The following is a 144,179-nucleotide window of genomic DNA, read 5'->3' as shown; positions in this document are numbered from 1 at the left end:
AATTAATGTACAAAGAGCTAGCTGTCTAAAAGGAAACACATTTGAGGCCCTTGGCCATTGCTCATGGGGGTTAGCGATAAGGTTCAGGCTGGCTGGTCACTAGCAATGGGGCAAAAAGGGTGAGCTGGTGTGAGGTCGAGTGGGGCGGGGACTGTGCAGAGGACTAGGTCACGCCCCAGACACTAGATCCTACTTCTGGAATGCTGAGACACTAGGTCCTCTTTCTCCAATGCAGCAACATAAGATCCTCTTTCTGCAATGGAGTGACACTATATCCCTTTTCTGCAATGCCGAGGCACTAGATCCTCTTCCTGTAATGCTAAAAACAGTAGATCCTCTTTCTGCAATGCTAGGACACTAGATCCTATTTCTGCAACGCTGAGACACTAGATCCTCTTTCTGCAATGCTGAAGAACTAAATTCTTGTCCTGTAGTGACGAGATGCTAGATCCTCTTTCTGCAATGCCATGACACAAGATCCTCATTCTGGAGTGCTGGGACACTAGATCCTATTTATGCAATGCTGAGGCACTACATTCATTCCTGCAATGCAAAGGCACTAGATTCGTTTCCTGCCATGCAGATGCACTAGATCCTCTTTCGGCAATGCCAAGACACTAGAGCCCCATTCTGCAATGCCTGGACACTAGATCCTATATCTACAATGCCCAGGCACTATATTCTTTTCCTGTAGTGCAGAGACACTAGATTCTTCTCCTGCAGTGCTGAGACACTAGATTCTCTTTCTGCAATGCCGGGACACTTGATTCTTTTCATGCAGTGCCAAGACACTAGATCCTATTTCTGCAATGCTGAGGCACTAGATTCTTTTTATGCAGTGCCGAGACACTAGATCCTCTTTCTGCAATGCCAGGACACTAGATTCTTTTCATGCAGTGCCAAGACACTAGATCCTATTTCTGCAATGCTGAGGCACTAGATTCTTTTTATGCAGTGCCGAGACACTAGATCCTCTTTCTGCAATGCCAGGACACTAGATTCTTTTCATGCAGTGCCAAGACACTAGATCCTATTTCTGCAATGCTGAGGCACTAGATTCTTTTTATGCAGTGCCGAGACCCTAGATCCTCTTTCTGCAATGCCAGGACACTAGATTCTTTTCATGCAGTGCCAAGACACTAGATCCTCTTTCTGCAATGCCAGGACACTAGATTCTTTTCATGCAGTGCCAAGACACTAGATCGTATTTCTGCAATGCTGAGGCACTAGATTCTTTTCATGCAGTGCCAAGACACTAGATCCTCTTTCTGCAATGCTGAGGCACTAGATTCTTTTTATGCAGTGCCGAGACACTAGATCCTCTTTCTGCAATGCCAGGACACTAGATTATTTTCATGCAGTGCCAAGACACTAGATCGTATTTCTGCAATGCTGAGGCACTAGATTCTTTTCATGCAGTGCCAAGACACTAGATCCTATTTCTGCAATGCTGAGGCACTAGATTCTTTTTATGCAGTGCCGAGACCCTAGATCCTCTTTCTGCAATGCCAGGACACTAGATTCTTTTCATGCAGTGCCAAGACACTAGATCCTCTTTCTGCAATGCCAGGACACTAGATTCTTTTCATGCAGTGCCAAGACACTAGATCGTATTTCTGCAATGCTGAGGCACTAGATTCTTTTCATGCAGTGCCAAGACACTAGATCCTCTTTCTGTAATGCTGAGGCACTAGATTCTTTTTATGCAGTGCCGAGACACTAGATCCTCTTTCTGCAATGCCAGGACACTAGATTATTTTCATGCAGTGCCAAGACACTAGATCGTATTTCTGCAATGCTGAGGCACTAGATTCTTTTCATGCAGTGCCAAGACACTAGATCCTCTTTCTGCAATGCTGAGGCACTAGATTCTTTTTATGCAGTGCCGAGACACTAGATCCTCTTTCTGCAATGCCAGGACACTAGATTATTTTCATGCAGTGCCGAGACACTAGATCCTCTTTCTGAAATGAAGTGACATTAGCTCCCCTTTCTGCAATTCCAAGAAACTATGTCTTCTTTCTGGAATGCAGAGAACTTAACTCTTAATATCATCAACTTAAAAACAATTAGTTTGTTATTAATTTCTTTTCAGTCTTAGGTTATTGTGCCTCAAACCATAACATAAACACAGAATCAGCCATATCAGAAAAAATCTGAATAGCATTCAAAATAATTCATACTCATCTTTTCAGTTAAATGCATATGTAATATTTTAATTAAATCAATCCATCTTGGAATGACTGGTTAATCGACCATGATTAATCTGCCATTTTAATTAGATTTTTTATCACCAAATGACTAAACTTTCTACCTAAATAATATCAAACAAAACACTGAGTTAATGCAGAAGCATATTTTCAACTACAGTATACTGCAATAACTAAAACTTTGTAAAAACCTTAAGCAAAAATTGCATTATATTTTTTTAAGAAACATATGTGTATTATATGCATGTCATGGATGCTTCTTTCGTGTCTAAGCCTGTGAGAAATGGCCTTTAGATCATTGCTGGCCAACTGTAAGTCTCAGGATTTTGTTCCTAGAAATGTCTTGATAGCCAAATGAATTCTGAAGATGGCATATTAAATACCTTGAAATATTTTCAGTGAAAGAATGCTTTTTTTTCAAGACTTTCTCTTTATGGAAAAATAGCTCTGATTTGAACTGGGATGAAATATATTTTATTTTGGAATTTCATTGTCAGTAAAAAAATGGAGCTGAACTAAAAACACCTTCTGTCCAAGCATTACAAAGAAGGCAATGTTTTTTTTTACAGTCAAATTCATGATTTAAATTTAATTTACCTTTATCATTTATGATGAAATAAAAAGAATGAAATCAGATATACATGAATATATTTACTTAATCATATTTTACTTGTCTTAAGTTCCAACAAGTTGAGTCTGTCCTTCTTAATATGCTGGACTTAATAGAAAATCCATCCATCCATCCATTTTCCAAACCGCTTATCCTACCAGCTCGTGGGGGGTCCAGAGCCTATCCCGGAAGCAATGGGCACGAGGCTTAATAGAAGATATTGTTTAAAAATCCTTAAATGTATTTTTAATTAGACCCACAGCTGTCTATCGATGACACCCTTTCCTTGTTAGCTGTTCTATCTGCAGCCGTATAGTGAAGCATGATACGTGGTGTTCTGTGAACCTAGAACCTAAACAGACATATCTTAGCTCCAGATGGGATTTTTCAAATTAAGGGCAGATCGTCTCCACATAATTTTGGATACCAGCTAAGAGGTATTTTCAGGGTTCACTACTATACTAATTAAAGCCTGAAATAGACAATTGCTTTCAGGGCTGGCCTATAGCATCCCAACATTAATAGCTGTTCCTAGCAGTTGTATTAAAAATGCTGGTAAACTCAGCACTGTGGGGGGATACCGCAATTATAAAAACAGATTATTGAAAATAACCCTCGATAGACAGAAAGACTATTAACTGACTGAATTAACTGAAAACTGATTTGTGATTTGGTTGGATTTATTATTTATTTGTTTAGATTTTTTTTCCGCCGTATTAATCGCATAACTTCTGTCGGCTATGGTGATATTATGTACGTCCCAGGTCTGCTTTGCTTGGGGACCAAAAAGCAGCAGGGAAACTGATGTAAAAGGCAGGAGCGTTTTCCACATTACTGCAGTCATGAGGAGGGGGCCTTAAGTGAATCCAGCTGTGAACTGCTCTGCCCTGACAGGAGCTGCTCACGGCGCTATATCAGCACACATGTGGGAATTCACGAGAGGCTGAAAGGGGAAAGAGGCTCTGCTTTTTTGGGAAGGAGAACAGGAGACTGATAACGATGGTACCACAGAAAGGTAACAGGGCGTCTCGACTCTGGATTCCTCGGTGTTTTACTATTTGGCCGTAAAGTGAATCACCCTAAAGTCCTGTCACGGCAGCTGGGCCTTTTATAAAAGCCAGGGTGGGGCCTTTCGCTCTGGCTCCTCCCCACTGCGCACCCAAGCCCCAGATATTACCGTCTTTATTAATATTACACTGGATTTCAGAGACAGAAACCCTCCTTGGTTCCGCCCACTTCTTCCATCTTGCCGTCTCCCAGTCTCCCATTGCTGGCAGGTTTCTTAACTCTAACTTTCCTTTATTTTTTGCTTTTCGGTGGGAGGCTACAGTTCTCCTTTTTCTCCTCATAGAAAATATTTTATTAACGCTTGTCATTTCCTCCCCGTCTGCCAAATAATTTCAAATACCTTCTGCTGCAGTATCGAAACGGCAGGTCTTGGGGCGGCTAACAGATCTGCATAATCTCATTTCGGGTTCTTCCAAGTAGCTCAGTGATAAATGTGAAGCTGGGGGTGCTCTGGACACCATGACTGGTTTAAAGAGAGAGAATCAATGAGATCTGAGAGTGTGGGGGCCTTGCGGGGTCCACTTGCACTGTGCTGTAAACAAACAGCGAGTCAGAGGGGAGATGAAGGGATGGACAGAACGCAGCGACGCATATGCACACCGCCCTTCCCCACTTCGCATTCCTGTTCCGTGGTTGCATCTCTCCCCTGACATTTTGCCATCCCCCCTCCCCCATATTTCAGCAGATGAGGGAGAAACTCTAGAGTGATACCCCAACAGCAGAGATGGAAGCTTTCTGGTGGACAAAGCAGGACTAAGAGATACCTTCAGCTTCGTTGCTAATCTGCTCGCTTCGAGTGTAAAATCAACTGATCATTTGTGGGAAAAAAACCATCTTTATGCTAGAATAACTATGCGCTTTTCAGGCTGAAGTTACACGTGGAGTGATGTGAATTCAAATGCTGCGGATGATTCCCAAAACAATGGCAGCGAGCCTCCAACCGGCGTGCAAAACTGTCTTATTTAATTATGGCCTCCGGCTGTTATAATGAATGACTGTGTATTTATCGCTAGCTGGGTAGCCACCTGTTTTAATCGAGGTTTAATCAACACATCCAGTATCTCTCCTTCCAAAATAAGACAGTGCTGAGGTGCACACACCATGTGGGCATTTCTGAGTAATGGCTTTGCCTGCTTAAATGGAGCTTCAGGCCTCTGGCCCGTCTTTAAGATATATTTTCCACGAATGGCATTCTCCGCGGCATTTCCTCATGCGGTCGTCTTTACGGCACACGCTGGATGGAGGATAATGGATCCTGCAGACTTTGCCATATGAGCAGGATCTCAGGTGGTGGAGGAGAAAAGCCCGCCAAGGGCAGACGTGCCAAAGCTGCAGCTTCAGGCTCTGGAAGGTACTTCTGATCGCGGTGGTGCATTTATCGCGAGTGTGGAGGCAAAGCGAGATGCAGGGCCCCGATGTTTACAGCTAGGAGACGGCTGCCATTTGGTTTATGTGGACATCGACCCTCCAGTAAAATTATCACTCCAGTAAAGAGGTCAGAGTTTGAATGCAGCTGGTTCTTTTTTCTAAATGAATTCTTCTGTTGGCCCTTAAAGATGGTAGTAGCTTTGGATTCATTATTTTTAAATTAGCATGGCTTTTACTGCTGTTTCACTGCCAGGGGTACAGGAACGGGGTCAGCTTCATTTAGCTTCATTTAGCTTCATTTAGCTTCATTTAGCTTCATTCAGCTTCATTCACCCCCCCCCCTTTAACCCTAACCCTAACCCTAACCCCCCCCCCCCCAATAAATAGACCTTTGTATTTAAATTATTAAGTTGCGTACCCACCAGTATAAAACTCCCTCTGGTGATTCTCTGAACTATATATTGCTGGTATGAAATTAAAATGATAAAATGATCGAATAATAAAAATAATAAATGCATCATCAACACACATACTTAAATTGCAAATTGAGTTAAAACTTATATACTCGACTGTATATAATTAAGTTTTACCCCAAATTATATCAGTGCACCCCTAAGTGAAAATCAAAAGCAGCTTTGTCAAGGATTTGCAAGGTGCCTGGCATAACCACGCATAAGAATCGCTGACTGTAAGGAACCCTGGTTCCAGTGATACCAATGACGTCATCAGTTATATTTATCCATCCATACACCCATCCAGGGGCGCTGTAAAGGGTGGGTAAACGTTGAAGATTCTCGGGGCCCATGACTGAGAGGGGGCCCAGAGAAACCCCCAATAAATGAGTTGGGGGCCCTGTCAAGATTCTTTTCATGGGGCCCAAAATCCTTAGCAGCGCCCCTGCACCCATCCATCCATCCTCTGAAACTGCTTAATCCCAACTGGGGTCGCGGAGGGAACCAACCCCAGGCAGTCGCCAACACACTGCAGGGCACAGTTATATTTATGAAGGCACAGAAATGAAGAGCTCAGTAGACAGCAAATGAAGGTCAGTTTCGAGGAAATGGGATAAACTCATTCCTGTTGGCAAAACAAACACAACACGATCGAGACTGAGGACTGCAGAGCAGAGCATTTTGCTTGTATTTAAACAGTAATTGATTTTACAAAATACGTAGTATCTTGGGAACTTTAATGATGCATGCTTTATCCCGCTGAGCGAGCATGATTTACAGGCCTGGCATCTAATAAATATACAAATTATTCAATATTTCACATTAAAATCTGAAAAATGTGAAATATTACCTTAAATATCAAGTAATTGTTTTATAAAAATGAATTGTGAGAGCAAAATTAAAGTAGACCATTCATCATCCATCCATCCATCCATCTATCATCCATCCATTCATCCATCCATCCATCCATTTTTCAGCTGCTTATCCTGATCAGAGTCACATGATTTATTATTTTTAATTAAAACAAAATGGTGCTATTTGGTGTTACATAAAAGGAAGATTTCTTATTTACTCAAAAACAATTAATAGCATTTTAAATGGTTGAAATTCAGTTGATTTCCCCTTTAAGGTGTAACACCGGCCACCTCAACAAACGACGTCTTCCTCAGAAGATCCAGCTGAGCTGTGCTTGTGTGACTCTGCCGCCCACAGTCAGGCGCAGACTGGGACCAGCAGGAAAGGGGGTCTTTGGTCCTTCATGTGGTTCTCAGATGGCATGTTTATTATTTCTGAGGCAGAGGAGGTGGAGCTCTTTGGTTTTACCTCTTGTAAAGGTTGCCCGTGTCATCCTGTTTTAAATTAAGTCTCAAATGTACTTCAAGCCTGAAATGTACTTCAAAAGTTTCCATGCAACATTCGGCCATACCAGCGTGTCCTTCTATACATGACACAAAGACGCCTGCTCTTCACACGACTACATTATTCTCCAAAGTGAGTATGTTCTTCCCTAAGCCTGCTAGCCCGTGAAGCCGTGTCTGCAAACAGTTTTCCAGCATCTACGATGTCATTTTTTCCGTAGCTCCAGCCAGACAAAAATGGGGGTGGGGGACTGGGACTTTTTCTCCCAGTAAAGGCACTGACCCAGTAAAGCCTACTGAGCAAAACCTAGTGGCGGTTAACATTACCCTATTTCTGTGAAATACCTTCAAAATACTTAGCCTTTCCACCAACAAATGAGGATGCATCAGAACCATAGACAATATGTCTCCCAGTCCTCCCACCTTCATTTCAGCCCTTCATTTTTTGCTCAATCTGCTGCAGCTATTTGCTTTGGCGAGCAGGACGAATGCCAGTGCGTTGCGTCCAGACAAAATACGAACCTGGTTCGCCACGAGAGGAAAATATGACCTAAGTGAGCTGAGCTGAAGGAGAGCAATGGGGGCAAGTTCCTTCAGTGTCTCCCTCTTCAACACGTTTCCCTGGGTGAAGATGAAAGCAGAGGCTCTTTATGCAATAAGAAACACCTTAGAATCTGCAAACAGAGCATGCAGCCAGCATTTATACAAGCCGAGGATGGTTTTTTCGTAAAATGTGCAAGCGAGGTATGCAGTCAGCCTTAGCTCCTCCCACCCACTTAATTACATACCACAGTAAACGCTGAGCTATAATTCCAAATATAAATCTTTATACTGCTGCTGATTTCGTCAAATAAATGCATTGTAACTTAGACCAGTCTTTAGGTTTTAGTCTTATTTTATTCAACTATTCAGGCAAATCAGGCAGTCTAATTTGGGGGCCCTCCATCATGTGGTGTCCAGAGTTTCAGAATCACCCCAATAGCAATGCCATTGTTTTATGATGTCATCAATTATGAAACACATCAAACATTCTTTCAGCGTTGACTAAAGTTGAAAGCCCTCTTCGTGCACAGTTTGCATTTTCCCCTGTATTCATGACCAAGAAAAGTGGTTAGAAGATGGCTAAATGGATCTTGTTTTTCTGAATATGTCCAGATATGAAGCAGTTTTAAGACTCCGATTATGTTATGTGGATTTCTGTCTACAAAGACATGAACTGAGACATCTTTCAGAACAGCTAGTTTGCTGAAAACTAGACAGGATTTAATTAAAAAAAGAAATTTTATCATTGACTTTTTTTATTTGTTCATTGATTATTAGTTGTTCAGTGATTATTAGTCGCTCGTTGATTATTTGTTGTCACCCTACGCGCAACGATTTCCAAGAACGAAACACATTAAGCCGCACAGCAGTGGGATGCAAAACATATGGCAAACGTTAGAGGTTGGATTTAAAGGTGGGGAGCGTACAGACTCTCCAGAGACCATGAGCATCTCCCTGTAGCCGAGCATGTGGTGGGCATATGAATCTTAAAGCAACAGCCGGTAAATTTACCATATAATTAGGTTCAAAGTAGCTTGAGAGGCTGATTGGTCAGCATTCTTTACCAGCATTTTAATGACATCAACATTTTTAAATAACTTAATTAGAGATATCTCTTTTTATGGTAAAGTATTAGGAAATACACAGGATGCTTGGCGTATGTGCCGATAAACATTAAAGATTTCGCAGAGGCTTGGTGCCTGTTGACTTTCCTCAGGTTACAGCTGATGAAACAAGAAATTCCACTGGAGCCTTTGAGACGACTTATTTTTTCCAGCTTTCCCTGTCTGGTCCCTCCCCCTCGTTTCTGAAGGTCCTGAAGTCACTCCCCTTGGAAAAACTGCGGTCATCGCATGTGAGATGCAGCAAGTATGACGCGTCTCCCAAGTTCAACCATTTTGAATCGTTTTAAGACGATTGCAGGCTGCCACTGACTGAAACGTTGTTAAAGGAATTAGCATTGTGACACTGATTTCCTGCATGGCAGCAGTTGATCTGATAACGGATGGTTGCTTCACCCTACATGTCAGCAATTATACAAAGATGGTCAAGCCTGTGGGTGACATGTATTGATAACCGATGTCTATAAGCGCCGGAGGCTTCAAATCAGCTGTGAATTGTCTCTTTAAGACAGGAGGGGGGGAGTTGGTCTCTAGAATAACTTCACAATGAGTCCGTTGCTCCTGGCCTCTTGCCAGGAGGCTACATCTGGGAAAGATCTCCTGCCTGAGCGTTCCTGGGGACGCCGTGGGCGTGAAAACACCCAGGTGGGGGGGGGGTGAAAGACATCCAGGCTTAAATCTTAGCAATCTATGGTATTATACTCCTCTGTCAGGGTAAACCTTAATTTAGGCCCAGCACAGCCACAGCGCCAACAGTAAGATTTCCATGCATGCCTCTGTATAATTTACCAAGTTAATATCCTGGTAATAAATGATTCTTTTTTTCCCTCTAAGCATCATAATGATACAAGTTTTATATTATAATTACATGACATCATAAGCAGATTATTTTATATAAAGATACTGTGCTTAGTTATTGATGTAAAGATTCTGCAGATTGTTTAATTAATAATGCCAAAAAAGACTAATTTATTAATAATTTACTAATTTTCCTATTGGAAATCTGAACGTGTTGGTTCAGGATCTTACGAGAGGAAGTTTTTATCTGGTTAATGTTGTTTTTTCATATATATGTTTTTTTTCTGGAAAAATAAAAATGAAAAATTGGACTTATCCTGTCATAAGGAAATTATATCACAAAGATAAACTTATTTATATTTAATAGAAAAAAAAACATCTGAAACACCAGAATGATATAAAAGGCACTGCCTTCTTAAAAATTAGGTTTGTTTGGAATATGCATTATTTTCCAAGGTTTGGAGAAAAAATATCCTGCCTGGTCAAGTAGTAATTTAACTCTTACTGTCCGTCTGCCAAGCGCTGCTCCTGGTCAGGCCACGTTGAGCCTCCCCGAGCTGCATGACACGCTGGCAGGACGGCAGCCATCAGAGGGCACAAAAAGACCCACCTTACAGGAAATCACAGATGCCAATTTGCCTAACTGCATGTCTTTGGACTACTGGAGGAAAGTATTGCAACACAGGGAGAGCAGGAAAACTCCATACACACATACACACACACACACACAGCAGAGATGGGATTTAAGCCCCCCACCCCTGAAGGTGTGAGGCCACAGTGCTCCCCCTTTCTGAATTTAACAGTGGGAATGCGAGGCAGACCTGGGGGTTGTTCACACAGCCTCTGTATCCCAGCACTCAGACCAGATTCAGTCTGGGCCCATCACTAACCCGGAGGTGGAGTCACACCAAATGTTTTTCTCCTCTAAACTAATCCGGGGAGCGTCGATTTCTTCCACGTGTGCAAAACGGAACTACAGCTGGCCCCCCACCCCCCCCCCCCAAGCAGATGGTTCGCCTCCCACTCTGAACTACGGAGCGTTTTCTCGGCTGAAACAAAACCATATCAACTCATCGTTAACTGCTTTTCCCCCTGATAGGATGCTACCTGATTACACTATGAGCCAGGATGGTCCTGACAATGTGACGGGGACAGTAATGGTGACGTCTCTGTCTGGACGACCGCGAAAGAAGATGCAGCATCGGGGCTTCAGCATCCAGGGGGTGCCTCAGGCAGAGCCGATCTGGGCCTTATTGCAGGCCTGCACAGTGCTATAAACACACAACCACCCGTCTGCAGTCCCCGTCTGCGTCGCAGGAATGACACTAACACAGCTGCTGATACAATAAAACAGGAGAACCGCTTTTAATAAAGGACGAACCCTGCCAAACTATAAGCCAAAATGGCTTACCGAGCTTCATGCAGCTTAACGAAGATTTGGGATCAAACGCCAATCATAGGCCTCTAATTAAGTTCCAGGGTGTGTCTGTCTGTCGGCCTCAGCTGTTCGGCTCGGCTAAAAAGCTTTAATGCTCCCCCCATCTGCCCTCGCTGCACCTACCGACAGTCTGCGGGCCGCGCAGAAAATAGATACCTCCGGAATGAGCCGGAAGGTTGCCTAGAGGTTAATAGCACGATAGTTATCGGAGGTTAATTTTGGGGGGGGGGTGAGGGGTTGGGGGTGGTACGCCTCCAGTCATGCAGCGTGCGGGGATGCCGCAGTGGACAGGCCCAAACTGGAGCTACTCAACTTTGGCAGAAATGCGTACTGCACACTCTTCTCTCCCCAAGCCCCAAGCAGCCCCCACAAGTTACTTTGAGGGACTTAAGAAAAATACATAATTTTCCAGGGTTTTGAGAAAAATGTCTCATGCTGCTGCATTGGAAAGGAAACTCCTATTTTTCTGAAAGGCTACGCTTATAGGCAGAGGTGGACATTTCAGGTCCAGAAAGTAAAAATCCAGACCAGGATTTTGTTTCAACCAACCAGTTGAGCATAAAGAGTCACAGTCACAAAGTACTGAAATGGTTGGTTGAAACTAAATCTTGGTCTGGATTTGTATTTTCTGGACCTGAAATGTCCACCTTTGCTTACAGGGTATCCCAGGGTAGCCCAGTCAATTCAGTTCATGCCGTGGTTGCCAGTCAATAAAAATCACTATAAACTCCCCCCACATCACCTTAAATCACCAAGGGCTCCACATTAACTTTGTCTTTCCCATATTGCATATAAAATAAGAGAAACAGAATTTCACATTTTCAGCATCAGTGGTAGAATTTCACTATAGAACCCACTGGCACCACCAGCAGGGGGCTGAATATGGGGGCAAGTAATAATAACACATGTGCCTCTCACCCCCCCAGGTCCTCTTTCAGCTGGTTATCCTACCAGGGGCATGGCTAAGGGTGCCCACACGAATCATCTAATTACTCTAAGAGACAATCCAAACTGAACCAATCACTAATGATTTAGTAGAATCCCAGGACCCTCCATAAGAGGTCAGGGACCTCTGTGAAAGCTTTTACTGACCCTACACACCCCACACCCAGATGACCACTTTTACCCACCTAGGCACCCCTACCCCCAAAATCTCTGGCACAATGCACATCCAAAAAAACCCATGACATGCTGGCAACAACACTACCACTCACCAGAAACTCCTGAACACACTATCTGAACAGGTGGGAGAATCCACCAAACCTGCCAAAACTGACCAGCTAATTTATAACACAATATATGTGGCCCATATTTACAAAATGGTGCCCATAATCCCCTGGAATTATGAGATACCAAAAGGTAGCCCTTCTGTGTCTCACTTACTCACACTCCCTGGGAGGGTGAGGTGCCACTGAGCAAAGTTCCTCTCTGGCATGAATATATAAAGTGTCAGCAAGTGTCAGAACCCAGGCTCAGGTAAATCAGTAAATTGCTGGACCCACAAGACCCACCTCAGATGGGTGATTCAGATCGAAAGTCACCTACACCTCAGTTCATCTGTTCCGTTTCTTTGTGTTAGCACTGATGCTTCTGGCCCTCATAGACCCACATGCATGTGGAACAGCTCTGCTGTAGATACAGATGCATCCTGATCCTTGAAAGTGCACATTCAGCATCTACTGGGCCATGTTCAGTGAGACACTTGCCTGTGAATTTCTGTTAATAGAAACAGATATATAATATAAATAGAGTCCTTCTGACCTTTTGTTCATCTTAAAATTTTCTGTTTCCTTGTATTAAATAAATACGTTATAAATTTAGCTATAATATGTACAATAATACAGGTGAATCCCACTGCATTCAAAATGTGCCCTAAATTATGTTAAATACTTCAGGTCACTGAAGTTTCTTGCTTGTTTTTTAGCACCTAAGCATAGTTGTTTTCGTCCTGTAAAAAAATGTAAACATTAGCTAAGAGTTTTGATACTTCCCCCCCCCCCCCCCCCCCCCCCCCCCACGACCTTGCTGGTCTCCCTTTCTTTCCCCTCACCGAGCCCAGTGAGGAGACGGACAGCGGCTGTGTCCTAACATGTATGCCAGTGGTGGATCACCATCAGCGCTTCGGCCACATTCCAGAGCCTAGAAGGTCTCCAAAAAGTAGCTGCTTACACTGAAACTCTGGTGCTTTGCTGAACTCACACAGATATGTCTGCAAACTGTATCTGTGGGAAAATTAGAGTAACTTTCCTCTTCTCCATTCTTCAATTCTTAAATTGCAATTTTTCCAGTTGTGCTTGCAAATGTTCGCTTCATATTGTGACCTTCCACGGCTGGGTGTTTAGGCTTTTGGACTGTTTTGAGTCTGTTGGGGGTTATATATATACGTATATATATATATATATATATATTTGTTTTTTACAAAAAAAAAATGACGCATGTTTCGTGAGGTGACGCTCGTCAGCTGGGTTCGGTTAATCGGCAGCCTGGATAAGCTCCGCCCATTTATGTATGGTTCCAGAGGCCCAGCTGCCCTGTCAAATTCACCCCATTGCCCTATTTCCCTACACTTCACTCCTTTAAGAAGTTTAAGTAGGAATGTGAGAGATACCGAAAGCCGTGTGCTGGGTCGCTTCCAGCCGGACATGTTCCTGTGTTTACTTAACTTCTGCTGAACAGGATCAGGCGCAGTGGGCTTGAATCTCAGCCTTATTTTCCTTCTGGTCCCCAGAGGAGCAGGGTAAACACCATCTTGTCCGACCACAGGGGCTGGATCCTTCCTCAGATTCTCAGGCACTTTCGCACATTTGAACCACGAGGGAGGGACTCTCAACGCCTTCGCCACACAGCCAAGCCGACGTCTCCATGCTCGCTGGCCAAAGGAACCAGTACCCAGTACCAGTCACGGGGCAGGAGTGTTCTGGGAATTTCTCTAGTGAGCTCTGTGTGCCCATGTGCTTCTGGAAACTCTGAAGAGATCTGGGACCCTGTCACTCCGTCTTGTACTTACACCTACCTTGTGAGGTCAGTGCTTTCCATTGAAAGGTATTTCAGTCACAAGACTTTGATAAACCCAACTTTTCCAAAAAGGGAATTAAAGACAACGCCTTTGTAGAATCCCCTTACAATACAGCTACAGGGTGACAATCAGCTCTCACAGTGAAGGAGGAAGCCACATGCACCTTGTTAATAAAGCGTCTCAAGATTTCCATCACCCGCCCCCTGGAAACTGTAACGCTGGTCAGAGGCTGTTACTGCTCATGTGCTCCTCGGAACCAGAACTCCCAGCATCCCACAGCAACCACTGGGGTCTGGGACTCATCCAGGATGTCTGGAATGCCCCTCCCCCCTCCCCCCCCCCCCACCATGGGCTGTCCTTTGTTTTTAACCCATCGCTTGCTGACTAAAATCATCAGCAGAGAAACGCAGATGGAATGCGGCCGCATGCTTTACATGCGTCACGGCAGTTTTGATATCTGCAGCAGTGACTAAATCACTCCTGAATGGTTGATGATGGACAATTTTAGTAAGTTTTTAAATCAGTAAAGCAAAAGATATTAGATTTTCCTAAACTATTTGCCTTTTCCTTGCTTATAAATAACTGGCTTCTGGGAAACCGGACAGATCCCATTTTTGCATGTATTAGAATTATTTGAAATTATTTTAAATATTTATCTCCAGTATGTCAAAAAGAAAATAATAATATGTGAAATGACAAATTTTAAAGTTGTACTTGCAAATAAACTAAAAGGGAACTATCTGATCCAGAAAATGAAAGGCTTACATTATTATTTATCATACAATAAGAATAAGCGAGCCTCACGCTATAGCCCTCAGTCTGAAACCAGCTAACGGAAAATGAAGAGCTGCAGTTCTACAAAGAATAAGGTAAGGATGCTAAGTAAGTGTCAGGAAGCTGCACATGGCTCCCGGCGGTCCGATAAATGTCTGGTGACGTGGCTCCGTCACAGGGCCACTGCGGTGCCTTCAGCTCCAGCGAAAAGGGGAGAGAGTTAATGAGGAACTTGGCAGGCCGAGACGAGCGGCTCCCCGGGCTCCGCCACCGCCGCCTCTCTGCGTCCTTCTCCACTCTGTTATTGTGGAAAGAGCAGCGAATGAACGCAGCTCAAAAAAACCCCTAATTTTACAGTAAGCGGGGTAAATGTGGATTGCTGTCTGTCTGGCACCGGAGGGGAACTGAAGACGAGACTGTCCGGCTACACTTGAGAAAACAAACAGAAAAAAAGCCGTTATACCCCGTGAGCGTGAGGCCTGCACGTGCATCAGCAGGATCAGCCCCCCCCCCCCCCAACATGGGGTCGGGTCCCTGCAGCTCCCTGCTTAGGCCCCTGATTCATTTACCATGACATGAAGGAGGGCAGAACTCCTCCCCCTGCATTCCCAGCTAATGCACACCCAAATACACCCCCCCCCCACGCCCCACCAAAGGATGGGTCTTGGCCACCCTGCAAAGGCGCAAAAGACCGAAAAGGAGAAAGGAAAGTGTTTTTTCACCTGCATGCGTGTGACAAGGGACACAGCTTCCAGTAACCCCATGTGAGCAGTGGGGGGGGGGGGGCGCTGTGTGCATAAGGATGCAGTGACATAGGGATGCTGGAGACGGTCAACTCATTTTGCCATGAATTGTGCAACAAAAAACTGCCGAGCAAAGCAGCCCATTTCTCCAAGGAGAAACCAAAATCGATAGTCTGTTGTTTTCTCTGCGCGTTTTAAGCTTTGTTTTCATATCCTTCCTGGGCTGGACTGGCTTTCTGGTGTACTGGCCATTTATCATGGAGAACCCAGCCCCCAAAACCCCGCCCCCTCATTTGGCAAAAATTACCGGGGGGACTTCAAAGTTCTGGGCCGATTTCACTAGTGCGCTAATTCATTCTCCCCCTCCGGCTTGTGACACCTCTCTGTCCTGGTGATATCTGGTTCAGCCCCCAGGGCTTTCTGTAGCTCAGCAGGTTAGGGGGACTGTCCCAGAAAGTGTTTGGTTTGAACACCATGACAAGCAGAGAAACCACATCACTGTCAGGCCCTTCAGCAAGGCCATTAACCCCAAATATAGCTTCAGCGATGCTAGTTAACCCTCTTCTCTGATCTTCACTTGTACGTCGCTTTGCCAAATAAATAAATGTAAATAAATGTAAATCACAGAATAACATGGAACATTCCCAGGAGTCCACAGAATGGCCCACATCCACAGCTGTGTAACGTTCAGTTCCAGTTTCAGTGGCTATAATGTGTCACCTACTGAAGGTTCCTGAGACAGTAGCTTCATCGTTCCTCTGGAGGGGGAAGGGGATCGCCATCGGTCGGCTGCCGTCGGACGGCGTGCCACACCACGGACACTCTGGGTGCCGTTTGTGAGATGCTGGCTCCAAAGCTAATGTCTGAATACCAGCAGGGTGTGACTCTGTACTTGACCTTTCCAGGAATACAGGAGTGCTGTGCATTGGAATCTCACAAAACAGAGGACACCATTTACCAGGTATTACAACGTAAAACTGAAATTATTATGACACAGCTGTGTAACATGATAAGCCACATACCATGACAGCATAAATGTACCAGCACTTTTCTTATTATTTCTGAAAAGTTAAAAAAAATACAACACAAATGTCTATCCATCCATTTTCCAAACCACTTATCCTACTGGGTCGCGGGGCTCCGGAGCCTATCCCAAAAGCAATGGGCACAAGGCAGGGAACAACCCAGGATGGGGGGCCAGCCCATCGCAGGGCATACTCACACGCCATTCACTCTCACATGGACACCTACGGGCAATTTAGCAACTTCAATTAGCCTCAGCATGTCTTTGGACTGTGGGGGGAAACCGGAGTACCCAGAGGAAACCCCACGACGACATGGGGAGAACATGCAAACTCCGCACACATGTGACCCAGGCAGACACTCGAACCCGGATCCCAGAGGTGTGAGGCAACAGTGCCAACCACTGCACCACCATGCCGCCCCTTACAGTGCTAACCACTGCACCACCATGCCGCCCCTTACAGTGCTAACCACTGCACCACCGTGCCGCCCCTTACAGTGCTAACCACTGCACCACCGTGCCGTCCCTTACAGTGCCAACCACTGCACCACCATGCCGCCCCTTACAGTGCTAACCACTGCACCACCATGCCGCCCCTTACAGTGCTAACCACTGCACCACCATGCAGACCCTTACAGTGCCAACCACTGCACCACCATGCCGACAATACAAATGTGACCCGGAAAAAAGTTTTATTTTTATAATCCATTCAATGACTTAGTTTCACAAATATATCTAAATGTATAACAGCTTCATCTAGAAACATGAAATAGGAATATTATCAGGATGGGTTTCAGTCTCTAACCCGCAGCAAGTTAGGATTCCTGCTGGCCTGAAGCTCATACCTGGGCCTACCACCCAGAAACAGCACGACAGACAGCTAATAGAGTGGCTCTTTATACACACGCATGCTATTACAGTGCAACCAGAGACTCGAGCAATTGAGGGCAATAAACTTTAAATTAAAAGGTGGGGTAAGGATCTAAAGTAACCTTTCAATTATCTTCTCTCTGTAGGGGTCTTCCTGTGGATTTCCAGTTGAAATAAACTAGTTTATCATGGAGTTCCTTTTTACAGCTTTCATCTAAAAATATTTTTTCATTTTCTGTGAGTTTGGCTTACCTGCTCTTAACACTGGCCAAAAAGAGAGGGGCGAAGATCTGGCAAAGGGATATTTTAGCTGTTGATATCAAATCAAAATGTTAAATGATTTCTTATTGTCTATAATACTCCTTTATATATTCGCTTTTTGAAAATACATGAAGGTGCTTATTTTGAAGGGACTGGATTTGAAGCGTAAATATATACATACTGTGGTCAGTTTAAAGCAATAAAATTTGTGGAGATGCCTTTTCCATGTCGTTACGTCGTTACCAAGTTACAATCAGGACCCCCTCGATTTAAATCCTCGGCATATTTTCATGCAACAGATCAGCCTAAATTACACATTGTTTACTTTATTTACTCCTGGTTGTAATCCATCATTGCCACAATACATTTACTTACAATGAGTAATTATACACAGCACCTCTAAGTACGTAAACAGGAAATCCTTCGGATATGGTTAATGTTCAGGACAGCGATGTGCAGCGTAACTGCACTTTTATATACCCAGTGCCCAAGTACTGTGAGAGCAGAGCTCAGCAAATGCCATTTAGTCCTGGTACATAGGTGACATTCTCAGTTCAAAGTGGTTTGATGAATTAAATTAGCATTTTGGGGCTATGCCCGGGGGGGTTTAGATGAGGAGGGGTCACATTCTGCAGCTATTTTCCAGTGTGAATAGTTGAGCATATACAAGTATGCATGATTTTGCAAATACTCCACCTTCTCTCAAGTTCATCTGGAAAAAAAAAAACTGCTTCTGATTTTTTTCTTCTTCAATGAAAAAAAAAAACTGCCACGTTGTCTTTCCATTCTTTCTCTCCCCCCTCCTTTCTCTCTCTGTCTCTCCCTCACCCCCCCCTGCCTTTCTCCCTCCGACTCTCAGGCGGAGTTACGTTCTCGGTCAGGCCTCGGCCTTACAATGTGGTTTCTGAGTTGGACGGAAGGACGGTGACTGTGAGCGGAGTTCTTCCTGCGTGCGGGGAGGCGCCAAAAAGCCAGTGATTAAAACCGCATAAGCGGTCACTGCAGGACGGTCACTGCAGGACGGTCACTGCAGGACGGTCACTGCAGGACGGTCACAGACACGCAGGGTCTGATGGACTGGCTCGCATTTCCTCCTGCGCTACACCACCTATCCCATGCCTTGGCAGACCAGATATGTTCATTAATAAGCTCCTCCCATGACGTTGTACAGTGCTACAATTCCTGAATGCCACCATGCAACATTTATACAACCTTATAGAAGAATCCCTGAAGAAATCTGAGATGTTCACCAGTAAGGTTCTTCACTTCATCACATCCAGGATGTACCCCAGGCCTGTGCACTGTTTTTGAGTGGGATAGGTCCCAGGCCCCCCAGTGACTCTAGCCAGCATAAAAAGTTGAAGGTAGGATGTAAGGTTCTTCGGTTTGGCCTTTTCACAGCTTAGTGGAGTAAATCGAGTAGCTGACCAAACCAAGATAGCCATATGGGTCCACTAAGGAGAGTGGCTGTGGGTTATGGCGTCGTGTTCATATGCTAACATACATTTGGATGATTCTCTCCTGGCCTGCATCAGACAGCACATGGCACCTTGAAAACTCTGAAGTGAATAAAACACAAAAACTTATATTCTCTTAAAAGGTCATCACTATACTTAAGATAATTTGCCATACTAGAAACTTTGATTCCTTACTGTGTTCAAAAATATGGTCTTATCACAATCTTAGTTCTTTTTTTTATTTATTAAAAAAAAGCAATGTTAGGATTATGTCAGGATTATGTATTTTGTTTACTGGGCATGCAATATTTCAAATTTGCATAAAGATATTATAACCAACCTTTTGCAAATCACATAACATCATAGTGAATCATATTATAAGCATTTATATATTTTTGTTATAATATAAGCATGTAGTATATATCTAGATTTATCTAAACAAAATTTGTAAAAGCATTTTATGCTTTTAATGCCCTCACCAAGCATCATTCCTCAGTTTTCCAGAGTACAAATAAATGATCGATTAACCCGTGAGAGGAAATGTTGAAGACATGTAAGTATGAAAATAGTAACTGAATTGTTGAAACGATGTATACGTTCCGTTTATTATTTATAAATTATATTCTTATCATAATAAGCTTTCATCGGACAAGGGGTGTATTTTATTTGTGCATGATGTTTAAATATTAATGATTTGTTTCACACCGAATAGCGGTAAAATATGATGCCAGACTGCTCTTCGCGTAATCACGACAATAAGACTTGCCTTAACAACTGCGACCTATGACACAGTATAAATAAGTTAGTTGCGCCCTCTCTTGGTTGAAACTACAAAGACTTCAAAAATGACGTCTTTATACTTTACAGTATCTAATTAATTACAGACTGCATCCCGACGCCCGACGCGGGGATCGAGGTCTGTTAACTGTTTGTGGGATTTCTGTGCATTTCTCACCAGTTTATTCTATCGGGAGGTGACAACACACGCTAGAGAAAAACGCCTTGAGACCTGAGAAGATCAAAAGTGCGAGAAAATAAGAAAGATACTTGTGCACATTGAGAAAGAGACCTAAATTACAGCCAGCAGGGGGCAGCATGGTGACTCAGTGGGTAGTGCTGCTGTCTCACAGTAGATGCAATTAGATGGAAGATATGATATGATGGAAGAAATGATCATAAAATCAAAGAATTTAACATAAGCTCGGTATGGCCGCCACTTCAGAACATTAACCAATGTTATAGAAATCTCGGAAAGGTCTGCAGAAAAAAATTCAGACTTCAGCGACAGCAGTTTTATTTCAAATGAAAACTCGTTCAAATATGTACAATATCGAACTGTAATGCTGTAATGTAATTAATCAAGAACAACTGAACGACGTACTTCTCACAATGTTATCAATGCGTGCTTTGTTTCTTTAAGTTTGTCCCATTAGTAATTAGCTGTTGATCGCGGAAGATCGATTTCCCCCCCATGAAATTCCAGTGGAGGCAGTGAAGTTGCTTATCACCACTTGATGGCACTCACAGATTGGTATATTCGCGGAGGCCAGAACGTGACGAATGCAGGCAGAGAAATGGAATCCCCCGTTTCTATTTAAGGAAACTTACGGATTACTGAGATCAGAAAGTAGGCTGCGAATACAAAGTGCACTCACAGACACGGAACGATTTAATTTGCGCGGAAAAGGTTAATTTAAAGTGGGGTGCTTTTTCTCTCTTTTACTGTCAGCTACCAGACTATAATGGCCTTTGAAACATGCATGCGACCACAGCAAAGGTCTGTAGGTGAACACATCCATATGCAAGGAAATCTGCTCCTGTCCCATTGAAAATACCCCGTATTTACCAGCGATCTGTCGTTTTAACACACTACAGTTACAGCACTCATCACTGCACAGTGATCTGGGTGTGATTTAAACCATATAAATGCCAGCTCCGAGAAGTGTAACATCAACCGCTGGTCAGTACACATCCCCATCCAGAACTTAACAGCACAACCAGCAACAGAGAATGACCTTCTTTTTACTCAGCATTCTAACTATTTAAAGGATTTTTTATATTCTGGGCTCAAACAGTCATCTTTGGTGAATTCTCTTTATAGGTCTCTCTCTGTTTGGAGCCAAAGGAAGAGAATATATTACATATCTCATACTATTCCACCTTTCACTTTCACTTGCAGTAAAACTGTTACTTTCTGTTAATGTCACAAACACAATGAATATAGTATTAAATACTATGAAGTTCTCATCTGTGGAAGCATAACTACTCTGTAGATCTACTTCCACGGCCAGATATTGGAAGGCATGAAGCTTAATGGCCAGACATGCAAGGTTGCCATCTCTCCTGCATCTGGCGAGACACTCAGGCAAGCAATCTTACAGCAAATCTATATTATTCCATTATAGACCTAAAATTATCTATATGAGATAATATACCTTATATACCTTGCAAACTACCTTGGGGTAGTTTGCAAACCCTATGGACTATTTACCTGGTAATAAACCTCTTACTTGCCCTTAAACGAGCATGCAGACTTGGTCTCGATGAGGAAATCTCACGTCAGGAAGCGACCCTGAATAGTCCATCACCTTCTCATTCTTCTACAAGTGCTTCAAAGCAGGCTAATAATATAAGGACTAATAATGTCAGCATTAGCATAAACACACAGTCTTCCCTGGCATGAGCAGTGGGTGGATGAGCGGACGGATGAATCACCATAAACATTAGGCGACGTTTGCATTGTAGCTCCTAAGGTAAACATGTTTAGTCTTTCATCACCCTCGTGATCCCAAAGCAGCCCAGTTGTTTTCATTTACTTTAGCAGAAATCATTTAAACAGGAGATTATACCCCTTTTACTATGCTATCAAACTGATTCCTCAGTGGGATTTTAATGAAGTCGCGCCAATAAAGTGTTACTGCGGGCTGAATCACCACTTTGATAAATGACCCGAAGGTGCCCACACCTGATAACCCGATAAAACAGTGGAGCAAAACACGCTAAATACCAACCACTTTCTGTCCCCATTAACAATGTACTGTAAGATACACATCCTTACTGCGGCTTTTAAAGGATCCCTCTCTATCTAGATGAACTTTTTTTTTTTTGTGCTATCAGGCCTGGTGAAGTGCTTTGCCGAGATAAACTTGTTTGCTTTTTGAATGCATTTGTTGGGTGACTAAGACGTCTTCCGTTGTGTGATTCCATAAGTTCCTCATGGCTTATTTTCTTTCTTCCTTTTGGAAATAAACAATAGAACAGCATGATCCTGGATGTGGATATCATTCAGTATTTGTAACCTTTATTTCTGTGTCGGGGACGATGAATGCAACTTGAGGTATAAGTTTATCTGAGTTTATGCAGGTTTAAAAAGGGAAACATCTTGCATATTTGGGGCGGGTCTTTATTTTTAACCTAAGTACCAACCAATTTCTGTCTCGGCCTTTGTGAGACAGATCCAGGATGAAGAAAACCATTCTAAGCTTCCCTAATTGAAGCATAAAGCTAAACAAGTTATAAATATGCATTGTTAAATTGAAACATCATTTGCCTATTACAGCTTTTGCAGATAAGGGAATCCATCCCATTATTTTACTACAGAAAAACACTTGAAATGTATGAAAATTAATAGATGATGAACAAAGCCCAGTTATTTACGAGCAGAATAGAACAATGACATTTTCCCATGATGCATTTCCCCGATGTCCCGCTTAGCATCATGCATTTTTGAATTGGATACTTACGGCAGTTTTTGTGATGGACGAGCTGACAGAAGCAGTGGCCATTTTTAGTACTTGTTCTGCCATCTGAAGCTTTCAGGAAGGGTCATTCCATGCCATTCACAGCTGTCTCTGAAAATCCCTCTTTATGCTGTATCCTACTCACTGAATTTCATACATTTTGCAGCAGCTACGGTCTCTTTTACCAGTATTTGGGACAATATATAATCCCTGGTATAAGCTGTAAGCAGTTACTCTCGGTTTTATTAAAAACTCTTTAGGTTGATTAAAAATTACGCGGTATTTACATTCGTCGGCCCAGTGCTACTTAATCGTCCCCAAACTCACACCGCCTCAAGAAAAAAAAAGTGTATGATCTACATGAATTTGAATTTTAAATGCAGGTGTAATTTAGTGCTCATGAATAAAGATTGGAGTCTTTGCAAAATCCAACCTAAGACTCTTGGGAATGTGCCACAGATCAATGTCTTTGAACGGTGAATTATGTGTTATTTTTTATACATTTTATGCTTAAATGTGACATTTGAACTGGGTGGTTCTTTGTGATTGATACCATATTGCCAAGGACTATATTTTGCACAAGATTTTATAGACTTTTAAGGTAAAGATGATTCATCAAAATTACTGGTAGTGAATAAATAGTCTGGACAGGCACTTTAGGAGGACTTTTAAGGACTGTACACTTGTGCGAGCTTTTTTTTTGCGTGCAGAATGGCTCCAAATGTGAGAGGAAGTCAAGTTATTCACCCCCAAACCCACAGAGAAAAACACCGTGTCACGGAGGGTAAAGGTGAGCCATTAAATCATTAATGAATGATAAAATTGAAAATAATTAAACCAGTAAGGGAAAGATAGGAGATATACATATTTAAACACAGCTCTTTGGGTGCTGTGGTTTTGAAAATACTGAAATTTAAAGAACGTACAAGGAAGCTGATGCTCACTCCTGCCAACAAGCAAAATAACATGCATTAAAAAATCACCAGCAGCTCATCAAATCTTAACTATATATTCAGTTCTGGAAATAGTAATAATGCATATGCATGCTTGTGCTACACAACAAGAATTTAATAACAGACCAAGCCAATGGAAACGCTATGATACTGACAGTCACCGGTGTTAGCATCATGCAGCACTGTCCCTGCTTGGCAAAGCAAAACACTGCAGTGACGTCACACCCTGCACCAGACAAATACCGGCAAGCAAATCAAAGTTGGACCCCACGCTAACGTGGATGCCGTTCGAGATGCGTCGCTGTCTTTGTCCTGCGCCAATCACAACTTGGTTGTAATAGATGACTGGTAGAAGGAACAATAGCAAATCCTCTGATTCACTGCAGTTTGAAAGAGGTTTGTGTGGTAACTCATGCTGAGTTTGGAAGCTTCCTTTAAGTGGGATGCTTTCACATCTTTATGAAATCGGATTTAACGTAGAAGGAAGATATATTGGAGGAATCTGAACGGTCATATACGTGAGACAAACTGTCAACCTTGTTGTCCTCCTAAACCATTTGAGTGGCATGCATGTTTAAATGCTTTATATATAATCTATGTTTACAACATGCTGACATGTGTGTTGTCCTTTGTGCCTTCTCTAGACACTAAATCAATACAGGAACACAAAATCAATAGGCCACATTTAAGAAGCTTTGACATGCACCAGATGATAATTTTACTGTCCCTTAATCACGGCATGTTCTCCCAGAGTGAATTTTTACAGTGAAAGCTATTTTTCTTTTTTTGGGAGACACGCATGATTACTGCAGAATTACTTGCATTGCATTACAATGCATTTTTTCCTCTATTCACTATTCTTCCATCTGGTTACATGATCATTCTGAGACCAATGTCAGAAGACAGTGAACACTGCAGCTCGTTTTGTGCCTGTATATTATCACTGCACATCACTATAGTCAGGTGGAAGAGAATATTTACATTTATTAAGCAGATGCTTTAGTTCAAAGCATCATACAAGTCTGCTAAACAGAACATTACAAGCATATGTGCTGTTAAGGAGTTGACTAGGCATAAGTGCAGCTATGCTGAGCTTCCAAGCCCGGGTACAAGTGTGAGCAGTATTTGAGCAGGAGCTACACGCCACCTGCTAACAAGGCCCTAATAAGGCATTCAAATCAGCAAAAAAGTGCAACATCAAGAACATTCTGTCTCGTCGGGCAGGACGAAGGACACAGAAGTGAGCATCAGGACAAAATTAACAGGGGGTTTAAAACCAGAATTGTAGCAGAAGCCAAACGGAACTGCGTGGGGTTCAAACAGGAGGACTAAACTGGGGAAGGATCTAGGCAAACAGAAGGAGAGACATTATATTACATTAATGACAGGACTATGGAGTGCAGGACCGGGAAGCACTTTTTTGCAAAGACTAACAAGAGAACAGAACAAGAGGCAGCTGGAGTGAATCACAGAAGGGCAGGAACAAGAGGTAAGATTAATATGAAACAGGCGTAGCTTGTTAGGGCCACACTGGGGAAGGAGTTCTAGTTTAAATACAAGAACTCGTGGGCATAAATGGAAATCAGCGGGAGAACATTTTAAAACAAATTTGAGGAAGCACTTCTTTACACAGCGTGTAGTTAGAGTATGGAATAGTCTTCCTGCTAGTGTAGCGCAAGCTAAAACCCTGGGTTCCTTTAAATCAGAGCTAGATAAGATTAGATAAGATAACTCTGAGCTATTAGTTAAGTTCTCCCCAAATGAGCTTGATGGGTCGAATTGTTGTGATCGGTAGCAGATGGGCAGGCAGGATGCACGGAAGGATGAGGCAGGCAAGCGAGGTTTCAGGATACGAGGGTTTATTGAAGGGCAGACGAGGGAACACAGCACCCAACATCAATGACAGATCTGGGGAATACAGACTCGTACTCGCCCACGTGGATGATCAGGGGGCGTGGCACACATGAGGACTGGAAGCGCAGGTCATGACACGAATGGCCTCCTCTCGTTTGTAAATTTCTTATGAAAGGCTGGGCAGGGTGTGACACGTTCAGGGATCTGAATATATGTGATTGTTACTTGTCTTTCTATATTTATTCAAATTGTCCAGTTATTTAGCTGAGTGTATAATCCAAAATAACAACTTAGCTAGGCAACACTTTGTGTACTGCCAGTTCCCAGATAAATGGGCCAAACAAATTTCTTTCCCGTGTGAATATCCATGTTTGCACTTTCCCATTAAAACACTGCATTTATCTGTGTATGTGTTACCAACTGTGTGAATAGTTGTTAGCAAAACGCGGTTTTATTGAAACAGATAAACAATCAGGGGAATTGAACTTGTTTAGTAGTAAACAAGTGAAAATAGTGATTTCTGCCCCAAATTACAGTGTTTTATCTAAATATTGGTATCTTAAGATTGCATAAAAATGCACATCACCACTGTTTGATTATACCGATAATGGAAAATGAAATATGCAGATCAATGATGTATATTGGTTTATCACGTCTACAGGCCAAGACTAAGAACACTGGCTTCTGCTGCTTATAGAATTTGAAGCATTTTGGAAAAACACAGGTAGCTTCAGGGCAGGTTCAGTGGAACCTGCTGGGATGTGTCCGAGTCTGATGTACATTAACACTGCACTTAAGTGTGTTTGCTCTAATGGCGGGCCATTTCAGGACATTAGCGCTTAGAACCCTGCAGAGCAACGTTATCCGTCCACAGTGCTGCTGAACCAGACTACAAACATGCTCGAAATATTAAATATTCCTTAGCCAGTATCAATTTCCTAAGCTTCTGCTTTGAGGAAATTAAATAAATATGCGTATTAATCATTTTCTATTGAACCATGAACAAAGTTACTGTCATAGCGGTTTAATGTTTCATTTTGGTTTTGAAGAGTTTTGTCCATTCGCATGCTGCCCTAGATACAGACGGCTTGGTAGGAGAAGCTAGCAGCATATGGTTTTTCATACTAAACCTTCTGCACATCTTCTCCGTTCTCCTGTTTCTGCACCAGCAAGCGCTCTGACTCTGAGGTGTCACACTCAAATCGCTGATTTATTCAAGATTACAGCCAATTGTTTTGTTTGCGTATAGAAAAAAAAAAAATAAATTGCAGATTTACATAGATTAAAATCTAACACCTCTTTAAGGCTTTGCATTATTAATGTGCCAATACGGGTTTTGCATTTTGAACAGAATAAAAATTACATTTTATATTGGGTTGATGTTGTTTTTATTTAAGGCGTCTTGCAGTGCGCTGTTTGGAAGGGATGCGATGAGTAAATCTGACAGGGATAAGAGACTGTCACTACAAAGACATTTTATGTAATCTATTTTTTACTGAATCACTTGTCTATCCCAGAATGTAGTGCCCCCCTCAGCCCCCCCTCACCGCCCCACAGACTTCTATCCCACTTCACTTCAAATGCAATTCGGACAGTTTTCACCATTAAAAAGCTAAGTCAGAAGTTTGCATTTCTTTGTTAAAATAATTTCTCAGAAGAGCTCACAGATAAGAGGTCAGTGGCTGAGGTCACAGGGGACAGACCACATCGGTATGAGTAGGAAGGGTTTTAATGCTACAAAACATACAAAGTTTCATCTTTATAACTAATATGTTCCAAATAACATAACCTGAAATGTTCCTTCCTGCTTTATAAATGAGTAAATTGAAAGCCACCATATGTGTGTGTATCGGTTTAAGAAAGCAAATACTATGCAAATAGTGTAATGTGATATGGATCCAATATTTATTACAATATTTATTTATTGTTTTTTTTTTTTTTCCAATCCATCCATCTTCCAAACAGCCTTCAAGGTCAGGGTGAGTCTGGAACCTACCTCACAGGACTCGAGGCAGAGGAGACTCGCTGAGATGCCAGGCCATCGCAAGACATGTTTGTTTTTTTTTTTTTTTTAAACATCATTTTTCCTAATGAAGACAAGAATGGCGGTCGAATGTAACAGGATATAGCTGAAATATTAAAATAATCCTTGAAACACATTCTGGGCTGGGGACCAGTTGTTAGCGTAGCTGCCCCGCTACGTCGCCGTACTACAGCTCAGGTCTACCGCAGAGCGGTACAAACATGTTTGAAAGTCACAGAAGGTCAGTCATTATCTGTCATAGCGATTGACCTTTAAAGCATCCTGAGGCCCCCCTGCCTCCCAGAGAGGCTTTGTGCGTGCGACCGCGAGTCACGTAGGCCCAGAAACATAAGCATGAAGACGCCAGGGGGGGACTCGGGGGTCCTGCTCCCAGTCCAAGTTCCCCCCCCCCCGAGCCTGGCATAGGGGCTGCGTGCAGGACGGGAACATTAGAGATTGACGCCGCCACCAAAAGGGCACACGGATGTGGCACACCCCCTCGCCCTTACAGATGCCAGCGCGTCTCGGCCTGTGAGTCATGCATCCTCTGCCGGGGCTTTGTGGGGATGTAAGCGATGACATCCCAAGGCTTGAGCAAAGACGACAGTGTTAATGACATCATTGATTATTGGAGTCAAAAGGCTGAGCCGTCGTGCGTCGTGATGGAATTACGTTGTGCAGTTCATTTATTCAGTGTAAGTGGACCTGTCTTAATCACAACTAAACAGAATCTGACTAGCAGTCATAGCCTTTTGTTAGTCCTGCAAACCGATTCTCGGCTACATGGCCATATTTGTTAGGCTTTATTGCCTATAATTCCATTCTCTGTACCACTCAGAGGCATGTTAAATACCAGTGGGTTTTAAACCCTGCAATTTCATATACTTTTCTCACAGACATTTTTCATTATGAACTTAGTAAACAAACCAAGCATAATTTAATTTGTGGACAAATCTAAGGTTTTGAAGGAGGAACAGAAAAATTGACCTAGATGGCAGTGTTGATCTTTACTGGAATAAGACAGCTAACATGCAACTGTGAAAGAGACACTGGAACTTCATACTTTGGTCATATTATGTATTTTCCTAACAGGGATGTTGTCTCTTGTTTACAGTATTAGAATTCTATTTGTTATTGTTATGGTTTGGAATTGATTTGTCCAAAAACATCATATGGAGGGCTAAATAAAATTTATAATAGATTATAAATATAAGTTGTAGCCAGGCTGCATGGTGGCTCAGAGCCTCACATCTCCACAAGGGTTGTGGGTTCAAATCCCGGGAGTGGTGTATGGTTCAATGGGCTAAGCCTCTGTGCACTGGTTTGAGCCCAGTCTCGATAGTCACATGCTCATATGCCCCATTGCTTTGACAATAGAGAGCAAGATGGGGCACAGTGATAAAAGGAATTTCCCTGTGGGGGCTAATAATGTATCACTATTCTAGGTTTCCCTGTTCTCCTTCTCTTTCTGGGAATATGTGTCCTCCAATGGACTAGCATCCTAGCCATGGGGTCCCCTGCCTTCCCCCCATTTTATTTTTGGGATTGGTTCACTGCACGGGGCGGCATGGTGGTGCAGTGGTTAGCATTGCTGGGGTAGACCCTGGATGGGACACCAGTCACTACAGGATACATGCCATCCCACTCATTGTAGGCAATCCAGAGACACCAGGTAACCGAACCGCATGCTTTGGACTGTAGGAGGAAACTTCTCAGAGTGGGTACCCTGATTCTAGTGTGTTAGCTAAGCAGCCTACCACTCAGAAGGAGGAGGTGGGGGGGGGGGGGGTGTTGACCTCAGGTCACCCACTGAAAGCCCCAGGTATGCAGAGTAGGGGGTCTATCAAATAGCGAACTTTGTACACTACTAATGTAATCAGTAAGCCAGCTATACATTTTATCATTATTTATTTTAATTGTTATACATGTCTTAATAAAAATGAGAGCTACTGTAGTATTGGGGGGGGGTGAAGGGGGGGGGGGGGTTCACACAGGACTCCATTCAAGCTAGAGCCCATGTAAACTCCAGACAGTAAGGCAACTGTGACACCTTCGAATTCACCTTACCATCCATGCGCGATTCATGCCAGAATAGCATAATGTGCTACAATTGTCATAATTTCAGTCACTCTGAACTGTGCAGATTTACCTAGTCATTTCACACTCATCACAGCCAAGTGCTTCCCAGAAGAAATCCAAATTAACATCATAACGGCGGGGACGCTCCCACAATGTCAATTTCATCGATTTGGTCAGCAGTCATGTGACCTCATAAGTGCACTTCCTGCCTCACATGTGTACGCCTTGATTTCTGATTAATGAATGGACAAACAGAAGGCAGTGATGAGCGGTGACATGTATCTGCGATGGGAGTCACATGACACCACGCGGGCGACAACGTAATGATTGCCTCTAGTAGGACTCCTGCGGATTTAATCACAGTTCCGTTGCGATTTAGCCAGCGGGAACCCAACTACAGGAAACGTGTGACTGTATAATTGGGATCCTGTGATAATGGTGCCCTTGCATGCGCCATGAAGTTTTCAGTATTAAGGGGAAGGTCCAGGTCTGTCTCTGCAGACAAAGATATGCACACTTGGGCATGAACCCAAAGAAAGGCAGTGTCACCTGCACAGACACAACCCAGTTAGACGTATTTGGCTTGCTATTCGGACGACTTTGTAGGCAGGCATACTGTAGGTCTCAGCGTTGATTTCGTGCACAGACTGAAAAATCAGGTGTCTAGATATTGATTGGTGAATATTTATACACAGTTGCGTGAACACAGCCTAGCTGTACTTTGTCATAGTGTAGGTCAATGCAGTAGCTAGTGCTCACTTGGCATTCTGAGCGCCCTCTCTATTCTACTGCGACAGTAATCACCATAAACGACATACGCTATGCTGATGTGGCAGGAATAAAATAACACATGGTAATAAACGCATTGTCCGCTCACATTAAATTTTGCGGCGTAACGCTTAACCTTGCGTCGCGCCGAAGCAAGAACCCGATTAGCTTAGCGCACCATTACCATTTGCGCGACATTAAGCATAATGAAGTGTTGCGGCTGAAATCCTTTATCAGATTAATTGTCTTTGGTGTTGCTCACTTTCTGGGACAAACGGATCATTTTTAATACAGCAAATTCAATGTTTACATCTCAACCGAGGACAAGTTTTAATGCATGTTTTGAAGGTAGTGCTCATCATGTAGTGAGATATTTTAGAATATTTGTGTTAAGAAGAGGTTACAGATTTATCGGCTAATGCTGATAGACGGCTGTTTGCTCCTCTGAAATAAACAAACTGAGAAAATGTATTTAGTGTATGGTAAGGCTTGATGTTGCAGGTGGGATGGGGGGCGAGTACACTGGTCTCGATTAAGGGCGATTAAACAGGGAGGAATGTGGAAAGGGGGCAGTAAGCGGACCTTATCTTCGAATGCCACATTTACACAGCTTGATAGGAACTGTTAGGTTTCTATAGTGAAATAGGGCAGATGACTCCAGTGCCATGATCCTTAGTCTCTGTAGTATTTATAATGCTGATAGCGTCTCCTAGAGGCACAAGCCCTCACAGCATAGTTCTGATCGGTTTGGAGTTAATCAGACAGGTCCGTCTCAAACTGCCAGCTATCAATTAGCCACGAAGGCCTGTAGCATGATCTTGATTGCTGAAGTATTGCAAAAAGTGTTTAGTGTCCTAATCAGTGCACCAGCATTGTGCCCATAGACATAGAGAACAGAGCGATATATGATGTTAACAGGCCACACTCAGGTCTCCACACACACCCTCAGGGCTCCAGATCATGAGATATTTACACAGCTGAGGGCAGTTTTTTTTTGGGGGGGGGGGGGTCACATTACAGAATCAGCCAGCATGTAGCACCACTGAAGCTGGGTTTCTGGCTCTTGCCCAAGGGCCTATAGACATGTGACTGTACTGCCAAGGCTGCGGCTTGAACTGGCAACCTTCCGGTCACAGACAGGGAGGCTTAGGCCGCCGAGCCACACTCACTGAACGACGATTCCCCGATGATGTCTCCATGCTACTGGAAGCCCTCTGTGACACAGAGCATTTCATATCTCTATATATACACACATCCACAGTATATATACAGTATACATACACCCACAGTGTACATACAGTATACATACACCCACAGTGTATATACAGTATACACACATCCACAGTGTACATACAGTATACATACACCCACAGTGTATATACAGTATACACACATCCGCAGTATATACACAGTATACACATACTGTATCCGCAGTGTATATACAGTATACACACATCCGCAGTGTATATACAGTATATACACATCCACAGTGTATATACAGTATATACACATCCGCAATGTATATACAGTATACACATACTGTATCCGCAGTGTATACACAGTATAGACAGATCCACAGTGTATATACAATATACATACATCCGCAGTGTATACACAGTATACACATACTGTATCCGCAGTGTATATACAGTATACACACATCCGCAGTGTATACACAGCGTACACACATTCACAGTGTATATACAGTATACACACATCCACAGTGTATATACAGTATACACACATCCGCAGTGTATACACAGTATACACATACTGTATCCGCAGTGTATACACAGTATACACACATCCACAGTGTATACACAGTATATACAGATCCACAGTGTATATACAGTATACACACATCCGCAGTGTATATACAGTATACACATACTGTATCTGCAGTGTATATACAGTATATACCCATCCACAGTGTATACACAGTATACACACATCCACAGTGTATATACAGTATACACACATCCGCAGTGTATACACAATATACACATACTGTATCCGCAGTGTATACACAGTATACACACATCCGCAGTGTATACACAGTATACACACATCCACAGTATATACACAGTATACACACATCCGCAGTGTGCCGTAGCTGCAGATGGACAAAGCGTGTTGTTAAATCCTATTGTGCACTTCAGATGAATAACAAAACGGTTGGACTTTTGTTTTGGATGATAAATCGGGTCTGGACAAGAAATGTGACATTTGCCAGCATCAACAAATGAAAGCAAATAATTTAGCGTTAAGAAGTTTCCAACCCACCTGCAAACTAATGGATCTGCTTGAACCACTTGAACTTGGTATTATGATTGATTACCAACTTTCTGCTTATCTACCAAATTGCAGTATGTGATGCTTTTCCAGACAACCTGAGCACACTGCGGATGTGTAGTATTCACTTACAGTGTACTTTGACTCAAACCGTTTCAGTTTGTTTTAATGTTGTGATCAACTTCATTTTAGGGAGCGTCTCTAAATAGCCGTGGTTAGTTAATGTGTGCGTGCCATGCGATTCATTGGCATCCCATCCAGGATGTTCCCCAGCCTTGTGCTTTGTGCAGCCTGGCATGGGCTCCAGAATCTCTCTCCAAAACCTTGAACTGCATAAGCATTTGGGTTACAGATGGAATGATGTTTATATGGTATACTCAGGAAATCAGTGGTAATGACGGATAAATGATGTTACTACAGTGAAATAGGAAAAAAATGATTTGACACTTTAATACCTTTATTGCATTTTGACTTTTGTATTATGCAGTATGGATCTGCAGCAGCTCCCATGTGAAGGAGGTCAATTTCGTGGCCCAACTTTGAAGCTATATGGTGGAATGAAAGCTTATAAAACCTAACACACCTGGGGATTGCTCAAGTCAGTGAATTAGGCAGCACAGATCGATGTTACCTGCTGCTTTTTATTCAGTGATTTTCATATGGACCTGCCAGTCTGTTGCATTCTGGGCTTCAAGGCTTCTCCTTCATGCTCTTCACAAGCTGGCAGGGGAGCAAGTTCATGCTGCTTCCCTCGGTGGGAAGGAAGGAAGGACCACAGGAGAGCAGAGGGGAAGCAAGGGGCACTGACATGACTCCCGCCAAGCGGCAGACAAAGGGGCTCAGTCCTCTCGGAGGCTATGCGGAGAGACGAGTGTAAGAGTGCAGCCAGGGAGAGCGGGGGACAGTCATGCAGGAGGTCCAGTGTGAGGAGCAACCAGGGAGAGCGGGGAACAGGCATGCAGGAGGACCGGTGTGAGGAGCAGCTAGGGAGAGCAGGGAACAGGCATGCAGGGGGTCCAGTGTGAGGAGCAGCCAAGGAGAGCAGGCAATAGGCATGCAGGAGGTCCAGTGTGAGGAGCAGCCAGGGAGAGCGGGGGACAGTCATGCAGGAGGTCCAGTGTGAGGAGCAACCAGGGAGAGCGGGGAACAGGCATGCAGGGGGTCCAGTGTGAGGAGCAGCCAAGGAGAGCGGGGAACAGACATGCAGGAGGTCCAGTGTGAGGAGCAGCCAGGGAGAGCGGGGGACAGTCATGCAGGAGGTCCAGTGTGAGGAGCATCCAGGGAGAGCGGGGAACAGGCATGCAGGGGGTCCAGTGTGAGGAGCAGCCAAGGAGAGCGGGGAACAGACATGCAGGAGTTCCAGTGTGAGGAGCAGCCAGGGAGAGCAGGCAATAGGCATGCAGGAGGTCCAGTGTGAGGAGCAGCTAGGGAGAGCGGGGAACAGGCATGCAGGGGGGTCCAGTGTGAGGAGCAGCCAGGGAGAGCGGGGAACAGGCATGCAGGGGGGTCCAGTGTGAGGAGCAGCCAGGGAGAGCAGGCAATAGGCATGCAGGAGGACCGGTGTGAGGAGCAGCCATGGAGAGCGGGGAACAGACATGCAGGAGTCCAGTGTGAGGAGCAGCCAAGGAGAGCGGGGAACAGGCATGCAGGGGGGTCCAGTGTGAGGAGCAGCTAGGGAGAGCAGGGAACAGGCATGCAGGGGGGTCCAGTGTGAGGAGCAGCCAGGGAGAGCGGGGAACAGGCATGCAGGAGGTCCAGTGTGAGGAGCAGCCAGGGAGAGCAAGGAACAGGCATGCAGGGGGTTCCAGTGTGAGGAGCAGCTAGGGAGAGCGGGGAACAGGCATGCAGGGGGTCCAGTGTGAGGAGCAGCCAAGGAGAGCAGGGAACAGGCATGCAGGAGGTTCGGTGTGAGGAGCAGCTAGGGAGAGCGGGGAACAGGCATGCAGGAGGTCCGGTGTGAGGAGCAGCCAGGGAGAGGGGGGAACAGACATGAAGGAGGTACGGTGTAAGGAGCAGCCAGGGAGAGCGGGGAACAGGCATGAAGGAGGTCTGGTGTGAGGAGCAGCCAGGGAGAGCAGGGAACTGTCCTCTCATGGACTGAGGGACATACAATGTTGTCCATGTGTCTGATTGCTTTTAGAAAAACTCATACAAGCTTTTGTTTTAAAAACCACGGTCCATGGATCCACAGATGTATAAGCGGGGATGTCTGCTCATGTTAAGCGACTGGGCTGATTCGGAAGTCCAATTCTATACTTGCATATCTTTAAGAACCCATCTGAACTCATTTTGATTTTCCTAATCAATGGTAATATTACACAATTATCACATTCATGTGCTAGAAATGGCACACAAATAAAGAAAAATAGTTTTATTTGTGACTATATAATATTTTGACTTACTCAGCATTACTGATGCAATATGCAGGAAAAATGTTTTTTGGTCTCAAAATCTTTGCTCTCTTGTATTAATGCAGATTATTTCCCCTTCAGCACCAGAGGAAAAATACCCTCCCCCAATTCATGTTATAAATCAACATTTATAAATGCTGGAGAAGGCTCATTATCAGGAACATCTTAATTTAAACACACCTGAATTAAATCTTTTTTAGCCGAGGGCTATGAACCCTGTAATGTCACCAAACTCCAGGATACATCCATTTAACAGAATGACAGAAAATAAACTCCATAATTGCCCTGTAAACAATACATTGGGTGTGGAACTTGGCGGTTAACTACGAGTAAAATCCAGGATTATAAATATCTCATCTGAAGCAGAATATTATAAAAAAAAAGCTCATTCTGCCTCCAGGACTTTGAAAAACAACCCACTGACAGCTGAAAGTCACTGTAAGTCAAGGCTGTACTGAGAGACATTCAAAAAGCTCAGGATAACCTACATTTAGTGCAATTTATAAGAATCACCTGGTTTGTTACCAGCATAAGTAAACAAATGAATCTGGATGAATTTGACCTTATGACGGCACCTGTATGCTTGTCACTCCTAGACTTCCCATGTGAATTGTTGTTTTCCTTTTGAGCTGACATACTTATTTCTAGGGGTGTCAGAAATAAGGGGGACGGAGGGGACGCGTCCCCCTAAATATCGGCAGAAGCCCCCCCCCCTTCCTTCCCAAAAAAATAAATAAAAGCGCATTCCTTGTCTTTTATTATGAATATGCATGCTGAGGCCGATTCGCCGCGAATGCGGAGGCTGGAGGAAGAACATACTTAATGGAGACTGTAGTTATGTATGTCAGAATCATTTTATCACATGACTTATTTTTATATGTTTTGTGAAACTATATGCTAAACAGTGTTAATCTTATTTTTAATGATGACATTTATATTGTTTTAAAATTCTTTAATTCGTTAATCACTTTTCTCATATATAGATCCCCCCCCCCCCCCCCCCCCCCCCCCACCGCCGCCACCATGCTGGGGAAAATTCGATCCCCCACATGTCAAACTCCTTCCGATGCTACCGCTTATCTGCACTTACATTTGCTTTTCCTGCTAGACCCGACCAAGATCTGCTCTGGAATTTCAATTATTTTTACTTGCCTATGATCCAAAGAATCATCTCATTAAAAAAAAATAAAAAATATTCAGAACTTGCCTAATAAGTGAAGGAGCAGCAGTGAGATTTATTATCCTGGCAATAAGACACTTTGAATATGCGGATGCTCTAGCACAGCCTGTGCTAAGGCGGTTCGTTCTTCATATCTGAGTGATAAGAGTCCAGTGAGGCTCGCTTGCCAGTCACTTGTAAATGCATCAGTGTGCTCAGGGCCCCCGCAGCCTCAGTTATAACACAGTTTGGCCCGAGCAGGGAGCCGTGACTCACTGTGATGAACATCGGGTCGCCGAGGCTCAGAGGTCATTCCTGCATATCTCGCATTTGCATTAATCAAGACTTTCAGCAAAGGCTCTAGATTTCCTCGGGGTGACATCAACTTGGGATGCGCTTTAAGCATGGACTGGTGTGAGACGTAGAACGGCTTGGAGATTCCAAGCAGACGTTTCTTTTTTTGCATGAATTAGCTCTGAAAAAGGCATATTAAAAGAAATTAATCCAATGGGAATAATAGCATAATGCTTCGGGATTTTCTTCCAGTCGTACCTGATGATACGGTATGGGGGGACTGCCAGACGCAAACTGGGGACATTCAGTCAGCACTTTGTCCAGCAACTGTCCAATTTCTCCGCCATCCTCTATTGGACTGGTCATAATCATCAGTGAATCATTATACATACTGAAAGACGGTGATTTATCCTCATTTTACAATACATGACGACATTCGACATTTGTATTCCCTGAACCAGTTCCCAGGTTTAAGGTGCTGACTGCCTTCACAGCACTTCCTGTGCATCGGCATCACTAGGGAGCACATATGAGGACTGGGGTCATGTGACCTTGCCTGGAAAAAGCAGGAAGTGGGGCTTTATTCACACTCCTAGCTATTCAAAATGCGGATATAAGGGGTGGAGGTGAACTGCTTCATATTGTGCCCTTTTTCCTGTGGTTAATTTTGGACTTGATTCATCTCAATAATGCAAATAAAGTCATTTCCGGTTAATAGAAACAGCCACAGGTATCCAAAGAGACTAACAAAGGGCCATTCTAGGCTAAAAGGTCCAAACTGCATGGATTTACTCAGAATTTCCTTCCCTTATTTTTTTGCATTTTTCCTCTGGTCAAAAAAGTTCCTTTGTTGCCTTTGTTATCCTACGGCTTAATATTTGGCTCAACTATTTATTTGCATACTTAATTACCGCGTTTGGTAATGCGTAACATTCAAATTGCCGTAAAACCAATCTTTGCATTTGTGTCTTCAGTATTAAAATTTGCATCAGTAATATTTAAAACTAAGCACAGTATAAAAGCATACTGTCGCTAAAACTGTAACAAAATGACATTCTGTGCACTCTGGCAACCTGACATTTGTTTTTACTTGTTTGTTATTTGATATAGGCAACAGGATGCAGGATCTACGCTCACAGGGATGTATGTCCGAGGTAAGCGGTGATATACGGCAGATGCATACAGAGTCTCATTCTTCTTGAGAACTTTATTTCTCATCTAATCCTGGGTGAGATTTATAGTTTACTCTCTTTATGCATTAGGCACATTTAAAAAGAAGCAATGGCATTGAAACAAGGAATGCAGAACATTTAACTTGTATCTGTAATTATGTTTAAATGTTAATTACTGTGCTGTTTTTCCATCCCTGTGCTGCAGCCTTGCTGAATACAGTAAATATGAGAAGGACTGACTTCCGATGAGAATCACCATTTGGGCTCATCAGTTGTTTGGTGCGGTGGTTAGCTATGTGTTTTTTTAAATTCTGTTTCAAAGTTTGAATTATTCAGAACTCAGAGTTTGTCACTGGAATGAAAAGAAAGATTTGACTTTAATGGAAGGGAAGAGGGGTACATCTTAAATTTAGTGCTAGTCTGGAGATTTAGTGCATTTTAATCAAGTTTCTTCTCGGGAACTGAAGGCTTACACTGCAATGATGAATGGTCTGTCAAGTCCTCCCAAGCTTGGACCTTGTCTACCATGAAAAGCTCCCAGCATGATAAAACCATCCAGATTGTGAAATGCCTCTGACTAATAGTAATTGTGCAAAATTTGATGAAAACCAAACAAAGTAAAGGAAGTTAATTTTTTTACACATGAGAGCACAAAAAAGTAAAAAAGTAACCCTTCACTCTACTGTAAGTCATGTTGGATAAACCCATAAGGGAAATGTACTGCAACACGTAAATGTAAATAGAATTGTATGCATAAATCATTCATTTATCTTCATGTGTTCTTATACCATATGAGTATTTTATGTGTTTGTCATTTGCTGATTTTTTTTTTATTTACTAATTCATATTTGTTTTTCACATTTACACTGATCAGGCAAAACATTATGACCACTTCCATGTGAAGTGAGTAATGGTGACTATCTTGTAAAAACGGCATATGTCAATGTCTGGGATATATTATATGGTAAGTTAATATTTGCTATTCATAGTCAACGTGTTGATTGCAGAAGAAATGGGCAGGGGGTAATTATGGCAGATGACTGGGAAGTACCCTGTTGGCAGGTCGTGGTTTTTCAGTCCTCAGATGACTCTGAGTAGGTACTCACCCCGCCTGACTGTGAGCACCCCACAAGCCTTGCTCATCGGTTTACATTTAGGTTAATAATTCAGAACACGGTTCTGACTGTTTACTCATAAAGAAATCTTCAACTAGAATATGGCAGTAAATGAATGGACACAGTTAATACGCAGTTATGCATTACTTAAAGACGGGGATACGTTCCGAGAAATGTGTCGTTATGTGATTTCGTCATTGTGCGAAATCTACATCATAGAGTTACACCTACACAAACTTCCACAAACCTTGATGATGCCGCCTACTACACGCCTGGTGACACATTTGTTAGCACTGTTGCCTCACACCCCCAAGGTTTGGGATTGAGTTTCTTCCAGGTACTCCGGTTTCCCCCCACAGCCCAGAAACATGCTGAGGCGAATTGGCGATGCCAAATTGCCTGTAGGTGTGCATGAGTGTGTCCTTCGATGGGTTGGTGCCCCATCCTGGGTTGTTCCCTGCCTTGCACCTGTAGCTGGACCCTCCCCCCCCCCACAACCCTGAATAGAACATACAGTTACAAAAAATTGATAGTAATACATAAAATTTGTTTGTAAGTGCACACTGCATATTTAATATTAAAAGCCTTGGCTTGGCTATGCCCCGGAACGAATGCCTTGGCAACCAGCCTCACTCACATATTATCTGTCTTTGTGACTGTGGAATCTCGCATTTCTCACCGTATCTTTTTAACTTTTTAAAGCTGTTAATTTTCCATTTTTAATACTGAATCCAAAACGTAGCGCTTCCAGTGTGTACAGTAGTAACTTTGTACATACATGGGCATACTTTACATGGTTTGTATATTATATAAAAGGGTCTGGATGGGACAGTAATTTGACCTGCAAGGTGTTCATAACAGTACCGTTTGTTTAGAAATTTGTAATAAATAGACTTTTTATGTCATCGCTCAGCCTGACAGACTGTCATGGGTTAATGTTGGGGGGAGGGTCACCAAACACAAATCCAAGCATTAGATGGAGTGGTGTAAAGCATGTCGCTACTGGACACTGGAGTAGTGGAAACGGGTTCTGTGGAGTGATGAATTGTACTTCTCTGTCTGGCAGTCTGGGTTTGGCGGTTGCCAGGAGAACGTTACCTGCCAGACTGCATTGTACCAACTGTAAAGTTTGGTGGAGGAGAAATAATGGTATGGGGTTGTTTTTCAGGGGTTGGGCTTGGCCCCTTAGTTCCAGTGAAGGGAACTCTTAATGCTTCAGCATACCAAGACATTTTGGACAATTCTGTGCTTCTAACTTTGTGGGGCCAATTTGGGGAAGGAAGGCCCTTTTCTGTCCCAGCACAACTGTGCCCCAGTGCACAAAGCAAGGTCCATAATGACATGGTTGGGTGAGTTTAGTGTGGAAGAATCTGACTGGCCAACACAGAGCTCTGACCTCAACTCCATCAAACACCTTTGGGATGAACTCGAATGGAGATTGTGAGCCAGGCCTTCATGTCCAACATCAGTGCCTGACCACACATATCCTCTTTAGGATGAATGGGCAGAAATTCCTACAGATACACTCCAAAATGATGTGGAAAGGCTTCCCAGAAGAGTGGTAGCTGTTATAGCTGCTAAGGGGGGGACCAATTCCATATTGCTGTCTATGGATTTAGAATCCATCAATTTTCTCAAACCACTTATCCTATTCAGGGTCACAGGGGGTCCAGAGCCTATGGGCACAAGGTAGGTAACAACCTAGGAGGGGGGGCAACTCATCGCAGGGCACACTCACACACAGTTCACTCACACATGCACACCTATGGACATTTGGTAACTCCAATCAGCCTCAGCATGTGTTTAGACTGTGGAGGAAAACCAGAGAACCAAGAGGAAACCCCACAATGACACAGGGAGGCCATGCAAACTCCACACACACAGAACGCTGGCCAGGTCCCAGAGGTGTCAGGTGACAGTGCTAACCACTGCACCAGTGCTGGATTTAGAATGAGATGTCAAAAGTTCCTGTCGGTGTCATGGACAGGTGTCCCAATACTTTTATCCATATACTGTAGAGTATCTCAGGCTAGTGCTGATTTTTCTTAAGTCTGAACACAGTAAAACTTATACAGACTACATTTCTTCAGTCTTTTATTCTTTAATTTGGCAACCGATTGCACTATATTCACTGTTTCTGTTTTGAAGAGAAAAGAGCGACGATCCACTGAGCGACACGCAAACAAAAAGGGTTTTTTAAGAAACAGAACAGTAAGGGGAAAGCCACAAAATAAAGGGACCTCGAGGGGTTAAGAACAAAAAAGGAAAAAAAGACATAACTAAAAGAACCATATAGTAATGCAATAGGGAACAGAGCAAAACCATGAGCAAAGCAGGGAAACAAATACTGCTACTAACATGCAATAACATGTACGATGATTGGCTGAAGAACAGGACAAAGACACACACTTAAGTACAATCAGAAGGTTAACAAGGGGCAGGTGGAATTATTTACAAGTAAAGAGGGCTAGCTATACTAGGAGTGACTGGGAAGACAAGTACAAGCAGAATATCATTAAACCAGTCACGGACAGGGTGGACCAAAAAAAAAGACATGAAGAAAAGACAGAGATAATACAAAAATGACAAAGGAATAAATAAACCGATATAAATGGCTGGAGACTGGAGAAGTTCAGCCTCTGAGCTGCTCACTCCATCCTCATACTCAGCAGGCCAGAGAGATGGGAAACACACTATGGGCTTAAAGACTACAAGACAAGACTATTATATTTTCCTATTCATAGCATACTCAAATAATGCCTCTACAACACTAAATGCAGATAGGCAGCCATGTTAATTGAAATATATTAATACAAATATGTCATTTGATTGATATAAGTGGTTACAAAATATGGATGGATGGATGGATGGATGGGTGCACTTACTGATCCACTCACATGGTTTCAGGCGGAGGCCAAACGTTCATCATCAGTGAATCACAGAGTTCCCCATTTTGGCCAGCTGACTGGTGTGAGATTTCGGTAACCAGTCTGCGCACTAATTTACTTGTATGTAGCAGTTGTATAATCTTGTAAATAGTAGGTAGGGTTTGGAAACTACCCCAACGCTTTTGACATGTTACTTTTAGATGCATGATGGAATAATATACATTTGCTGTAAGATGTCTTGCATGAGGGGCAGCATGGTGGTGCAGTGGTTAGCACTGTTGCTTCACACCTCTGTGACGTGGGTTCGAGTCTCCGGCTGGGTCGCATGTGTGTGGAGTTTGCATGTTCTCCCCATGGGTACCTCCGGGTACTCCGGTTTCCCCCCACAGTCCAAAAACATGCTGAGGCTAATTGGACTTGCTAAATTGCCCGTAGGTGTGCATGTGTGAGTGAATGGAGTGGGAGTGGAGTGGGAGTGTCCCCTGCGATGGGCTGGCCCCCCCATCCTGGATTGTTTCCTGCCTTTGTGTATGAAATACACAAAAATGCAATTGTGTATTTCATACACATTCCCGTGCTTCCGGGATAGGCTCCGGACCCCCCGCGACCCAGTAGGATAAGCGGTTTGGAAAATGGACGGATGGATGTCATGCATGAGTGTGTAAATGTGAGTGTTATGCTAGATGCGTGTGAGTTGCCTATCCTGGAATCAGACTCAGCCCTTTCCCTCTAGGGATGGCAATGAGAAGGCCATTGCTGATTCAAGGGGATACTGCTGACGAACGTCAACCGGGCTCGTCAAGGAGACACTTCAATGCCACACAAGGGCTTGACCCCCAGATAGCAGCACCGCTGGGGGGGGCAGTGCCAAGGCCATTCTTCAAGACATTTTAATCGCTGTAAGATGTGTTTCTCCTTTAACCAGGGTTAGTAGAGGAGACAGGAAACAGTATTTTTAATTATATTTCTGATATCTGCAGGAAATGGGTTCTGTCACACCATTCACATATAACCCCCCCCCCCAAGGGTTCTTTTATCTATTTATTTTAAAATAGCAGGATCCATATGCTAGGTCTTTTACATTCACAGGACAATCCTACTACAGAATACAATCAATGACCGGTTCTGAAGTGATGAAGTGTCATTATATACCTGAGTGAAGATATCACTTCACTTCACTAAAATGGGATCCAGCAAATATGTAGTGAAGTCTAGTGCTGCTTCTTTCCAAAGGATAAATAGATTAAATAGGTAGTGAGATGCTTATGATCCTGCTTAACATGATTAAACCATAGAAAGATACAAAGACATCTAAAATAACTTTCAAAGTCAGTCTTGTAACTTAATTTACATTTATATCATAGACTATGTATCATTGTGTATCATTTCTAATTACATTTAATATGGTTTTGTTCTTTGTAAATCCCTCCAGAATGTTACATTTGTCATTTCATGAGAAGGTCACGCTAACAATGGGAACAAATACATGTATAAATGTCTCAACACCTCACCACACACGTCAAATTAGCGCAGTTGTCAACCAGGGCTCTCAACAGCAAAACAGGAAGCATAATTGTTCTCATGTGAGGACGCTGAGGAACAAGTTCTGCTGCCAGCATCCATGCCTGACAGCTCCAGCCACACATTAGTGGACCTGTTACGGTACTAATGCACAGTAGCGGCCTCAACACATACGGCAAAAAAAAAATTTTTAAATGCAAATGAATAATATTCCTACTGCAAAGCAGTATATATTACAACAGAAGCAATTCAACTCTACTGAGCTTCATAAGCACAAAGCAACTGACAGTATCTTACTTGCAATGGACGATTTGCATAAAGTCATCCAAAAATCTAGGTCTCTCTCTCTTAGACGTCACACAGTGTACTAGAATTAGGGGTGCATGGGGGCTGAATGTGCATCACGTGGCACTGACAAGGTGTGCTCCAGTCCACTGGTGAAGGTAGCATTCAAGACATTATAGAAGTAATGCTATAACATCTTTCTTGGCAGTTTGTCCAGGGCAGAGTCTTGGTGATCCGGTGCCAGGAAGAATAAGGCATGAGGCCGGGGGGCCCTTTGCATTGTGGGAGTTACCCAGAGGAAGCTCGCATGCTGAAAGAGGCATAATTTGGAAACATGACTGGCACAGAGCCGAGGGCATCGCACCCCAGCCATGGAAGGGGCAGGTCACACTGTCACCCATTGCACTCCCCCGTTTCCAGATCAAAAGTTCTGAAAAATAAAATGAGGCAATAACTGACAATGCTGAATGTAATCAAAGGCAGACTAATCATACAACTTAGTATGAATAATGTACCAGATAATTAATATGACATTACCTGGGCTGCTGATTTTTACAAGCAAATGAGCTTTTATGTACAACCCTAATTGTAATTAAACATAACATGGCAAGTTGAAAAGGTAATGCCATGATATTAAAAATGTATCTGATTGATTCGAGTTGCTTAAATTCTGACTTTATTTGTCAATGTTTTTAGATGGTCTACTCAAGTATGGTTTTAATTATCAGGACGCCAAGATGAATTTGAGGTTACATGTTTGCCTGCTTCCTATAACGTTTTGGCTGACTTGGCGGACTCCAGAAAAACTATTATCATGACAAATGACAGTTATTAGTGGAAACGACAAGGCAGTTTGTTGTTTTTACATACAAAGTGCCAAATGTCATACTGTTTCATGAACACCAGATCATCTCCCATGTTCTGGTAAAAATTCATTTTAAATCTTGCGTTCTATACTGAGTGATGCTTAAAATAAAATTTCAACCAGTTAAATGATTTTTTTTCTCAGTATGGATCAGAAAGTATACTGACACATGAAAATTATTGTAAAGATTGATGGATGCTGTGGAATGTGATAAGTTAAAGACATTTTTCTTCCACAAAAAATCCAGTAAAGGCAATGAAAAATATTAAACTCATGCATGAAAAAGAGCATTTAACAATTCCAATACAGATGCTCCTCTACTTACAAACTTTCAGTTTACGAACGTTCACACGAAGAGGACTGTAAGTCCAAATTATGTTCCTTGGGTTCCTGTTTCCAATTTTTTTTTCTACGCTCCAGTTCCGCCTAGTACGACTTCTGGCCGCTACTCCCAGCATCCCAGTTCTTTGTACTTGCGTACTGCATACCCTTAAAATGATGCTGAATAACGACTTACGAACATTTCAAGTTTCGTTACATAACTCACTTGTAAGCAGAGGAGCGTCTGTACATCTAAAGCATGGTTTGTGCATGAGCTCTTATGCGTTACGACCTGTGTTATAATGGTACATTGGAAGCCGATGACAGAGACAGAGGGATGCAGGTTTGGTCATGGATCACTTGAGGGATTTATGGAGAATTTGTTTTCTTTGAAACTACGTTTAGCCCTCAGTTCTGCCAACAGCTAATGCCAAATGATGTCACTTATTACAGTAAATCAGTGTCTGCCAATGTGAGCGGGAAGGAAGGGGATATTTAATTTGTTTGTTTTTTCTTCTTCTTTGATTGGTTTGTGTTTTATTCAAATTATTGTATTTTGTGTGCCTTTGTTTTGGGTTATTTTGTTGTTTTTTCATTTGTGATTAATTAATTGATTTGTTGGTTAACGTATATTGAGAAGCGTGTGAGAGACGACGGGGAGAACGGGCGGAGTGATTTGAATCTAGGACAGACGATCGGTAGCGGGACCCGATGTGGTATAATTGCACGGTGATTCTGCGTTTTAAAATAATGTTCGTATTCTCTGTTGTATGTTCATGGGTATAAGTGGCTCTCTGTCCTATTTTCCTTGCTGGGTTTTTTTTCTCAAGTGCCTGATGAGCGGCGCGCATCGAGGAGGCATCCCAGTGACAAGCGGCGAACTGTAGACTTCATACCAATTGCACTTTGGGATACATTTTATATGTTTTACCATGGGCCAATGTAAATAACTTCTTTTATTTGGCGTGTGTGTTTTTTGGTTTTTCTTATGGACAGCAGTGTGGTTGGATTGTATATATATATATATATGACTCCTGGCTTTTGCTTTTGGGGGGTTTAATACCTGCTTATAGTAAGGGGGGTCCAGCTAGTGCCCTGCCATCAGCATTTAGGATCTTTGTCAAAGTCAAAACAAAACATCTTTTTTTTGTCATCATTTCAGCTATATGGTGCAATAGTCAGACACTGAGATGAAATTTCGATCTTATTAGTCGCAGCGCAAATGAAAAGATAACGAACAGAATATAAATGTGAGACATTTAAAAATGAAATATGAAAAAATAAGACAGAAAATACAGAAAGAGGGAAATGGAATTAAATAAACAGGAATGTGCAATAAAAAGACAAACGTAATTTGGTTTCAGTGTTATGGTAACAGGGCACAGTGGAGGAAAGTTAGCCCATTTACCAAGAATGGGAGGGGCCAGACTGTTCAGCAATTGAACATCCTGGTGAAAAAGCTAATTTTAAGCATCAGCGGCATGGCTTTGAGGCTGCAGAACCTCCTACCAGAGAGCAGGGGGGTAAAGAGGTTTTGAGAAGGATGGGATGAACATTTGACCATTGCAGTCTCCCCCCCCCCCCAGATGTAGTGACCATTGTAGGTGTTCACTGCACTTTTAAAGACCTGTTGCAAGGGAAATGCAGTCTGAGGCACTGCAGGATGTGAATCAGGCTGTGATACACTTTGAAAGGATGTTCTCAACGGTGTCCCTGTAGAAGGTAGACAGGATGGGAGGTAGTAGTCTCGCCTATCTCAAGAGCCACAGGAAGTGAGTTTGCTCCTGGGCCACCTTCATCAGCGATGATACACGCTGATTCCAGGAGAGATCCTCAGTGAGGTGTATACTCTTTAATGTATTGCTCTTGGCTGTGCTGACAGAAAAATCACTGATGTATAGAGGATTATGTGCCCCCCCCTCCCTCCAGTGTTATTTTGAAATCCATTTTCTAGCTTTAGCAGACTATTATATTTTATGACATTTGGGGTTAGCCAAAATGCTAATGTCTTTCAAATGAGGTCCCAAACTCAAAAATCCATTATTAAATAAAACCTCAAGGAATTGGCTTCAGAAGGTACAGGATTTAGATTCAGCATTATCTCGATTATTGACATTCACAGAAGTTTTTTTTTTTTGCCAGTTGGCTTATGCTGTTCAATTTTTAAATGAAGTACAGGAAAATAGATTCAGTAAGATTAAAAAAGTAAGGTTGACTGACAAGCAGAAACACCCATTTTTTTGGCATGAACCTGACATTACAAGCTATAGTTTGTATTAAAGCGTCAAATGTGCATGCAATGTGTCATTTATAATGATGCCGATAGGAAAAATGCTGGGTACAACTGTTATTTATAAACAAAATGGGGGTGGATGGGTGCACTCCCCATAAATTAAGCTGACCTGGGGGGGGATCCCCACAATAACACCCATCAGTCCATTGAAAAAATGCCCAGTATGTCAGATGGTCAGTCCAACCCTGGTTCAGGCCCTGTTAATAATAATCCAGTCCTGCAGTTCCAATTGAAATCTTGTATACAGACACAACAAACATGCCACTTTTGTAATGCAAAATAAATAGTCAAAGCACATTTAACATATTTTCTTAGGAAAAAAAAATTGCAAGAATAGACTAAATACACATTGTATGGACCTCAGACATTTGTAAAGAATTCAGCGGCTTTAATTTGTTTAATTTGGCAGACCAGGCTTCAGTGAGGATTTATGTACTACAAAATCCTAGACAGATATGAAAACATTAATTAGTTCTGTTACCTGAACATTTTTTTTTGCAATGTATAATATTAATGCATGAAGGCACAGTGAGTAGTGTTGTTGTCCCATGCCAATAGAACTGAGAGTTTGCAAGCTTTCCCTACGTCATATGGGTTTCTCGCTATGTTTCAAAGACATACAGTTAAGCTACTGTTGCCTGTAGTGTGTTTGTGAGATAGAACCCATCCATCCATTTTCCAAACCACTTACCCTACTGGGTCGCGGGGGGTCTGGAGCCTATCCCAGAAGCTATGGGCACAAGGCAGGGAACAACCCAGGATGGGGGGCCAGCCCATCGCAGGGCACACTCACACACCATTCACTCACACATGCACTCCTACGGGCATTTTAGCAACTCCAATTAACCTCAGCATGTCTTTGGACTGTCGGGGGGGGGACCGGAGTACCCAGAGGAAACACGTGGAGAACATGCAAACTCCACACACATGTGACCCAGGCGGAGACTCGAACCTGGGTCCCAGAGGTATGAGGCAACAGTGCTAACCACTGCACCACCAAACCGCCCCAAGAGAGAGAATATGCCCCATGATTGACTGACATCTCATTAAGAATTTATTCCTGTCTTTTACCCTATGCTGCTTAGATAAATGGTTGTAAGATAGATGACCGCTGTAAAAATTTGAGCTTTAAAACTGTAGTTCAAACGTCAGGCTTCACAGTACTGTATATGGCTCACTGAAGTTGATTATAAAACTGAAGTTAGATATTTAAGAGATTTTTATTTCTTTAATCTGAGCTCGCGAATATATTACAAAAAAGCTAAATTAAAACCCATTAGAATTTATGTGAATCACACTACAAACAGATTTATAAAGCGGAACAATGGAGACTACCGATCCGAAACCGAAAATACTGCATGATCCGCTATGGCTCACGGGAGCTGTAGTTTTATAGCATTTATGATTGGCCCGCGTTGGAAAATTATACTGCAAAATAAATATCAGAAGTAGGCCAAATATTAATCATGGTTTATTTTGAACAATTTTATTTAGCATAATTTAACTGTTTCTGCCCACAACATGTACTCAGCAATTCTTTAATAACCACATACGGTCATTTCAACAGATCAAATTCAGTTGTAAGGACTCATTTATCCAGCTACCAACGGGGTAGGATCGCTGCCGGCTTCCGTATGATGTCGTGGCGTTTCACTCTAACCTGAAATGGAAACATGCTAGCTTAGCACAGGGATCAAACGAAATAAATAAAAGGTATTTCTATACACCATTGCCGCAACAGCTTTAAACTATCAAAATGAGGCGCGCCGGTATGGGTAAGTAGGTTTACTTGCTACCATCGTGATAACTGGTAGGCTAGTACTAATGCTAGAATAGCTACTAGAAGGCACATCACAAGAAAATTACTTGGCCCCATTTTAATTTACTGCATTATTTTCCCCCCTCTAAACGTTATTTTTTAAATAACCGCAACGGTCGTTTCATTTGCGCTCTTATATCTATCATTATGTACTCAAGTGTTACCATCACTGTTTATCAAGTGGATGAATTTCGAAGCCTGGAGTTTCTTGTAATGCTTCTGTCCATGAGATGAATTGAACCATTTAAAACTAAGAGTCAGGGTAGATGTTCATAGCTGTTAATTTAATCACAAGAACAAATTGCTGTATTGTGTGTATGAGGACCCCTGCTCCCCTGTGCTATGTGACACAAGGTGATGGGGCACCCCCAGGAGGGTATGTTGCAAGTGGATACAGTGCTCAGGAAACAGAAAATGAACATTTGCAAGATGGATTAAAGAAAAAGGTAGAAGCTCTGAAACATGTAAGTAATGCTGCAATATATGTTTCTGGCATCTGTATAGACGGCATGCCTTCAAGTGTGCTCCCTTCTGTCTGGGTCCTCAGCCAAACTATAACATTGATTTGATTCACAATCTGTTAGATTCTGGAATAAAATACGATTTTGGTAGGTTTCCTTCAAATTCAAACAAGCTCAAGAGGAATTTGTAAATGCATTTCTCTTAATAAAGCTTTTGATATATAAATTGTGTTGTTTCCACTCGGTCCTTTCCACTGGGCCAGGCTATTGGTGATGTCATGTAAATTTGACCTTTGCACAGTTAAATCATTTAAGACAAACAGCACTGTGTCAGGGTGGCCAACTTTGGTCAGCTGACTGGAGTGAGATTTTTATTTAGAGACAAATCTGCACACACCTGAACACATATTTACATGTATATAACAGTTTTGTTACCTTGTAATTGGTTTGTATGGTTTGCAAACTACCCCACTGCTTTAGTTTGCAGCTGATTTTAGGTTTATAATGGAATAATGTGGATTTGCTGTAAGATTCCTTGTGTGAGAGTCACGCCAGATGCCTGAGGGTTGTCTGCCCTGCTGTGTCCATAAACTTGGCAGCCATGTATTGGGTATAAAAAGAAAACACCGCTTTCCCTGTTTCTTCCCAGCTTTCCATTGACATTGGAGCAGAAGTGAAATATCAGAATACAATGTTGAAAAGTATGGTAAGACTTTGCCCTTATTGGATAGAAATTTCAGGGATGTGAAATAATCTCAGAAGCAACTTCAGAAAATAACCCTAAAACCACATAATGTGACACCCTTTGCACCAATAGAAACCTATCAATCAAACTAATCTCAGTTTATATTCACAGTTAACACATTTTTGTTAGATTGCTATTGCGACAATTTGCATTTCTAAAATTACAAAGTTAAATACAGCATTTTTAAAGGATTACCTCTTTGACGCTTGTCTTTGCCTTCTCTGACTCTACACAGGACTCAGACTTTGACTCCACAGGTGGGTTTCTGCAGGCCACCATGGGCAGACTGAAGCTGCTTTCTAGAGGCAGCCAGACCAGGATCTACTGCTACATGCTGCTGTTCGCCCTCTTCGTCTTCTTCGTTCTCTACTGGGTGATCAGACTGAGGTGATGAAACGGCAACATCCCTACCCCACAAACCAGAAAGTGTGCCATGCTTCACTGGAGCAGAGATTCAGGATGTGTTTCAGATTTGTTTTAAAAGGCGGACTGGGATCTCGAAAAAATATATACGGCCCGTTGGCGTAAATTGATCTGGCCAATATGGATGTATGACGTCTCATATAGAGTGTCAGAACTTATAGATACTGCCATTCTGGGTAATTCTTTTATAGCAATTACGTAAAACTCTGTTTTGCTTTTGAGACTGAAAAATATTGGTTCTTGTTTATATTTACTAATACTGTGTACCTGTTGTCTGTTTATGTGGGGAAAAAATCCTAGAGGGAGCTGTATTCGATTGAGTGTAAATCCCTCAGTGTCCAACAGTTTTTCATCTGTATCAAAAGTGTAAATTATGTAATTACAAAAAATAATATGCCTGAAAAAGGTTTAGCTCTTTTGTGTCTTTTGGGCTTTGCAAATATGATTGTTTTTTCCCCCACAGCAATCTAATAAGTATTTCCCAAACACAAACAGGAAGTGGTATCCAAACCCCGCATTGGTCGGGGCACAGTGACAAATTCCCGTGCTCCTTCTTGCCAGTCCACCCCTGGCGTTTCTCAAAAGCGTGAATCAAATTTGCTTTTATTTATTCTCATCATTGTGGTCTCATTTAATACTTTTATTTGCAAATTGTATCTGTACAGGAATTCAGTGATTGTCACATACTCCATCTTACTTTCCTATGAGATGCGTAAATGTAAAGTTGAACGTGAAGCTTGGGGTCAGAGCACAGAATCAGAATTTATTCAACACCCTGGAGCAGTTTTAAGGCTCCAGCAGTGACATGATGACTCTGCCAGCCGAAGAATCACACCAGCAACCTTCTGATCACAGGCATGGATTCCCAACCTGCACAGCCACGCATTGCCTTCAACCTTTAGTGAATGACTGTTTGATTGGATGGATGGATGGATGGATGGATGGATGCCCACCCTATGAAACTTTCTCTCTGTGTGCAAACAGCCTTCAACACACTGAGGGGACTTAACCTTCCCCTACATCTAACTGTGTGAAGAGTGTACTGGCGCGGAATGGCTGCCATCCCCTCATCCAGGTTGGGGCTACACAGTGGTGGTGGCTGAAGTGGTTCCCCTGTGGTTCTGTAAAACGCCGTATAAATGCAGCATTCATACATTCATTTAAACAGTCCTGACTGTTTCCCCCTGCTGATACTACTTGATGTGACAAAACCATTTTCTGTAGATTTCCAAGCAGCTCAACCAAATCTGGGAATGTTGCTATAAAGATTTAAGTACCAAAGAGAAACTCTGTTATAACAAGGTATAATAATTGAGAAATTTTGGCAGTTTGTTGCAAAATTAATAATTTTATTACAGGCCATACATAATTAAAATAAAAACTAAACCTGGCGATAACTAAATTATTCAGTTTACATACAATTATAGGTACATTTATATTAAATAGCTGTTGCATTCAAAATAGTATTTTAATAGAGTGACCATATTAAGTACTACTAAATGAATTTATTTTCGGATGAAATCTTTCCAGCTTGGTCAGAACAATCTTCATTTTTTCCGTCGCCATGACATCACTTCCTGGGCAGCGTGTCCATGTACTTGCAGATAATGGACAGCATTACTTCATCCGCTCCTGCCCCAATGGACATTAGTCTGGAGTCCCTAATTACAGCAAGCATAGTAAAATGAGTTTCAATTTAATTCCACTTCTGGCACTTAGAATTACCTTGACACCAGCCAAAAAAGAAATGCCTGCCTAATAGGACAGGATTATTTTCTGAAAAAGAATCTCTACTTCACTTTTTGTACAAGGTGCAAATTGTCCATTTTCCTGACTAGGTGATACATCTAAAATCTTAATTTAATGCTTTAAAAGGAAAGCGCTTTTCTGTAACAGTGGTATGACCTTAAAAATAACACTGATTTCCTTGTGGTGAAAATTGGATCGCTCCAAGTTGTTATAGGAAGCACGCAGAATAAGAAACGTAACTTTGAAAAGGTTAAAATCGGGGAATAAATCACAGAAGATTGAGCGTCATTATACAGCAAGTTACATTCAAACTCAGGAAATGTCCACGAACACGTAAATATCTGTAGTTAGAACACTCAGTCCCTGCCTGTTTTAAGCAAACCAGCATAAACAGGAAGTGACTTGATGGTGCGGGATAATATCACTGTAAAATGCAGGAGATAGACCAAGACCCACGGTTTGGTTCATAGAGGTGTTCAGGTTTTGCACGTTTAAAATGTGTATTTCTGTGCTGCTTGGTTCTTTTACTCACTCATACCACCAGAGGGGCAATAAATCACCCCATTCTACCCTTCAAAACCCCAGTGTCCCATAGTTTCTGCTCCCTGCTCCACCCATCCTCAATGGAATTCAAAGCATTCATCCTCCCCTTCTATTGCATCAGTGTCTCCCAAGAGTTCAGGTGTGGTGTTGAATAGATTGGGGGAGTGGTCAATGATGTGGACTAATGACGTTATACTGCATGTTCACTGTTCTGTTCTATTAATGTAGTACACAAACACCAATAAGGAGATCCCATGTGAAATGATTCAATGGTGTTGCTAAGGACCATCCCTGTACATGTACTACTCTGTTCTGAGAAAAAGCAAGTCCCCATTGGTGTGTAAATGCATGTAGCTGACGCAGGCTAACGCTCACCTGTAGAACCTGCTGACGAGGACATCGCTTGTGTAGCCCATGCCCCCCCAGAACTGCAGGCAGCTGTCGCTGAGTTCCCGAGCCAGGCGACCCGCCTTCAGCTTGGCCATGGAGGCCAACTTGGTCACGTCATTTCCTTTTATATACAAAGCTGGGCAGAGGAGGGTGGAGGATCAGGTGAGGGGAACTTACACGTGATGGGGCACGGAAGCGGCGAGAAGCGTCACCTGTCGCCCGGTGCAGGAGCGACCGCAGCAGCTCCACCTCCGTCTCCAGCTCCGCCAGGCGGAAATGCACCACTTGGTGGTGCAGCACAGGCTTCTTGAATATCTGCCTCTGTCCCGTGTACTCGATGGTTTCCTGGATTATATTGTCCATCGTGGTCAAAACTTAAACAAGTTTAAAAAAAAAAAAAAAAACATCAAGTAAACGTTGTGTCACCATTAACTTATTTTCCAGTAATAACACCTGGGAACTTGTATGGCGTAACAGAAACTGAAACCCATGAAATCAAAAACTCAAGTACATATAAAACTTCCGACCAACTGAGAAATAAAAACAGCTTTTGTGTTTGCCTACGCTCAGCAAGTTCCAAAGAATTGAAAACAAATGTTACTTTTCACACTTCATATTTATGACGGAAATAGTATGGTTTCAGGGTACATTACCTGTATACAGACGCTCCTCTACTTACAAACTTTCAACTTACGAACTTTCAGACATACGAACGAAGAGGACTGTAAGTCCAAACTGTGTTCATTGGGCTCCCATTTCCTGTCCGCAACATCAATTTTTTTTCTGCCCGCCAATCCCGCCCAGTACGACTTCTGACCGCTACTCCCACCGCGCAGCAGCGTAGCGTGCGAACTCCCAGCATCCTAGTTCTTAGTACTTGCGTATACCCTTAAAATAATGTTGAATGATGACTTATTTAGCTGTGAACGGCCGGTCGGAACGTATCTCATTCGTAAGTAGAGGAGCTTCTGCACTGGAAACACTAAAGCAAAATATTTCAAATATTTTCTGGTTTATGTTCAAGATACTAGCACTAGAGAATATATCTCAAACTGGCACAAACCATTTCCCTTAGATAAAAAACATTCTTATATTTTATTTTTATCTAATTGTGGTGTGAAACCCCTAATCTACTATTAAAAAACTTTTAACACTGACAGAAAGTTTGTCCAAATAAACTGTCAAGCAATGACAAATTGTTTTGCGGTAATACTATTTGATGTCGGATAGGTAGGAATGCATCTCCTGGGTTGTTCTCTACTCCCATTGTGATGGTTTCCATGGCTCCCCACCACTGCTACAAGCCGCTCTGTAGTAGAGCATCCCAGAGGAAAGGCGAATGAATCACAGGCCAGGTCACTCACTGTTGGCTACGCCCCAGAGTCGCTCCTCCTGAAACTGCAGCATCTGATATGTGAATCCCAGTCCCTCCTGGCCGATGATGTTCTTGTACGGGATGCGCACGTCATCGAAAAACACCTCCGCTGTGTCAGATGACCTCATTCCCATCTTGTTGATTTTCCGGGCAATGTGAATTCCTTCCAACAGAAAAAGGAATCGCACCCAAAAACGCTTCAGCGTTAGCTGGGGTTCGGCTCTTATGAGGTGTGACCTCCCTGAACTGTCAGTAGTGATGCTAACAGACATAACATTCATTAGAGTGATTGAGGATTACTGGTGCTGATCGTCAATATATATACAAATACAATACAGTATGAAACCAATATATGGTATTTTGCTTTTTTTAAAAAATGTTCTGTTCCGGTCTCAATTCGTCTACCAGGCAGGTTCATCGGCAAGCAGATGAGAGACTTGTTCTTGTGTGGAGGTCCGTCACTGGTGTTGGCCAGGAGGCACATCCAGTCGGCTTGGGTCCCGGTTGTTGTCCACATCTTCCCGCCATTAATGACGAGGTCATCCCCTTTCCTCACAGCTTTTGTCTTGATGCCTGAAAGAAAAAAAAAAAAAAAAAAAGATGTCTGACCTCCTACGCATATAAATGCATGTATTTACTGAGTAGACCATCTAAAGAATGAATCCTTTCTGTGGTATGTGGCTCTGCAGGGTAGCATTCGGTGCTCATGATTGGAAGGTCGCCAGTTCAGATCCTGCGATCAGCAGAGTGATTTCGCCGCTGGGCCCCTGGGTAAGGCCCCTAACTCCAAATTACTCCAGAGACTGGCTGACCCTGTATTCCAATTTGTATGTCGCTTTTGATAAAAGTGTCTGCTGAATAAGTAAATCAATAAATAAAATGATTTAATCTATGAGCATTTGCAGTAAGAAAAACAAAATAATACGCCCCTTTTGAAAAGTTTAATCCGACATATTTTCTTTGCATGCTAGCACACTCTCCTCAGGCCATGGTGAATAATGCAGTACTGTAAATGTCTACTTATTTCCATATAAAAGGGTAAAACTCCCTCTTCGACGGCCTGGTTATTAATCAGGCTAAAAGGCAGGCTTCTCTAAAACCTACTTGCTACATCTGAGCCAGCTCCAACCTCGCTTACTCCCAGACAGGCCACTTTATCTCCCGTAATGGAGGGCTTCAGAAACTCATTCTTCAGCTCTGCGGAGCCAAACCTGCCATTTTACAGACACAGTTAATTACAAGGAAGCTTCGACACAACATTCTGAATGGAACCTAACATTAGCATAACTGGGGATCGGCCAATGGGAGGTGGTGGGCGTGGTTACCTGGCCAGGGCAGGCGTGGCCATGTCTGTCTGCACCCCGATGGCCATTGGGATCCCCCCGCAGCAGATGTTACCCAGCTCCTCTGCCACAGCCACACTGTAGCTATAGTCTAATCCCAGGCCTCCATACTCTAATAAAACAAACACATTGAAAATTAACGTCACGTCTCAATGTAATCCTTCAAGCATAAAACCCTTTAAAGCCAGTAATGCTTAACACTGTTTATGTGCAATGCAGAAAGCTGTCTCATGGTAATATAACCGTTAGCGCCAAATTAAGTCTGAGGAAATTTCAACGGACATCCAAAGGCACAATTGCTTGGCAGCATTGGGAACACGGTGCCATCAGTCTTCCCAAGAGAATCATTTATAATATGTTCTTTTTAATCTTTAATAGAGGGAGAGAACTGAAATGGAAAAACATTGCATGTGATAAGCTGGGAAGCGTCATTCAGGCAGGCCTCCCCTTTGGTGAATCTGAACTGTCAGTACCCAGTAGGAGCATGAAGGTGGTCATGGACAAACTGAAGTAAACATGGAAACCAGAGGTTAAAGGTGAGGAAACATCTGCATATAGAGTGATAATTCTGTCACTGAGCTGGACTGCTATAGGGAGATTGGGAGGTCGAGGCGGGGTTTGCAATTCTGCTGGCAGCAGCTACATGGACCTAACAGGCCGAAGCCTATAATAAAGTTACCATTATATTGACACTGTACAGGAAACATGGGTACAGGTGCCAGAGCTCGCTTCTGAACTTGGATCTCCTCCTGGAAACTAAACCGCACAGAAAACTCAAATTCCATCCAATTTTCAGGTGTCGACTTCCCTCTAAAAATGGTAATATGTAGCTATTGGACTGAAGAAACAAATGGCTCAGATGGAAGAGAATAAATCTGCTGAAATGTGCCAGGAAGTTATAAAACCTGTGAGATCGGTGAAGAAGAGGCCACACTGTGGGCAGCAACATCACCTGTCCTGCCACCTGCATGTCTTTCCTCAGTCACTGCTGTACTTCAACTTCTTTGTCATTCAATGTCACTATTTGGTTCTAAGGTTGCCATATCTTCCTCGGTGACACCACAGGTTTGGTTTATAGCTAATTTGATCAGTATTTTTTGTCTAGTTCGGTTGTTCGGACAAATTTATTCCAGGTGTGAACAGCGAATTTCATGTGCCAAAATGGAAGAGTTCTTATCAAGAGTACAATTTAAGGTGGATTTGCTTAATGCCCTTTTACTTTTATTAAATGTTTTTAAAGGTTCTTTTTAAATGGCCTTAAATGACGCGAGAAATGACTTCAATTTTTTTTTTTTGAGGGGTCACACGACATCTGTATCCTGCTCCCAGAGAAGAGAGAAGGTTCTGACTTTACAATAAACTGCAAACGAGAGGCAGGCGTAGGGTTAAAGAGGCCGCGCTCTACTGCGCTGCAGCTATTGCCGCACGCCAACGTTCACGCATGACATAGTTACAGAGCCGTACATCTGTACCATTGCATCCGGACAGCGACGCGGCTGGCGGTAGGCATGCAAAAACGTAATCATCCTATGAAATGCTTCTGCTCCTGTGGGCGTTGGTTCACCTCCATCATGTAGGGAGGGCCACAGGATTCTCTGGAAAGACCAGAGGGGACAACTGGGTGCGCTCTTCCCCACCCCCCAGGCCTGGAGTGGAACCGGACCTGACCTTCGGCCGGTATGGCCTGTTATTTGGTGCGTTTTAAAGACAAATTAAGACAGAGCAGCCAAAGGCTTCTGTATACAGCTGTGAAACCCTCTACGAGGGACAAGCTTTCCTGATCTACCATAATTCTTTTTGTCCCCAGAGTTAATGCATAATCACTGTCAGCACATTTTGATACTTTGGCCTGAAGCAATCTCCTGCAGACAATGTCCTTTCACAGATTCACTCCTTTACACGCCTTTAGGTGATACAACTCATTCCAAATACCTTACAACCCAATATAGCCAGCCTGGACATGAAGCAAAAAATGTCAGTATCATCACAAGTAAAAAATAATGCTTAAAATAATTTGTGGAATATCACTTTATAGGATCTTTAGCATACTTTAATATTTTATATTTTCAAATCCATTTGAAGAGATACTGAGATCTCCAGCATAATAAAACAATATTAGGAAACTGTAAGATTATTTTGAATTTATGATGTTTGTCTTTCGGGGCGGCATGGTGGTGCAGTGGTTAGCACTGTTGCCTCACACCTCTGGGTCCCAGGTTCGAGTCTCCGCCTGGGTCACATGTATGGGGTTTTCTCCGGGTACTCCGGTTTCCCCCCACAGTCCAAAAACATGCTGAGGCTAATTGGAGTTGCTAAATTGCCCGTAGGTGTGCATCTGTGAGTGAATGGTGTGTGAGTGTGCCCTGTGATGGGCTGGCCCCCCATCCTGGGTTGTTCCCTGCCTCGTGCCCATTGCTTCTGGGATAGGTTCCGGCCCAGTAGGATAAGCGGTTTGGAAAATGGATGGATGTTTGTCTTTCACCAAGATCACAGAATATTCCGCAAATGAGGCATCACTGCATGCACATGTGAACTCTGAAAGCAACAATTCTGACCTTCAGTTTTATTTCTGAAGTCATCGACACCACTAAGATTAGATGACCTTCTCTCATTGCCGACTTGCTGACTAACAAACCCAAGTGTCATAGGGGAGAGTGGAGCCATTTATCCGGTACCCCTGCACCAGGTTTTGTGGTTAAAGGCCTTCCTCCAGAGGACCAAACCAGTGACGACGCAGTCCAGAACTCGGTACACCTGGAACCCAGCACTCAATGATGAAATCAATATCCAGTCCAACACCTCATTTTTTGATAATTTGCCCCAACTCTTTTGCCTCTGAGCATCAACAAGAATCGCTAATAGGAGAACTTCTCCAACCCTAACGCAGAGGGAATCAAGGATAACGTCCAAAGAGTCTACCTCTAACCAGCATTCTAAGAAACTGTGTACAAAACTGCTCATCCAGACCCTGCTCATCTCACCTGGATGAATGAACTGCCACATGCCCCACTCACTTACTCAGAATTCTCTTGCACCTCTTGTTTATCTTTCGAAGACTCACATTGCATGCTTCCAGCTACTCAGAGTTCAGTTAAAGTTGATGATATCAGTACTGGCATACAGGGTGCGACCGGCACCATTTTCTGTACAACTCTCCAAGCAAGCCAATGCTTACACATGGGTTCTAAACAGTGGGATGTCTGCATGCTCTGTTTGAAGGGCAAGAACCAATAGTCACCTTCACTGCGGTGCTTCATGCTTGCTGAATAAATAAACATTTTTAATCAACCCAGAGATTTAGCTAGACCATTTACATAATATGGTTTGTGTCTGTGAAAGGATCCATCTAATCGGCAAAATTACTTATCCAAGCAAACATCTCAGTTGTTATCCTGCATATCTTATGGGTAAATAAAAACAGTAATATGAGGTTATTAAACAGACAAAGCAAACGGGCCAAAAATAAGATTCAAACTCCTTTTATTTATGTTAAGAATAAACTGCAGACAAAAATGAACTTAATGAAATTAAATCAAATTTTAATAAAATTAAAAACATGTTAAGGAAAATCATTTATTCAAAAAAGGGCATGAATGTGATTGCAGGGTTACCTATTGGCTTGTTAACCCCAAGAAATCCTGCATTTCCTAGGATCTTAAAGATCTTGTGAGCTGGAAACATGGCCTCCTCCTCCCATTGGTCGACATAGGGGTTAATCTCTGTGGAAATTATCTGCAACGTGGAGTGGGGGGGGAGAAAGAACCTTTACATTATCAAAATAATGGACGACAGCAATTCAGAAAGCATACGTGATTTTAAACACCTTGTAATGAGTTCAATTATACAGACAAGATACTTTTTAAAAGTATATCAGGATTCTTGCAATTCATTGGGACTTTGCCAGTACAAAAAGAAAAAAAAAAACTATTTGGCTATTTGCCATAAATTACGCAAGCCCTGACTTTATTCGGAATGCAGTCTATGATAAGAGTGTTATATTAACTGTATGTACCGAGGTATAATTTACAACGAAATGATTAAACAAGAAGCAGTCATATTTCACTGTAATTCAAAAGGTGTGATATATGACGTAATTGTATTTAAGATTTGCAAAAAAATATATAGTTTGAGATTACACAAAAGATGCTTTTTGGAAGCTAATCTTGTAGCAAAGAATCACCTCCCCCACAAGGAAACAAAGAGTGATGATTCTCAAAAATATGCGTATTATCTTTGATGAAATAAACAGGGCCGATATTTCTCGAGAAATGTATTTTCATTAGAAATATATTTTCATTAGGAGTTCATGTTGGAAATTAGGGAAAGAATTTAAACTAGTTCAAAGGCTGCTTTTCTTATCAACACGACTGATTTAAATTACTACCTTTGGTACACTGCTAAAGCTCGATAACTGTGAGGTAAACTCTCCAAATCTCAGGCGGACCAGCTATCCGGCCAGAACGCTCAACACAAAACAAATCTTACGCGGCACTGGACTCATCATTCACGCATTTAATAGCTGCGCTATTTCACTTTGTTCGGGTTTCCAGAATTAATGTACAGAATAAAATGCTTTATGCACTTTGATTTTTAATGGTCCTCACCAGCAGACCTTTTGAATTTGCTATTATTAATAATGGCTGCCCACTATTTGATGAGGCTTTAAAGGGGCACGATAAAATGAAACAGGAAAGGAGCCCCTGTACTGTATGTATAAACTAACCATATAGCCTAAAGAATATCGATAACTAAAAAATATTCTTGAATGCTTATTAAAATGACAAAAGGCCTTGAAAAACATGTCAGTGGAGGTTCAGAACAAACTCAACATTTTATATCAAATGTAATCACGTTCAGATGCTTTAGCGCAACGATTCTTTCCAAAAGGAAGAGGAAGTCCTCCGATCGCCAATAAAAATGTTATTTCATGACACCTGGTTATATGGAACTTACAAACAGTGCAAAAGCCCATCCAGGCAAAACAAGCCAATTGTGGGAACTAACGTTTGTCCAAGAAACCTAAGGAAACAGGCAAAGAACCAGCCAGTGAATTAAGCAGCACTTACAGTGAGGGCATCTTACAGCTTGTGTCCTGAAGACAACACATATTCATTCATAAGGGCTTTATAAACAATATTAATTGATTAAAGTAAGTAAACGATTCTGCTAATCAGAGTGTCCATCATTAGAAATGTAAAATATTTACATGGCTAAGTCTTAGAAATGTAACTGTTCAAATTAAAAATTTCAAACTAATACTAGTAATTATAAAGATCACTGAAGACATTTGGTAATACATTTATAATAAATATAATCCTTGAAATGAGGTTTGGCGACACATTGAATATATCTATAAAATTTTGGTATACACGCATTTGTATGTGTATTTTGTTTAATCCAGGTCTATACACCGAGAGTGAAATTTGTCCAAAAAAATGAGGTCGGGGGCCACTTAATGGGTTATCGATCCACATCTGAAAAAATATTGGTTGCTATATATAAGCATCTGGCCAAACTATATCAGCGGACTGAAACAAGGTATATGTACTTTGACTTTGAAACATTTAACTTGCAGACACTTCTTTCCTCTTAACTGAATGTTATTGGGCAGAGAGCCTCGGGGGACCTTTCCAAGCTTGTGGACATGCAGAAATAAAGTGAGAACACAAGCGCTGCCGCTCTCCTGCAGGGCTCCGCGCCGCTGTCTCAGTCACGTTCGGCTGGCTGTTTTCACACCAGTGTATCCGCATTCAACTTTCTCAGTAAATGAGCTTGATTCCCATGCCCCCCCCCCCAAGCAGTACTGTTGTTTTACCCCACCCCCTTCCACTTTCAATTTAAATCCTACTTCACATAGCAGACAGTTTTACCCTTTGGGGATCCTAGGAGCACTGTGCTGGAAAACAGCATCGTTCCCATTAGCAGTGTATTCATTTTTGGCTGGGAGACAAACAGGTGACCTCCATCAATCTCAGCGCGATGCAGAACGGGACAAGGCTGCGTCCACTTTGTTAGAGGGAAAGCCTGGCTTGTAATGTGAGGCGAGGACAATGAGACTCTATGGTCTTTGCCTTGACTAGAATAAGCCGTCATAGCATCTGGATGGATGGATCCTGGGATGGCTCCGAAAAACCATATTTTCCATGGGAAAAATTAATTTAAGCCTAATACCAAGTTTCTCCCCCAGTGACTAGGCGACGGATAAGCAGTTGTAACACTGATGTACCACATTTCTTAGACCAAAATGGCCCTTATACACTATAGTAAAGCTATATCAGCAAGTGTAGCAACTCGGACTCCAATTCTCCCAGGAACCAATCATGTCACCATTTTCTTAATAATATGGATTATTTTCAATTAAAATTGCAGTCTTGATTCCTCAGGTTGTACGGCTTAGATGCATTTGCTATATTCCTGTTTTTTTTTTTTTTTTAATGAAACTGACATCCTAGACGGGTTGTCACCCTACAATAAACGCGAGTAAATCTAATGCCAGTACAGGATGAAGCCAGGGTCACACTGCTGTTAAGCGCAGGCCAAGGTGCCCTTATTGTGGCAGGCAGAATCCCTAAAGATGCCCAGATAAATTAACATACCGCCAGAGGAACTGTAAAGGTTAGCCAACAGAAAACGAATGGCACGCACATCAGGACTGCTGAGACAAACGCTTTTCAAGCGTTCAGTGGCATTTTGATTGAGGATCAGACTCCACCTGCAGTCTTCTTCTCCCGCAAGAGTAACCAGAGTCAAAATTATTATCGGAGATAGTGGGGGTGAAATCCATGCCTTTATAATGATGCAATCAATGGTGATATATTGGATCCCACCTCTCATGGAAAAAATATCACAGGACAGGCTCCATATAAAAAGGAAAAAGCTAGCAATCTTAGTCCTAGTTTAGATATAAAACTGTAATACACGTTTTATTATTCATGGGTGATTACTACAGGTTAATACACAGTGCTGAGAGTGACACAAAAACATGTTAAAATACATTAAGGTGGCGATACTGCAAAATAGTCAGAATTTACAGAAATAGCTTAGTAAGCTCATGTACCAGTACAAATACATAACGCACTGGTGTCAGCAGAATCTGCGTGGTTTTGGACTGATTGCATCTTAACTCGTCCTTATTGATTAGTGTGATCTCCCCGTTATGAGTTTTACGATTTGCTTTCAAAAGCTGACAAACTAGAGTTCATGACTAGAGTTCAAGCTTCCTGACCAAAATGGTATTACCCAATTCCCCAAATACTTGTTATTTTGCTTCATAATTAAATGTACACCAAAAGAAACACAGGGAATAATTAAACAATGTTATAATTAACGACATAAGACAACAGGTTTTCGCTTCGAATTAGAATGTGCCAACCACGTTTATTTAAATGTTACATTGGGATCCGCCGTTTTAAACGGGGGAAAACATCTTAATTTCTTTCTAACAAAAGCGTGAGGAAGCATCGGGATGTAGGAACAGAATTTTTAAAACTTGTTTTTACATTAGGCATTTTATTATTTAACTCGCATACTGCTGTCCAGGTGTACGGGTCAGATCTATAAATAAAAATATGAATAGGCCTTGGTCTATAGCGGTTAAATTAGACATTAACGCTAAGGCCAAATTGGTAAGATTCCACGTAAGCAACGGAACGTTAGTATTCACGTAAGTTACGTACCCTACGTCACGTGACCGTTCCTGCCATCTTTGCCTAGTTTAAATGTCCAATATTTACTAAACTACTGAAGCTGCGGAAGTATGTTTCTCGAATAACTTAAAAGATGAAGGTTGCATGTTTATATTATTATACTGCACGTAAATAGTGGGACTCGTATGTCTTATTTTGTCCAGTAGACTATTTATACAGCGGGCGGTAACTTCCCTTAACCTTTCACCTATTTTTGAGAACACTGTTGGTACTCAAACTCTGCAAACTGCAGCGCGCATCCAGTACGGTGTAAACAGTGGTTCAGCTGCCGTTATGAGCTTTGCGTGTAACCACATCACGATGTAGCAGCTTAAGAGACAGTATTCTTTAAGGTAATTTCCCATACCTTATTGAGAGATTCTTTCAGAGCGAAGTGTTCCTGAGTGTAAATCAGGTGCTCCTCTGCAGATTGTGCGCCAGAACTTGCTTTAGGTTTCGATGATACACTTTCCGAATACTTCTTTTCGCCATATGCGAAAGACCGTGGATAAATCTGACGCCGAAGTACAGAGTTGATACTAAATGCTACACCACGTAAAGCCATTTTGAAATCGCTGAACCTTTTGCACATGCGCACCAAAATAGTGCGGGGTTGTTCCAAGACCCAAAACAAATGCACTTTGTTGCTGGGTTGTTGAAAGAAACCCTATTTGCAAAAGTCAGTTTGGATTATTATTTTTTTTCTGCATAGTGGTATAGTTTTTTGTTTAACTTAAAATAATAAAGTCCTGCAGTAGTAAACAAGCTCATTAGTTCCAAGTGCTTTATTCAATATCAAAACAGATGTTGCCCACACTACAGACTTGCCCAAGAGGGAAAACACTCAAATAAAGCTCTGACAATCCTTGTAGACAATTATTTTATTTATTATCTCGCTTTGCAGGGAAAGTACAGTGGGAATTCATACTCTGAAGCAGGTCTTGGGGATAGTAGATGTTTTCAACGTCCCACACCTTTCATTTTCAGTCCAGAAAACCTAATTCTACATGCTATGAATGCTGGAGTGGCTAAGCTGCAGGAGGACGACTTGTCTACTGTCCAGTTCAGGAAATTACACACCCGCCTTTCTCTTTGAATGGGTTTTTCTCTTCAGGAATGCCCTTGACAAGAGGATCCTCTTCTGCTCCAGCTTGAATGTAATCTCTGACCTCCTCACAGCATTTTGATACCTGCAGTTACAAAACAGATTTTTATTATAATCAACAAGAATGGATGAATTCAATTAAAAATGTACGGGGTAACATCTAATTCTTGTTTATCAGAATAAACCCACTGGCCCAATTTTAGAGCTGACTAAGCAAGATATAAGCAGCGCAATCAGTTGAAGTGTTTAGGATAAGTGGCTCAGATTTCAATCCTCTTTAAGTGTTTTCACTACATACTAATGCAAATCAAACAAAGATCATTCTTTATTAGAATAGTTTTGGCTCCTTTTACCTAGTGTTTTGTTCTGAATTGTTCCTGGTTGAAAAAGCGGTTGTGTTACACCCCCAAAAAGTGTCTTTATCATGTTGTTACTCTTACAGCCCAGTTCTCAGCTGTGACAGTGTTGTCTGTGAAGGTAAAAAAAAAACAAAAAAAGCTTACCAGAGCTCTCTCCAGCTTCACTTCAATTTTAAGCTGATCGACCTCCATTTTTGCTTTATCCTTGTCTGTCAAATCATCTACATTAATAACTGGCATTTTCTGCAAATAACACAAAAATATGAATGAATGAAAATTGCTTTATTTAATTTGCATGCATATTACTGACTAGACTATGACATATATAGTCATAATGCAATCAAAATAAATAATGTAATAATAGTGTTCTCCAATCAGTTATTTTATGAGTTATAGCAGTAAACAAATAGCTAGTATTTTACTGGTGAATGCCATGACTTTTAAATATGATTTTTTTTTTTATCTAAATGTCAATGGCGTGTGCTTCAGTGTTCGCTTTTTCCTATGCAGGACAAAATTGTTGCTGTTTACAAAATTTTAAATAAATTATAGTTGAATGCATCACATTGGATACATAATGTATGTATTTTGTAGCATGAAATGCTTAATACACATCAAAAAACAGGGGCGGCATGGTGGTGCAGTGGTTAGCACTGTTGCCTCACACCTCTGGGACCCGGGTTCGAGTCTCTGCCTGGGTCACATGTGTGTGGAGTTTGCATGTTCTCCCCATGTTGTCGTGGGGTTTCCTCTGGGTACTCTGGTTTCCCCCCACAGTCCAAAAACATGCTGAGGCTGATTGGACTTACTAAATTGCCCGTAGGTGTGAATGTGTGCGTGAATGGTATATGAGTGTGCCCTGTGATGGGCTGGCCCCCCATCCTGGGTTGTTCCCTGCCTCGTGCCCATTGCTTCCAGGATAGGCTCCGGACCCCCCGCGACCCAGTAGGATAAGCAGTTTGGAAAATGGAAAGATGATCTTCATTTAAGAATTTTTAACAGTACTGATTATACTGAATATTTTGATATACAAGATAACAGGATTAAGGTAACCCGGGTCCCAGAGGTGTGAGGCTACAGTGCTAACCACTGCACCAACATGCACGCCCCCTAAATGAAGATCATATACAGTTTTAAAAGTACACCCAGGGCTTCTAGTTTGAGATTGATCATATTATTTATTTTATGCAAAAAAAAGGAAAATAATATTACAGCATTAAAAATATACCACAATAAAAAGGCGTTATCTAGACTGTTACACAAATAGAAAAGGAATCAACTGCAGGAGCCATGTAAAGCAGATTAATTCCACACTGGCATTATGTGTCTTGTACACAACAACAACAATAATAACGCTTTTGCTTGTTATTATATGAACATAAATTATGCAGTAAATGTGCAATAGAGAAGAAGAAAGAACAGAACATACCACAACTCACTGTGATCAGTCTTCCTACCAAGAACAGGTCCAAGGTTCCCCCTCTGTCACCGTCAATCTGGTTTATAAAGTAATCTCTGTAAACATCTTACCTTCCTAAGCTGATTAAATGATGCCTCTTGGCTAGTTCATTATACTACACGGCCTTAAAACTACAGCCGGTCGGTGTTACTTGGGGGTGTATGTGTCTATGGAAATGTACAGCATGATTCCTGTACAAGGTAAGCTATGAAGTTTGGGGCATTTGAAGGATGTACTGATTTTTGGCAGATGGCACCAGAGCCATTCCTTTCTTTATGATTACGGTGCTGCTGTAGGTCATGAGGACGCAGCGTGTAATGCACTCACGATAAGACACATAATCCCTGTTTGCCCTGAACCTGTCAGGTTGAATGATGCATCATGTCCCAAACGAGACAAAGAGGCTGTGTGTCGATTTCTCCAGAGTGGGAAAAACTTACCATGTCAAAAAAATACAACTTTTTCAAGTTCAAAATTAAAAGCACACCAAAAGGCTAACGGCAAATAATTAAACAATGTAAAATATATGACGTGAGATAATAGGTGTCCGGTTTTCACTCTGAATTAGAATGTGTAAACCATGGTTATTTAAATTGTACAGCAGCATTATATTATAGATAAGAAAAATGTAAAAATGCAAATTGCTGACCTGTGTTTACTAAATAAGACTTTATTTAATACTGTGAATTACATGAAGATCACATCACATTAAGGAGCCATTGATGCAGAGACTTTTTCTCACAGACTAAAAAGAGCATCCATCCACTTATCCGGGGTCGGGTCACGGGGATAGCAGTCTAAGACCTCCCTCTCACCCACCACCTCCTCCAACTCCTCCAGGGGAATACCAAGGCGTTCCCAGGCCAGCCGAGAGATATAGTCTCTCCAGCGTGTCCTGGGTCTGCACTGAGGCCTTCTCCCGGTTGGAGATGCCTGAAACACCTCCCCAGGGAGTTGCCCAGGAGGCATCCTAAATAGATTCCCGAACCATCTCAACTGGCTCCTTTCGAAGCGGAGGAGCAGCGGCTCTACTTTGAGCCCCTCCCGACTCTCCGAGCTTCTCACCCTATCTCTAAGGCCGAGCCCAGACGCCCAGCAGAGGAAGCTCATTTTGGCTGCTTGTATCCGCAATCTCATTCTTTCAGTCACTATCCAGAGCTCATGACCATAGGTGAGGGTAGGAACATAGATTGACCAGTAAATTGAGGGCTTCCAGCTCAGCTCCTTCTTCGCCAAGATAGAATGGTAGTGTCCGCATTACTGCCGATGCTTCACCGATCCGCCTATCGATCTCCTGCTCCCTTCTTCCCTCACTGCTGAACAAGACCCCGAGGTACTTAAACTCATTCACTTGGGGCATCCACTTATCCCCTACCCTGAGCAGGCAATCCACGCGTTTTCATTCGAGAACCATGGCCTCAGACTTGGAAGTGCTGGTCCTCATCTCAGCCACCTCACATACAGGCACAAACCACCCCAGTTCATGCTGCAAGTATTCCTCGAAGTATTCCTTCCACAGCCTGACTATATTCCCAGTTGACTTCAACAGTTCTCCATCCCTGCTGTAACCAGCGTGGATGAAGCCCTGTTCCCCCCCGAGTCACCTGACGGTTTGCAGAACCTTTTCGAGGCTGACTGACAGTCTTTCTCCATAGCCTCACCAAACTTCTCTCACACCAAAGTTTCTTCTGCAGCAACCACCAAACCCGCTTCAGACTTGACCCGCTGGTACCTGTCAGCTGCTTCAGGAGTCCCACAAGCTAACCAAGCATGGAAGGCCTCCTTCTTCAGCCTGACAGCTGCCTTTACCGATGGCCACTACTACCGTGTTTGGGGATTGCCACTGCGACAGGCACGAACAACTTTCCGGCCACAGCTCTGCAATGCTGCCTCAGCAATGGAGTCCTTGAACATGGCCCATTCAAGCTCAGTGTCCCCTGACTCCCTCAGAAGAGTAGAGAAGTTCTGCCAAAGGTGTGAATTTAAGATCTCCTGGACAGGGGCTTCTGCCAGAAGCTCCCAGCACACCTTCACTACATGTTTGGGTCTACCAAGTCTATCCGACATCTTCTTCTGCTAAAAAGAACAATGACGAATAAACATCCACCCATCCCCTAATTAAGTTTGGGTCACGGGGATAGCAGTCTAAGCATGGAAGTACATCCTTCCATCCATTTATGAATAGCGTTTCCTGGTCATCGTCACTGGGACAGTGGGGAGCCCTGGAGCCTATCCCAGGCAGTATAGGACACAAGGCTGGGCTACACCCTGAATAAGATGAATGGTAAAAATGTAACTGTAAAATTATCAGCCTTTATTCCAGACTCCTAAATGAAAAGGTCACGCTGATCTCACTGTGAGAGATTTGATAATGTGAACATCTTGAATAGCCTTTGAAAGCTCAGTGACGCTGTAAACAAAATGGAATTTGCTCAAACCTTTTTTTTTCCATGTTCATGACATCCATCATGTTTGTTCCATTATCTAAAATATTGAAAATGTCATTTGGATTATCTACGAAGAACCAGGATCTCTTCTTGCAAGCCATATCTCCTAGGCATAAACAACATTTTCTTCTATCAGACATCACCCCTCGCGGTTATTTCATGGTATCCATTACACTTCTTTATCCACAGCGCCCCCTACATTTAAGGAGCGACCTTCTCTATGTTGACTCCATGTCAAGCCTGCTACTTAAATTACTGTACACAGTGAAGACATTTAGACGTTCTCTAGGCTGCTGTTTTATGAAGAAGCCCCGCCTAGATGATTACCTGTGTTTAATCATTCAACAATATGAATTGTCTTTCATTCCAGGTCACAGTCCTTGATGACACATCGGCTAAAGTTTACATAAAACTACTATGCAACCGTGTCCGGTAAAACCCACTCATACTACGTAAACTCAATCTGAACTAGCATCTCTATTGGCATTTAAATATTTGCAAATATAAACCTTCTTCTGACTAATTTGAATTATATGCGACCATTGACATATGTTGAAAAATCGATTGATTGTTGCATAATCTTTGCATGGATGTTTCAAAGGTATTTAGTATTCTGCCTTAGAGAGTAGTTACGTGGATTGTGCTTAAGCACAAATTTAACGAGTAATTTAAGTTCGGATTTTGGTCTATTGCTTTGTGTCTGATTCGGAAACATATAGGTAAAATAAAACAGGCGCGGTAATGGTTGATTAGTTTTAACAGGGTGTATGAACAAGCTATAAAGTTGAAACACAGAAATGATAACCATTTGTTATCCCTTTCTTAAATAAATATGATTAGTTACACAGTAATTTGCGTATATGGTTTAACATATAGTTAACAAATAGTTAATTTCACATTAATAATGATTGCCTTCGAAAGTATTATTTCGGTTAATCAATTAGAAAAATACCTATGAACACTGGAAATACATATACGGTGACGCAAATCTCTTATCTTATTACTTTGTAATAGGCAAAATGCCAAAATACATTTAAAAATATTTAATCTGTAAATATGAGCGCAGCAGGGAAAAGCGCGTAGCTTGTCCGCTGAGGAATGGAAGTGAGTCACCAAACCCGCCCATAGGGCCTTTCCTCAAAAGTCCACTGAGGATATAAAATGGCTAACCGCAGCAGCATCTAGGAGCATTTCTGGGTCTTTTTTAGTCAGTGACACAATGGGATTCCGTTTGCTGCAAGTCGTTTTGCTTCTTTCTCTGCTTATATATAGCTTTGCATTGCCATCAGCAGGTACAGTATCTGAAAAAAAATCTCTTGCAAAGATTTCCCACTTGTGGCATTCATTATAGCACGTCGTTCAGCCTCGTGGTTAGCAAATTGTCTTTTAAATATATATGTCATACTACACCGAATTCCGACTAAGCTATACGGATGCGCAATCTGCGGTATAAACGCAAGTTCGTGTGTATTAGTGTAGACGGATGTTTCGGAATCGTGTGAAAATGTACATGAGCGCTGATTTATGTCCGATTTCAGATGTTTGCCTGCAGCAGCTGGATGAGGGGCCCTGCGATGGTGATTCTCAGCGCTGGTATTATAACACTATAACGCAGGAATGTGAGGAATTCCAATACGGTGGGTGTCTCGGGAACGACAACAACTTCAGGACGTTTGAACGGTGCAAGAAAACGTGCTGGAGGATCCCCAGTAAGTATTTACTGCGAGTTCCCACATACCGCAGGAGTAGAAGTTGTTTGTAGCAGTACATCCAGGAAAAATATATTAAGCATGTCTTTGTTATTTCCTTTGTTAAAACTATCCAGATGGTGGTCATTTCAGAAAAACAATACAGAATTTTGTTCCGATGTTTTTCTCTCTCTTTTTTTAAGTTCCATGTGCTAAATGCCCTGACAATTTTATATTTTGTATTTTTTCCATCATTTATATTTGTTAATTATTTATTGTGTTATTTGATTGGGATTGCCTTGATGTCCTGTGTCTTTCAAGGAAAATGTTGTATATTATTTATATTTGGGGTGTGCAATCTTATCCGCGGAGGGCCAGGGTGTATGCAGGTTTGGGGTAACCTTTAGGTCAGCTGTTCAAACCCAGGTGTGAGGACTCTTCAGCCAATCAGTCCTCTAATTAGTAATCTAATTAGGAAGTTACAGTGAAAATCCGCATAGACACCGGCCCTTTCTGGGTAAGATTGGGTCCCCCTGATTTATATCATCAGGCAACTCTAAGATCTTGAGGGGGAGAAGTTCTGGAATATCCTGGGCTTTCAGACAGTGTGTAACGTAGGATCCTTCCCTTTACAGAAGTCCCAAGAATCTGCAGACTGAGCAAAGAAGAGGGTGTTGGCCGGGCTTACCTGAGACGATACTTTTTCAACATGGCCACCATGGAGTGCGAGCTGTTCATCTATGGAGGCATAAACGGCAACGGAAATAATTTTGACAGCATGGCTTCCTGCGAAGAATACTGCAGGCCTCAGAGAAGTACGTGAAGCGGTCACCCGCACCCAGAGATCAGGAGTCAATGAACGATGGCGCTTTCAAATCCATCTTCGTCATTGTTTGCGCAACTTGGAAATATACTAGGAAAGTTTCAGGGTGCCGTTACACTTTGTTTATCTAATGTTTACTTCATGTTTTATGACCCTGGGGGGTGACACCAGTTATTTCCTACATTAACGTGTCATTAACGTGTCATTAACGTGTCATTAACGTGTCATAAACATGTAATGGCCAAGGCTGATGATTTGATGAATTGCATTGCTAAACTTTAGCTGAATTGCTAAAGCAAACAAATGACTTATAATAGGGGTTAAACAAACCCAGTTAACTGACACTGGTGTTTATTTGTAGCCACTTACAGTGTATTAGTATTATAAACTCCTATTAAATGTTCATCTGCGGCCAGACGATATGCACATTTTACCTTGTTTAGTTTGTCCGGCCAGCATGTTGTTCCACTTACCAAGTCGTTACCGTCTTTCTGTAGACATTCCTCAGATCTGCAATCGCCCGCTGGATAAAGGGACGTGTGTGGCCTCCATACCGAGGTTTTACTTCGACCCGGCCTCCAGATCCTGTGAGGAGTTCCAGTATACAGGCTGCGGCGGGAACAGCAACAACTTCATCTCCAGGGAAGGCTGCACACGTGTGTGTGTCCAAGGTGCGTGCCGGAGGGCAGACGGCTGCAGATGTCTGTAATTACGTCTTGACAAAGTACCTCGCCTATGTCTAAAAATGTGTACGGGCGTAAAAAGCGTGTTATACTTAACGGAGAATGAGCTGAGAAAAGTCAGCAGTATTGAGAAGGATTATATGATCATGTGCAAATATTTCTAATTTGTGGTTTTTATTGTTGCTTTTTAGGAATGTTTATGAAGAGCAGAATGCAAGAACGCCGGAAAATCAGACTGAAAATATCTGGTGCCAATAGGCCAAAATTCTAGTTATTTCTGTGCACTACTGTATCATATTGAACAAACGATAAATATTTTTCTATTTAAATGTTTTCTTACTTGATATTCATATGCTGGTGCAATTTACTGTAATTTGTTAAAAAATAAATAAGTTTTTGAATAACTTGCTACAAAATGCCAACATTTTTAAATTTCATTTTTATGGAATGTGAAACATGACATACATGTGTTTATTTTATGTTTAACAGTTTATTTTTTTACCAGTTAAAGATAGCAGCTTAAAATACTATAGTAAATATCCTATATTATGAGCACCCTGAGGAATTTGGTGTGTCGGCTGGTCTTGCATGTAGCTTGTAGTCACATGTATAAGATTTGCTGTATAAAGAGTGAGGGTTGCTGTGTACGTATATGTAAATATGGGACTAACTTTCCAGTAAAACCTGCATTTTAAAGAATTGCGTGATTTAAACCTTTGATAAATGATTCCCAGGGCACAGTTGTGTTTTCTGGCAGTTGACTTTTCCACGGGTTTGCTTCTTATGAGAAGGTGTGTCCATTGCATATGATGTAATGCTTGTTCCTTTCCATTTAAAAGGATAGTTTTTTTTTTTTGCCAACAGTTGGTGCAATTTGTACAGGCATGTCATTTTCATGTCGTTCACACAGTCCTGGCGGATCGTAAATCATTGTTTATGAACAGTATATGATTATAGTATAGCTCCCATTTATTTTTCACAACGGCAATCCTGCAGGTTCTGAAATGAAACTTTCAATGAGTCTCTTTTTCTCCGCTGCGTTTCAGCAGAGAGCGCGTACTCGGGTCAGTGGGAGCAAAAAGTTGAGAGTGGACGTATCTCCCCTCCAGCCTTCTTGCCCCTTTCTCACATCCAGGAGGCTTGTCTGGATCAGAAAGAGATATATACTCTACTGCAGTGTTTCCCAACCCGGTCCACGGGGACCCCCAGGCAGCCCAAGATTTCGCTCCCTCCCTTCTCCCAGCCAGACAGTCCATGTTTTTGCTCTCCTATTGGGTGCTGGGAGGGAGCAAAAACGTGGACTGTCTGGGGGTGCCTGATAACTGGGATGGAAAACATTGATCTATATATATATCTGTATATACTGCTTCCCATCAGAGTTTTAGGTAGTTGCCATTTTTCTTGGCCTTGAATAAGGACGTGTCAAATTGTGTCTACCTTTTTTTTTTAAAAGAAAAACTTCTGTTTTCCATCTCTGCAGAAAGTAGCTTGAGCTCAGTTTGCTTAAGATAACCCCACTTCTGTCTATTGTATTCAGCAAAGAGTTATTTCGCCTATTCATGGCAGACTCAGTAGCTTATGTTGTAGGTTCAGGGCTAGACTATCATTAAAGAACAAAAAAATAAATAAATCAAATCGTGGAGTTCAACCCCCTAAAAGAAGAGAACTGCAGGAGCAGTTTGAATGGAGCAACAGCAGAAAATAAACATTTTAAATAATCAATAAAAATGTTAATGAATTTTAAATTAATTGTGAATAATCCCCAATTGGCAGGGGGCACCTAGCTGTTTAAATCCTAATGAGGTCAGCGTTCGTGGTCAGCCGTCACGAATACAATCAATTTAGCACAGCGCTGTGCCGTTTCTCTCGTTTAATACAAGATTGTCAGATTTTCATTTATTAGCATGCATGGTATTGGAAAAAATTCTCTTAACGGTCACAGATCCTTTATTTGCCTATTGTGTATGAGTACAAAGCAAATCTTGCCCACATCATCCTGTCAGTAATGTAGCAGAATTATGCTACGTAAAAGGCACTCACAAAGCAGTGTACAAATTATACAGATGATGACTATAAGTACCGCTGAAATAATACTGTCTTCATAGTCTTAAGAGGTGGCAGTGGCTCTTGTTCCCTCTTTCGGATGGGAAAGCAGCCTTTAACGTCAAAGTCCTGCTCCAAAGTAAATGCGAGGGGCACTAGAATAATATGTTTCCTCTAAAAAATGTGGTCAGCAGGAGCGGAATCGGCTTGCCTGCCTACATCCGAGTTCTTCCGCTTTTTGTGATTCTCGTTACACAATTGTTCTGTGACCTAAAAGACTGATCTATCAAATGAACGTGCATAAGAGCGGCATGAAATGCTCATTAATCAAAATGAACTGAAAAAAAATGTATCGAAGGAGTCCAATTTCTGCACACTGTGTATATTTGCGGGATTTCACAGCAATACACTATAACGACAAGGTCATATCCACTGCAGCAGGAAATGCTCTTCCCTGTTATTGCTATGGATTCCTAACGATGCCTGGCATGTACGACCACATAGGGCAATACCACGTACAAGGTAATGGATTAACTGTACATCTACGTGTGTAGTAAGAATGAAAGGTACTCCCTCCAACCCAAATATATTCGGAAATATTGTGCTGAAAGAATGGATGTTAAACGTCCAGGTCACCTATGTGCTTAAAAGCTTTGGCATGCGGCCCCTGGGACTAATAATCAATTGTGTGGATGGTATTTTTAAACATTGCGCCCTTTGTGAAAACCTCCAGAGAAGAACATGAAAATGATTCCCTCTTATATAGGATTGCTTGTAGGTTTGAATGATGGCCATATTGGTCAATACATGAACGGTTTACCAGGTTTGGCTGCAGTTCCTTTCTGTATAATGCTCATGTAGTTTAAACATGGACACCGCATATCGCTAATGTGACACTAATCAGGCACACATTCACTAGATGGTTGCATCATGAAAATATGACCGCAACCACTATTAAAGCCAAGCCACGTATGAGTCAGCTCAAGGTTGTGCCTTGATTCATAAGCAACTTTAAAGTGCAGACGCAATCGAGGTCAAATTATCTGTATTTTTATTTTTCCATCAGTTTAATGTGTGGCGTTTACTGATTTTTTTCCTTACATTCTGTATTTGACAGTAATAAATAATATTTAATAATAATATTTAATAGTATTTACATTTTATTAAAGTAAGTAAAAATGTACATGACACCTAATTGCCCTGCGGTGTGTTAGCGCATGACCAGGGTTGGTCCCCCCCCCCCGCGTCTCCAGTTGGGATTAAGCGGTTTCAGAAAATGGATGGATGGATGGATGGATGGATGGATGGATGGATGGATGACACATAATTGAAGGTTTATTTTTTTTAAGAATCTGTGTCCAGATATTAGTATTGGCTTTTGTTTTATTTTCAGCATTTCTCTCACAGGTTAATGTAATACTCTGTATATTAATATTAATGCATTAATTTTGAGCACGTAAATTGATCTATATAAATACTTATTTCATTATTTAAACTGCTGTATTAATATAAATATTCATTCAATTTGTTGAAATTCCTGTTTATATGACGCGTTAATCAGTTTGTTTCACTTAAATATATTTAGAAAAAAATAATTGTTACTAAGGTTCCGGAACACCCCCTGCGCCCCCTGGTGGTAAGGATTGAAATACGTTACAAGCTACGAAGTTAATTTGACGGTACCCCGCTGCTGCGGAATGTAATAGAACATAAATACCGCTGTCGGGACGTTAGTCCGGACGTCACAGATGATTTTATGATCTTCTCAGAGCAATATGTATGTGTCAGGAGAATGATATGGGTCTAGCAATGATCTTATATAAGATATACAAACTGGAGACAGTAAAAACCTGACAAGTCCTAACGATCTCTCTGCTCATGTCTCCCGCATCTCTTTGGTATTCATGTTACTGACACTATCGAGATGCTACACCACTGACCGTATCCACCTGCATGATGCTCTTGTACGTCCATCAGGGGCGTCAGAAGCATTCTGAATGTGGGGGGGGGGGGGACACTGGCATAAAACCAATATTTTATGTTAAATGCGGGGGTCCAAACGAATAATTATGAAATGTGAGGGTGACACGTCCGACGCGACGACTCCCATGACCTCCATGGTTAATCTACTTGTTTATGTCCCCTTGGCTCTTTCGATCCAGACCCTCAGCGTATTACCTGCTCCTATTCCATCTGCCTTTTTACTGTGATAGTCCCTCTCCTCTCCTCTCCTCCCCTCCCCTCTCCTCACCTCCCTCTGCTGGTTACTGGTCACTGATTAGGGCCCATTTGATTGACTGCCCAGGAGCAAAGACCCACTCGCCAAACCTTCATCTCCCTCCCAGCATTACATTCACCCCCGACCTGCACACCATGCACCTTGTCCTGTGGAGTCCTTCTCTTCAGTAATGGGCCACACTAAAAGGCCCTGATTGTTCCTCTGGATGGCAGTACTGAAATTTCTGTATTTTGTAGTTGATGTAACTATATATAATTTAGGTGTAATGTATGAAATGGAATTTGATTGGCATGGTAATTTGATACATTTCCTGGTCACAGTGTTATGAAATACTAACATGGCTTTTTTTAAAAAAATAAATAATCATGAATACACATATATAAGGCCTTTGGGCAACATTGTAAACATAATCCAAATGTAATTGGTTTATGCATTAAACATATAATACAGCCATTAAATTGTCTGTGTAAAAGCGTCAATTTCCAAGAGACATTGATTATTTATGAAGCACGTGTGACAAAATAGCCCATTACTCAGAAATGTTATGTCCTTAGTATCGCATTTTAATGTCTTTTGCATTTTATAATGCGTCTTCATTGTCAGGGAATCAGGAACATAGACGTAACATGCATATGCTGTGCATTGTACAGTATAATAAGAATGCTTGAATAATCTCCAAGTCTGGCCAGCATTTTTAATGCACCCTTAGCTGCTGTGATCAATAGAATTTTTGTACTTAGTTGGTCAAGGTGCATAATTTTGATTGCAATTGCTCTTCTTCCCCAGACCAACAGTAGATAAACTATGGCTTTTCATGGGAAAATATGCATTTCGCATTATTGTTGATCCTATAAATAGCGGTGCCACCCATCTTTTATAATGTATATTACAGGACACGGCAGTTATTTTCCAATATGGGCCGATCCTCTATTATTATAAAGGACACATGGCAAGCGGACCCGTAAAATGAAGCAGCGACGTTGCTTTACATTAAACTTAGCTTAGCTGATAGTTATGAAATTACGCTCAGTGTCCAGGTTGATATGCAAACCTTCCTAGTACCAGGTAGAATCCCTTTTTACCCACAGAATACCCTGGATTCTTTGAGGCGTGGATTCGATAAGGTTCTAGAAGCTTTTCTAATGGTGCTTGGTTCGTGGCATCTTTGCGCTTCCTCTTGTCTTTAACGAGTCAGCCTTTCTCATCAGACCACTTGAACTGCCAGTAGGGGGGGGGGGGGAACTTAGGGTGATTCCAAGGGCTCAAAATCTCTGCCAGTGACTGTACCTTTTTTCATCACGCTATTCTCTCTAATGCTGCTGTGACTGAAAACCCCGCAGAGGGCAGCTGTTTCTGAGATGCTGGAACATGGAACAATCATGTCTGACATCAGCACTCACACCCTGCTGAGGATTACACTTACCTGCCCATTCTGAAGGCCTGTCGAACAGTAACTGAGTCTCATGACCCCTTCTGTGTCCTTTATGAACTGAGTCACAGTCATGTGATTCTCTGTTTACAGGAACAGACTGTTCGCCTTAATGAGCAGGTGCACCTAATAAAGTGATCTCAGGGCGTACTTGCATTGTTTGGTCATTTATAAAGCTTGGTGTTTCACTACGGTGATTCAATTCGAGTTCTCTGCTCCAGGGTACTAACAGCACTGGTACCCGGGAACAGAGTACGAAGCTACACTTTTTTTAGGCTTACTTCTGCCCCATCTGCTGTGCCAGACGTAAAATGAACAAAACAGCGCTTTCGATGCTTTCGTTTCCTATATGTCTGTAAGCTTTTGGTAATCCGCTTGCCAAGGTGTATTAGTAAGACACCTTTGATTCAAGATGTAAATTCTTATATCTCTGCTACAGAGTATCACGTCCAAAAATGACTACTTATCCCAGAAAGATCTCATTAAAGAAAATCTTTTTCTGGTGGCTCACTGGCGGCATGGTACAGGAGGCCGGTTTTTCTTGAATCATCAAAGGCAAAAGCATTTCAGTATGATTTTCATTTGCCCACACAGCACACATGTTGCATGCGCGCACACACGTTCGGACAGACAGATGTAATTCTCTGGAGACAAATCCATTTCCTTATCAGCTCCACTATTTGGATGGCAGTTAAAGAAAAAGCATTTCCATCCAGAAGAATGTGTCTACTATACTTCAGTGGAATATTTTTTGCGATAAATGTAATTCTCGCTGTATATTATTTCCATTATCTGCGGCCTCCACAGGTTAATCCCCAGCTGGGTTCACCAGCTCATCTGCTTACAGATGAGGTGGCTGGTGCTCCAGGCCTTCCTCGCTGCAGCTGCAGCCCTCCCTCCGGGGTCCTGAGAGGTGTGTCCGCCTACCTGCCTGATTTATGTCTCGCTGCCATTTTAACCCCTTTCCCTTTCATTCATCTTTTGCCTTCATATGCATTCATATGCAAGGGAGCCACTCTTTTATATAACGCCCTTTCGCTGCAATTTTCCATGCCAGTCGGCAACCTTAATTTGAAGGGGAGTAAAACTAAATATTTTGTACCCACTCAAAAAGATTCACATGATAAATGAATCAGAGACTGATTGTCTATGGAGGGGTACTAATTAGCAGAATAGTGTCTGGTTAACCTTATCTCTAGTGCCTAGTCCTCTGATGATTGTGGCTTTTTTTTTAATCTGCGGTACATATACTGATAGAAAATTAGAAGTTTCAGCCTATGAATAGTAAACAGCTACTTTGAATAAATAAAATGATTGCTGGCTTCGCAGACTCCATTCACGCGAATGGATTTGCACTGGCCTTATTGCTCTCTTTGTCACTAGCTGCGGGAGACGTCACTGTCCCGATAATAAAACACCCCAGTCGGCCTTATCTAAATGCCCTTTAGCATGGGAATAAACGACCCCCACAGCACCCCCGCACCTGATTGCCCATGATCATAATACAGGATACGTTAGGCTATTTTTAAATATATCATTCATTCTTGATGAATGTGCCTTGGTTGATTGAATTTATATTCCCATCCCAAACAAATGTGTGAATAAATTCATAAAAATTATTTAAAAAACGTAGCGCATCAAAAGAATGAATAATCACTACGTTTTGAAGAGTTTTTAAGTACAAGACCTTAATAGATCTCTGGTCCATAGAGACAGTGAGCCCATGACATTTATGAACAACATCAAACCTGTATTAAACTAGTATATCAAATAAATGTCCGTCTGCGACTGCGTGACAATGCTGACCTTCCAAACAGATCAAGCTCACTGTCATCTTGGAATCTATATTCCATATTGAAACATTTAATGTGGAATGACACCAGTTCATTAATTATCCTGTTCTTTTGTTTGTTGGACTCTAAAGATATAGAGATGAAGCTATTTTCTGGAATGTAGCTTGCAAAAATATATGCAAGACAGCTCCACTGTCAGCTAGGACTAAGTGTACGGTCAGAGTGACTCGATATTTCATATTTTATTCTATAGAATAAGTACTATATTTATCTGACACAGAAGCATGCATTTATTTCAGTGGAATACAGTGATCCCAAAAATATGAATACATGCTTAAAAATGAAGTGAGTCTTACCAGGCTGCATTTTAAGGCATAGATAGCATTCCAGAATGCACTGCCAGAGGAGTGAAAAGGCATCTTTCACAATTTTTTTGCTCTCAGGTGCATGGAGACCAGAATGACTGTTGGTAAATCCTTTAGGAGGTCATAAACATCTCTGCTGTCAATCAGAAGCAACATAACAACCAAAACTGACAGCTTAGTCACCACTAGGGGATGTGCCTTCTAATTCAAGCCGTGCCAAGCACAATGCGGCCTGCCTGCCACATGCTGAACGTGGACAGGGAAACCCAATAAAATGGAGTTTCCCTCGAAATTTTGGAGTTTCTCATGCCAGTAGTGGCATCTTGAAGAATTTTAACCGGAACTTGCTTCAGTAAGAATACAAGTCATCCTCAGGTTACAATCAAGATCCGTTCCCAAAGTCCGTGTTTAAGTCGAATGTATAGGGGAGTCATAAGGAACTGTTACTCCACCTCGAGCAATGAACTGCTGAAGCTGCGTCAAGTTTTCATGAACCATTGGGTTTAATCAGAAATGTTTAATATAATAGACCTTAAGGCATGAGAAATGAAATTAGATGAAAGCATTTGATGATGATGATGATGATGATGATGGTAGTGGTGGTGGTGCTGAAAACCTCGTGTCCAATCCAGCATCTGTTTAGGATCAGAATCAAAAAGGGTAGTACCAGTGACCTACAAGTCAAGCTCTTTGGACCAAAGGTTTGCCCAGACGTCATTCTGAAGCAGTTTACAGTCCGACAGCTCATCCGTGTTGTTAGGGGATGGCCACAGATTTCCTTGCACAATCCATTTCTTGCTGTGTTCTCCCTGTCTGCCTGCACTCGGGTGCCGCTTCAGGTGACCTCGAGTCCCTGGCGAACGCTGCCAGACACCTGATACTTGTGACATTATCTATTTACATCACAGTTGTGTCCGCTGTTTAAACTTCAGCACTGCTATGCAAAGCAGACACCGTGGAGCTCCAGGTGTCACAGGCAATGAGCTCCTCCCCTGCTTCTGCAGCAAGACCTTTTCTGGCCAGCTAGTACCTGGCCGAAGCCCTTCTGATTGTCCGTGCTTCCCAACACACCACTAATCCACATCAATTTCATACTTCAATAGACGACAGCAGAGCACTTTCCTGGGGCTGCCTCAAAATACACGGAGAACGACCATTTACCTACTTTTACACGCTGGAATCTGATTTTTAGCAATGATTCAACCACACATTTTAAAGCATTTTGAAGTGAACACAGCCTGGTATGTAACGATGAGTATATCACTCTTTGAGAACATTGCTACATTGTCGCTCTTAACATTTAACACGACGGTAAACATAAATGAAAGAGGCATCCGCGCTGAAGTACGCACCTCGCCTCTCAGCATTCGAACACATCTCCACTCCACGAGGTCTCGGTGTCAGACAGGCGCTGTGCTCATTTTGCACTTTACTTGTCATTAATATGCAGTTTCTCACCCACTGCCTTTGCACAAGCGAGACGATGAGGCGGGATAACAAAGGAGTCACCGAAATATGCAGAAATTCCGGGCTTCAAAGGCAACTAATTCTTCAGCATGTAGTGGAGGTGATGTGTTTTACAACTGAGACATAATGGTAATAGCCAAAAACTATTAGGAAAAAGCCATCGGAGGTCGAACAGCGATGGAATAAGGAAGGAGTGAAAGCCGGTCTCATTCCTGATGCATTCCGAGTCATACCTAGATACCACAGCGCTGCTACAGAAATGTCCAGCTGTGTAAACAGGTTCAGTCGGTAGCTGGCCATCCTGCGAGTACCGTCCTACGCTCAATGCTTCCCAAATTGGATCCAGATGTGGTACCACAACCCTTATTGGAAAGCGATGCATGGTAGCAGGTTACTTTGGGTACAAGCATCTGCCAATAAAATAAATGATGAAGGTCTTGGACTAGATCAGTTGAGAATATTGTAGAGCAATAAGCATATGGTCCACAAACAAAAGAGTACTTTAGGGATCTTTCAAACCTATGAGGTAGTATTTGTTTACCTGTAACAGAGTATCATTTAGTAAAGAGTACTGGAATGACCCTCACAGGCAAATGGTTCTGATTATAACTGAGTTGGAATCATTTCCAAAATTTGAAGGCACTGCCAGTACTGCTTTAAAGATGGTGATTATTGCTGATGGTAGGAAATTTGTTACAGATATTACAGACGGCAGATTATACTGAGTGAAATTACACATGTTCTGAGGAACTTGAAGACTGATGTACAAGTAACTTTGATACGCTCAGGACTTCACCGCGTGACCCGCTGGCAACGTGCACTGCAGCTTCCACAAAAACAAACACGACACAACAGTAAAACGCGCTGGTGCTCAAACAAAAGCCAACAACGTGGTCCTGAGTGCTGGCTTCATTTTTAAAGCCAGATGTGCTGGGAATAGAAACAGATCTGAAATCGCCAATGTAGATCGTAAATACCGTCATAATACGTAAGGAAAAGTGTGAGGGGAAAATGAAAATTACGTAGATTCTGCTAACCACAATATTGCAAAACCTGGTGGGGGGGATAATTTTTGCATTCATGAATCAGAAAATGAAACATAGATTGATTTTATTTATTTTCGCTTAATATTTATAAAGGAGGAATAATTGAAACTTAAACTGAGGGTAAAAATAAGAGATTTAAATTGAGCCTTTGAAAGACATATTTAATAAATCACTAATAAAAAATCTGAAAAGATTGCTGTAGTGCGTGACTACAATCGCATAATTTCCAATCAGTTTAAGCTTATGTTGCTTGCCTTGGGTTTTTTTCCTTTACTCAGGAAAATAAATACACAAGAATACTGTCCACACACACATACATAATTTTATCCTGCCTACACGCGTCACTAATAAATGAGGACTTTGACGAATCCTTGTTTATCATAATGTCTGATACGATTTCAGTAATATTTATCAACACCTATATTCACCACGTTATCAATGCATAATTTGTAATCTCAGATGTTTTTGATAAGAATATATAGATGTGTAGCCCATAGGCTTCTTACGGCTTGTATACTTTTTGAATGAGGTCCTGATTCGAAGAATTAGATCCTACCAAATAAAATCTTACTGACACAAGGCGACAGAGGATACCCAAGAAGTCTTAACAAATATGCAAATATCAGTGCCCCTCTCATATTTTAGCGGATAAGATGCTACCATCCACGACGGCTTGGCTTGGCGTGCGAGTTTCCACTACATGGGGAATGGCATTTAATTGGTTTCTTTGCACTTTGCAAATATAATCGCATTGTAAAGCCTATAAAGACGTGAGGTGCGCTATTCTGTCATGTCAGACCTTTTATTACCCGTTTCCAGGCATCTGGCTGGCAAGTAAGGAGCAGTGACAGTCGGCACCGGTGCGACACAGCGGGGTGACAGCCGGTACATGCGGTGTGTCTTTAAGATTGATAAAGCGCTGCGGTGAGGTGCTGGTCTAGGAGGAGCTCAGTCCTGCCACCCAGCCTGCGTAGTGCGCGAAGTGCAAGGCGCTTTAGATGCGCTCGGATTACACTGTAACGGCGCTCAACATCAATCCTGCGCAATTATCATCCGAAGGTCATACTGATGAAGCGCTTGTAGGGAAGTCCTCTCAGTAGATACTTAGCATCCAGCTCTGCTTTGCGTAATTCTTAGTTTTCCATTAAGTGGACTGGATTCTTTGGGACACGACCACGAAAAAAGAATAGGCAAAAATTTTAAATGATCTGAGACGATGGATTTCTGTTGCAGAAGAAACTCTTCGTGGTCTTTCTTCTAACAAGATAGTTGACCTGCTTCAACTGTTAAACTATATCAACATCGGACTGACTGGGGACTTTGGCGGTTAAATTATACTAAGGTATGTCGTACAAAACGTGTCATGTCGCAGCTTTATTTCATTTGTAAATGTTTGAATTACTTTTTTGTAGTATTTCTGTAGCACCGCAGATCATGGTGCTTCATGTAGATATGTCTTACTTCTTTTTTCCAGTATGCTGGCTCAGATCTGCATTTTCCAGCTTCATTGTAGTTGCTTTTCACCTGAAGTCTTCTGGTAGCTGGTACTTTTGGATGATTTACGTCCCCGCTGTATTTTCAAGTGATGACAACCTTCAGCTTCGATCGGTTGTTCAAAATTAAAGATGCTCGTCTGGCCGGAGACCGAGCTGTGATCCGGGATGTGGTGACCGACCGCGCGCAGCTTCGCGGACGCGAAAGCTTCGCAATTATAGCAGCTTTTTTACATTTAACTGTAAAAAGCAAGGCGGGAGGTTTTAATGCTGTCCTTGTGATAACAGAATCGTTTCCCACAGTTTTATAGACTCCAGAGTGAGTTTTCATTGTAAACGCACGTTGACATGAACGCAGAACCAGTGTCAGTGGTCTTCCAGCATTTCTCTTGACTGTAGCTATTTTCAGCGTAAACATAAAGCTCTTTATAGAATTGCTTATAGAAATGCCATCATTTTCCAGCTAAACAGGGGACGTTAAAAGCACGTTTTGTACTATACATCTTGATGATAGAAACGCAAAGATTTCCTTGAAATTGACAAATATCATCATTTCAGTTTTTCCACACGTTACAAAGAAACAGCCATTCGGAAAAATACCTCCAGGAGCTCAATATATATTATGCATATACGTGCATTACACACAAGGGACAGTCACACATATACAAACGTTATGTATTATATATGATACAATAAACCGCATGTATAGTTCCATTTTGCAACTGTTGTAATACAAATATGAATTCAGCAAAACAAGTAAAGCATTTTTCTTTCTTTTCGGTGCAGTTTTTTCCACTTAATTGTGGGAAGTAAAATTATGTGGTATTTCAGAAGGTTTTACTAGCGCAAGCGGCACTGCAAAGCTATGGCCAGATAAGAGCCAGCCAGATGTGGAGGAAGGGGCGTTTAGGAACCGGGGGCGGGGGGGCACGTGTGCCCTCAATATTTAATTTGGCTTCATTCATTCCCTCCAAAAAACAGAACTTTACATTTAAATTAAGTAGTGTCCACCCCCTCCCCCAATACCAAACTCTCTTCTACACCATTGTGTGAAGGGTGATGGAGTGGTACATTGATATTACAGCCTAATTTTATAACGTTGATCTAATTTTGCATTATTGCACGAACGGTGCACGCATATGATGAAGGATCTCTTTACCGTTGTTCGGTAACTTGAAACTTAATCAAAGGAGTATTTTAGAAAATAAATTCTTGATTATTTTCAATAAACTTTTCGATTTTTTTTTTCATTTTTACTATAAGGATTTACTTAATCATTTTAAAGGACGTGCATTCTTATGTTTATACTTATTGATTTGGTGCAAGCGCAAGTTGTAACGCAGTCCTGAAGCAAGTAATACCACAGGTTCTGGGCAGTTGTAGTTTCCTACTAAATATATCCCTAAATATGTCCCCTTTTGTATATGAGATATGCAATAATTCGTCAAGCACTGCCTGTCCGTACGGAGCCCACTTCAAATATGTGAAACAGATGGTAGACAGTTACATTAGGAAGCGATACTGCAGCATGCTGAAGCATGTGTGTACGCTTCCTGATATTTACTTAATAAAAGTCCAACAGGGCAAACACGGTTATTTCTGCGGAAAAGGGATGTTTTCTGCAGGCTGACGTCAGCGACGTCACCCCCTTTATCACAGCCTTAATTAAACTAATAGCCGATGCATAATTTATCATTACGGCCGTACTGTCTAAGCTTACGACAAGCTTCTTGGCGATCGCAACTTTTCACTGCTGTAATGGTTGTGTGCATCAGTAAGCAGTGCTCATTACCGGGATAGCTGCTGGTGCATTTGGGAAAGAAAAAAGAACTTTCGCTGTTTTTTTAAGGAGACTAAATTTAAGCGCCAAGAAATTAAAATTTAAGCGCAGTCTGGAAATAACTCACCTGCAGAACCATACCCAGAATGCCCATGAACTTTTGCTACTGGAACTGCAATTGCGTTCTTTTTTTTTGCTTTTACATTCCTTCTTCTTATATTTTTTGTTTTTGAACTACGAATCTTCAACAGCTCAACATCAGATTATTCGGCCTATTCATTCATAAACCAAATGCAAAAAGACGTAAAAGCTAAACATTAAAATTAAATTCTTAAAACTGTAATCATGTGAACATAAAAATAAACATTGAAAGGGATCAGATAGACTGCAGACCAAACAGTACAAGGGGGTAATAACACTAAACATGTATTAGTGGGCTAGTTATATTATTTAATCTTACATTTTTCAGAAATTCAAGTCCTAAGCACTTCAGCATAAAGATTTTTTCATCTTGTTCAGAATTTTTTGGAAACGGCCACCCTAGTTGACAGTGAAGTGAATTTTAAGAATGTGCAGTTTACATTAAACTTCGGGTATCAGTAGGTGGAGCTATAATTGTGTGGATCAGCCTGACTGTTGCTATATCTGGGTGAAACGTGTCATACTGTGCAGATTCGTGAAGCAATATTATTATACCAGTGGAAGTCAATTATTTTAATTATAATCCATGTTATGTGAAAGCTCATATCAAGTTTTCATCAATTCCCTTCTGAAATTGATGTTCTTTGCGTTTCTCTGTTCTGAATTTTCCGTTACGTATGAGTTCTGAGCTGAACGTGTAGGTTGTTTTGCACGTTTCTGAGGTTAATAGTACATGGCTTATTAAATGCAAAGAAGTTAATTTAGGAAATTGTTGCTGCGGGTGACAAGATGATGTCTTAATACCGTGTTCAGTTAAATTGTTTGTAGCCCTTATTAGAATGCTTAGCCAGCGCGTGCAAGAATGACACGAATACTGTGAGAAATTTTCTAGGAAAGAGTGACGGTTTCACTTGAAAACCTTAAAGCTTTCATATAACGGCCGCTCGGTGCAACTAGACATTCATTTGTTTCGCTTTGGCACAATTTTTCTAAGCCTTAGAGAATCGTTGAATTGAATGTTTTCTTGCACGTCCAACTTTCATCCTTCATTTTGTTCAGTTAAATTTCTCTTTTGATTTTTTTCTTTGTTAAGTCTAAGAATGTTTCAAGAATATAAGAATATTTTTGCATGTTTACAAGTGTCCGGAGTTTCCGTGTCTGCTTATTTATATGTGGGAAGAGATGGTCTAATGAACCAACTGCAGAAGGAAGAAAATATTATCCCGAAGGAAAATATGAAGGGCCGTTTTGATTAATACGGCTGCATTTCAGGAAGTTGGAATAATATTCAAGCAGCCTTCATGGCCGTCTCCACTGACATACTGTATCTGACTGTCAAGTTCGCCATGTGAATGAAATTCTAAACAGTGAATTTGTTCCAGCGGCTGTCTCGATGTCCACAGAGCCGTGATATGTTACTCTTGTCTCACTCTTGTGATATTTTTCTGAATGTCAACAGATACCCTGCCATGCCAGTACCTGCATTCATGTCACCAAGCACAGAGAACTCTACCGCATCTTTAAAATACTATTTAGTGAGGTTCCAAAGCCTAAAGATAAACTTTATGCAGTTTGGTAGCACTTTGCATTAACTGCACATTCCTGATGCATTCGTGGAACATTCATAAGCAACATGTAAGTATAGGCCCACCTTAGCACCCTAGCATACATTAACAGCTTTAATATACATTAATAACAGGGCCGTTGTTAGGACTATTCTAGGGGGGCACAAGCCACCCTAGAATGTTTTAACCCCCCACCCCCAAATAAATGTACACTAAATAGTTTAAATAATGTGGCCTATTGCCCCCAATACAGGTTCCACTCCCCTTTGATATATCTCTAGTGACTCTCCTGATTAATAACAAATGTTATGTGACAATAATGTTTATTTCAATAATATACTGTTTGTTATTAATGTATATTAAAGCTATTAAGGTCTGTTAGGATGTGATGGTACAGCTGCTTGCATGCTGCTTATGAATGTTCTATGAATGCATTACGAAGGCATTATGAACTTAATATAAAGTGTTACCATAAATTATTCTGGTGTGCGTGTGTGTCTGTGTGTGTAGATTATGGTCCCCACAATGTAATAAAAACCTGTCATTTTGACGTTTTGGGGACAATTTTTCAGTTTGTGACTGCAATCAACTGTCGGTCACCACACATCCTGGATCACAGCTCAGTCTCCGGCTGGGTAGGGGTTAAGGCCTTATGTTGGGATTAAAGTCTTCCCCATAGAAATGAATGGAGATATAATTACAAACCTCTGTGTGTGTGTGTGTGTGTGTGTGTGTGTGTGTCTGTCTGTCTGTGAAATATAGCTGTGAACACACTTTTCATGTAGTTTACAGTACATGTAGTTTTCTGCTACCAGCATGGGATGGTGAGGACTTTACCGAATATGCCAATGATGGAAAAGCCTCCAACTAACCTCAGAGCTCCAGATTTTCTCCATCATCCGTGAGGCCAAACGTAACAGATTTAACGCGCATGTCTTCGTAAAAACTGAGGACCATTTCAATTGAAAACGGCTTCTGTTTATATGAGTTTATACACCGTGCGCTCCGTAAACGCCCATCTTCAATGTCCTGTTTTATTACGATCCTGAGGTCCATGAAAAGTTGTTACCTTAAATCAACCTTAGAACGAGCACTTTCCGTCCTGGCAATGGTCAGCCTGCGCTGCTGTATTTAAGGCCCCCGAATCTTGGGATGCTGTTTGAGGACCCAGCAGGGTACTGTAAAGGACCGATTTAACGGTTTATGTAATACGGCAGGCAGATATCAATCTCTCTCTTTTTTTTACAATTGCTGTCACGTTAAATCTCACAGCAAGAACGGCCATTGATTGATAAAGATCCATATATGGCACAGTGAAAGGAGTCACATTTGTGCCCAGTTGATTTTATATGCGGTCGGAGTGTGCTTTCGGGGCGCATACCATTCCTGTTTTTAATACCGCCGTTCCCCCGTTCGCCTGACGGTTGCGCGTTCTGGTTTGAGAAGCCCCTGCTTCCAGTGTCAGTTCCCCCTCCAGCAAATGCCTTTTCGGCATGCCGCTCGTTTTATGTGGTTATCGGTTTTTTTTAACCCAAGTTATTTACTTGCTAATTCTGGGATTTTTTTTAAATGCATAAGACAAAGGAGAAATTCTTTGTTTAGACGGAGCTAAATTAAGACTAGAAATGTCTGCGCGCGCAGATAAAGCTGCCGGCTGTCTGCTCTTCGCTGCGAGATTTATAGCATCGGTGATATATGAGGGAAATCAGAATGTGCATCTTCTGTAGAGGAGACGAGAGCTGCTTGGAAGAGCTCTTTTCCCCCTCTGTAGTAATTGAAAGCATACATAAAAGGAATGCAAATGGTCTTCAAGACAATGAGAGGGCCAATTGTTATCCAAGGCAGAATTATGATTTACAGATGGATTGATATTTTTTGTACAGAAATACATTTATTTCAGCTCTGAATATGATTGGAAGCCGATAAGGAATGCTTTTCATTTGGCAAGCTGTGAAGGTCTACGATAAGATATTATATTAATATTAAAGCATAATTCCGCGGTATGGTGGCCGTTCATTTTATGCCCTTAATGTCCTGCTGTTGCCCTCAGTCCATTTTGCGATATTTGTTGGACAACATGCTGCGCCCAGAAAGGTCATGGCTGTACATTACCTGCGTCTTGGCATTTAGTTTACCATATAAAAGTTGTGATCATTTAATCCGTTAAATCAGATGATGGTGGCGGCCTTGATATGATCCAATCAGCTTTAGCTGGGCGGTGTGAGACGATAGGGGGCGCCCTCCTATGGAAAAAATAGGAAACATAATAGATCTTTAGTACACGCTATACAAATTGCCTACCTGTTCATACTGTTAAGCTGTTATATGTGCATTTATTTATGGAAATAAATTGAGGGATTGATGCTTCTGTCTATTCAATTTGAAACTAAAATACTGAGAGGATCACGTCCGCTTTTTAACGAGAGCGTAGCAAGATTATCTGCCTTTCGTAATTACAGTCAGGACGACTTAATGAGAGGTTTCTTAAACCTGCCTTCTCAGGGTTAAATCAAGGTGATAATGGTGCTCATTTAGACTGTATAACATGACGTTGCATGAATAAGTCTTACAATACATTATATAAGAGAGCATAACGGTGTGTGAAAAACGGACTGCAAAAGATTATGCAACAGACCATATACTTGTGTGTAAATAAGGACTATAAAAGTCTATGTAACAGACCATGCCCGTGTGTAAATAAGGAGTGCATACGACCATATAAAACAGCATGACCGCGTGAAAATATAGACTCTGAAGCCTGTATAATCGAGAACAGCTGTGTGCAAATAAGGACTGAAAAGGCTATACAACTGCCATGACTCAACAGGCATGACTCAGACTGCAAAAAAACAACATAATTCATGTCAACAAGCTGGCATTCAGTCACAGTCCAGCACATGTACAGCCAAATTGGAGAATTTTAATTAATTACATAGTTTTCTTCATTTCACAAACACCCAGGGTGTGTATTGACTGTTTCCTCTTTGGTTACATGTAATAATGTAATACGAGGAGGAAACAGTTTGCTGCACAACTTCCTCTCTTTGAAAGCTGTGGAGACGATTCAGTTTGATCCCTACCTAAGAAACTAGGACCATTAGACCTCTGTTTCATTATTCAAAAATACTTCATATGAATGATTTAACCTAATCAATGGCCCGGCACAATTAAAAAAAAAAAATTGCTAATGTGTGCATTTGTTCCTCATTTGTTCTTCATTTGTTCATTTTGAAATTATTTTATAATAAACAAATACATGTACCTTTGAAATATGATTAATCAAAGCTTCCCATAGCAGTTTGCTTCCTAGAAAAGCATTAGCAGTCGCTCATTAATAGGTTTGGTGGCTGTAGGGCAATTTGAACCTGATGGAACTTCCTCTTATATGGTTGCTAAGAAGCCTGCCGTGGTAACCGGGCTCTCAGGTTTGGTCCCTGCAGTGAACACATGGTATTCCTGCCCTAAATGTTTTTAACGCTCTGGCAGCTACACATTAAAATTTGGCCATTAACAGAGATTGGCTGTCCAGTGAGGCAAATTTATACCCCCATTCGGTGTGTCCATGGTGTGCTGACAGCAGGAGAGACATAACAATCTAGAAGAAACAAATATTAAGAAATCAATTAATATCTAAAGAAATTATATCTAAGTAAAAAGTTTTACAATGAAAAAACAATGACATTTTCTTTCCCCTTTGTTCAATATCATTTTACTTTACATTTTCACTTTTAATGTCATTTTAAATCATTAGTCCACATCTGCTAGATGAAAGTGCTCTTTCTTTCATGGTGCTGTACACAAAAGGGTCATTTTTCCTTTCTTCAAAGCAAACAGAGGAAGTTGGGGATGTATTATTGGGCAGCTGTGCCAGGTTCAGTGGTCTGTTAAGTCACATGCTACAAATGAAGTGGTGAACAAAATGGCTTTAACTGTTAATCCGTTAGTTTACATGCAGGGTAGAAATTCCCTCCACCTTTTACGTTGCAGCCATTGTTCTTAGTAGTATACATTTGACACATCTCAGTACTTCAGTTTACTACCTGCCGCCCCAAAATACTGTTGTGGTTATTGTATTTATTTTTTATAAAGAAGCCAATCAAATTTTCAGTTCCCAGAAAGCCAAACATTTCTGTAACATCATCGAAGGCAATCCTGTCCCTAACAAAGTTGGAACACGAAAGCTTTTATCGTATGCCAGCTTTAACCAGAAGACAGAATAAGCCTTATTTAGGTGGCATGTGCTTTCGTATGGGGCAGCATGTAACCTGGACACTCACCAGCTGAACATCTGGAGTCCCCCTTGTAAAACCTATTGGTGAAAGAAGACGAAGGGAGCAGAGTGAAGGATCCCGTGAGACAATCGTGTCATTTATGAAGATGAGCTGGTCTTGGGACGTGCCACTTGCCCTTGGTGTTAATTGTGGAGAAATCTGCCGTCTGATTCAGCCTATCCGGGTGCCCAGGCTTCGCACATAGCCGCTGATCAATTATTCTGAGCAATAGGGAAGACATTCAAGAAGTCAGCATTCCAAGAAATTAAGAATTTAGATTCTCAGTGTTAATGGATGTGTTGGGATGCCACACATGGCACAGGGAAAATATTTTTGTACATTAGGGTAATTAATGTCGGGCCGTCGCTGGCACACAGACCTTGTGTTTCACACAGAATTCCATGACACTGCGGCAGTAAGATGCCAAACCATCTGTCCTTAGCCAGCTCTTACAGCAACAGCGTGAAATGTTCTGCGCGCGCACACACACTCACACACACACAATTTTAAAATAAAAAACACATCCACGTAAAAAAAAAATGCTAAAAGTTGCAACAAACAAAGAAAGGGGGTGGTTGGGCTTTGGGACAAAAAAAAAATGTTGGATGTTTGTACTTTTCTGCTAGAAAAAGATCTTCAAGACCAGCTCTTGGTCCGTTTCAATAGAATTCAGTCAGTCTTGAAATGCACGTCAGATTTCTCCGGCTTTTATATATTGTATATTACAGTAAAATAAAAAGGCCTTACACTTTTCTGGAGTCATGCACCACTCCCTAACTTTGGAGCGGTTCCGATGCATGTGTACGAGTTTTTTTAATTCAGTTTTTCAAATTTGCTCCAAAACATGCTACTTAGTGCTCACGCTATTTCGTAACGGGATTGACGGGAGCCGGCTGAATGTGTCGCAAGCACGCTGTGCATGAACAGAAAAGCCCTCACAATTTGGCCACCGCCAGGCCGGCGTAAAGCCCTGTTTTGGGGCACCAGCAAAGCGGATTTGCAGCCATAGTGAACTAATTGACTCGGGGAAACAGCAGCGGAACAGAAAATTGATAACATTCAGTTCCAGTGGAGTCCTGCCAGAGTCGGCTTCTTTATTCCCATCATGTTCTTATGGTGATACTGGGAGACCAGTTTCAAATATCATGTCTGACAGGCGGATCTTTACTGCTCATTGCTATGTGAAATAATCTTACAGCAACTTTTAATGGCTCTACAGACTTTTAAAAGAATGATCTACAAGGATATAGAAATCAGAAGGGTTTATTTGATTATAAACATAAAATAAGATTTCCTCCGTGGAAAACTACACACCAGCGTATGAATAGTCAGTTTCATGCACCGTAAGACCTTAGTGAGACCCGAATCCCTGAATGAAGGTACATCCCAGTGTCTTTTAACCATCATGTTAACTGCTGGCCTTGCATCGCATTGCTCAGGATTATTTATAATGAGTAAGGAATTCCTGAAATGTATTCATTTTTATTTGTCTTAAATGGTCATCCATCTAGTTCAGTGTACCTTTTGACTTTTATGTACTTTCATTTATTTTCTGGTTCCTGTACACACACACAAAGTTGGTGTACCTATCTAAATGGGGACCGTCCATTAATTTCTATGGGAAAATGCCTAATCCCAATCACGACACCCTTAGCCCCCACCCAGCCCTAACCTTAACCATAACCTTCAGCACTTTTACTCTGTTGATTGATTGCCTTCACAGATTTTTATAAAACTGAGGTTATCTAAATGGGGACCTGAAGAAGTGTCCCCAAAAGTAAGGAAGTTTCAGGTTTTACTGCACTTTGGGGACATTTTGGTCCCCAAATGTGATCTATGCAAACACACACACACACACACACACGGCCAGCTTGACCTCACCCACAGAAAGCAAACTGGGGGAGGCGTAAAGTGAATTACCCCACGGAGATCAATAAAGTATCAATATCCATCCATCCATCCATCCATCCATCCATTTTCCAAACCGCTTATCCTATTGGGTCGCGGGGGGTCCGGAGCCTATCCCGGAATCAATGGGCACGAGGCAGGGAACAACCCAGGATGGGGGGCCAGCCCATCGCAGGGCACACTCACACACCATTCACTCACACATGCACACCTACGGGCAATTCAGCAACTCCAATTAGCCTCAGCATGTTTTTGGACTGTGGGGGGAAACCGGAGTACCCGGAGGAAACCCCACGACGACACGGGGAGAACATGCAAACTCCGCACACATGTGACCCAGGTGGAGACTCGAACCCGGGTCCCAGAGGTGTGAGGCGACAGTGCTAACCACTGCACCACCATGCCGCCCCAAGTATCAATATATATATATATACCTATCTAATAAGTATATATATATTTGCATGTGTGAGATTATCATCATCATCATCATCATCATTTATTTATTTATTGCTTTCACACTCCATCACAACCCAGTCCAGAATTCATACACAGGAAGCAGGTTCAGACGTTTGGGACCACAAATCCCAAAACGGGCTTGATTGTTTTGCTGTTGCGCATTCCCTGAATATTTCTGTCGAAGGTCTACAGAAGTAGATCTACAAAGAGGAAGAACTTTAAAAAAAAGAAAAGAAGAATCTTGACCCTTCCATCCGCCCATCCTACAATCGCTTCTCCAGAGGAGGATCTGGCGCCTGTTCCAGGTAGCAGAAAAGACAATGCGGGGACCCCTGGTGAGGACTGCGCTCCATTTGCAGGAGTAATTCGATAATAGAGTAATATGTTGAAGCTGAGAATATGGGGTATATTTGTCAACATAATTGGGTGGAGTTCCTCAGCGTTGTATTTTTCTCCTGCGATAGATCTCTGGTGTTTTTAAAGCCAGACTTTGTTTTTTATGATTTATTCAGCATTTCTGCAATGTACAGAGGGTCACACCCCTCCCAGATATCGATGACAGGCACTCAGCCCTGACTCCTGGCCGTAAGAACATGTCCCCAGTGGTTCAGCTTGCCAGCAGTGAGGCTGCAAGTGTCCGACGTGGAAGAATCCCAATGTGACAGTCAAGAAACACCCTAAAAAGTGTGATACTTCTAAAAGCTAAGGGATCAGTTTTTGTAGAACAACATGAACTATTTGCACAACATAAAAATCAATTTGTCACCAGAACATTTCAAAGAACAACTATTACTACGTTACATTTATAATACTATTTCTATTACACATTTTTCCTTTAGGTTTTAACATCTGAAATGACCTATGTAGTTCAACATTTAATAGCACTTGTACATATATAGTATTACTATAAAAATGCCAAAAGTGCTCAGATTTTACCTTGATGCTATCTTGGGTGAAGGGTACTTATTTTAAATAAATGGAGAATTAAAATAACACAACAATGGTATTCTGTTGAAGCTCCTTTCTCCCCTGACCCGTAAAGAATAGTTAATTATATGACCGGCTATGGCGTTTGTGGAAAGGTGGCCTCTCTTAGGTCCTCCACAAATATTTCCACTTGAGAGGATTCAAAGTCAGTCCTGGTGCTTAGAGGACAACTTTTTTTTCCATCTCTCTTTTGAAACAAATGCTGTGCATAGTTTTTCACTTTGAAAGATCCAGGCTTTCTGTTCTCTTAAAACACACACACACACACACACATACAGGATTTGGCAGAGTCAGGCTGGCAAAAGACGCGTAAACAGTTTAACATGAAGCACAGCTTGAAAATGATATCCGACACTTACGGTGAAAAATGCAGGACTGCTGTCCTGAAGGCGGGAATCGTGATTTTCCCATTCAAGGATCATACAGTAGCACTCAACGCTGACTCTTATATTTCAGTTTCTGTACGAGAGGTCTTGCAGTGCAGTTCAAAGCAACATCTCTGAGCATGGCGCGTACTCCTCTCGCTAATGAAGCCCCAGAGTGCTTGTGTTAAATCTGTCCTTGGGGCTTATATGTGCGACATGGCACCATACGCAGTTCGAGCCGCTTCGAGTGCGTCCCCCATACTGTCTCTGCTCTTAGAGCCGAATCGCGACCTTCATTTTCTTAAATTGTCGCAAAGAACAGTGCGCAGTGGTTTCCGTGAAAGTCATTTCTTCAGAAAAGCACAAATATCCCAGAAATGGACGGTTTTCACTGCGGCTTAGAGTCCTGTTACTCTTTAGCTATGTACCTGATGAGGGGTTTCGTATACAAAAATCACCAAGTTCTTGACACATGGTTTGTCACACTAACATGAAATGATAGTTATTGATAAAATTGATAGTAAATTTCAAGTGTTGCATTGTAGTTCTCTCATATAAAAAATATGCAGGAGAAAGTCATTAGCTTATTGAAATGCTTCTTATTTTTTGAATGCCTACGGTATAATACTGTGTCTGATGAAAGGACCTAACAACGTTAGCCGAACCATATTTGTTGCGTGCCATCTATTGATTAAACCGGAAAGATCTTACAGACACTTTAAATGGCAGTCAATTAAATTAAAATCAAATTCATAAACGTATGTGAATAATGAACTCCAAAGGAAATGGAAACTAGATTTGAGCAATTGATGAAATGTTTTTGTCCATTCGAAGGAGGTTAATGGATACAATGAATAAAGCATAACTGCAGTAAACAGGCAGCAAAGCATCAAAGAGCATTGTAACACTTTGGGTTAGGTACCTGACTCTCCATGTGAGTGGTTACAGCCTTCAAATGTCAATATGCAGTCAATCACATCTGCATAAACACAGAGACATAAGGCAAGAGCCATTTTTCTACTTTTTTATAAGGAAATGTATGAGCGTGCTTTGATAACGCGATGGGCAACACAGGGCTGAATGCAGTCGACTTTCAAAAGAGTTACCGTTAATTTGCTTCCCCCCCCATTCTCGTTTTTTTTTGTTACCGCTATGCCTGTCCGTCGCCCTGGCGACAGCTGTGACACACGTAAGATGCCTACATGCGTGTCTCCCCGCTGAGATGGATTACTTGAAAATCCGACTTGCCACAATGCAAAAATCCATTTGGGGGGCATAGTTATAAGTCTAGGAAATGGGAATGAGGAAGGAAAGGTGCAGGATTCCCGAGGGGAATTTTGTGGAAAATACATAAGAGCATTGAGCCTATGCACTGTGGTATTCTTCCTGATTAATTAACTGCCACAACTGGAGCATTTGTGTCCTAAATATGGATTCAGTGCTGAGCCACGCAACAGTGTGACATCCAAGACACAGCAAATTCTTTCTGTTGCCTTGTATATTTTTGATCTTGGTTCCTTTTATAATGACTAGGGGCATTTTTAGGCTCCCTTTTTATACAGTGAAAATGCTTCTGCTCTTAATTCCTATGAGCCTCCTGTAAATACTAAAAATACTGACCAGTAAAACTTCACAAGGTTTACAAAGTGTAAATGCATTCCACAACAGAGCTCCAGAGGTAAACCACCTATAACCAGGCATAGGCTATATGATAACATAGAGTAAAATATGCAAAATGCAGAGGTGACATTCTGGCGTAAGAAGACACAGGTGCACTTTGAGAACAAGACATGGGGTGATATTATAGTTATATGTAATTAAATCTGTTTGTTATTCATTGTGCTGTCAATCTCCAGAGGATGTTATATGGACAAAAGAGTCTGAACAATAAATTCTGATGTTTGATGCAGATCTGTGTTTTGAATTAAATAAAAAAAAAAACAATACAATTAACAAAAACATGCGACAGAACATCAAGCTGGATTATTAATGAACAGCTATATTGCAGTGTTCCCGTGGTACTAATGTCACTGAGCACGAGTTTTCTTCGTGCTGGCAGACAGGCAGCTAACGTGCTAATCCTAGAATCACGGTGCATAAACCTACCACACCACAAACAGATAAAAAACTTAAGTGCAGGGTTTCAATCGTGCGAAATCACCCAAGGAGATGCATAAAAGGAATCTTTCCGAGCGGTAGAAATGCTCCGAGATAGCATCTGTGCCACCCACAGCCATATTGATGGTACATAGCATGATGTAGGATGACATCAATCAGATTTTACTGTCATTTATAATTATGTTGCTTTACAAATGGGGAGAACAAGAGAGAGAGAGAGAATTCATTATTTTCATGATTGTATGTGAGCACATTGTGTCATTGTGTGCAAATGCGTGAAATACAGCATTTACAAAATTGGCTGATATAACATTTATGAAGTGTCTCAAAATAATTACGCCTATTGTCTAGTACAATATTGAGCCCGCTGCTGTTATGGTGTGGTGTATTCTAGATTACTCGAACCTTGGTCTTTCAGTGCCATGGCAATCTGCTGTACAAGTGAGGGCTGAATTTTGAAATATGTGGATCTGGTCACTACCAGACTAACCAGAATCCTCAGCAGAGGTGGATAGTTCTGTTCCAGAAAGTAACAATTCAGATGAAGATTGTGTTCCAGCCAACCAGTTTAGCACTCTGTGACAGTGGTTCTTGAACTGAATGGTTGAAATATTAAATTGGTCTAGATTTACTTCCTGGACCTGAACTTCTCACCTCTGATCACCAGTTAAATTCTTCAGAACTAGTAAATAAAGCATCTGCAATCCGGTTCCATAACCTCGCAGCTCAGCTTGAAAATGATACCCACTATTATTTAAATACAAATTCATTTTCACTTGCAGGAAGGTCGTCTTTCTTTGATTGGCTGCTGATGTAAGCATGTTTCTCAGGACAGGGTGCCCAGTGGTTGCAGTTTGCTTATGGGGTATTGCCTGCAGCGGCCCACATTGTGACAGCTTGCGTACCAGCTGTCCACCACACCACCGGGCCCGGTGCCGAGTCCTCACTGCTCTAAGGACAGCTTCCCCTTTGTCTTTGAAGTGCCCCATCTCGCACCTGTCCTTGGCGGCATTCAGCATTGTGTTCTGGATCCGACCTTAACTTCCTGGGTTATTCTGCTCCTTGACTTGGATGCTAGAGAAGAATGAATGTGGAATCACAATATTTCCTAAGCCGTCTGAAGGCCAGTGCTCGCATTCTTTCTCAAGAGCCAAAAAAGGCTAAGAAGAAGGTCAAATCGCATCGAAAGTAAATATGTGGAGCTAAGTAATGGCATATAAGTCGTCATTGTCATGGCAAAGTTGAATGACCAAAGAGGATTATTTCACTTGAACATTATAAACAATATTTATTCCAGAGCCTAAAGATTAACCTTTTCTTTCTCCTGATTCATTTCCAGCACTGAAATCATCAATAAACTGCACAGTCAATATAAAGATTAATGTGGCTAGTTTTTTATGCTCAGGTGAAGATGCTCAGGTGCAAATTTGATCAGTTCTGCTTTGATTTTGTGATTTATCTAATTCTCCTTTTTATATTCACAGATAAACTTGGGGTTTACCAAAATGAAATTAAAAAGTACGCACTGGCTTTTGGTACCGTTCATACTGGTAAGTCCAACCATTACATAACATGTACCAGTTACTGGATAACCCAGTTCTTAAATGGAAAATGAACTACAGTGTGTCTTTCACTCATAAAAAAGAGACACCTGGCCAAGGCATATTTAACAGCTTTTAATACCTTGAAATTTAGGCATGATAATTATTATTTAATAACCGTTTGTTTTCTTGATAGCTGTTCTTTGAAGGTTTCTGTAAAATGGAGATAGTGTTACTCTGTATCAGGTCTCTGTTTGAAGGAAGGTCTAGCCTTTTTTGATTATCTAAAAGCCTGGAGAAATTAAGATTAATTTGATGTGGTTCACTAATCTGTTAACCAGTAATTAGTTCACGCTGGTAATTAAAAGCATCAGTGACCTAAAAGGGAGACGATCTTTCAGCCATTTAGTCTAATGCTCTAAAATGCCAGTTTTTATCAGTGGCTGGTGGGCAAGGGCGTGAAATCCAGCTTCAGGCTTTAATCTCTGTCTTTCTAAGTATAAAATTCCCCTGCCAGGTCTGGTGGACAGCGAATAAATACCAAAAACAGTCCAGGTATTTATCAAAATGTCTTTGATAGAGTATTAATTAAGCAGCCATTTTGTTACTGCGGAGTCATTATATGAGAGTTTGCTCACATGATATTTCATGACACATTATATTGTCTCCAGCTCTGATTTAAAACCTTCGAAAAAGTCTGATTTTCAGACTCTTCACCATGAAAATGTTTACAATGATACCTGGTATGATGATGAAATTATCATGATATAGTGTAAGCACATGTTTTTAGTAAGTTCTCACTTAAACTCTGGACCTTGCGTTCTTTCTGAATGAGAACTCGAGTGCTCTTAATCAAGGATATTGGAAATGGAGGAAAGACATTTTTTTCCAAGCCAGTGCAACTGAAATGCGTGGTGGCCTAGTGGTCGTATGTATGACGTCATTTACTTCAGTGTTTGGAGTGACATCATATGTACGGCTGCTAAACTGCTACATAGGACGTCCGTGTGCTGATATGTTCCCCTCGGCTGAAATTTTATTTTAAAAAATCTTTTGCGTTGAAGTATAAAGTTGTCAGGTAAGAATAATGCATTATTTAGGATCTCCGTTGCCTAAAAAACTGCAGAGTTCTGCCTAACTGTAAGATTAAAATAGTAAAATGACATTGGACTGTTTTTGGTACGCGGAGAGTAATCGACGGCTGTTTTCTCAGTATCTGTGTTATTAATTAAAACTTAATAACAAAGAAAAAGGTGTCTTCAATCGACAATTACCTGTGCAATTGACAAGGACACCATTAACACCCTCAGTCACGTGGACCTCTATGTATTATTTTTTTAAGAAATGTAAAAATTGATTTCCGCAAAGCCATTTTTTAAACTTTAAACATCCATTTAAAATCTTATTCAGTACTGAAAGGAAGCGCAATCTTTGAATTTAATAAGAACAGACCTTTAACGGAATTTCCCAACAAGCATGAAAATACAAATTGCTCCCCCCAATGAAATGATCAAACCACAAGCAAGTACGTGCCTGTTCTTTTCAATTCACCCACCGCTGCTTCGAAGCAGCATCCTAACATCCACGCGTTAATTTAGTATCGTCGTGTTTAACCTGTGAATGGCCACCCCAGAACCGCGCTGTTTGCGTTCCTTTTACAGATTAGAGCCAGTGATGCAACGGAAACAAAACCAAAGCCCACATGGTACACGACTCCAAAACCGGCGCTGATCCACACAAACGGCAAAGTGCAAGAAATAAGTGATGCTCAATATAAATGTTTGCAGCAGAACAGCGACACACCAATCAACAGGACAGGTACAATGACGATTCCATTATGCACTTACTGGGATAAAGTGAGCTTTCTTGGTACAGCATATTGAGGCTAGAATTTGACCAGCAGACTGAGGGATAAAGTCGCCTCATCCTGAATGAATGGCTTTTATTTCATTTGATTACTGTATGAGCCTGACCGTATATCTGGCAATTGATTCAAAAGTGACTACAGAAAATTCATACAGCTCCTACACACAGAAGTGCATGTCACCGCGGAAGTACAGGTAATTGTCATGAAGAGTTCTGTCGCAAGTTGTCCTTGGAATAATCATAATTAATAAGAAATGCAATAGTAACATTGATCGCCATATATTAGCTTGCAAAACATGTATCTATTCCCGCAGATCATTCAGCAACCGAAGTCATATATGTATCTTAACGTGTTGTTTACCCGCTTTTAAAGGGACGTTCTGCAATCAAACTTGGGACGGGTGGTTTTGCTGGAAGGACACGCCGGCAGGAACGTACGCCCATCACGACTGCCCGAATGTGCGAGGTGAGGGCAGGGCGGGGTCAGACACTCCCGCGGAGAGCCAAGCGTTTTGGGACCATTCTGCATTTCACATCAAATAAAATAACAGACCACTCAGTTGCGAAATGGTTTACTGAAATCATGCAGGAGGCACTAATAAACGTTCTTTTTGTTTGTTTCCTGAACGCTACATTGAGAATGGGAAACCATCTTCATTTAAAAATACAGTTTATCGCTTGATTATCGGAGCCTGAAGAACTGCGTTTTTAGTAAAATGACCTCGATGTGAAATTGCCCTTATTATTATTATTATTATTGTTATTATTATTATTATTATTATTATTATTATTATTATTATTATTATGTCCTCTGATCGGTTTTAAACGTTGACAGTTGTTTACTGTCAAGTGGAATAGATATAGGTAGTAAAATGCGTTTTAAAACGGTCGCTGCAGTAAATAGGTAACACTATTTACATTAAAAGACATATAATATGATATACACACAGACACACACACTCACACACATGCAATGATTCTTTTTGTCTGTATGTGTTGCCAGAGAATAGATTTAGATTTAGATGAGTTTTTCCTTTCCCTTAACTTGAGTTAGTTGTGGTTGGGTAATCCCATCAGACAAAACGATCATTACACTAATACACTGGCCAGATTCAGTAGGTAGATTGCACAAAAATACCCAAAATAAGGTCACATTTATAAGCAAACCAGAAAGCAAGCTTTATTATTATTATTATTATTATTATTATTATTATTATTATTATTATTATTATTATTATTTTCTTTATTAAGCAACTGGGGTATTTAAAAGGTTCAGAGTCTGAATTCTACTAAACTGCAAGAACTGATTTTTTCTTGTTTGACTTCCCTCAGAAAACTTCCGTAATTGTTGTTTTGTGTCAGTATAGTCCCTTATTAGCAGGAATGAAGTAAACACATTTAAACAGTAGAACTATGAAGCTAGATTAAGGATAATTAACAGAAATAAGCACGAATCAGTAAATTCCGAACATTACCTCATTATGTCAGTATAATTTAGCACACACCCTGCCCATTAATGAGCACCACAGCCTGGATCTTCCATTATTATGAAAACACTAATTCAGTTGGCTTATTCATTTTGTTATAATTACAACATTAGTAATTAAGCATTTCTTTTTGCAGAAAAAGTGACTAAATATTGTGATGAATCAGGCAGTTGGTTCCAAGATCCCGTATTTAACAAAACCTGGGCGAATTGCGTTGCTCAGTCCAAGGACATATTAAAGGTAACTGAGTGAACCATTTTTCTTGTTGATGAATGAGTTGCAATTTAGTGTTTAAAAACGTCAGCGAAAAGTCAAGTGCTCTCGAGGATGCAGTATTGGGGGAAGCTGTCAAATGAGAGCTCAGCGCGTTTTGGCTTTGCGTGGCTCTTAATAACTAAATAACAGGCCCTGCAACTTTTAAATCTCATGCAGAAGCTTTTATTGCCTTTAACTCATTAATCCGCTTCAGTGTAATACCATTTTAACGCATCACCCTGTGTGTATTCACATATGTTTAGGTTCCCGCCTCTTTTTTTGCTTTGCGTAGAGAGTGATGATGCACGGCTCACCAGGAAGGAATGCGGAGCCCACCATCGAATCGCTCGTCAGCCCTGTTGTCACGCAAAAGGTCGAGGAAAGGAAAAGGATCACCGATGGTCAATACAAGTGCTTCGAAAAAATGAACAGGGATCAGCCCTATAACAAATCAGGTAACAGGATAACAACACTGAGCATTTGCGTGTCCATAACAGGGTACTGTACACTGTGCTACTGTAATACTGTTAGTCTGACTGTAAATAAACACTGTAAATCTTACTAAATAAGTAGTAGCAATAAATAAATAGTATAGATAGTTACTACTAATAAGGTCTCTAAATTAAATGTTTTCAGAGTGGTCATGTTTGACACGGTACATTTGCAGCCCAAAGGTTATTTGAATGTTTTGGAAAGTGTATGGCCTTCAAGAGCTTCAGTTAGGGGCGTCAGAAGCATTTTGAATGTGGGGGGGACACACTGGCATCAAACTAATATTTTATGCTAAATGTGGGGGGGTCCAAACAAATAATTATGAATTGTGAGGGGGACACGTCAGATTTAATGGCAGCAACGCCCATGGCTCCCGCTAAATGGCCTCCTCCCGCTATATGGTCTCCCCCCGCTATATGATCTCCCCCCGCTAAATGGTCTCCTCCCGCTTAATTAAGGTATGTATTGCAATCGAACCTGGGATGGATGGCTCTGCTGGGACGACACAGCCGCTGGAACATACACATCACAGAACTGCCCCAATTATTTCCCAGATTTCGACTCCACCGGTAAGGTTTGGGGGGGGGGAACGTATTTCAGCAACATTTGGTGTTGATTTTATAAGGATGTTGTTGTAAGTGTTCTGCTTCATTTTTCTGCCAGAAAAAGTAACAAAATATTGTGATGAGACAGGAAACTGGTTTCGACACCCCGAGACTAACAGGACTTGGTCCAATTACACCCTCTGTGTCTTACACACAAAAGAGAAATTAAAGGTAAGAAGAAACGATGAAAGGTGAAAGTATTTCTTGCACATTTTTACATCTTGTGAACCTGACCAGGATGGATGGATGGATGGGTGGGTGGATGGATGGAAGCTAATAGCATAGTCATGACACCCATGCGCATCAGAGTGATTATAATATTTAGTAATTACAATACTCAGGATGTGTATTCACAGCAGGAAGGACAAGCAACCATTATCACACAGGAACGAGTAAATTCAGTCTGATGATGGTTTATAGTTTAGTTATGCATAATTTATGGTTTGATTTGCATTTCGTTCTAGCTTCTTTCCACAGCATCAAATGTAATCCCATTTTTGTGCAACGCAAGTACAGTTCAGTGACAGCTACATAATTAGCGGTATATGTTTCATGCCTAAACATGCTAATGTACCACTACATTTGTATATGCTCCGCTGGTCACGATATGATCATGACTTCCCCAGGCGGTAGTGCTTGTATTAATCCTGTCATGCCACCTCAGGGATTGGGAAAAAAAACCTTGTTTATGAGAGAAAACAGAACTATTTTAAATGTAGGCTGTCTCAGCCTAATGATGTCATAGCTTTTAACGTTCTCTGTGGACTTAAGACCTGAGACAGATGCAAAATGAAGTTGTGTGCTGGGCTGGGTTTGTTGTTTTTGGGACTTGCTCAGAAAGTGACTTTGGTACTGTAGCGATTGGTTGTGGCCAAGAGGGGCCCCCAATCCTTAGGGGCCCCTGCAGATGTGTGGTTTATGGGCTGGTAAACACTGCCGCAGTTGGTGTGGTCTGTCCGGAAGATAAGGTGTGCAAAACAGTGCCCTTAACAAATAGCTGTAAGCCGCCCGCCGGAACAGTGATTCTGAGACCAGATCAATGCAAAACTGAAACCTCCCACGTTACTTTGTTAATGGAACTGAACCGGAAAGAAATCAGCAAAAAGTGAACTCCAGAACTTAAAAAGTGGAAGAAAATAGACATAATTTAAAATGTTCTCTGTAATTAAAAACCAAAAAATAACAAATATGACTAGTGCTGTCTTATACATGAGAGATGTAAGGTATGGAAGATGTATAGATTTTTTACATCTTTTGTTTGTTGACAGTATTTCTGTATTAGCAACCACTTGTGTTGACAGTAATTAGTGTAAATGATGTTGATATAGGGGCGGCATGATGGTGCAGTGGTTCGCACTGTTGCCTCACACCTCTGGGACCCGGGTTCGTCGTGGGGTTTCCTCCGGGTACTCCGGTTTCGCCCCACAGTCCAAAAACATGCTGAGGCTAATTGGAGTTGCTAAATTTACAATTATATATCATTTTATTTATTTCCTAGCATTTCTTTTTGCGTAATACTGGGACCTATATCACGAAGCAGGATTTCTTGCTTAGCCGGATAACTTGCCGGATTTAAGGTAGCCTGGGTTAAATGTCCGTGAACAGAGATAAAGTCTATTCAACCTGGGGTACCTTAAATCCGACAAGGTATCCTGCTAATCAACAAATCCAGCTTTGTGGTACAGGCCCCTGGCCTAGTCTGTTTACTGCTTTGTTACTTTCAAAGATAGATTTCTGAATATATATTTTTTCTGACATTTCTCTTTGAAAAACAGCTGCGCTCATAAATTGTATAATATTGAAATGTCTGTGTTGTTCTAGGCTCCCGGTATCTGCATCTGTCTCCCTTCCTGTCACTTCACACACAAGCTGTAATAAACACAAGTGCATATTTTCACTTCTGTCAATGCTGTTTATATGCAACTGTGCTGACCTATGCACTGCAAACCCAACATGATGCATTAACATGTCCAGAGCCCCATCCATTTTGTCAATACCTTGGGTTATGAATCATGCTATGACTATATATTTAAAAAGTGTTTTCAAATGTGTGTGTTTGTTTTTTCAGATGGCGTTTATACTCTACTACATGGCCATAGCTGGTCACACCTTATCCATTGCATCACTTCTGGTTTCCCTAGCAATATTCTTCTACTTCAGGTAATTATTACTTTTATAATGATGCCAAGTGATACATGACTATCAATGGAAAAAGCTTAGCTTTGTGCTAAACCAAAGGTTTGCTTCTAGCCAGTATATACAAAGACGGGGTTTTCATGAACCACTTACAGAAGGCAAAGCCAATTATTTTAATATTTTCCAATGTGTTTGACTCTGGCAAACTGTAAATCTCTCTGATACGTTGTCATATTTCTAAATTATGATTCAGTAAAATTTTTATGTTGGTAGGAAAACTGTTTCAGAAGGAGGTTAGATGAACAGTGTGGTATTGTTCAAAGGTTCGTGGGAAATAGGTGTCATTTTTAAGTCTGCTTTCCACTGCATGCTTATATTGTACTCATGGATATTCACGCCAAATGATTTTGCTGGAGGTGCATTTTGGAAAGGAAGTGATCTGAAGTAGAATTTCCATGTGGTTCTCTGGGTATGGCAGACTCATAGGTTATTATTATATTATTATTATTATTATTATTATTATTATTATTATTATTATTATTATTATTATTATTATTATTAATAATAATAATGATAATAATAATAATAATAATAATAATAGTAGTAGTAGTATTTGTTATGTATTATTAATAATAATTTACTTAACTGAGATTGTTAGTAAATCATATTCTTTGTTTAGCTTAATAATGACATCAGTTCTTTTATAGAGGTTGAAGGTCTGTGTTACTATTTGGCTTCAAAATATAGAAGATAATTGTCTTGTAACTAAAATGTGTCAACAACATGCGTTTTAAATTCACTTGGCTAAGAGTGCAAATTTTCTCACTTATTCAATATGCACACAAGTTCAAAAGCAGCTGTGAACCCAAGACGGGTCGCAGCAAATACATTATGGCTTTACAGACCCGCCTCAAATCATATACTGCGGATGCTCCAAGTAAAGTTTAACCTGTCTCTGAAGAGTGTGTTTTATAGTAATGCTGTAGTATTTATAGACTGATCTCTTTAAACGTCAAGGTCTCAGGGTTGCTTTATTGAATCCAGATGTGGAGTTTACAGGGGTATTTCATGGTGTCGAACAGCAGTATCTTCTTATTTACAATGCCCCGCGAACCCGAAACGTTAGCTAAAGGTCGCTGCCAGTGTTACTGTCCACAGACGTCCAGCTCACATGCTTGCCCACTTGTTCTCAGGCAGAACTGAGGCACTCTGAAGGACTCTTGACAATGACTCTGAGCTTCCGCAACACTAAGCGTTCCTTAAGAGACTCACCCTGTTAAAGTCACATGTTGAAATGCAGCCACGTGTGAAGAACTGTGATTGGAGAGGGCTTGTAAGAATATGCAGCGGTACAGCTGATCCCGCCCAATCAAAATATCTGTCATGCAGCAGTCCCTGTGCTATCTGTACACATTATCGGCTTTAATGGGAAAGACAACAGGTGTTATTTTGGCCTGTTTAACGGAATAACCACATGTAGCCTTCAAACATAATGGAATTAATTAATAATTAACTGAATTTCATGTATTACAAGTGATAAATCAGTGGCCAGTTTATTAACTTACAGTATAGATTATGTTTATAAACCGTAATAATAATTGCCGAATTAATGCAAGATGTGTATAATGTTAGACAGCACATGAGAATTGGCATCAAGGCAGATGAATTTAGTCTTTTGACCTGTTTATATTTTATTTATAGTCCATTCATTGTGGTTTAAAAATAATGGATAACATTGTTTTATCCAGAACGCTGTTTTAATTTCTTTTTCGTAAAACCTTATGTTTCAGGCATATTTTATTGTTCATTGTTTAATTTACTTCACCAGAGATGAAACAAAACACGTTCAGAGACAAGGTTTTTCAGTTTTTTTAACCATCAGAAGAAAATAATATTTTTCCAGTCTACTTTCCAGTTTTTCCAGTTTAATCTGTTTAAAGTAGGGAAAACATGCACTTTCCTTGAAGGAAATTTTTGCAAAGTGCTTTTTGAATTATGGCTAATTTAATTTTAACCTCTCCTCAAGGATCCCTCTCCTGAATATGGCCAGCTACAGTTTGTCCAAACACTGTCAAGAACATCACTCCTGAGGCCGGCACAACACTACTGAATGTTGTAAATCAGTGTGCTACAAGTGAGCGTACAGATTAACCGATGCAAATGTTAAGGTTCATGCAAATTTAGCTTTTTTTTTCCACAGAAGCCTGAGTTGCCAAAGGATAACACTACACAAGAATTTATTTTGCTCCTATGTCCTGAACTCGGCATTTACCATCGTGAACCTTGTCACGGTCGTGGGAAACCCCAAGCTGGTGGAGAGCAATCCTGTGAGTCCTGACTGTTATGCAAAAAGTACATATAATGTTACTATTAATTAACTGCACCTTCATAATGCCTTTATAATGCCTTTATACATTCATAAGCAGCATGTAAGTAGATCTTAACATTCTAGCAAACATTAACAGCTTTAAATATACAATAATAACGAACATTATGCCATTATATGATTATGATTTTTGTTATCATATAATGTTCATAATTAATGTATATTAAAGTAGTTAAAGTACGTTAGGATGTTAAGGTAAACTACATGCTGCTTAGGAATGCATTATAAATGCATTACGAATGTGTACTGAATGGTGTATGAATACATTATGATGTAATGCATTTAATGTAAAGCTTACCCATACAAGTGATGCTGAGCTCATTGAAATGACTTAAATCTGCTGTATTATTTTACAATATTCTGTTCTTTTTACAAAGCATTCTGCTGTTTCCAAAATGATTCAACCAAACAGATTTGACTCCACTTTTCCGCTTAAGGAGTATGATGTTACAGACATTATATGTTTACCATATAGTAACATTTAAAGATACTCTGAAGTAAATCACCTCACTGCAAATCAGTGCTGATCAACCCATCAGGAGACACAGGCAGCCCCAGGATGTCACTACCATCATTGAATCAGTTCCAGGTTTTTGAACAACAAATCCTGTGATTGTTCTTCAGTTAATAATTCCCATTACAGTAAGGTTTATAATCTGTATAGACATGGCGAATAGCGGTCGGCCTCTTGACCTTGGGAGTGTCATTTGTGTTACTGGTATGTTTGCATACCTTTCACATATGTTCACCTGACATGGGTTTGAAAAGCAGAACCTGGACTATAGATGTGTTTTCTTTTGATCCTGGAGTCTGACACTCTAGGTACAAAAGAAAGCTGCCTTTTTGGAATGTTACTTTATCAAGATCTAGGCTGATGCTTAAATATTTTTTTCCCTGGCATCCTTTCTACCTGTTTTTCTTTCTAGGGAATCATTTAGATGATCTTTTTTAAACTGAACATGACATGGCCCCGGTGAATTAGTAGCAGGATTATAGCGGCCCTCCATCCTGAATAAACCAAGATATTTCTTCAGAACACAAATCACTGGTCTGTGGTTTAGAGAAACTCTGCATGCTGGTCATTAATTTGGTCTGTCAGATGCAAGAGGAGTTTAAAATCCAAGAAGTTTACTGCCTGAAGTAGATGGAAGTGGTATGGGTGCTCTACTGTACTTATCTGTATGAGTGGCAGGATTGATTGATCACCATAGAAACAAACAATATGGAAATTAACAAGATGTCAGTGAGGACTGTTACAGTGAGCTGATTAACTTATAGGCAGGTTCAACGCTTCTTCCAAGGGAAACCATATAGAACAACAGCAACAACAATAATAATCCATCCATCCATTCATCACCGTAACCGCTTAATCCCAACTGGGGTCGCGGGGGGGACGGGAGTCTATCCCAGGAACAATGGGCACAGACAGGAACCAACCCTGAGCAGACGCCAACACACCGCAGGGCACACACACACACACATAACCTACCACACACACTTTTGGACTGTGGGAGGAAACCGGAGCCCCCAGCAGAAACCCACGTAAATACAGGGAGAGCATGCGAACTCCACACAGAAAGATCCTACACTGGACCCGGGAACCGACCTTCTTGCTGTGAGGCAGCAGGGTCACCGTGCTGCCAATAAATAACAATAATAATAATAATAATAATAATAATAATAATAATAGCAACTGGATGCTGTCAAAATGACAACAATGTATTCTCCAGTCACCCCCCTTACCCATCAAAGCCCTACTCCACACCCTCCAGCCTCTACAATCTCCCCTACAGTTGGCTTTGTTTTAGAACCTTTTAGAACCTTTTATTTTAGAAAATCTCACACCCCAAAGTTTAAGAATCATTGACCCATAAAATGTTCCTGAGAAATCTGGATAATACGCACTAGGCAATTTTACCGTGTTCATTAAATTTACCTTTCTGTTGCCACCTTGCTCTGATGCTTCAGTTTTGGGGTGATTTGTCTCGGAATTAAATCAGGCAAAGGTTTTCATCCATATAATGTTTTTTTTTCTGTGTGGTAATATGATCCATCAAAGATCAAATGGAGTAAAAAGAGTAATAAGATCAAATACTGTCATTCTGTTCACAAAGACAAATTTCTTCTGCGGTCACCCTCCCCTCTGCTGCCACTAAGCGCTGTTGCTTCAGTGTTGGAGTGATCTGTCTCTAAATTTGATGAGTTCCAGGGGGCTGTTTCACGAAGCGGGCTTTCTTGCTGAGCCGAATAACTTGTCATATTTAAGGTACCAGTTTAAATGGATTGTGTTCACATTTAGCACGGACTACCTAAAATCTAACATGTTATCTGGCCAAGCAATAAATCCTGCTTCGTGGAACAGGCCACAGATCTTCATTAATACAATATGTCTGCAAAGTTTGAAAAAGATCTGTCAAATACTTTTTTAGTTATTGCGCCAATGAGAAAGTGTCTGTGTCCCAAAATAATAAGTACGTACATAACACTGTAGCAGTACAGTATACATAAGGAATACAAGAAGACCAATAAAAACACAAAGTAAGATAAAACCTAAGAAATAAAAGATGATGTTGAAGTGAAGTTTCAAAAACACATAACAATAACTCTGCAATGAGGGTTTTTTGTGCAGCAAATACAGTTTAATTGAAACCAAAAGTAAACATGTTGAAATGTAGTGTTACTTTTTCCGAGTAACAGTCCCATAAAGCTCTTTGATCTTACTTCAGCTGTTCCCAGTTTCCTCATCATCCCTCTCTTCCAAGTTCATCATGTCCTGTGTGGTGGGGGGGGGGGGGGTGTCAATGATATCATCCATAAGCAAGTAACTCCCCCCTCAGTTTGCTCATAGTTAAGGACAATATCAGTATTGCTAAATAAGCTCACACCCACTGCTTAGATTATGGAATATGGTTTCTAGAGCATTGTTGCTTGTTTTAGCTATTTTGTGACAGAATCAAGGGGTGGTTTACATGACCAAAGTGAACTAGTGCCCCAACCCTGTCCTCTGACCTAGATACCCTGTTTTGGGGGCTATCTAGACCCAGCTATTACATTAGCTTACAGCCATCTGGAAAAGAGAGTATGAAGGAGATTAAAAAACCTAGGGTCTGAGATCCTCGAAGCGCTTAATTATTCAGCTCAGTGAATAAATTATACAAGTTATTCACACCGATAGAAAAAAAAGAGAGGCCGATATTCTGTATCCCAATCGAAAGAAGCGATTATGCTCTGGTGAGTGGCATAATTGAATGAAATCGTCAGCATGGCCACCTTGTTCATTCTTGCAGATCAGGAAACATTCCGTTTTAATGCATAAGCTTTATTCATTATTAATGGCACAGATTATCAGTAATGTATTTAAAAAGACAGTCTCCAGGTTACAAATGAGATATGTTCCCTGAGCTTAGTCGAATTTGTAGGTAGATTGGGACAGATAGATACCTGTTCTTGTTTAGCGACAATTAGTGAAATGTTTGTCTTAGTACAGTATGTTTTACCTTTCTATGCAATAAAACACTTATGAAACACTTCCAAATACACTAAAACGTCTTAAACGTAATAATACAGTTCATATTAATAGTATTACGGTAATAATTAAAGTAACTACATACGTTATCGCACAGCCGACAAGCCACTTAAGCGGTACAATCTTTTCACAGTCATGCGCGTGCTTCTTATTACCTTATTATTACGAACCATTGTATTTAAGTCAAGCTTTTTTTTTGTTTTTTTCGTAAGATCAGGTTCATTATTGGTAGTCTGTTCCCAAGATCATGCGTTTGCTTGGGGAGAGGCTATATCAGGAGTTTCAGTGGACCTAAAATAAAAACGGGTACTTTCAGTGAGTACACACCCCTGTGAGGATTTACACACTGAGACAGGATGAGTGTGCGCCGTTTGAAATCCAGTGCCTTCAAATAGTGCTGTCTCAACATTAATACCGACGGAGAGAGAAGAATGTCTGTCTTCTCGATTTTAGACATGATTAGGGGAGCCTTTTCGGCCGTGTTCGGTTTTGTAGTGCATTAATGGAGTATTAGCCCAGCAGATGGGAGAGTATGGGAATATATTGGAATTACTATTTAAAAAGCAGCTTTGAACAAGGAACCCAGGCTTCCAGACATAAGGCTTAAATCTCCTGAAATCCATCAGCGCACAGTGCTGCTGTTGGAATATTGGGATCTGAATATAATCGTTAGCCTTGGTTGAAATTAGGAAGCTTTTGCTATTTTTAAAAATGGGGGGGGGGTCGCGGGAGGGGCAAAAATATGCCTGATTACCTGGCAATATGAAGCCGAGTCCGTGATGTGTGTTGATTGGTCAGCCGGCAGACAGAGGAGGGAATGGAGGTGGGTAGGAAGGTAGGAAACTGCAACCACCAGTGACGGCATGAGGAAGAAACAGTGTGAAGACAAGTCAAGTGGGCTTTATTGCTAATAGAGCCCTGCATGGGCCTGAAGTGTCAGCCTGAGCCTGGTTCAGGCCAGTGCCAGTGAACCCCAACCCCAGCTGAGCCCCAATATTAACATGATTTCTCTGCCTGAGCCATCAGGCGTCTGAATGTTGCAAAGGCTCAAACATGCACATACAGTCAGGACTATAAATATTTGGACACTGACACAAGTTTTACTTTTTTGCCTGTTTACTGAAATATGTTCCAATTGAAGTTATCCAATGGGCTTGGACATAAAGGCAGACTCTCAGATTTCATTTTCCACATTATCCACATTTAATCCACAGTATCCACATTTAAACTGGATGAAGGGTTTAGGAGTTTCAGCCCATTAACATGAGCCACCCTCTTTTTAAAGGGGCCAAAAGTAATTGGACAATTCACTTAAAAGCTATTTCATGGACAGGTGTGGACAATTCCTTCATTCTTTCATGATCGATTAAGCAGATAAAAGGCCTGGAGTTGATTTGAGGTGTCTTGTTAGCATTTGGAAGACAGGTGTGAACATACAACATGCGGTCAAAGGAGCTCAGTATGCAGGTGAAACAGGCCATCCTGAGGCTGCGAAAACAGAAAAAAACCATTCGAAAAGGCCTGGACGTCCACGGACGACAACTGTGGTGGATGATCGCAGAATCATTTCCATGGTGAAGAGAAACAACTTCGTAACAGCCAACCAAGTGAATAACACTCTCTATTAGGTAGGTGTATCGATATCCAAGCCTACCATAAAGAGAAGACTGCATGAAAGCAAATACAGAGGGTTCACTGCAGGATGCAAGCCACTCAAAAGCCTTAACAATAGCAAGGCTAGATTGGACTTTGCAAAAAGAAAACTAAAAAGCCAGCAGAGATCTGGAACAGCATTCTTTGGACAGACGAAACCAAGACCAACCTGTATCAGAATGATGGAAAGAAAAAAGTATGGAGAAGGGCTGGAACAGCTTATGATCCAAAGAACACCGTATCATGTGTAACACATGGTGGAGGCAGTGAGATGGCCTGGGCGTGCATGGCTGCCAGTGGCACTGGGTCTTTAGTGTTTCATGATGGCGTGACATAGGATGGAAGCGGCCGAATGAATGCTGAGGTGTTCAGAGACTCAAATCCATCCAAATGCAGCCAAATTGACTGGGCGACATTTTATAATGCAGATGAACAATGACCCAAAACACACAGCAAAAGCAACCCAGGACTTTATTAACGCAAAGAAGTGGAATATTCTGGAATGGCTTAGTTGGTCACCTGATCTCACCCCCACTGAGCATGCATTTCACTTGCTAAAGACTAAACTACAGACAGAAAGACCCTCAAACAAACAGCAACTGAAAGCTGCTGCAGTAAAGGCCTGGCAGAGCATTAAAAAGGAGGAAACCCAGCGTCTGGTCATGTCCATGAGTTCAAGACTTCAGGCAGTCATTGTCTGCAAAGGGTTTTCAACTAAGTATTAGAATTGAACATTTTATTTGCAGTTATATGAATTTGTCCAATTACTTGAGCCCCTGAAAGGAGGGGATTGTGTAGAAAAATTACTTTAGTTCCCCACATTTTCATGCAATGTTTTTGTTCTACCCACTGAATTAAAGCTGAAAGGCTGAGCTTCAACTGCATCTGACTTGATTCTTTTAAAATGTATTGTGATAATGTCTAAATATTTATGGTCCTGACTGTACATAATAAGCACATGGGTGTGCTGTCTTATGCGCAAAGAAAATGACGTTTTAAAAGTATTTCTAGCCAATTACAGTAGAAATTCAGATGAATCCAAACTCCTCCTCGCCGTCAGAAGCTCTCCCTTCACAATCTGATATTTTATTTGCATGATTGACATTGGCAGGCTTCCAAAACACTTTGACACTGGCGTGACGTGAACTGTAAGCCTCTCTATCACGGTATCCGCTTTCGCACAATAAATGCAAAATAAAGTTGTTATACTACAACAAGCCTGAACTGAACCCAAATGATGCATGATGAAGTTGGGCCTGAGCCCAGTCTGAGAGTCGGTGAGGCCAAGCCGCATCAGGCAGACGGACCTCTTATCGCCATATAGCCCATTTACAGGGATACTGTGGCGTGAGGCGACGTCCCTCCAGAGCCATGGTGTGACGTACAAACAGCAGGTCACAATGAGAGGGTCATCAGAAGAAGGACCTGCTATGCTCCCAATATCGGCAGATTCCACCCCCCTTTCCAAAAAATAAACACAAACGGATATGTATTTAGGGCTGAACGATAATGGGAAAAAAAAATCAAATTGTGATATCTTCGGGTCGTTGCAGTCGCATTCGCCTTTTGCTATTTAAGACTTTTCTGCCGTAATACAGATGAAACAGATAAGACTATACAAGAGCATTCTTCATTATAAATCCATGCGTTTCTGAAGCCAATTCGCTGCACATTCAGATCACGAGGACAAAACATATATCTAAGCAAGACTGTAGTGCTGTATCAGATAAATTCATTTTATCATATGGATCAGTTATTTTTTTTCAGTTTTGTTTAGTTGTGAAACTGGACTCTTAACAGTGTTAACTTTAAATGGTAAAATCTTTTCTGACATTTCTGCATTCTTTCACCCCCACTCCCCTTGCCCACCTCCAGGGTAAATTCTGCCCCCCCGCAATGTGAATCTCCCTCCAATGCCACTGTGAATAAATTAGCTCCAATACAAGACAAGGGGATAGACTCAAGGATGTACTGTATAGTCATAGTCAAATAGTGTTCAAGTAGTCAAATCGTTTTGGTTAAATAGGCTGTGAGCAGGACGTTTATGACAACTGAGGCTAAGGCGCAGGGAATACAGAATTTGATGTTGATTTGATTTCCTTTTCACAGGTTGGCTGCAAGGTGTTACACTTCTTCCACATGTACATGCTGGGGTGTAACTACTTCTGGATGCTGTGTGAGGGGATTTACCTGCACACCCTCATCGTCGTGGCCGTGTTCGCCGAAGAGCAGCACTTACACTGGTATTACCTCCTAGGCTGGGGTGAGTCTGCTGAACTGCTCAATAAAAACAAATAAACCCACGTCAACGTGTAGCGAACAAGTCTCATAAGCAACCCGGACAAAAACAAGGGATTGGCTGCAGTCAGGGACCGTTAATTTGCGAACAGCTTGTGTCCTGAGAGGCGTCGCCGTCGTGGTGAATTACAAGACAGTATTGGATGTTTCTGTCAGTGGAAAAACACAGAGGGTGTACAGGTGCCAGAGTGCTATCAGATCTCAGGGGAAATTACTGCATTCTTCTCTGTATCTGCAAAAGAGGTCTAGTTTGCCATTCGTAGACTTAGGCCAAGAACTGCTCCCAGTTGCCGCCACGCTCATGAATATTTATGAGGAGACGTGTCCGAAGTGTGTCTCAATTCAACAAGATTGGTGCCTGCAAACATTCATGCGTATCTGTAGGGTGGACCGAAGAGGCAAATGTCTTCCCATTAGTGAGTATTTATATGTGCTTTGCCTTTGCCAAATTTCTGCAAATTCGACAGGGGAAAGACTGAGATTGTCGAGTTGATGTAATACAAGATTGGTCGTTACTTTACAGTGATAAAGCACCAGCCAAATCATTATAGAGACGGTTCTTTTACAGAAATGTTGCCCTTTTACACTAAAATACCGCAGTTCTGCAACCCGTGTACACTGGTCGCATTTCTGGTCTATTTCATGGCTGTTGCATTTCTGTGATTGCCTTGAAAGCATTACAGTGGGTCAGACATACATCACTAAGCTGAGCAGCCTTTCAGTAATCACATGTACTTAACAATCAGAGTGCTTGGGTTGATAAGTTAATAACACGGTTAGTTTCATGTGTATATGCCCTCAATTTGCCCACTGATATTAATTGCATTATGCAAAAATATAATTATAACATATGGATAGTCTCATTCCAACCAACCATTAAATGGAAACGAACGCTATGGTATTTTAAGCAATGCTTTAGTAGATTTAGAAAGTAATACAAATTACTATGAATACTGCAAGTTTATACTCAACATTATCACTGTGACAGTAATATGCAATATTGCATTCCGTTGCCCTTTTAAACCAAATTAGCAATTTCATGAGCTGTAGTTTCTGTTCTTCCAAAAAGGAACCATTTCCGGCTATTGGCGTGCAATAAGTTACACCCTCGACAGGTTCATCACAAAGGTATCCACCGTTACATGAGATATCAAGGCGTACTGGATCAGTGCTTTAGCATTTTCAAATGGGAGAAACTCTTCTTTATCAAAATATAATACAGAGTTAATGTTTGTTTTCTATTAAATGCAAAGCTTAATTTATACACTGAAACATTTATTATGCTTCAGTTTTGAAGATCCATCATTTACGTTTGGATTTTGCAGTCATCAGATGACAGATATAGACTAATTAGTCAGTTGACAAAGAATCTCTGAAAAGCTGGTTGTTATTAAAGATTAACTGATAGCCGTAACAGTCATATAATAATTACCAGAGGAACAGACAAGAGCTGTAAATGACCCAGGCTTCATTCCCTCTACAGCGGCTTGGATTCTTGGCTGTTACAGCCTGTCAGAATTAAAAATATGACCGCAGTTTATGGATGTGGCCTTTAGGTCAGGGGTCTCCAACTCCGGTCCTGGAGGGCTGCCATCCAGTAGGTTTTCTATCCTACCTGGCTTCTGATGAGCCACACCTGCTCTCAGGTAAATACCAGGAACAGGTGTGGCTCATCAGAAGCCAAGTGGGACAGAAACCCTACTGGACGGTAGCCCTCCAGGACCAGACCCCTGCTTTAGGTTTTGGTTCAGTAAATGTGATTTATAACATTTTGTTAAATGAAAAGAAGTGTATGAAGTTTCGTAATATATTTTTAAAGAAAAAGAATATCAATCATACAATACGGGCCAGAAGTTTGGGCCCACCCAAAGATTTTTTTAATAAACGATACACTGCTTTGTCAAACTTTTATTACAAGAAAATATCAGAAATACTTAAAACAAGTGTAACTGACTGGTTTTGAAGGGTAATGTGACATTTCACTGTGCATTATAAGTGCAATTTAATTGATTTGAGTGCCTAAATGCAAGTTTTATCAAAATAAGTACCCATGCCTTTATAACAGCAGAGATTCACGGCATACTTTCCAGCAATTTTTGAAAATAACTTGTGTTCAAACCCTCCCGGCTCCTTTTCAAGCATGCAAACAGTTCTCTCTCATTTGCTAGACGCTCATTTTAAACTTGTTGGTCCAACTCGTCTCATGGATGCACTTTCGTCTGTCCACACACAAAACCATGTGAGCCGCCTCACCTAGCTCAAAGTAGCCTCCTGACATGGATTATCTGCTCACCCTACTGCAGCCAGATACATGAAGCACACAGACAGTTGCGAGATGCTCACTTACCGTTTGACTGAGCATTACAATTAGTGGTTTTGAATGCGGTGTGATTGGAGGTTCCAGGCTCCCATAAGCAGCCACCTTTCGGGATTTTTGCACTAAAGTACCTAGAGTTCATAGCGAATAGTGTGACGCCATTCGGTCTGGTATCTCCGAGGCTGAAAACACCTCGTTAATGAGAACGGTGAGACAAGAACGACAAAACTCGTTAAAGGAAGTACCATAGTGGTGTGCAGAAAGACGTCTCTGATTACTTATCTACCCGTAAAGCAGTTCTGGAGGGAAGAGTAAAAGATGGAAATTATAATTGTAAATTAACAATGGTATAGTATTTTAATTCTTTGTATGAATTCATTTAGCTTTTAGCTGAACAATGTTTTCTTTGTGTTTAAAGTACAGTTTGCTCTTTAAGGTTTCCCTTTGGTGCCTGCATCCATCCATGCTGTTGCGAGGAAAAAGTATTTTGATGACAAGTAAGTCTTTTTCAAGTCTTCTGAAAAAGGCAGAGAAGTACAAACCAAAGAGGATGGAAAATCTAACCGCGAAACCTTGAATTTCCAATAGCTGCTGGATGAGTGTAGAGACCCATTTGCTCTACATAATACATGGGCCCATCATGGCAGCCCTGTTGGTGAGTCAACGCTGTATCACTCAGTCCTCTAGTCTTGCAGCAATGCATGCTGGGAAAGTGTCTATGACTGTGGTAATGGGCGCCTCTTCACCGGCCTTCCAGGTCAACCTGTTCTTTCTCCTGAACATCGTGAGGGTGCTGGTGACCAAGCTGCGGGACACCCACCGGGCCGAGTCCAACATGTACATGAAGGCCGTGAGGGCTACACTGATCCTGGTGCCATTATTGGGGATTCAGTTCGTCATCATACCCTGGAGACCAGAGAACAGGCTTGCTGGCGAGGTGTTTGACTACATAATGCACATACTGATGCATTACCAGGTACTAATATCACCTGCTGGCACCACTGCATGTTCACCAAATACTTCATTACTGTTAATCATAAATATTTGCTTTTCAGGGGTTATTGGTGGCGACGATATTTTGCTTTTTCAATGGGGAAGTAAGTATGTCTCCTGTTTACATCGCCTCAGTCTGTTTGCCTCAGCTGTCATTCTGATCGATTGCACATGGAGAAAAAGTGTTGGCAGTGAGGGCTGTTGTTTAATCTCACGGCGTCATACCTCACTGAGGAAGGCAGTGCGATCGTCATGGCACATCGCATCAGGGTTCAGGGTGGTGAAGAGGGGCCAAATCATGTGACTCAGATGCATTATGGGAGGAGAAAATGTAGCAACTCTGCCAGGCAATGGAGACAAGAGACGACACGTGTCGTTCAACATCATAAAATGGAAATGTCATCACATCGCAGCGTATAAGTCACACAAAATCCCAGCAGGAGCTCTCTTTAAATGTGCGATTATCGAATGATCATTGGGACCCGGCCGTGATTATTTACTACTTTGGCAGCTACTGTACGCAGGCTTGAGAGAAAGATGTAACTCTGCACTGTATGACTCTTGCTTCTCAGACGCTCCCTTTGGTGGCTGGCAGGAGAGGCTGAGTCCAGCCTCGTTAAATGTTAAATCAGCACGTTAAATATTACAAGAGCAGGGCGGTTTCCTTATAGTCGGCTCCCGGGCTGAAAAAAGAAAAGCGATTAAACAGCAGGGGCGTCTTGGGCTTCCTAAGTGTGCGTGAGCGATGACAGGTAGCAGCCCATCACGTGACAGTAGGAGATGAAGGTTAATAGCCCGGCCTTTCAGCACGAGAGACCCCGAACAGCGCTGCAGCGGAAATGAGACACGTTGGAGTACTGAGCATGTGGCACAGAAAATTGTGAATTACCAGCTTTTACAGGCCTAAGATATATTATGTTTTATGTGTAGAAAATTGTTATGGGTTTGAAAATAGGTCAGATATTAGCTCATGCATGAGCTGTCAGTGCCTGTCACCATCAGGGCATAGCACAAATAAGCTGGGTGTGTCTTCAGGACAGATCCAGCATGCAAGAGATAGAAGAGGCACTACCATGCAATAATTGATATTCATGGGAATGATAATGATTCATCCTGTGTTTGTTGGTATTTCTGCATTCCCCCCCCCCCCCCCCCCCCCCACTCTCAATGGCTCTCTGCCCGATTTCCTCCTCTTCTGGCTACGGTAACACGCCACGTCGATGAACCATTCAGGACAAAGCGCAGGGTGCCCCTCGGAGATGTTCTGAAATAAATCATCTCATTTGAAAATGCAACCGTATCAAGCATACTCAGTTCCCTTCAGTCAAATTAAATGAATACCATTCTCATTAGTTTTAATAATGTAATATTTTTGCAGTTACATTTGCCAGTCGCTACGAAATAAGACTAAAAACATACTTGTTCTATGTGTAACAGATGGGGAAAATTAAATTATTACAAATAGTCTGCTGACAATTTTCAATCCTATTAATTCCTCTTAAAATAATTTGCTGCATCCTATGTTTAACATTTTCCTGCTTACATACACATGCGAAATTTCTCCCATATTAAGAAACCAATATGGCTATGAGCGTAATGCTAATAATACCGGCTGTGCAGTGCGTTGTGTTTCAGCCCATGGAATCACATCAGGCGCTGCTATACTGACCCTACCATTCATTCTAAATAGGAACGTCAGCTAGCTAATTCAATTAAAATAAATCCTACGTTCGATAAAACCCCACAATCCCCAAATCAAGGCCCACATGGCACCCAAGGCAAGCTTGACCTTGTGCCCCCACCGCTGCCACCCTTTCAGCGGTTTGCTAAATCGGCACTCCCCCAGAAGATGGTGCCCTAGGCAGCCACCTGTGTCACCTAATGGGTTGACCAGCACCACCTTCAGTGAATGAATCCTACATCCCTCCATCTTCAGTTGTCACTTATACAAGCAGGGCTGCTGACACATGGAGCCTATCCGGCCAGTAAGGCAGTATGTACCCTGCATAGGATGTCAATATATCACAGGAGCAAGTAATTCCAATGATTTATCTAACTGGATGGTTAAACAATTGGCGATTCAGCTGGAAATCAAATGGCAATCAATCATCCGTGTCCAACAGGACCCAAGGTGTGCAGCTGAGGTGCGTTTTGACAAAGTGCTGTAGGGAACTAAATGCGATTGTCATCTAGTCTTCTGACGTGAAGCTGACAGCTCCCACAAAGACTAACGCGGAGGCTGATGGATGTGGGTGGCACATTCCTCTTCATGATCTTCAGAGTTTACCTCAGTTCCCTCCAGGCACGGCTGAAGGATCTCTGTCCTTTCCAAGCCCTGCTGCCCACAGTCGGCCAAAAAAAGAGGCGGTCAGTGGTTGATGCCTTAGAACGCCTCTTCCAGTGATTAACTTTTCCCAGAATGGTTTCAAAGTGTCTTTCGACATCCCATTGTACGCATCCCCTTTGTTTCTTGTCAAGGCCGGGCGTGCTTGTGTTTCTGTTCGCGTCATGCGCTAGCGTGTGTTTCAGGTGCAGGCCGTGCTGAAAAGGCAGTGGATGCAGTACAAGGCGCAGTGGGGCCAGCGTCGGCGCGAGCACTGCTCCATGCGCTCCACCTCCTACACCGCCACCTCCATCACCGAGATGCCTGCCTTCGTGTTCCACCACGACTGCACCAGCGAACACTTGAACGGGAGACACTCGGAGGACTCGGAGCTGGTGGCGCTCAAAACTGGGGAGACGTATGCCTGACAGGGATGGTCGTGCCTGGGAAGAAGATGACGACGACGAAGAAGGAACGTGGCTCTGGCGAAGCCCCACATCGCTAACGAAAAGGCCCATTTCTCCACCCGAGCTGTTATGTTAGGTGTCCCCCGCCTGTGACTCCTCGGCCCAGGGGAGATTAACTTAACGCTTCATTACATTGCTGCTGCTTTCCAAAATAGGGGCTACATGCTAAGTGTAGCCTATCTTTAGCTGCTAGTCCCAGACCCTCGTGGGCTGATCATGCACCAGTGCTACTGCCATGCAGATACCAAAGTGCGTGACGATCGCTAGACTGGGAAGTCGTTTGTCGGTACTGAGCCAAACACGGAAGGAATCGCGGCATGATGGATCGCGCTGCTTTCCGTTGATGAGGAGGTCGCCTTCTCTGGTGCCTAAACTCTCGGGTCTTTGACCTGATCACTCAGCATACATTAAATGATATTCTTTTTAGCGCCAATTACGTTGCTCTCTAACGATTGTCGTCTATTTCACGAAGCCTTTTTGCTGTTTCATTGTGTCAACGCAGCTGTGGACACAGTTTTCCTGTCACGTAAGGGGCATGGCAGCAGAAAGAAAGATTTTGAGGGACGTTTTAGATTTTAAAAAAAGACTACTGATTAAAAAAATACATAAAATCCAAATAAACAAAACAGCAGAAGAATGAGTTAGCTGTACATTTATATTGAATAGGCGTTTGTTATTCGTTTGAGACTACAGTTCAGTTTTTGCATTTTCTTTGGAATTTTGTTTTCCGAAATGTTATTGTTGTGGTTTAATGAATGAAGACATTTGTGCTTGTATGTTTTCTTGCATTTTTTTGGTACGAGTTGTTTTCTTTTGGCTGACACTTAATTTCTAAATAAGCTAAGCTGTGATGTATATTCACATGTTCACCATTTGTCATCTGAGATTTATTATTCTTTGTAAAGATTCCTAAGTATTTCTGAAACCTAAAGGCAAAAAAGAACAACATGATTGAGTTTGAATGGCTGCAGTGTATTTTTCCAGTCGAATGAATTGTTAATGTAATAGTTATAGCTTAACACCACTTGAATTATAGACTAAAAAGTCTACAAAAACTACAGAAGATTTCAATGATATCTCGATGATATTTGTTGCATATGAGCTTCATGCAAGTAGGCCTTTTAGATATAAGTTTGCAGTGGATTACAGCCTGTTTTGCTTAGAGTATAGGAACTACAGTTCCAACTAAAGTGTACAGTGTTCAAAAAAATGGATGCATATTAGTTATTATGCATTAAAAAATCTTTTTTATTTTTAATAATCCTGATATTCAAATAGTAACCTTTACCAAATTCCGGAAAATTTCGGAAACAGGATAAATAATATATAACTGCAATATATAAAATCTTGTTTGGTGGGATGATGAAGTTAGAGACTGCAGCTTTCACATTACAATGCGTGTGCAGGGACTTCCTTTCAGTTGGCTTTTCTCTTTGTCCCAGTGGATTTGCAAAGGCCATATCTTCCCAAACACGAAGCAGTAATCCCTTTTTTAAAACAGAAGGGTGATCACACGGAGGCGTGAGTTTGGATTAAATAAATTTTAGTCCATTCATTATTACAAAGCAAAAACATTGTCACAAAGACGAATCTTTAGATAAATAAGTATAATGTAACTATAACATGTAATACCTTAAAAATACAATAAAATATCTACATAGATCAATGCTGCCACTGACCTGGCTAAGGGCGGGGTACCAAACTTTTGGTACTAAAAAAGAGGTATTGCCGTTTTTTCCATTAATTTCCAACCCAGTTATAGTACCAGTCCCAAAGTACCAACGTGGCAGAGGACCTTGTTTATTACTTTTGGGCGAGACTAGCGAACGTGTTTATTGTAAGAATACGCAAAGTAGATCCAGCCGGAAAACAATGATTAACAAAGAAAAAAGATAAGTAATGATAACGGATGTATGGACACCCAAGGAGGAGACCCGTGCTTAAACTGTGATCTGTTTGGAAGAATGGATTCACAGGAGATCTGGATGGCATGACAAGAATAGAAAATCATTTGCTAAAATAGCCAACTGTATGGAAGAAATAGGACACATGCATAACGCAAAAAAGTGCTGCTTGAATATTACAATATTCAAGCAGGATTATTGTAGGCCATAGAAAAATGAAAGACCATAATAACAAAAATGGCACCAGTCACTGATGATGTCATTCTGGGCCAGTACCAGCTGAGACTAACACAAAGAATACCATGGACTTCGGTACTGTTTCGAAGTACCAAAAGTTTGATAGCAGTGGAAGACCGACATAGTGTCTCAAAGCAGTTACATCTGAATGTTAATGAAGTTAAAGTTTTTTTTTGTCTACTGATTGTTGACTAAGACACATTTTCCATTTTCATCAACCAACCAACCAATCAATCGGTTGCATTAATTAACTCTCCCATTTACTATGCTCCAGGGGAGGGTTAACTAGTTAAAATTAGACTGCCATGTAGACATTAATTATAAGCAGAGTTATGCCGGATAAGAGAATCCCAGTAAAAACACCACTGTTGGCCCAATGTATGTGACACTTAGATGCTTCCATCATGTTATGTTTCTTTTCCAAATTGACTGACGTGGTTCGAAACACTAGATGGAAAAATAACTGAAGGTTCTATGAGTTAGCGATTAAATACCACACGCCCTAAGTGAACGCTTAATGAATACAAAACGCCTTAGCACCGTGTCTATATATATAAGCCTATATTTTTAATCCATCTGGTAGCTGACAGCATGTGGAGAGGAATGAAAGTGATTCAGATGGCAGCTTAATGAACACAAACCCCACCTACAGGCAGACTGCCCGGTACGACCACCTTTGTGGGTCAGACTCTGCTCTGTTGACACTTCTAACAGCATAACAGTGATATTTTTGGTGCTTCTGCTGAATCTGTTTACCATTACTAGCTACAGGGGCAAGGCTAAACAAAGGACCCTTGCCCGTCCAGTGTCATTTCTGGATGTTCACCGAAAACACAACATTGTTCTTAAAATCAAATTGTTCATATTTAAAGAGGACAGAACCTGTCAGTGTTTCACACTTACTCTAAGTGAAATATTTAATTAGATGTGTGACTAGGGGTATTCTTACGTAAAATCCTTGGCTATTTTACCCAAGAAAAAATACAGGCATTCCACAGAAACATCCATCCGTCCATCCATCCATCCATCCATCCATCCATCCATCCATCATCACTTATTCTGGTTAAGATTGCAGGATTCTTTAAAAACATCCAAACTACAAATGCCATGCATTTCTACTTCTGTGTCTAGTACTCAGATAAAATGCCATTTGATATAATCATTGCAGTATTGCAGTAATATACCGTATGAAGCATTCATTTACACAGAGATTCAAAGTCAGTTTTTGGTTCGATAATCATTCACATGCAAAGGAAACACAAACACACACATACACATACACACACACAAATACCACATGACCACCTTAACCCCCACCCTGCCCTAACCATAACCATAAGTAACCAAGCAAAATGCATGAGTTTTTGCATTTTTAGTTTTTTTCAAAGTAGTTACTGATTTTTTTTTATAAAATTGAGTTTTCTCTTACGGGGATCAGGAAACCGGTCCCCGTAAGGGAAAAAAAAAACTGATATTTATTACCTGTAGAAGGTCACTTAATGTCATCCTCCGATTCAGGAGAAACTGTATGATTAGCTGACGGTCATCTCTACCACAAGAAAAGAAATTTGCTTCTGCCCTCTACCTGGCTGGTTTTTGGTCATTCCCAGTGTCTCCTGTTTCACCTTGTTCTTCTGTACTGCTGCCTTAGAAAACCTGAGCCTGGAAGCAACCTGCCGCTCAGTGCAACCTTCTGCCAGCAGAACCAGGATCCAGGATTTAACCAGCATTTTAAAATGCATTTTTTTTTTTAAATATGGAATGGTCTCATTATTTTCCAGAGCTGTATTAGTAAGTGGTGGCTTAAATATGGCTAACCCTGTATTTAACTAACTTAACAGAACTAAGAAAAGAAGTAATATTTTCAAAACACTTTGGGGAATATATATATATATATATCTCTCAAAGAAATCTTTCATTACATGTTGCTATCGATATCCGGTATAAGTTCACTAATTAGTTTGACTGAAATGATGTGGTTGGACAATTTGACCAGGATATCAGTGATGGGATCTACAAAAGTGATCAAACGTCAGAATAAAGAACCTGGTCTTCAAATATTTTTGCAGATTTGTACAGTTTGTAGCCTGTGGAAATATGTTTAGTGCTTTGAAAGTTATTTTTAAAATGTATATTTTTATATAAATTCTTGTCTTGTGACTAGACCTGTTATGTTTTAGATTTCCAGACAATCAACCAGTACAACGTTAAGTCTCCATTTCCTTTGTGTTTGCCTCAGCTGCTTAACACAAGTGGTGTTGGCTACAGAAACAGTCCTCAGATTCCTTCCCATCCCCCTCTGTACATTTATGAAGTTTATGAAAAGCATTTTCAATCGATAATATATCTGTGATAGACACTGTGTAGTATGTCTTGCTTATACAACTAATATTGGAAGCAAACGGGGATATGAAATGTGATGACTTACTGTTGCTGTCAGCGATGCGATAATGATCTGTACAGTCTTTACTAACGAACCTACCCGCAAAGCCAGCCATTAACCGGTACGGAGCCGTCAGCCACATCTCATTTTCAAGCATCTCGCTTTGTGAAAATTGTTGTTTTTGTTTTTACAGAGGCAAATGTGGGAAAAAAATATTGGAGAAAGTCTGTTTATCTGCTAATAAAGACCGAGGAGCTCAACGTTGCAAAGTTGCATGCGTCTTTGTCAAACAGCACTTTTCACTTTTACCTGTTTATAGAGCGAACACAATTACAGTTCAGTATCTTTTGTTCTCAAATACACCACCGGACCCTGAACCCATATACGATCTACTCAAATCAAAATTTTTATTTGCAAAAAAAAAAACGCAAAACACAATTCATTTCCCAACATAGTCAGAAGCAGCACAAACAATGAGCCTATTAATAACACCAAGGATGATTTATTTCCTACATTATTCAGTAAAATTACTGGTGACAGACAGTTCAACGAACAGCCAAACTGCGGATAGAATATCAATTATTACGGTAAATTGTCTTCCAATGTATAATGACCAGAGTCACCATTTTACAGATTTCCTGTAAGAAAGTGAATATAATTTATAATGGTATTATCAACAAATATTTGGTGCTGGATATTTTCTCCGTTGTCTCCTGACCACCTACGCCTGAGGATATGTAACACGTTTTCATTCTATGCCAATTGCCAGGTTCAGGGATTTCAACGAGGTGTAAGGTGGTACAGTGCTTTGTTAGAAATATGCTATAGGGGGGTTTCGAATGTGAATGCAGAAATGCATTTCAATATAAAGCAATACATCCCGGTATACTGTCAAACAACGCATAATTTAAAATCCTTAGAAAAGTGAACAGGCTCGCAAGGCAATATTTACTAGCCAGTTAGCCTGAGCCAAACCCAAATGCTGTCCTTTTACCATATTTTATGCACACCAGCGAAAAGGTCATGCCATATTAGGGTGAGAGGAATAACTCAGTGCGACTTCAATTTCATTTTCGGGCAGTTTCAATTCAGAAGGTTGTCCATTTAGAAAATATCCATTATCCCTTACAGAATAAGGACGACATCGCTAGCGAGGCATGTATGAGGACATTGGAGAACATTCGAAAAAAAATGTTCCTGGAACTTCTTAAGGACACCTTTGAAATAACGTTTTTTTTATCTTGTTATATGGGTAGAGGGAAAAAGAGATGTGTTTATTATTATTATTTTTGTAAGGCTGCTTAACCCACATGAAACTGAGATCCTGGACTCCGTTTTGCTTTATGCTGTTTTTCACCTCCGGGGGAAATTGTCAAGTCAGCTCTGATGAGACTGGGCTCAGTCACTCACTCCGGCATACCTGCTGGACCAGTCTCAACCCCCCCCCCCCACCCCCACCCCCCCCCGAGCAAACGTGGCCTGCAGGCTCCTGTGTACCTTCTGCTCATAAATCCATCTTTTCCTCACACCCTTATCTCTTGGTCATATTTCTACTCGCTAAAATCACGCAAATTCCACACGGAAAGCTTATATGTGAGCAGGCGCACACTAGCCGCCGGGAAGTTTGGGAATTTTTCCCCGGTATGATCTACCAGGGGGGCCCAACCTGTCAGTCGATCTCAGCAAATTTCAGGATTGCAGGAGACAACCAACCGGTTGACTGCGATCAGCGTAATATACCGCCTACCCCCCAGTCAGCAGCAAATTTCCAGCTTCCTTTTTGTTGCCAGACCACATCTGTACATGAGAAGCATTGATTTACATGAACACAAATGTCGCACTTATGTGTATTGGGTCTTTTGAATGGTCTCAGGGGTATAACAGTATATCATTATAAAGATGTGGATTTTTTGGGAAATCTCACCCTATTCTATCTATTGGAAAGTTCCGCCCTCTTGTTGTACAAAAAAAATGGAACGACCTCATCGTTAATATTCCTGCCGACCATTAGTCTTGGAATCTGTTCATTTATCCATCACCATATCCTCAGGGAAATAACATTTGCAGCATCTGGTCAGCAGTTAGTCTATTGAATGGGAATACCAATCACCTGGAGGAAGATTTTGGAAAAGACCCACAAGTAAAATAATCATTACAAATCAGCATCAGGTATCTAGGTAAAAGATTCAGCTGATAAACCAAGAGAGGAGCAGGACCCTGATGCTAATGGTCAGGCTTCTCTTACTGGGGCAGCGTGGGGCTCTGTGTCCATGATCAGAATGTTGCAGGTGCAAAGGCCACGGATCACAGAGTTATTCCAACGTCTGACACTTGAGCAAAAACCAAACCCTAGTTGCTACGGGGAATGACTGACCCTACTTTCTCAGTTGCACCTCACTTCAGATAAAAGCATCTGCTAAATGAAATAATAATAATTATAATAATAAAAATGATAGCTCACATGTACTGCTAAGTGGCACTCAGCATAATGTGACATCCTGCGTCATCCATGTATCTAATAGTGATTTAACTCCATTCCATGCTGTCTTTCTGCTATAATTTCTGCTTTCTGTATGTATGTACACTAGTGGTCAAAACTGTGGAAATGCCTAGTCATTTTTGGCATTACGGTTTAAAACTTACTAGATGAATACTGGCAATAATGTTTCTAAACAATCAAAGAATGTTACAAATATCATACACTTGGGGATTTTATAAGTAACTGGAGTAACAGGAATAAAGTTTTGCAGCCTCTGGAAATTGGAAGTGTTTCCACAATTCTGGCCACTGGTGTATATATTATTGCTAATAGCTTAAATGCTCAGATGTAAGAGTTCCAGCCCTGTGGCGGCTTGGGCCTGTAATCATGCTCTCGGCATCCTGCCCGACCGAGCCGGTGCCAAAAATGTTAGCGAGGAGGAAATTAAATGACCCGCCCGAGTCACCATGCTAGCAGACAGCGGCTGGGCTGTGTCACTTCCTGGCTATTCTACTGCCAGCCAATCACAAATGCAGTCACAACAGGAAGAAAACAATGCACAGATAAGGGGACACCTACCAACTGTCCATCAGAAGAGCGGTCTAGCAAGCCAGTCCATAACCCCACATCACTGTTATCACCTGTCAGCACAATAACAACAGCATTTTGTTAATATAGAGAATCTTTCGATAAAATGCTGCAAAATATGATTTAATGTGATGCAGCACTGACATCATTCCAAAACCCAAGGACAGTTGATCTGCACCCTCTGATGTGCTTAGACATTTTACAGATGGCTGCCATTACATTGTGGTGGAATCAGAGAATTGGGATTCAATCAGAATCATGTCCAGGTTTACAGCTAAGTGTGTCGTGGCCTCGGCTGACTCATTCACTCACTACAATATGGTGGCTGTCTAATTAAATGTGCCATCCGCACCTCCGGTCACCGCGACATCTGCTGTCCTCTCGGCAGCATCACAGAATGCTAATACTTTAGCGGTGGCACCGCGGCATTGTGGGTAACACTGAGGTTCGCCTCTCTGTGGATAGAGATTTGAATCCCATCTCCAGCTCCACAGCACACGTGGAGGTTGCACGTCCCTCTTGCGTTTGCACGTCGTACCCCTGTCTTCCAGCTTTTAAAGCTTTTAAAGCATCTAAAGACGGTGGATCAGGGCACGATACATTTTCAGGGGTGTGTATGTGATCTGCAACACTCCACAAAGAAACAGCATCCTGTCCAGAATGCTTCTTCTCCTGTACCCTGTGATAGGCTCCATGCTTTAGCGCCACCCTGTACTGGATGACTGATTATGGAAGATTCATAGATACAGAGTGACTGTGAAGTGCCCTGAGAAGGAAATTTCCAGGGTTTTACCCAAGGCACCAGAAGACAGAGCCAATAAAACACTCTGCACTATGGGCTTTTACGCTCAGGCGGTACATCGCAGTACATTACAACAATGCGTTTGGTTTTCTGATCCACAAGTCAATATAGCTTATGCAATGTAAAACATTTTAGATATTCAAACAAAGCTCTGTTCTGACTGTATGTGTGTTCACCTGCTTGGATGCTACTCAGCCATGTCTTATGGGCACATCCCGGGACTTGAAGTTCCACTTGAACCGAGAATCAGTTCATTTGGCTCTCTTATGTGAACACAGGTCAACATAATTAGATAAACAGTGCGAAATGGCAAGTCCGTCAACAACTTTGGGGATTAACGTCGCTGGACTGGCAAACATCTCTATCCAGAACAGCTGCAGTGTGTCATCAAAGGCTGCACTTCAGTAATACCCTGTAAATGTTGGTAATATTTACTCACAAATTTACGAGTGGTTTCAGAACCCTGTAATTTGCGTTATGAGTGTATCAGTTAGAAATGGGGTTTTTAACATGTTTTGTCTAAAACGTTTCATATATATATATATATATATATATATATATATATATATATATATATATATATATATATATATATATATATAAATAAAAAAAACAGAATATCGTACAGGTGAAATAAAATAGAGGGTCTGTGGCAGTATGCCTCTATTCAACAATGGATAATTAATTTAAGGGGTGAGTTTGAATAGTATATTATTGTAGTATTTGGAGTGCTGTTAAGGGAAGGTTCTTTAATTTAATTAACCACTACAGTTCACAAACTCCAGATACTTCTAAAGGATGCTAATTATAAGAAACAATCAAGTAAACTTAAATATTGTCAAGTGCCCTTTAAAGCCCAAACGGGCGTGTTCTGCGTAATGCTGTTAATTATTTCATATTCATTAGCGAATGTGGACAGGAACGGCTGAATTTTAATGAGGCACAGACATCTGATGTGACAAACTGGAGCGACCAGGGACAATGTCACAGCTGACTCATCTAACGGTGGAGAGAAAGCAAAATGACCACAGAATCAGTTTCGCTCCAGTGTATCAAATTATACACCCAACATAAAACTGGGGGTGGGTTAGCCTGTGTGACTGGATGAGTGGGAGAAAAATCCAGCCATTTACATAAAAATAATTTGACAGATTTAATAATTTGATTATTTGCAGTTTGTTGGCTTCCAAATGATAGAAATTAATGGAAATATCTGGCATTTCAGATGCTACTGTCCTCAGAAGCAGGTAGAGGCATCACAACGGTGAGAACCATTTATCACATGATTTATCAGAGGGACAGAATGTATTGCAGCACATCAGATTATCTCAGCAGGAACAGACAAACAAGAACCAATCAGCCGAGCGTCCATCCCCGCCATCTTATCTATAAAAGCAAACCTCTCTCTCCGAATTGTGAAGTCATCCCGAATTCTACTCAAAATTAAACTAAGCAGTGAGATCAGAGTTCAAAATCTAACCAACCTACAGAAGAGGTCATGAGTACCAGATCGCAGACCTTATGAGAAAAGTCCAGCCGGGTAACCAGATCAGATTGTATCATTTCGAAATCATGCATCTGCCCCCCATTGTGTGTGATATAACAGCCAGAAATGCGACCTCTATTATTTTATCAAACAAGTCTCTCTGTTCAAGCTTTCAAAGCACAGGGTGGTAATTGACCCATTACTTCTGTCTCTTTGATGAGCCAAAATAGCATGTTTTTCACAGTCATTAGTGAACGTGCGTAGCACAGTGCTTGATGTAAACACAGAGCTTATAGTAATATTTGAAATTTATATTACTATATCCTATTATATATACTATTATATATAATTTTGGTAACTGCATTTCGTAACTGATAAATGAATGAAAGTTACATTTATATAGAGCTTTTCAAGACACCCAAGGCACTTTACAGAACCAATGGGGAGACACTTTAACCACCACCACCGTGTAACACCCACCTGGATGACGCAGCGCCAGTACGCTCTTTACACAGTAGCTAAGGAGGTGAAGGGTCGGGAGAGAATTCACCAATTAGATACAGGGGATGATTAGGAGGCCAGATCTGATAGGGCTACAACAAAACTACAAATATCACTGAAATCCTAACATCAGGCACTTTGGAATGTCAGTTATTTTTATTGTAAATGTAATACTATACACAGAATTTTATGCACTCAGGGAGGAGGTCATCATCAGCTTATCTCCAGCCAAAATCTTTTTATGTACATCTCATTGCCAATTTCCTCTTGATGTCCATGATTCGGTCTTACTAGTCATGTATTTTTTTAACCCTCTTCTCTTCCCTTACAGTGGTCCTGTGTTATCGCAGGAGATACTATAACTTAGTTCAGTGCCTTTGTTGGTTTTAATCGTGCTCCCCTCGCCTTGTAGTTGTCATATTTAACTAGGGCACATGAGGATTCTTCTAAACAAAAAAGAAAAGTTTTTTCATTTCATGCTGGCTGTTTTCATTGATTTCCATGTCTGTGAACCATGAAGCAGTGACAATCTAAAGACTGTAATTTCAAATATGTAAAACGCTAGTTATGTTTCAAAGCTCTTTTGAATTACAAATGTTTTTCATAGATAGGAATTATTGCATGCCTGTTTTTGATTTAACATTTCCCTAACCTCCCTGTCTGTTGAGAATTAAACCCCCCCTCTAGGGGACTTCCAGTCATGTTGATTTATATACAGGGTTCTTCACATATACCGGTCAAAACAACTGGTTATAATGCTTCCAAAATTTCATATGAAAATTTCACATTTCTAAATACTCCGTAAATATCTGTTCATCCATCTTCTAACCATTTATCCAAGAATACAGTAAATATTTAAGCATAAATTAAGCTACAATTATATCTGCCAGTAATATCTTGTCAACTAATTGCAAAATATCTGGAACTTGCTACTGAATCATTCATATATTATGTGGATCCCTAAGAATACATGAATGAAAAATTCTACTGCTGATAGCAATGTGCTTTTTTTTGTCAGACATACGCACTTTGGCAGTTTCACTAAATAATAATAATAATAGTAATAATAATAATAACAACAAATAACGTGATATTTCAGGGTGACATGCAGACCACTGGGTAGCATTGTGGACCCCTGTTTCCAGGGCAAGGAGTCTAGTTCCTACCCCTTCTGCTGGGGGTGGGGTTTCCTTCAGGTACTCTGATTTCCTCCTGCAGTCCAAAGATAGGTGACTCTAATGACGCATTTCCACTGGCATACAGGAACCAGGCCGTACCCGACCAGTATTGTAAAGAAACTCCAGTTAAGGCGCAATTTCAGCTTGCGGAAATTTTCCACTGTAGAAGGGTCAGCTCAGTAAAGGCGTTGCTGGGTTTGGAAGACGACAGTGACGTAAAATGGAAGAGATGCCTATTTACTGCTCATGCAGGATTCATCATGATTTATTATGTGCTAATTTCAACTAGCATAGCTGTAACAATCGGCGAGTTATGTAAGCTAGCCGAAATAGCTTTCGTAAATTTGCATTACAAATCCATTCCATTCGGCTGTTCTATAGTACGTTCTTAAGTAGGAGGTTGGAAATTTCAGTTCTGAGTTATGGGGAATACATCAATACATCGCAATGTGTGATCCTACTACTAATAAATATTATATAGAACCTGCCCTATTATCCTTCCGATTATCCACACATATCAGCGCCGATCACTGGTATCTCTGTGCATTTCAACCAGTCAGGTAGCGATGATGTAACCGGCTCAGTTTTCGGCCCTGTTAATAAGCAGAGTCATGTCAGTGTGGGTATGGACCTGGCACAGCTGACATAATTTACAATGGAAACCATTTCTTCACAGTGTGGCTTGGGTACAGCTTGGTTCTTGTTGGCAGTGGAAAAGCGTCATAAGATACCTCTTTGTGTAAGAGAAGTCCCTCTAAACATCTAATCCAGGGTATCTCCAGAATGCTTGCTGAGACAGTCTCCAGGCTCTCTGAGTCTCTGTACTGGACGGAAGATCGATAGGTGGATACAATATCTCAACTTTTTTGACTTGAACTTACAGACGGCGTGAACTAATCATGACAAATAGTGTCTTTCATAGAAGGCATTAGGTTGCATAAAGCAAGCTTAATGTACGACACCTGAAAGCTTCACTCACTTCCTGGCCAGGCAGCTTAGATTGAGCAACAAGCTCCACCGTTCAAACATTAATATTCATTGAAACAACGAGCTGTTGTGTAATGCGTATGCAGCTTGGTCATGCACATTAAGCCGGCTGCTTGACCAGGTTACTGAATGTGGTCCCACTACGAAGTTATGAAGAAAGATTAGCTGTTAGGAGCCACAAGAGACCTGCGAGGCAGCCAATGAGGATCACTGCCACAGAATACGAACAGAGCTAATTTTGCAACACTTTAATATCTCCCTTATGTGCTGTAGTTGTAAACTTGTTTTATAGGATGTCTTAAGAACAGCGGGAACAACAATAATTTGCTTCCATTTTCATTCTTAGAATTTAAATTTCCAAGCACGTAGGACCAGCCCCTCAAATGCCTAGAGTGAGTTCAAATGAAGTCGGCATTACAAACCCTGAAGAAAAGGAGAGAGATTTGAAAAGATGAAAGGACTGTGTGCTTTTCTGCACCTTCCCGGCATAGGAGAGTTTTCAGCAGCTTCTGAAGTCAAATTATGAGTAAACAGGAGGTCAGAACCAATTTAGGACAGAAAGACAGAAAACCCAGCCAACTCAAATCTACAAACAGATGTTCGTAGAAGCCTTCCTTAGAGAAAACTTTTCAAAAGTATTCAAGAATTCCACCTAGATAAGAGAAATGCGCACAGAAAAACAGTTAAAATCCTTAACAAAGAATGTTCTGGAAAAGGGAAGACCTCATTTACAGAAAGAATGAAGTGAAAGGTAACCCTTTTCAGATGGCTGGAGAGGTTCAATATCCTAGCAAGTCTGAGGACCAATGAAGTGGTCAAATTGGGTTGAGTGGTCTTAGCACCTGACGAACGTGGCTCACAGAAGACTCTCCCAGAGTGATTTGGTGAGCATCCCACTGGGCAGACACAAATGGCATACTCTGAAACTTCTGGGTGGATTAAATATTGACTAGCTTGCAAGTCTCTTGGCGTCTTTTAGGAAAAGTTGGAATACACCACCGAGGAAAAACAGATAAATGGTATTTCCTCCTTAGCTGGTTCCCAGTGTGACCTTCAGCTGGTTGAATGTAAATATGAATAAAATGACAATAAGGACACAAACTAAAAACATAAAAATCCTTTGGACTTTATCGTTACTATTACTTCTTATATGATTTGCAGACCCGTATTTCTCTTGACATCGTACCTACAGTACACCTCTGTCAAGGAAATACATGTAAGAATCCATATTGACTATGTCAATGACTGTATTAAAATAACTACACCTTATAAGCGGCAGAGTTGGGAGTTTGATCCTCTCTCCACTGTATGTGTCTCAGTAGACTTTGCCTGCTCTCCCCATGTGATGAGGGATCCCTTCTACAGTCCAAGGACAAACTGGTACAGCTGACTGCTGCCTCTAAACTGGCGATAGTGTGTAACTGTATATGCCCCTGTAATGGACTGCTATCCCATCCAGTGCACCCCAGCCTTGTGCCTTGCTCCGACTGGAATAGCCTTCTGTTGCACCCCGCCCACCAAGCAGTTGGAAGATGGATGGATCTACTGAAAATAGTTACTCTGCTGGAGCCAGGCACAGAATTCCATTATATATTGCACTGAACAGGTTACTGTGGCACCACACATAAAATTATAGCAGTAGGAGTATAATAGGCCCCAAAAGTGATTAAATAATAACCACGATATAAAACTGTTTGACGCAAAGCAGATTAGCCAATGATACATCCTCCACCCATGCAAGAGCTGGGTAAAAGCCGGATAACGCAAAGAGCATGTACCACTTTGTCTAACTAATAATTCCATAAAGAATAACATTAAAGCAAGACTTTCCCAAGATTTTATTTCCAAAAAGTTATTTGATTGACTGTCTGCATGACAGTGCCACGGGAAACAGACCTCTTTGATTTCGCTTGTGCTCGAGGCCGATATGTTCTGTATTTCTAAGGAGTAATCAAGGTACAAACCTGAATCTTCATCAAGCATTTAGATCCTACACAACTGCAGCACTTTTTACAGTACGGTTCAGCTGCCGCAGCCTTGTTATACAACAGGCCGGCCCACTTATAGACTGGCTGTGATCATGTTGCTAATGATTCACAGTGAGGGGGGGGGCATAGTTTGTTTACACCAGGGGTGGGCAATCTTACCTGCAAAGGGCCAGTGTGTATGCGGGTTTTTGGGATAACCTTTAGGTCAGCTGTTCACACCCAGGTGTGAGGACTCTTCAGCCAATCAGTCGTCTAATTAATAGTCTAATTAGGGAGTCACAGCGAAAACCTGCACCCACAGCGGCCCTTTCTAGTTAAGATTGACTACCCCCGGTTTACACGCACATTTTAAAATATAAAGCCGGCAGAAGTCCATCCAGTCTAAGACGTAAAATCCAGCCCAGCTAATTAATCATGGTACCACTGCAGATTACAATTTATGAACAAATATGGCCGTTTGTCTACAATTTTACACAAAAGGAGAATACTGCCTTAAAGAAAGTGCAAGACAGATGAAATTTATTTCTGTTTGCTTTGGAGTTCTTATGAAGTCATTCACAGTCATAAACACAAATTTACACTTCTGGGGAATATCAGACAGATGAGCAATATTACTTGGAAAACTGTGATGAAGATATTGACTTTTTTCAAGATGATGTATTATAAGTGTGATAGGATTTGAGCAATTTCATAAATATGCAAACGGGATTCTTCTCGCACCATAAGAAGGCGTTTATTAGCATGCGGATTTTGTCTGAAGATCGTCAGTAGCAGCAGATCTGGGCATGTTTTTTTGATTATATCTCTCTGCTGACTCGCATGGATTCATTTACAATAGTCAAACTACCACTGTTATTGCTGCAGATGACAGATTCACCCTGTACTGCTGCATGTATGATCGTTTATTTCACAGGAGGACTTCCTTCATTTCTAGAGCATTAAAACCGTCAGCCTTCCTGGCTACGCGCTGAGCCAAGGCTTTGCTGACCTGCACGCGCACAGACACGAGCTGTTTGCTTTCATGTTTTTACTGTTTGAGTGTCCACGGCTATTGCAGTAATTTCATTCTGACAGTAATGAGCATATGCAAGGCATTTCAGCGGGTGGGACAGTGAATTCCAGCATAGGAGTGCAGCTGGAGATGTACTAGTGGAAAATGGATTCCTACCATACATCCCAGACTGGTCACGAGAGTCAGGGTTGTAGGTATCCAGAAAGTTCTGCAAAGTCATGGGCCACCATAGATATGATGGTGGGAAGCAAAAAAATCAAATAAGATTAGATAACCAAATGAGAATAGGAACTGGAGCAATGTAAAACACAAACACACAGATTTGTAATTATATCTTTGTGGGGACTCTCCATGCTAATCCCATGACGGCCTTAATCCCAACCCAGCCCTAACATAAAATCTTTGATTGCATTTACATATTTTTATGGGGACTCAAAAATATTGTCCCCACAACGTCAAAAAACAGGTTTTAATCACATTGTGGGGGACATTTGGTTCCTACCAAGTAATATAAACCAAATCGCCCCCCCCTCCCACACACACACACACACACACACAAACACACAGCTGGATACTAAGTGCAGGGCATCAAGTAGGTTCACATAACAAGGGGGGGGGGAGAGAGTCCTTATTCCATAATTTGTTACATATCCCGGTTCACCCACTATTTAACTACCAAGCCTGCTACTCATTCCTAAGCCATTATTTTAAATTTCAATCAAACCAAGGCCTGGTATTCCCACAGCAGTGAGTGTAACCGTAATGTGTTCTGTGGGGCCGTAAAACAGCCCATTACAGCTTGGGAGCGAGTCCAGTACGGCCACCCATGCGACGGATCGGAGGGGTGGCCAAGTGTGAGATGTATTCCTGTTCCACCGCTAAGGCACCGCGCTTTAGACTCAGGAGCATTACGGAGACCCCCCGTCTCCCAGTCAAGCTGGAAAGGACACAGGACACAGTGCAGCACAAAATGTGCAGCAATGAAAAGGGGATTACATCACAAACAAGGAAGAGAGAGTGAAATGGTGATGAGTGAAATGGTGATGAGCGATAAATGCAGCAGATCGCACCCCTCCCCAAGAGCTGTGTACAACGGGGGGGCTTCAGTTTTTCTTCCTCCTCACCCAGCCCTGCATTACTTCCCCCCAACCCCACATCATCTGCCTCTTTGCCCTCATGCCCAGAACAAGCCTTATACCCTAATGGCAACGAGGCGACCTCCAGGATGCCTTTCCCGTAGGAGGAAGACGTAGCGGATCCTCTCTGATCCCAGCCACCCCAGCCGCAGACTTTCCACGCCCCTGCCGTCAGGCAGACGGTACAGGAGCATGCAGACCCGCACCAGCAGACGCAGAGACAGTTTCTACCCACAAGCCATCAGGCTTCTGAACTGCTGACATTCTGCACACACCAATATACACTCACCACAACTGCAGGACTCTTCACAATGTCACTTTAAACAATGCCACTGTAAATCCTCACTGCACAATTTTGCATCCCACATTCTAAATATCTCACTGCATCATATTGTACTATTTTTGTTGTGATGTTTTTTTTTGTCTGTATACTTCTCTATATCTTTATATGTTAGGTGTCCATATGCTTGTGACCATATGTAAAGTTGGGGGAACATGACACTAAGAATTTCATTGCGAGTAATGATGCTACATTGTTATCTGTATATTACAATAAATCTTGAAACTTGAAACTCATTTCCACATGGAAATCTTCATACTCTTCATTTATATTTCAAGTCAGTCGCTTTCTAGCTGAGAGGGTTGAACCAGGACAGATTCAGCACTGTGCTTCCTGTCAATGCCAGGCCAATAGAGCTTAGACACTCTGGCCAAAACAAAGCCTCTGTACCGACACACGCAGTGACTCCAGATCTCTTCTGACATTTTGACAGTCTAGGGCACAGATGACAGGTGACTCAACTTGGTCTGAGTTACGGAGTTGAATTTTTGTTTTTGGTTGAATATTATTTTACAAGATTTGCACTAGGTTAGAATTGCTATGTAAAATTTGCCCATTGCAAAAGAAAAATGAATGTAAAATGATGCCTAAAATTGAAATATCAAAACGGAATTGGTACAAACTACTTCAACAAAGCAAACTAATTCAGTAATCACTACCACTGAAGCAAAATCAATTGACGAGAAACTCTCTTTCTGGGAGAACATTACTGTTCTCATCAAACTGACCCAGTAAACCTTAATATTGTGACTAACAGAAAGATAAACATTATTATTATTATTATTATTATTATTATTATTGGGTTATTTTGAAAGCATCTCATGGATTTTTTCTTTCCCAAATACACTTTTTTTAGATAGGTCTGTGCTTAGAAAATATAAAACACACACACTCATAAAAAAAAAAAAGATTGTTGAAAAAGAACATTTTTGTACAGCTTTTCAGAATGCTATACAGCCGGCACCATGAAATTAACTGAGAAATGACCTTTGTTTGTTTATTCCTACATAAATATTCAGAGCCCATTCACTTTATTAATATACAGATCACTAACCTGTTTGTAATGAAGGATTCAATGCAGTCAGCAGTGATTGTGGGAGACAGGAGAGAGTCAGACTGTGAACATCCTTTACACCCTTTGTAAGGGGCGGTCTTTAAAACACTACATATAAAATAAAACACAAAAAGTCTATTGATTGGTACAAATATGAAAAAATTGGGATTTTAAAAATGACCAAAATTGATTTTTGAGAAGCAAACTAAAAACAATAATTTGGTAGCACTTTACTTGAGGCGGTCATCAAAGACAGGTGGCATGGCAGTGCAGTGGTCAGCACTGTTGCCTCACACCTCTGGGACCAGGGTTTGTCTCTCCACCGTCGCTCGGTGTGTGGAGTTTGTATGTTCTCCCTGTGGGGTTTCCGCAAGGTACTCCAGTGTCTTCCAACAATCCATAAACATGCAGAGGTTAATTGAGGTTGCCAAATTCCCTACAGGTGTACATGTGTGAGTGACTGCTGTGTGAATGTGCTATACAATCAATTGGCACCCCATCCTGGGTTGTTCCCTGCCTTACACCCACAGGCTCCAGACCCCACACAACCCTGAATAGGACAAGTGGTTTCAGAAAGTGGATGGATGGCCATCTATAATGCATTATAATGGTTGGAATAAGAATTAATAAAGCATTCCAGCATCTTCTATTGACAGCAATTATACTGCTGATTATAATGCTTCATAAGCTCCAATTAAACTCTCATCTATAATGCACTATAGATACCTTCATAATGCATTAAAATCATTGGAATAAGAATTATGGATGCGTTCTACTGCATTATGAAGGTATCTATAGTGTACTATAGACGTGAACTTGATAAAGCATTCATAATGCATAATAAACATAGCTATAATGTGTTATGCCCTTTTATAAATATCCATAGGCATGTTTATAATGCTTTATGAATGCATTACAATGTGATGTTAATATATTTATAGATTCTTATAGATATGGCATTCATAGAAAGTGTTATATAATGCTTATGTAAATATGCATATTCTTTAGGGTAGCATGTCATCTCACAAATTTGAGGTTGGGGGTTTGAATACCTTTTTTGCATGTCCTCCCTGTGTCATGTGGGTTTCCTCAGTTAGAAAACCTATTTATATGGTTGTATTTTCTTTGACTACGGAATAAAAAAAAAAATACTATGAACAAACAATGGAGAATCTGGAGAGGAAGACCAATTGCAGAATAGGCAAGTTCAGTCATGTAAATGGAATATACAGTATGCAATATGGCCGATATGGCTGTCCCAATGGTGGATCGTAGTGGATCTAATAATGCGCTTACCGTCAAAGCAGACAACTTGGTTTAACGTGCCCTTTATCACAAAGCTGTGCATGTATACTGATGCTGAGTGTACAAAGTCATCTATTGTGTCCCCTATGAAATCTGTATAAAAGAAGCCTTTCGAAAATTAGCAGCAGCTCTGAATTCCCCCTCACTGGGGGTGGGATTTACCTTGACTTAAGGCTCCCCCACTGCCTGGACTGTGCCCCTATCGGACGTGTGAGCTCTGGTCCCTTAGGCAGCTCACAGCAGGGAACCGTTAGCTGTAAAAACGCTGTCTTAACGTTAAAATACCCTGATACGTGTCTAATTTCAGTGCTGGTAATTACAAATGCAGCAGTTAGGAAATGAATTTGTTTGCAGATTAATCTTTTTGGTTCGACAGCTAGAGGGCTATTAACCTGTAAAAACCATTAAAGTACAACAATCCGCTTTTGGCCTGTAAGTGATGGTCCAGAAAGCAAAGGAAAAAAAAACACACAATACAGAGACCTAAGCAGGAGAGATGACTGGTAACGGGGAATTATTGAAAGGGAAAAAAAAATCCATTTTTAAAACTACTGGTGTATATGAACTGTGGACAAATTTCATCATCCAGAAATACATATTGAGTGAAGGCCCAGGGTATACAAAAATAAAATGGTAAATGCAGCCAAACAAAACGTGTGACAGTTGTGCCTTGGAACGAGCTGAAAGGCACTGCTGAGGAATGTAAGCGCTTGATAAGCTGCCAGTCAGCCGGACAGCGAGACGACGTCCATATTGCTGCAAGCGAGCAGTAAAAGGTTTGTGTGTCAGAGCCAACCCTGTGATCGTCCAGCCCCTGTAAAACCATCAAAAAATGGTCTTTTCAAATTAGATTTTATTTTTGATTGCAAATCTGGAGATGGAGACAAAATATAATAGCATTTAATGGAGGTTTGTATTTAACATTAATTGAAAAACAAGAATCAATTTGTATGGGCAATTACTTTTTCTCATTTCTCCCCTTGTATCTTTTTTCCTAAATAACCATTATCAATATAACTTATGATTAATACAGTAAAATGACATAGGATACAAGCATTTTAACATGCTCCTCTGTGAAATGTTCCAATTCCTCCCACACCATGTCAATAACAGATACTAGCAATAACAGTTAATTAAAAAATGGAGAATCTATATCATGCATGACCAGTAAGGGGCGACGTGAAAGCTTGGCTGCTTCCAGCAGCTGCCAGGCTGCATTACGGTCTTTGCTCACCGCTTTGAGCTCACAGACAGCGAGGTATTCAGGCTTTATGCATATTTTTATGACGCATCACTTCAAAACCAGAAAGTCACGTAAGGACACGACTCGCGCAGCAGTTCAGGCATGATGAAGAACGGTAGACACGAGAAACGATAGCTGGTAATAAAGGATCAAACTCCAAAGAACACAGAAAATAATATGAATTTTCTTGAAGAAAGTTAGCTGTACAGACTTCGTGCAGAGTGTGCCCGCCTAAATTTAGAGAAATGCCAATGGTTATTCAAAGAAGTGTTTTTGTAGTGTTTTCAGAGCCTGACTTAATTTAAGAAAAATGTTTTAAATCAGTGCAGTGTGGGTCTGTGGGTTAGAACTTTTGTGGCTACGCCCAGAAGGTCACCAGTTTGAATCCCATAGCTGGCAGAGTCATCATATCTCCACAGAGTCCTTGATCAAGGCCTTTAACCAGGAAAGTGTCTCTGCAGTGCTGGATAAATGACTGGCCCTGTGCCTGTGAGCAGAAAGACTCAAGACAGTTTTAAATATGATTACAGCTAAGAAAACAGAGGTGAAAAAGGCAGGTTTAAATGATAGCAGAAAAGCACAGGCATGGATAACAGGTGTCGGTCTGTCTCTCTGCAATTAGTAAGGAAGCTCAGAAAGTTGGTGTAAACTGCAGAAACAACGAAGGGACTGAGTAAGACAAGTGAGAAAATGAGCTTCTATCTGCTGATCAGCCTGAAACAAACCAATTGAAATGGTCAACATGAGCCACAGCTTGTAGATGTTTCATTAAACCACTTTATAACAATCATTCATCCAGTCATCTGTCCATCCATCCAACTTCTGTCACTTATACCGCTTTTCCCCAGCCACCTCTTCTAGGCGATACCAAGAAATTCCCTGGTCAGCCGAGAGATAAAATCTCTCCAACGTGTCTAGGGTCTGCACCGGGGCCTCCTTCTGGTTGGAAAGGGAGGTGTCCAGGCGGCATCCTAGATAGATGCCTGAACAACCTCAACTGGCTCCTTTCAATGCAGAGAAGCAGCAGCTTGACTTTGAGCTCCTCCTAAAGATACTCACCCTATTTCTCTGGCTGAGTCAAAGCCTGACGCACAGGACCGCATCATCTGCAATAAGCAAAGAAGTGATACTGAGGTCAAAGAGGAGAATCGGTGACAAACGGTGGACCCGGTGGAGTCTGACTTACTGCCAGAAATGCAAACCAAACTCTTACTCCAGTGAATGGCCTGTAACAATGCACACTCTGGTACCCTTTGTTAAAGACTAACAAGACAGCCAAACAACATCAAGAGCCATCAAGAACTCAGGGCGAATCTCATCCACCCTCGTTTTACCACCGAAGGGTTTTCGACTACTTCAATGACCTCAGTTCTAGCAATATTAAAATGAGTCTTTCAGCTTTACTTCCTCCAAAGGTAGGCATGTTGATTCAGGAGGTCCTCGAAATACTCCTTCCACCACCTGAGTATATCCCCATTTGAGGTCATCGGTGCTCCATCCCTGC

At 41.5% G+C, this 144,179-nt stretch overlaps 5 protein-coding genes across 8 annotated transcripts; 3 read left to right on the top strand and 2 right to left on the bottom strand.

The window, feature by feature from the left end:
- The first annotated feature begins 48,762 nt into the window (after positions 1-48,762).
- On the top strand, positions 48,763-50,999 carry bet1 (Bet1 golgi vesicular membrane trafficking protein). Its single transcript, XM_048993593.1, has 4 exons — positions 48,763-48,919; positions 49,318-49,427; positions 50,074-50,130; positions 50,405-50,999. Exons 1-4 carry the CDS (start codon positions 48,901-48,903, stop codon positions 50,558-50,560), a joined length of 342 nt encoding a protein of 113 aa, XP_048849550.1. The 5' UTR covers positions 48,763-48,900; the 3' UTR covers positions 50,561-50,999.
- A 921-nt stretch (positions 51,000-51,920) lies between these two features.
- zgc:85777 (uncharacterized protein LOC405871 homolog) lies at positions 51,921-64,273 on the bottom strand. Its single transcript, XM_048993592.1, has 9 exons — positions 64,045-64,273; positions 59,604-59,724; positions 55,975-56,104; positions 55,754-55,860; positions 55,055-55,222; positions 54,639-54,812; positions 53,487-53,648; positions 53,260-53,410; positions 51,921-52,253 (listed from the first exon to the last, which is right to left on the bottom strand). Exons 1-9 carry the CDS (start codon positions 64,267-64,269, stop codon positions 52,163-52,165), a joined length of 1,329 nt encoding a protein of 442 aa, XP_048849549.1. The 5' UTR covers positions 64,270-64,273; the 3' UTR covers positions 51,921-52,162.
- Positions 64,274-64,492: 219 nt separating this feature from the next.
- On the bottom strand, positions 64,493-69,069 carry gngt1 (guanine nucleotide binding protein (G protein), gamma transducing activity polypeptide 1). Of its 2 annotated transcripts, none has more exons than XM_048993595.1 (3): positions 69,039-69,069; positions 65,286-65,384; positions 64,493-64,867 (listed from the first exon to the last, which is right to left on the bottom strand). In XM_048993595.1, exons 2-3 carry the CDS (start codon positions 65,379-65,381, stop codon positions 64,742-64,744), a joined length of 222 nt encoding a protein of 73 aa, XP_048849552.1. In that variant the 5' UTR covers positions 65,382-65,384; positions 69,039-69,069; the 3' UTR covers positions 64,493-64,741. The 2 variants fall into 2 exon arrangements, with proteins under 2 accessions (XP_048849552.1, XP_048849551.1); XM_048993594.1 differs by lacking the exon at positions 69,039-69,069 and adding an exon at positions 66,571-66,640.
- A 1,110-nt stretch (positions 69,070-70,179) lies between these two features.
- Positions 70,180-72,940, top strand: tfpi2 (tissue factor pathway inhibitor 2). Its single transcript, XM_048994418.1, has 5 exons — positions 70,180-70,339; positions 70,586-70,756; positions 71,371-71,550; positions 72,056-72,229; positions 72,433-72,940. Exons 1-5 carry the CDS (start codon positions 70,267-70,269, stop codon positions 72,510-72,512), a joined length of 678 nt encoding a protein of 225 aa, XP_048850375.1. The 5' UTR covers positions 70,180-70,266; the 3' UTR covers positions 72,513-72,940.
- Positions 72,941-83,578: 10,638 nt separating this feature from the next.
- On the top strand, positions 83,579-126,836 carry calcr (calcitonin receptor). 3 transcript variants are annotated; one of them, XM_048994120.1, is made up of 16 exons: positions 83,579-83,965; positions 99,192-99,257; positions 100,910-101,066; positions 101,488-101,580; positions 102,738-102,841; positions 103,149-103,311; positions 103,807-103,917; positions 104,012-104,124; positions 106,022-106,113; positions 108,290-108,416; positions 115,764-115,917; positions 118,706-118,766; positions 118,858-118,924; positions 119,027-119,245; positions 119,325-119,366; positions 121,792-126,836. In XM_048994120.1, exons 2-16 carry the CDS (start codon positions 99,213-99,215, stop codon positions 122,011-122,013), a joined length of 1,770 nt encoding a protein of 589 aa, XP_048850077.1. In that variant the 5' UTR covers positions 83,579-83,965; positions 99,192-99,212; the 3' UTR covers positions 122,014-126,836. The 3 variants fall into 3 exon arrangements, with proteins under 3 accessions (XP_048850077.1, XP_048850079.1, XP_048850080.1); XM_048994122.1 differs by lacking the exons at positions 83,579-83,965; positions 102,738-102,841 and adding an exon at positions 101,248-101,308 and having other exon boundaries at positions 99,197-99,257; XM_048994123.1 differs by lacking the exons at positions 83,579-83,965; positions 99,192-99,257; positions 100,910-101,066; positions 101,488-101,580 and having other exon boundaries at positions 102,765-102,841; positions 103,120-103,311.
- The last annotated feature ends 17,343 nt before the right edge of the window (positions 126,837-144,179 follow it).

Source organism: Brienomyrus brachyistius, chromosome 23, assembly GCF_023856365.1.
Source record: "Brienomyrus brachyistius isolate T26 chromosome 23, BBRACH_0.4, whole genome shotgun sequence".
Taxonomy (NCBI): Eukaryota; Metazoa; Chordata; class Actinopteri; order Osteoglossiformes; family Mormyridae; genus Brienomyrus; species Brienomyrus brachyistius.
The sequence above is the reverse complement of the archived record's forward strand: the minus strand, read 5'-3'. Positions and strand labels throughout refer to the sequence as shown.

Excerpts from the sequence above, each read along its gene's own strand:
- bet1 (XM_048993593.1), top strand. Across the intron at positions 49,428-50,073 it reads AGGTAGAAGCTCTGAAACAT|CTTTCCATTGACATTGGAGC; the intron begins GTAAGTAATGCT and ends GTTTCTTCCCAG. Across the intron at positions 50,131-50,404 it reads ATACAATGTTGAAAAGTATG|GACTCAGACTTTGACTCCAC; the intron begins GTAAGACTTTGC and ends GACTCTACACAG.
- zgc:85777 (XM_048993592.1), bottom strand. The coding sequence starts at position 64,269 with ATGTGCAAAAGGTTCAGCGATTTCAAAATGGCTTTACGTGGTGTAGCA. Across the intron at positions 56,105-59,603 it reads TGGGGTTAACAAGCCAATAG|AGTATGGAGGCCTGGGATTA; the intron begins GTAACCCTGCAA and ends TTGTTTTATTAG. Across the intron at positions 53,411-53,486 it reads GCTCCTGCACCGGGCGACAG|CTTTGTATATAAAAGGAAAT; the intron begins GTGACGCTTCTC and ends TCCTCTGCCCAG.
- gngt1 (XM_048993595.1), bottom strand. The coding sequence starts at position 65,381 with ATGCCAGTTATTAATGTAGATGATTTGACAGACAAGGATAAAGCAAAA. Across the intron at positions 64,868-65,285 it reads TGAAGCTGGAGAGAGCTCTG|GTATCAAAATGCTGTGAGGA; the intron begins GTAAGCTTTTTT and ends TTGTAACTGCAG.
- tfpi2 (XM_048994418.1), top strand. The coding sequence starts at position 70,267 with ATGGGATTCCGTTTGCTGCAAGTCGTTTTGCTTCTTTCTCTGCTTATA. Across the intron at positions 70,757-71,370 it reads AACGTGCTGGAGGATCCCCA|AAGTCCCAAGAATCTGCAGA; the intron begins GTAAGTATTTAC and ends TTCCCTTTACAG. Across the intron at positions 71,551-72,055 it reads ATACTGCAGGCCTCAGAGAA|ACATTCCTCAGATCTGCAAT; the intron begins GTACGTGAAGCG and ends GTCTTTCTGTAG.
- calcr (XM_048994120.1), top strand. The coding sequence starts at position 99,213 with ATGAAATTAAAAAGTACGCACTGGCTTTTGGTACCGTTCATACTG. Across the intron at positions 99,258-100,909 it reads TTTTGGTACCGTTCATACTG|ATTAGAGCCAGTGATGCAAC; the intron begins GTAAGTCCAACC and ends TTCCTTTTACAG. Across the intron at positions 101,581-102,737 it reads CGACTGCCCGAATGTGCGAG|AAAAAGTGACTAAATATTGT; the intron begins GTGAGGGCAGGG and ends TTCTTTTTGCAG.